This window comes from Siphateles boraxobius, unplaced genomic scaffold (genome assembly GCF_051911475.1).
Source record: "Siphateles boraxobius isolate OS27281-9 unplaced genomic scaffold, OSU_SipBor_1 56, whole genome shotgun sequence".
In the NCBI taxonomy this organism is placed as follows: Eukaryota; Metazoa; Chordata; class Actinopteri; order Cypriniformes; family Leuciscidae; genus Siphateles; species Siphateles boraxobius.
The window spans coordinates 812,522-920,258 of NW_027509182.1; the positions used below are offsets into that span (position 1 = coordinate 812,522).

Here is a 107,737-nt window from a genome sequence, read left to right on the forward strand (position 1 = left end):
GGGTTAAGGTTACGTTTAGGGGTAGGTTCAGGGTTAGTATCTAGTTATTACCCAGTAATTGCAATTACTAATTAGAACACAGTATGTACATGGGGAACAGGACTGTAAAAAAATGTGCTACAAAAATTTATTTTTAGTAAATGATGACAGAAGTTTTATTTTTGGGTGATCTCTTTTACAACAAGCTAAAACTCCTGACCTGAGTTCTGTCAGACTATGGAGTCGTTTTAGGTGACATAAAGAGCTTATGACGTTTGAACACAAAAGGAAAAAAATGCAAAAACGTTCAGAAACAGTTTTAGCGCTTTAATTCATTATTAGTAATTTATGTATCTTAGTGATCATAATCCAATCTTCATGAAGTTCAACTGTCACTAAAGTAAAGAAATGATTGAAATCTTCACAGATCTTGGAATTATTATACAACAAAAAACAGAATAGATAACAAATGCATTGAAACTGTAGTTTAGTTTTTCAACAGGTATATAGTGGTATGATTTATAACATCTCACATACAGCAGCTCCAAAGAGTATTTACACACTTAAAATACAATAAAAAATGCATGGATGTAAAGCATTAGACAACTAAACATCAAAGCAAGCTATATTTTAAAAGAAAAATATTAGAACACACTTTACAAGCAAAACGTTTCACAATTCTTTTTTTTTTGATAAAACAACGATACACTGTTCAAAATTAAGACAAAAAGTATTAGGACACTTTTGGATGTCCAATGTTAGTGGAATATGCTTATAGATAATGATGAACGACACCCAATAAACTGACTTTATCTTTAAAATCACTCATTTGTTTAATAGTCTCTGCAAAAAATTGTTAGGTAAACGTAGGGAAGAGGTTAGTTTTAAGAAAAGTGCTGGCATCAGTTTGAAGATGCTAATTGCATTCTAACATGTTTAGATGTGACTGAGTCTCGAAATTCCTTTTGGAGCCATTGTATGTATATGATACGTGCAATTTACAAAGATATTAACCATTTAAAATTTTCTGCAAACTTGTCTAAATAATGTACTAATTTTTAAATATTCTTTCTCTGGAAAAAACAACCAATGATTACATTATTTTTAGAGTGTGTAGACAGGGAGGGCACACAATAATGGATAGATCCACACATTAGCGTCTAGGGGGTGGTCCTTGACCCCTGCCTGCCCCTGGTTGCCCAGGTAGAGGTCCAGGTCCCCTGGGGCCTGGTGCTCGAGTCACAGGCCCCCGGGTATTAGGATTGGCTGACGCGAGTGACACATCTTTCTGCAGACTCACATCATTTCCAGCTGAGCCTGGTTTCACTTTTGGAGATTTTCCACCCAGGTCATGCCTTTTTTCTACTGCAGAAAGAAAAAAATGGAATGAAGGGTGAAACCGTTTCAATGAAAGGTTTTGCCGTATTTTTGGATAAAGTCTGTAATTCTGTTTAAAACTATTCAAATACATATAACTTACATAGAATTACACTACTGTTAAAAAGTTTGGTGTCGGTAAGAATGTTTAAAAATAAGTCTTTTATGCCTACCGAAGCTGCGTTTATTTGATTGAAATACCGTATATATTTTATATATAATTTAAAATGTAATTTATTCCTGCAATTGCAAAATTGTGTTTTCAGCAGCCATTACTACAGTCTTCGGTGTCACATGATTCTAATATGCTGATTTGGTGCTCAAGTAACATTTCTAATAATGTCAATGTTGAAAGCAGTATTCTTTGAGGATTAAAAAGTATTAAAAATAATAATTTCTTTCAAAACTTTTGAACAGTAGTGTATATTGCAAAACAGCAATGGTATCTGGTAATATGGTACACTTAAATAAAGGTTCTTTATTGGCATTGATGGTTCGTTGAAGAACCTTTAACATTCATAGAACCTTTCCATTGCACATAACAAAAGGTTCTGCCCTGTAAGTTCAGTCCGTCTTGTCTTTGTTCAATGTCTCTATGTTTATCCTATGCTTTAACACATGGCTGTGTCTTTGTTTATGTTGGCCAAGTTCCCCCCTGGTCCTGCCTCTTTGTTTTCTGTTACCACACCCCTTGTTTAGCTCCTGTCTAGTCGTCGTTAACCTGATAGTGCTCACTTGTTCCTTGGCTGGGTTTAAGTCCAATTTTTTATGCCCTTCCCCCGCTAACTTCCCTCCACCCATTCACTTATGCCCACTACTGGTGGAACCCTTGAAAAGCCCTTGATCACCCAATCTGCTATGGAGCTGATTTATTATATACAGTATATATATATATATATATATATATATATAAAAATTAATTTTTTTATTAAGAACCATCACTGAAAGGTTCCTTGGGGTACCAGAATGTAATTTTTTGCTTTCTATCTATGGCATCACTGTGAAAACCTTTTTTTTTTTTTAAAGAGCACCAATTGCTAATGTATGATTGTCAGTAACATAACATTCTATGCAATGCACACCTGCATTTTTCTCCGGATGGGCATGGGACTTCTGAGAGTTTTTGGGAAGTAGATCCTCCAGGTCCTTCATCACCTGGTTAGTGCTGTCTTTGTTGTTTCGTCTGTTCTTATCCTCATCTCTTGCCTAAAAATGAACGTTAGAAGCATTTCTAAGTTTTAAAGAACACTTTAAAAAAAAATTACAAACTGGTGCCATCTAACAAATCTTAGCATGGATTGTTGTGTATCTCTGAACATAAACACTACTAACCATCTGCATTTTCTTTTTTAGCTCCATGTTGGCATTCTGGTAGGCCTGTGACACTGAATTCAGATAGTAAATGGCCAGACTGTAAGAAATCAAAATTACAAATATTTTTTTTTTACAAATTACATTTTTTATTGTTTTACGTGATCATTTTTTTTTTATTTTTTATAATTTCCTTACACCATGAGAAGTACTGCTGCTATAATGAGTCCAGGGTTTGCTAGGTAGCCTAAGATCGTCCCCATAAATGCAGGTAGATCCATATCAATGGTCTCCATAACGATGTCAATCATTTTGTCCTTCCCACTGTGATAACAGGAAATGAAACAATGAGCATAAGTACATTTGATAATACAAATGAATTTGGGGTATTATGCATTTATGTGTTTGTGTGCATATGATCTTATATTTGTGTGTGGTGGGTGTCCTGGTAAAAATTTCAAACAAAATGTCCCCACAAAGACTGCAATAACCGAAGTTATTATGGTCCCCATGAGGAAAACAGCTTATCATACAGAATTATGTTTTTTGAAAATGTAAAAATGCAGACAGTTTTCTGAGATGGGTAGGTTTAGGATTAAGGGATAAAATATGTTTTTACAGTGTGAAAATCATTGTCTTTTGGAATGTCCCCATAAAAAATATAAACGTTTGTGCGTGCGTGCGTGTGAGTGCATGTGTGTGTGTGTATACCTGAAGGGTCCACAGTCAAAGGAGGGAGGCAAAGTCATGATGGTGTAAACCACAGGCAGGAGACTCAGAAAGAGAATGAGCAGTAACAGGCCCATGTAGAAGTTATTGGATTTAGAAGCTTTAAAGACCCTCTCGTGTGGGACGTTACAGGCCATTACAGCCCAGCACTGGTAGTACATGGAGCTCAGGAGCCGCAGAACATTGATGCCCACCAGACCAGGAGCATAGAAGGCCCCCATCCTGACAAACAACAGACAGACAAATTGATATTTACAGGTACAAAAGAGTATATGGCTAACTATTGTTTTGGAATATGTCCAATGTAGAGTTGATGGTAATTGAAATGTCTAAATTGTCTCAAAAAGATGAAAAGCTTCAAAGCATTTTAGAACCTAGAGTTCAGCCAACAGTCTACATCAGGAGTGTTCTATCCTATTCCTGGAGGGCCACTGTCCTGCAGAGATTAGCACAAACTAGCCTCAACTCACCTGCATGTAAATTTAGCATGCCTAGTAAGACTATAATTACCTGGTTCAGGTGTTTCATTGGAGCGGAAGCTGAACTCTGCAGGACAGTGGCCCTCCAGGAGCAGGATTGGACACCTCTGGTTTATATGGAACCTTGTAAATACCTGAACTGAAAATGTACTCTTACAGCAACTCTCTTAATGTTTATGTCTCTGACTTGACTGATTTACAAATTATTAATTTGAAATGATAATGTTTCATTTTGTTATAACTTGTCATTTTAAAGATTAATTTTAAACAATAATACATTTAAATTTTTTTATTTGATTAAAATTTCTGTGATCATTTAATCATGACATATTTCATTAATTTTGTTTATCATGGGGCATAATTTTATTAATATGCTGTCATAGAATACAGTATATTTTATTCCTGTGCTATAATCCAAATCTTCGGGATGTGATGCTTTATGTGAGGAACTGTTGGTAGAGTGAGATTTAAAAGTTGTATGTGAATATTTATGACAGTCTAATGGGGGCTGTCTAATGCAGTTCAACTTAGCTCCCTTGTCAGCTTTCCTGTCAGTCAGTCATGTTCGAAGCTATGTCAGTGACTGACGAATTAGGATCTCGCTTGAGAGCCCAATCACCTCCGAGTGGTAACAAAACAAGCCAATGGACATTGGCAAGTGAGAATTGCATCGCAAACCACTCCCTGTGCCATGGTTATACAAGGAAGCATGCAGCACTCACTCATTCAAGCTTTTGCTTAGGAGCCGTGCGTTTCTAAACAGATTCTACTCTGCAATCATCATTTGTTTTGTACAAGAAAACGACACGTGTTGTGAGCTGTCGAGCTGCCAGCGCAGGTCGTCACGGCAACACAGAGCATCATTCGCAGCCCTGGACGAGGATCAGATGCCGAGAGCTGCATCAGAGAGAGGGCCATAATCCTTTAGAGAGAAAGATGATGCTTGGTTTCTGGGGGCGGAGCGCCACACGGAAATTGCCTTGCCCCGCCCCCATGCCTTTCTTCCCAGAGATGCATGAAGAACTTTGGCAGTTTTGAAGCATTAATGACAGTATGAATAGCCAAACATGCCAAAATCTGCTTCAAATGTTTTTCCTCTCTCACTATTTGAAGGTGGAGTGTGCAGTTGCGGTGCATGCCGTAAGATGTTGCCACCTGGTGGTATCATCTGCAACTCCTGTCCAGCACCTGTGAGACAACAGCAGCTCTGGCTGCTAAGACTTACAGTGCTGCTGGACAGGCTGCCTTTGCCCTGCATGTAATGGTCACCCTGCAAGTCTACCAGGCCAAAGGACTCATAATGCACGAGGGAAGTTTTGAGCCAGGGTTGATACATGAACTGCGAACGTAGACTGACCATGATGAAAGTCACTGCGCAGGCCCTCGGCCAGACGATGTCCACCTTGGTGGTCCAGAAGTGCCATCTCCGGCTAAACCTTACAGAGGAGCGAGATGTCGACGAAGTGCGCTTTCTCGACACCCATCTCACATGGTAGTCTCTTTGGCGACACTGTCAAGTGCTGTGCCCAGCAGTACTCAGAAGCAGGATGAGGCATTCAATAGCCTGCCCCGACGCAACCTCTGCTAACAGGCCGTCGCAAACTGCCCCTTAGTCTGCTCAATGCCAAGGGTGTCCGACCCCATGCGGCCAAAAAAAGAAGGACTTTGGCACTGCCAGGTCAAGTCAGTTCAGTCCAGTTTGATTCAGTTCGCCGAGCGTCCCACCTGGTTCAGCAGGGTCCGGTTCACCTCAGTGGCGGTCAAGGACTGTCCCGTCCTGCCTGCAGAGATCGCAGTCCTACTGGAGGAGGACGTGATAGAGCCTCTCCCTCCAGCCAAAATGAGGTCACCGTTCTACAGCCCCTGCTTCATTGTACTCAAGAAAGGTGGTGGGTTACGACCGATCTTGGATCTGTGTGTCTTGAATTGGGCCCTTCACAAGCTTCTGTTCAAAATGCTAACACAGAAACGCATTTTCGAAAGCATTCGCCCCCAAGCTATCGACCTGAAGGATGCATTCATGTCTCGACACAGACTGTTCCTGTGCTTTGCGTTTGAGCGTCGGGCATATCAGTACAAGATCCTCCCCTTCTGACATCTGGGGATTTTGGTCAACTGGGAAAAGAGCAAACTCTCCTCCGTGCAGATTATCTCTTTTCTCGGTATGGAGTTGGGCTCTGTCAGCATGACAGCATGCTCACGGGCGAGCGTACTCAGTCAGTACTGAACTGCTTTAATTTGTTTAAGTCAAGTCAAGTCACCTTCATTTATACAGTTTTTTTTATAATATAGATTATTTCAAAGCAGCTTTACAGTGATTATAGGAAATTAAAGTAACAGAGATTGTTTGGGATTTACAGCAGTTCTAAAGTTATTGTCCACCTAAAGTTAGTTTTGATCGATTCACTTCCATTGCAAAGGTCATTAGTTATTAACTTAGGGGCCGCTTACACGACACCGTTCTAACAGAAAACCGTAAATGGCATCGGTTTTCTGTTAAATGGCATATGGCATCCACAGAAGCAGTCATGCTGCTCGGATTGCTCATATGAGACCGCTTCAGCACTGGTTACACGAGTCCTGAGATGGGCATGGCACCATGGCACACACTGCATGGCAATCACACCGGCCTGTTGCCGAGCTTTCAGCCCATGATCAGGCCTTCCTTCTCTACGGACAGGAGTTCCTCTAGAACAAGTTTCCAGGCACATTGTTGTCTCAACAGATGCCTCCACCACAGGCTAGGGTGCTGTGTGCAATGGACACGCTGCCTCTAGCTCCTGAAAAGTACCTCGACTGCAGTGGCATATCAATTGTCTCAATTTGCCAGCAGTATTCCTTGCCCTGTGCCAGTTCCTATCATTACTGCAGGATAAGCATGTACTGGTATTGACGCACAACACATCAACCGGTGCGTACATCAACCATCAAGGTGGTCTATGCTCCAGTCGCATGTTGCAACTCGCCCCCATCCCCTCCTCTGGAGTCAGAAACAACTCAGGTTGCTTCATGCCATTCACATTCCAGGCAAGCTCAATCGTGCAGCCGATGTGCTCTTATGACAGCTCAAACTCCCAGGAGAGTTGAGACTCCACCCCTAGGTGGTCTAGCTGATTTGGAGGCACTTCGGATTGCCTCTACGGACACGTCCCACTCCTAGTTGTTTTACTTCCTGACCGAAGGGACCCTCGGAACGAACGCACTGGCGCACAGCTGGCCCCGGGGCCTACTTAAGTATGCCAAGTGAGCCTGCTTGCACAGACACTGTGCAAGGACAGGAAGACGGGGAGCAGGTCTTAATAGTTTCGCTTTAACTACCCACCCGGACCTGGTTCCCAGATCTTATGCTCCTCACGACAGCCCCTCCCTGGCAGATTCCCCTGAGGAAGGACCTGCTTACTCAGGGACTGGGCACCAGCCCCTAGACCTCTGGAACCCAACATGTGGGCTCTGGAAGAGACGCAGAGGACATAAGTGGCCTAACCCCAGCGGTAGTAGACACGATTACTTCAGCTAGAGCCCCTTCTACGAAGCACGCTTACGCTTTGAAGTGGAGTCTGTTCGTTGATTGGTGTTCTCCATCCGTAAATGCCTGATCAGTGTCATCTGTGTTTCTTCGTGTAACTCGGAACACGGGTTACATTATTAACCAAGACGTTCATTGTTCTCTGTAGGCTCGTCCTGTAGCATGCTATTAACTTCCACCTCCCCCAGCTCCACCTGTCTAGATCTACTACAGGATTTACATATGACTTTTCATGTAGCAGCAGCAGGAGTGTGCGTAGTCCACCAAGACCAAATACATTGTCAATTAAAGGTACACTATGTAAAATTTTTTGTTCAAAATTAACCAAATTCAATCCTTCTTCCACAACTTATTTTTGTCTTACCCTGATTCACAATAAGTCTATTATAAGTGTTTATATTTTCGACCTGTTGGGATGGTTTTCACAAGCGTGTGTCTCATCATCTCATCATATCCGTAAATAGATTGGGCTACCGATGATGAGTTTGGTGTGGGAGTGGCATAGGTTAGTTGTCACAATGAGTGAGAAAAGTTGACATACATTCCGACATGAAGGCATGCTCAATTTTGAAAGTCTGGGATTCACTCATTTAAAAAAAAAAACAGAGGAGAACAAAGGAGAGTCTGCTTGCAAAAATAGAATGCGAATCAAAATGAAAATCACCATTGGCTTGGCTTTTCAGAGATGGCGAGAACTGAGGGATTTGAAATGTTGTAAAAGCGATACGAAGATTGCATTTTTATTACTCAACAGGTAAATTTTATTGAACAGATAAATTGCTATATGTGGCATTGTAAAGCATTCATTGTAAAGCATTATCTATTGTGAATGATCATATTAATCTGCACAGTCACACAGAGCACAACCAAAACATGCTAAAACAAGGTAATGACACACAGGTGAATGTGATCAGTGATGATGAGTCCAGGCAGTGAGTATGGGAAATGTAGTTGTGAGGGAAAAACAAAAAACTGGAGTGGAGTGCCCTCTGGTGGCTCTAAAGGGCACTCCAGCTGAAAACCGTTACATACACTGTAACAAGGACACCATAAAGTGTAACCAACTTTTTATGCATTGTAATATCAATCAGCCTCAAGAACAGTATAACTACACAAGGTTAGCTGTGCACTAATCCAGAAGTTTTATTTTATTTCTTTATTTGGGCCATTGCTTATATTTTGTATGTTGTTATTGTGATGTTTGTGCATTTGGTCCTACCAGATCATTCCTTGGTTAAATACCAATCCCAGCACATTGCCACTTATATCAAATTCACCATAGGAAGGCTGAAAATGAAAAAGGCTGTTAGTTATCAATACCTAAAATGGCAGTTTAGGTTTCTGGTGATGAACCTATATATTGAACTCACCCAGCCAGCCTCCAAATCCCAGCACCAGCAGTAGTTCAGGAAACGTACAATCAGCGCTCTTAGGAAGTCACCAATGAGGATGGTCAGATAAGTCACCTGTATATCTGATATGGTCAGCTTCACAAACTCCTAATGGTGGGGTGGGAATGATTTGATGTACAAATATAAAGTCACAAGTAATGTGCAAGCAAATGTCAAGATCAGAATATCTCATCAATTAATCACAATACAGTTCACAATTTATATATGATTTCTGCTTGAGGAATTAGATGGACACTTTACTAATCCCACTGCAGTTTCCCAGCATGGGCCTCTGATGCCATCAGAGGGATCAAGAGGAGGTGGGGTGCCTGTGTAATTTGGGTTGTTGGCCGAGAAGTTGGCATAATACTCCTTAACGAACCAAATGCTGGCATTTTTTATAGAATCCTCTTCTTCAAGCTTTAAGAAAGAAAAGGTTTTGTTCACTTAAAAATCTACTAAACCTACTAAAGAAATTGGTAGGAACAGGAAATTAAAAGGGTTATCATCAGAAAACTTACTTTTGAATTGACCTCATCGAACAGAGCAAGCAAAAATGTGTAGAGATTGCCAAGGAAGAGCGCAAATATACGCCCCAGCTGCCACTTGAGAGCGATACGTGGATGGTATTCTTCCAGCTCGGCGATAGTCTCAAAGAGCATCGGACCCACCAGCCCCAGCAGAGACATGATGATCTCCATCTGAAATACAAATTTTATTGTTATTACATCGTCTACAGGGATTGGACAATGAAACTTAAACACCTGGTTTTAATCATTTATTGGTATCATGTGTAGGGCTTCCTTTTGTGGCCAATACAGCATCAGTTTGTCTTTGGAATGACAGATACAAGTCCTGCACAGTGGCCAGAGGGATTTTGAGCACGGGAAACAGGGGTTAAATCCAAAAGCAGTAGTTTTATTAGGGATAATCCAAAATAGTAAACCAGTCCAAAGCAAGGGTCAAAATCCAAAAGGCAATCCAACATGAACAGGAACAAAACAAGAAGCAAAGAAACTGGATGACAGAAGTAGTGTGATACTTTTGGGAAGAGGTCACACAGGCACTATCAACTATAGTTGGCTGCCACATCCCAATGTCGCCTTCCCTTTGCTTGCTGGGGGACCTCACAATAATAACTGATAAAACCATAAACTCTAAAATACTCCTCACAGCTCTAGCCATCGCCAAGAAAACTATCCTCATGAACTGGAAAACCAGAAATAAATTACACATTAACATCTGGAAAAATCTTATAACAGACTTCATGGCAATGGAACTCGCATCTCCCCTTCATAATAACACATCTGAAACTGATCCCTGCCGTCCAACACTTTCTGACCTCTTACAGCTATGAATCCTTTCTCTGTTTTCAACTCTGACTTCTCTCACCTTCTTACTCAACCCACGAATATTCATATTAGTTGTTTAAACTTGTTTCTGTCATCATTGTTATTGCTATCTTTACTGTTACTGTTATGATTACTAATTTCACTTTTTTTTTTTTTTTTTTTTTTTTTTTTTCATTGTTGTAACTACTGTTGTTGCTGTTTTTTGCTCTTACCGTTATGATCACCACTGCCATCATCATTGTCATTTATTATTATTATTAATATTATTATTATTATTATCATCATCAATATTGCCATTGTCAATGCTGTTTTAGAATTAGATATCATTGTCATCACTAGTGCAATAACTTCCCCCTTATCTCTTCATGGGTTTTTAATGCACCACAACATAGAATAAAAAAAAGAAAAAAAAAAAAAAAAAAAAAAAAGAAGGATTAAGGATATATGGAAAAACCTCACAAACACCAAGGCAGGCTAGACAGGCGAGAAGTGGTTTCAACGGGACAGCATCTCTGTCCCAATTTGAGACACTCTCGCACTGTACTCCCTATTTTAATGCACCTTAGACATTGCACATAACACACATAACACAAAAAAAAAAAAATTAAAAATTAAAAAAAAAAATAGGAAAAGATATGGACTGATGAGATGAGGGGGAAGGTTATATTATATTATCTTATATTATATTATCTTATTATGTCGTATTTTATGCAGGATTGACAATGGCAATTATTACATAGGAGGAAGGATGGAAGTAAAAAATCTACCAACACAATATTGGCAATATGGTGGTAGTGGGAAGTGGGATGGTGATGGTAATAACAATGGTAATACATAATAAACGGTTACTTTGTTTACGCATACACACACATACACATAACCACACTCACACCCGCACACATACACACTTAAACACTTAAATCACTCTTGTCACTGCTGGAAGTATGGATTTACAAGATTGCTCACTACTGCACTATGTTGGTTTGTTTGTATGTATGCCTGATTGTTAAATAAAAAAAATAAAAAAATAAAAAAAAAATAAAAAAAAAGAAGTAGTGTGATACATACAAGGACTCCGTGAAACAGACAGGGTTATATACACAGGGAATCGACAATGATAATGGGGAATTGGCTGAGTGCAATGATCAGTGATAAGGAACAGATGAGTGCAATGATGAGACAAAGGATCGTGGGAAATGTAGTTCATAGGTGAAGGACACCGTGGGAAAGGAGGACATCTAGTGGACATCAGGGGAACACAAACCCAACACTGTGACATAACCCCCCCCCCTCTACGGAGCGGCTACCAGACGCTCCACGACAACAACAAAAAACACAGAAAACACAACACAATACAAGATGTTCAGGAGGGAGGTGGAACGGTGGAGGATCAGGGGGAGGGAAGGTGGGCCAGGTCCATGAAGGGAAACAGGAACAAGGGGTGAGGGTTTAACCGGGGACCAGGGCAAAACAAAAAAATCTATCGGGCATCCAGGGGGAAACACAAAGTCCATCGGGAGGCCAGGGCGAAACACACAGTTCATCGGGAGGCCAGGGCGAGACACAAAGTCCATCGGGTGCCCAGGGCGAAGAAGACCTCTCGGGCGTCCAGGGCGGTGACGACCCCTCGGGCGGCCAGGGCGGTGACGACCCCTCGGGCGGCCAGGGCGGTGAAGACCCCTCGGGCGGCCAGGGTGGGGAAGACCCCTCGGGCGGCGAGGGTGGTGAAGACCCCTCGGGCGGCCAGGGCGGTGAAGACCCCTCGGGCGGCCAGGGCGGTGAAGACCCCTCGGGCGGCCAGGGCGGAGCAGACACCGGCTCAGGAATAGCAGACACCAGCTCAAGAAAAGCAGACACCGGCTCAGGAACAGCAGACACCGGCTCAGGAACAGCAGACACCGGCTCAGGAACAGCAGACACCGGCTCAGGAAAAGCAGACAACGGCTCAGGAACAGCAGACAACGGCTCAGGAACAGCCACAAGAACTGTAACAGTCACAAGAACAGACACAAACACAGAAACAAACACTGGCTCTGGCGCCGGAACAGGCACCGGCTCTGGAACGGGCATTGGCTCTGCCTCCGGCTCTGGAACGGGCCTTGGCTCTGCCTCCGGCTCTGGAACGGGCCTTGGCTCTGCCTCCGGCTCTGGAACGGGCCTTGGCTCTGCCTCCGGCTCTGGAACGGGCCTTGGCTGTGCCTCCGGCTCTGGAACGGGCGCTGGCTCTGCCTCCGGCTCTGGAACGGGCGCTGGTTCTGCCTCCGGCTCTGGAACGGGCGCTGGCTCTGCCTCCGGCTCTGGAACGGACGCTGGCTCCGCCTCCGGCTCTGGAACGGGTGCTGGCTCCGCCTCCGGCTCTGGAACGGGCGTTGACTCCGCCTCCGGCTCTGGAACGGACACTGGCTCCGGCCCTGGAACAGGAGACACTGGCTCCGGCCCTGGAACAGGAGACACTGGCTCCGGCCCTGGAACAGGAAACACTGGCTCCGGCCCTGGAACAGGAGACACTGGCTCCGGCCCTGGAACAGGAAACACTGGCTCCGGCCCTGGAACAGGAGACACTGGCTCCGGCCCTGGAACAGCAAACACGGGCATGTCCAGGATCCGAGCCAGACACTTCAGATAGTCCAGGTCCATGAAGGCAGACGGTACTGGCTCTGCCTCCATCTCTGGAACGGGTACTGGCTCTGCCTCTGGCTCAGGAATGGGCACTGGCTCTGCCTCTTGCTCAGGAACGGGCACTGGCTCTGCCTCTGGCTCAGGAACGGGCACTGGCTCTGCCTCTGGCTCAGGAACGGGTACTGGCTCTGCCTCTGGCTCAGGAACGGGCACTGGCTCTGCCTCTGGCTCAGGAACGGGCACTGGCTCTGCCTCTGGCTCAGGAACGGGCACTGGCTCTGCCTCTGGCTCAGGAACGGGCACTGGCTCTGGCTCAGGAACGGGCACTGGCTCTGGCTCAGGAACGGGCACTGGCTCTGCCTCTGGCTCAGGAACGGGCACTGGCTCTGCCTCTGGCTCAGGAACGGGCACTGGCTCTGCCTCTGGCTCAGGAACGGGCACTGGCTCTGCCTCTGGCTCAGGAACGGGCACTGGCTCTGCCTCTGGCTCAGGAACGGGCACTGGCTCTGCCTCTGGCTCAGGAACGGGCACTGGCTCTGCCTCTGGCTCTGGAACGGGCACTGGCTCCGGCTCTGGAACGGGCATTGGCTCTGCCTCCGGCTCTGGAACGGGCATTGGCTCTGCCTCCGGCTCTGGAACGGGCAATGGCTCTGCCTCCGGCTCTGGAACGGGCAATGGCTCTGCCTCCGGCTCTGGAACAGCGGGCACTGGCTCTGCCTCCGGCTCTGGAACAGCAGACACTGGCTCCGGCTCTGGAACAGCAGACACGGGCATGTCCAGGATCCGAGCCAGGCGCTCCAGATAGTCCAGGTCCATGAAGGCAGATGGAACGTGAACAGTCTCTGACTGGGCAGACGGAACGTGAACAGTCTCTGACTGGGCAGACGGGACGTAAACAGTCTCTGACTGGGCAGACGGGACGTGAACAGTCTCTGACTGGGCAGACGGGACTTGAACAGTCTCTGACTGGGCAGACGGGACGTGAACAGTCTCTGACTGGGCAGACGGGACGTGAACAGTCTCTGACTGGGCAGACGGGACGTGAACAGTCTCTGACTGGGCAGACGGGACGTGAACAGTCTCTGACTGGGCAGACGGTACGTGAACAGTCTCTGACTGGGCAGACGGGACGTGAACAGTCTCTCGCTGTGCAGACGTGACGTGAACAATCTCTCGCTGGGCAGACGTGAGGTGAACAGTCTCTCGCTGGGCAGACGTGACGTGAACAGTCTCTCGCTGGGCAGACGTGACGTGAACATTCTCTGACTGGGCAGACGGAACATGAACAGTCTCTGACTGGGCAGACGGAACGTGTCTCCTTCTTCTCCGGACCACCGGACTCAGGACCACCGGAACCGGGACCACCGGAACAGGGATCATCTCCCGACTACCTCCTCCACTGTGACCTCCACGGGACCCACGAAAAATGACTAGGCGGGTTCCCTGAAAATAATCTCTCCTCTCCCGCTCAGTGGCTGGGAAAGAGAAGTTTGAAAACATACCGCTGGATTTAGGGTGTGACGAAGTCCTTCTGTCACGATCCACACACGGGAAACAGGGGTTAAATCCAAAAGCAGTAGTTTTATTAGGGATAATCCAAAATCGTAAACCAGTCCAAAGCAAGGGTCAAAATCCAAAAGACAATCCAACATGAACAGGAACAGGAACAAAACAAGAAGCAAGGAAACTGGATGACAGACGTAGCGTGATACATACAAGGACTCCGTGACACAAACTGAAACATACAGGGTTGTATACACAGGGAATCGATAATGATAATGGGGAATTGACTGAGTGCAATGATATAGTGATAAGGAAAAGCTGAGTTCAATGATGAGACAAAGGATCGTGGGAAATGTAGTTCATAGGTGAAGGACACCGTGGGAAAGGAGGACATCTAGTGGACATCAGGGGAACACAAACCCAACACTGTGACAGGCAGACACTTTTATCTAAAGCAACTTACATTGCATTTCAAGGTACACTAACATTCTTATCAGTTCTTGCTTTCCCTGGGAATCGAACCCATGACCTTGGCGGTGCAAGTGTATGTATCTTGTTAGTGTACTCAAGACAAGATATTGAATGTAGTTTTGTGCTTATATTTACCTCATTCTTCTCGTACCATGAGAGGTTGTCCATGTTCGCAAACTCTTGGGATCGTTTGACCACAAAGTATATGAGATAGCCACTTCCACCAAGTGTACAGGTGATGAGAAAGTTGGCTAGGACACGTAAGAATCTCCTCAGATGAATGTTCTCATCCTTTTGGTTCTCCTGCTCATCCACAATGGACTCCTGCAGAACACATTAGAGGTTCCAAACTGAGAAAATCTTATACAAGACCATTTTGGAGATACAGAGCACGTATGAACATTTATTTAAACCATATCACTTGATCTGGCCAGATTATTTGATTTTACAGAGAGTTGACCACCTCAGATCTCTGAAAGGACAACCAGACCATGAAACAAAAAACTGCAGTGGTCAGCACACACACATCAACAACTTTACGCAAAAGAACATACTTTGAAGCTGGTGGTGATGGAGGCGAATTTATTGTCGGCTGTTTCCGCGTTCCCAATAAGATAATCCCAGCTGGTGAACATCTTCCAGGCAAAGGTGAACTCACTGTCTTCTCCATCCCCTCCCCCTACATCTGCGTTTTTAGCCATCCTAACAGCGAGAGTGGACTTTATTCAACATTTGTGAAGAATCCAATCTCGCCGGCAGGATAACAGAAGCGCAATTTCCAATTGCAGTCAAAACAACAATCATGTTGGTAATGCTCATACAATGATACTGTAGAAAATGTTTCGTATTTAAAGGAGAAATGTTTTTTTTTTTTAAATGTTAAATATGTCTTCCATTCCCCAGAGGGTTGACTGCCCATGTTCACAAAAATAAAAAAATATTACAATACATGAAAGGATCAATAAAAAATTGTGCCATTTCTTAATTTGAATGGGTGGAAGGGAAGATTATCATTTATTCAGTAAGTTCATAGAAAGCAACCATGACATGACATGAGGGTGAGAAAATGTAAAAAAATAAATTAGTTTCTCAATTGCGACTTTTTGCCATAACTTTTTTCTTATATTTGCACCCATTACTTTGTGCAGCTGAGTATATATCTCACAACTACATCTTTATTTATTTTATATCTTACAAAGCATATGTCATGATTGTGACTTTACTGCTAACAATACTGACTATAGTTCAAACGTTTATATCACAAAATTTTGACAATTTCTTGTAATTGTCTATTTCTTATGATTGCAACTTTATATCTCAAAATTGCTACTGTTGAGAATTGCATCTTTTTATTTCACAATTGCCTTATTGTTTTGTTTTTGACATTCTTGCATATTTCTTTGAAAAGACTCAAGCTTCTCTCTGTTATAGTAATGCTAAATGTCGATCTTTGCATCTGCAGAAATTTTGTTTTGAATGCATGTGTAAAATGCACATGTAAAGCAGATTGTAGATATTCATATAAACATTCAGAAAATTTGTAAACTACAATCATTCAATAAAAATTGAAAAGTTATGCAGCCATTTTCTGTGACTTTGCAAGATCTCCGATTCATTAACTGTCACAGGTAAATAACTAGAAGACTGACAAAGTGCAATAAATAGTACATGCTACACAATAGTGTGATTATGATTGCCATAATAAATATGATAACAAAAACCAGGTTGCAGTATCAAGCAGCATAACAGACTGTTTTTGTACAGCAAAAAATAATTGAAAGTGGATGACACCGGAAGCCTCGCTCTAGTGTTTGGGAGTGAACTGATAGTAGGAGTGTTAACGTTACAATTTATTTTTGCAATTCCACTAGTGCTAAAATTAAAAACTTTACCTTTAAATTGGAGGAGTATTTTTATTTCCAGCATTAGCTGTCTAATCTGACAATACAACCTTTTTAACCATTGTAGATGTACAATTAAAAACAATACACATTCTGTACAACCTTTTGCCATCTACAAAGAACAATAATACTTTTTAAAGATTTTTTTTTTTTGGTATAGGCATACACATTCACATATGTACTTCTCAAGAACATTTCACGTCATTGCTACAACATATTTAAGAGTTCTGGGTGATTACTAGGTCATTGCTACAACATATTTAAGAGTTCTGGGTGACTACTAGGGCATTTCCAGGTGTTTTCTTACTGGCTCTAGTGTAAAAAGTTAATAAAGTTACAATACAACCTTTTTAACCATTGTAGATGTACAATTAAAAACAATACACTAGATTCTGTACAACCTTTTGCCATCTACAAAGACCAATAATACTTTGTAAAGATTTTTTTTTTTTTTTTTTTTTGGTATAGGCATACACATTCACAGTCATATGTACTTCTCAAGAACATTTCATGTCATTGCTACAACATCTGGCAATGCATGAAAGAGGGACTCACGTTCGGATCACAACCATGAGACTATACCCAAAGGACCCAATGCCCACCAAGAGGTAGGACAGAGGAAGACGAAACTTCAGGAAGCCAATGGTTCTCTGGTTATTATAGTAGCCATAGAAAAGTACTGAGTACTTGCAGTAACCCTGTCAAAGAGAAGGCATTATAAAGTGTCATTGATAACCATACGTTTATATTATGGTAATAAGAAATGTGACAAACACTGAGTAACTCTCTAATTTCATGACACAATTTTCAAAGAAAATATGTACAGGGGGGTCAAAAATCTAAAACTGTTTTAATAATCTGGGGTGTTTAAATCTAATTTAAACCTGTACAAAAACAGAAAAATTAAAAGGATGCAAAATTAATTAAACTTTTTAGATTCCATTGTAGCACAATATATTAATTTTCAAATCACGCTGGAGAACATGATCATTAGGTTTTACACGACCTTGTGGAGTTCATGTTGCTGCTATCCAAAGGGCGACTAATATACTAAGCCTAGTGGTCTCAAACTGTCGGACCTCATTGTATACATGTATCATCTTACATTGAAATCCGTGAGAACAGAATAGTCCATAGCAGTGGCTTGCTCTGGTCTTGGCACAGTTTTCCGAGGAATGGACCCATATGGAAGTCCCATGAGAACCTTGCAGATAATTCCATATGTGTAAATCATTTGTGAAGGGCAGCAGCCACTTTTTGATAGAAATATTAGAAAGATACTTTATTGATCTCAGGTAAGCCAAATTTAAAGCAAAAGAGCATAATTTTATACTTCTGTAGGTAAAACACAACATAATAGATAAAACACTGACCTCTGGTATCACAACCAGGCCAAAAGTCAAGCCAAAGAGGACCAAGTTCATACCGTACATCCAACGGAGGAAAATAAAGTATGAAGCAACTGAGGAGCCAAAGTGACCTGCAAATGGATGAAACATCGCCAAGGCTCAGAATAAGGAACTTTTAGTTGAGTACCTCTTTTTTTATTTTACTTTGCAAGAAACATTCAAATAAATGAATATGGCTCAAATTCTAATTCAGTACAGGTCAAAGAAATACTTTTCTATCATCAGTAAGATAGCTGAAATGATACACACCATTCCTGTATGTATCGTGAATGGGGTACTTACTCTCAACTTCCTTTATTTTCCGCTCCCATGGGATGCACGATGTCCTAAAATTTTCAAAATCTCTTTGAAACTTTATCCATTTCTGTATGATGAGGCATAAAGCAAACAGGGAATGTTAGGAGGCTGCAGGTAACTATATTTGTAAGTTTTTCAAGAAAATGTTATTGGCGTTTGCCTACAGCATACATGTTGCCACCGTGAGTTTTGCAATGTGGTTGCTAAGTTATTCAGGTTGTGTTTTAACCCATTGCTATGTTGTTGCTAGGGAGTTCTGGGTGATTACTAGGGCATTGCTAGGTGTTTTCTTACGGGCTCTAGTGTAAAAAGTCCACTCCAAAATCTCTATCTGACATTCTGGTCTGATTTCTCTTAAAATAGGAATGTTTTATTTCAGCAACAGTCATTGTCATAGGGAAAAGAGCCACGGAGAGGAGAGGACGCTGGCGCAACTGGCTGCCGCTTCTCCATCAGCGCGCTAAATTGTTTGTTGTTTGTTGTTTGTTGACTCGTTTTATATCAGCTGACGTTAACTGCTGCTCATATGCGGCTTTGCTGGATTTTATTTGTTTTTATTCTGGCATTATTTGGAGTTTACGGCAAGATTAATTTTAACCTCCTGGACTGCAATATGCTGAAATACTCTGACATGGAACTTTTACAGCTTGGTCATTCGGCGCCCCCTGCGACTGGTGTTAGGGAAAAACTGCGATCGCTACAACTTCTCCGCCGGCCAAAGTACGTTCATCGCGGCTCCCGCCGGAATCTGCATTCAAGCGGAGCCGGTATAGACACAGTTTGGTCAACAAGGCGTTTGGATTGCCGCCATTTATCTTTGCACCATGTCTCCCCTGCTAACTTTTCCTACCTGCAGAAGTCTATCCCATCCAGCTGTGTCCATCTTGACACAATCAGGTTTGCACATCTGAACACTCGCTCTATGATCAACAAAGCGGCTTTACTTTATGACATTGTTTTGGACAAAAAACTGGACTTTCTCTGCCTTTGTGAAACGTGGCATCAGCCAAATGACTATTTCAATCTAAATATGTGTGCTCTGCCTGGCTACACTTATCTTGACCGGCCGCGCTCTACCGGCAGAGGTGGCGGTCTTGCTGTCATTTAAAGATCTGATGTTGCAGTAACTGAGGTTTTATTGCCGTGCTTTTCATCATTTGAATGCTTGGCCTTTAAGTTGAATGGTCTCTCATCAGTTATTGTTTTAAATATCTATCGTCCTCCCAAACTTAACTCAGCATTTTTCTCTGAATTTACTGAGTGTTTAACACTTGCCAGTGCACTCTGTCCAGTTACTCTTTTAACTAGAGATTTTAATATTCATGTTGACAATATGGCTTGCAATAATGCTGTCTGTTTCATCGATATACTAGAATGTTTAAACTTCACTCAGCATGTCAACTTTCCGACACACAAACACGGACATGTATTAGATCTGGTTTGCACTTCAGGAGTAGGCCTACTTATTGATCATCTTGAGTGTACTGATGTATGTATAAGTTTCAGTTCTGTTGATTTTGATTTTATTTCTAAACTTGTTTTGTCAATGAATTCTACTACTTGCATACTTGATCCACTACCTATGACTGTTTTGAAAAACTGTCTGCCTGTCATTGTGCCCCACATCACTGCTATTGTCAATACCTCACTCAACACAGGGAATGTCTCTTCAGCTTTAAAAATTGCTGCAGTTACACCAGTTCTTAAAAAGCCTGGGAGTGATATCACCGAAATGTCAAATTATCGACCCATCTCCAATTTACCTTTCCTAGCAAAAGTACTTGAGCGTGTGGTTGTTGGGCAACTCCATACAATGACCTCCTCATTATAGCTGACTCTGGGGCTTGTGGCATTTTGGTTTTATTAGACCTTAATGCTGCATTTGATACCATATGTCACTGCATATTATTGGACAGATTGCATACGTGGACCGGTCTGTCTGGAACTGTGTTAAACTGGTTTAAATCCTACCTCTCAAATCATTCCCAATTTGTCTACCTGGGTTCTAACAGATCTCAGACTGTGCCTCTATGTCAGGGTGTCCCTCAGGGGTCAGTTTTGGGTCCTGTTTTATTTAGAATTTATATGCTACCTCTTGGGCAGATCATTCGGAGGTATGGCCTGAGCTTCCACTGTTATGCGGACGACACCCAGATTCATATCAGCTCTCAGCCTGATCTTAATTATTCCTCTTCAAAACTTTCTGACTGTTTGTTGGAAATTAAAGCATGGATGAAACTAAACTTTCTAAAATTAAACTGCTCCAAAACTGAAATCTTATTAATTGGCACTCCAATTAATGTCAGTAAATGTAAGGATTTTAAACTTTCAGTTGATAATACCCAATTGTCCCCTTCTGACCAGGTGCGTAACCTGGGTGTGATTTTTAATGCCCAGTTAACTTTTAATTCACATTTTAAAAACATAACGAAAGTTGCTTTTTTCCATCTGAGGAACATTGCACGTGTTAGACCATTTCTCTCTAGGCCTGATGCAGAGAGGCTTATCCATGCCTTCATCACATCGAGGCTTGATTACTGTAACTCTCTCTTTGCGGGTTTACCAGCAAATTCTATTAGGAGGCTGCAATATATACAAAACTCGGCCGCACGTTTCTTGACTCATACATCCTCACGCCAACACATTACACCTGTGCTCCAGCAACTGCATTGGCTTCCAGTTCAGCTGCGTATTGATTTTAAAACTCTGATTTTAACCTATAGAGCAGTACATGGGTTGGCTCCAGATTACATATGTGATTTAGTTTCTCCATCCATTCCCGCTCGCTCTCTCCGTTCTGCTGGCTCTCTTTCTCTGTGGCAGCCTCGTTGTAAACTAAAAACCATGGGGGGAAGGGCCTTTTCCAACAATGCACCAAAATTATGGAACACTTTACCTACAACTATTAGAGATGCTGATTCTCTGGATTGCTTTAAGAAACTTCTTAAGACACATCTTTTTAGTCAAGCTTTCAATATATAACTGTATTATTTTTTTGTACTTTTTGTACAATTTCTTTATTTATTTTATCCTCATGTTTGATTGTTTTGTTCTGTGCTGTAGCGCTTTGAGTCTGAGAAAGGCGCATTACAAATAAAATATATTATTATTATTATTATAGTGATGCATAAAGTGAAGATTTTCATATTCCTACCTTCATCATCATCACTTTGTAGGCATACAGCTTCCTGCCTTTTCCTTTGCCCAAGGCACCTTCAAATTTATCCACAAACTGCTGAGCCTCTCTACAGACACAAGGAGAACATGGGATTGTTAAAAGGAGGAGATTAAATACTTTACTGTAACGGAAGGGTGGTTCACAGAAATCACACAATGAAGGCATCTCAGAATTTGTAGGAGAAAATGCAAACCACATAAACTGAAACGAGAACTGACTAAAGAATGAACAAAACAGGGAGTACTTATCCACAGGATTAACAAGGGAACACAGGTGAAGGAGATCAGTAATGAACTTTGTAACGGTCACTTTGTGTTTTATGGCAATCTGAGTTAAACTGAGAACTGCGCATGTGCGTAGAGTGTCAGTTCGATTTTGACAAGTGACTGAGGAGAGGAGATAACCACTCTGCCGACTCTCTTTGTATTCTTTCTTTTATTTCCTTTTTCTATTGTGACCAGAGTTGGATGTTTGTTTTTGTGTAGCCTACTTTTTCTCGCTCGACCCCGATGTATGCGGACGAGTGTGACGTTTGAGTGGTTTTATTAAACGCAGGGAAAATACGACAACTCTCGTCTCTCGTGCATCTTTTCATCCGACATCTAATGTTTTTCTCTCTGGGCAATATCTCAACTTTGCGTTACAAGGCGACAAACAAGGAGAACTTAGTAACTATACACTGTAACAAATAGCTGTAGATTCTACAGCAAAATTCAACAGAAATGTATTGTTTTATCATTGTACAAGTTATTACTGTAATTCGCAATGCATTATGGGTCAAAAAGAGTATTACAGTTGTTTAAAGTATATTTCCGTGTCAACTGTAAATTGATTTACAGGTAAGAGGTGTTTTCACTGTAGTTCATACGTTTTACAAAAATTTACTGTGATGTGGCATAACGGGATTGTGCGGGCTAAATACAGGTTTGAAAACTGGCGAACTGGAGCATGCAGGGCAAGAAGAGTTGAAGATAAAAGGCACTATTTACTAAATTTTTGGTAAGTTGACTTAAATTTACGTCCATATATATTACAATCTAATGTATTACTTAATGCTGTTTCAGCAATTATGAACAGAATTCATAACATATATGTCAGATATGCAAACTTGTTAACAACTGCGCGTTATCAGGACATTTAGTGGGATGTAAAAGTGTTTGATTCCAATATTTCCCCCCCCCCGCTGAAACGTTACGTTTATTTAGTAAAGGAATGTGTCTTTAATTTAAAATTTCTTGTTTCAGGCGAGGCATAGAATCGCGACGGTGCGCGCCATAACAGTGGTGAGACGAAGCTGAACTGTTACAAGGTAAAACCATCGTAACTGTTATGGATGAATGCTGCAGTTTGTTACAGTTTTATTCGCATTTGCTCTCAAGAGAGTATTTTTTAGAGCATTTGCAGTTTGGCAGACAAGACAAATCCACTGAAGTGTTGGTGAGACAAAACTATACGCACGTGCAGTTAGCTTTCTTGACGAAAAAAAAAATAGAATAGGCTATGATATTAACATCGTTGGATGCTGCTGTTTTCTCATTTACTTCACCAGTTTTTATTTCTTATTGAGAGCATGTAAAACCAGTGTTTAACAAAGGCCTGCGTCATAACTAAATTTAACGCAAAGCAATTTGCTGCGAACAATGATAGGAATCGTCTCGGTTACGTATGTAACCCTAGTTCCCTGATAGGGAACGAGACGCTGCGTCAAGCTGTGAGAACGCCTCTGCGTGTGTGCGTCTGTAGTGAGGGGGGCGTGGTTTAGCGAGGTCTGCAGCGGAGGAACGGGGGGGGGAGCGAGCGGTAAGAAAGTAGGTCAAGTGCAAAATGACGAACACCTGTTTCTGATTGCAGTGATTGGCGTGGGGAGACCGGATAAAAGCCGGGCGATTCGGGGATTCGCATCTTTCTTTCCCTTGTTTTGTTTTCTAAATAAAGTGTACAAGACCCAGCCACACCGACCCTTGTCTTCTTCCATCCTTACAACACTGAACCTGAATTCTACTACACTGGTGCCGAAACCCGGGATGGAAGAAGGAGCCGCCGCCAGATCATCTCCGTCGCCACTTGAGGATATCATCCACGCGCTTGCGGGACTCCACCAGGAACAACATCTGGCCCTGCTGGATGTCAAAGAGGAGCAGGAACGGAGGTTCGAGATGCTCCTCAGGGCCCAACGAGAGGACCGCGAGCTGTTCCGGAGCTGGATAGACCAGGAGGCTCGGGCCGCCCCCCCCAACAAAATGGGGCCTCATGACGACCCGGAGGCATTCCTCGACTTGTTCGAGAAGACGGCCGAGGCTGGGGGCTGGCCCTTGTCGGACTGGCCAGTGCAGCTGATTCCCCTGCTGTCCGGGGAGGCGCAGAAAGCCGCACAACAACTGCCAGTCCAAAACCTCCTGGTCTATCAGGACCTGAGGCGCGCCATCCTCCAGCGGGTCGGTCGGACCCCTGAGGAAAGCAGACAGCGATTCCGTTCGTTAGAACTCGGGGAGTCTGGCCGACCCTTTGTTTTCGCGCAGCAGCTCTGGGACGCGTGCCGCAAGTGGCTGATGGCCGGAGGCCGCGACGTCGAGGGAGTGATCGATCAGGTGGTGCTGGAGCAGTTCGTGGCGAGGCTGCCCAAGAGGACTGCGCAGTGGGTCCAGTGCCACCGCCCGACGTCGCTGGACCAGGCCATCCAATTGGCGGAGGACCAGCTGGTGGCGTGCCCAGGTGTCGGTGAAACCCTGCCATCGTCTTCTCTCTCTTCTTCTTTTTTTTCTCCTTCTTCTTCTTCTCCTCCTATCCCTGCTCCCAGGTTTCGAGGAACACCTACACCCCGACCAGCGCCGAGGTGGAGGTCTGGGAGCTCGACGGAGCCCAGTGAGGGTCCGAGGGCAGCTCCGCGGAAGTTCATCTCCCGGACGAGCGGCGTTCCAACGCCGGCGTTTGCGCTCTCCCCACGCCATTCGCTTGACCCGCTTCCCGCCTCTGGAGCGGCGGGGAGGTCTGGGCCGGCCTTTTGGCGTTGCGGGAACCCTGGGCATTTGATCGACCAGTGTCCAGTGATGGAGGTGGGGACGCTGGTCAGGGTCCCCGACACACCGCAGGCTGCCCCCGGTCAGGGCGGACTGTACCAAATTCCGGTGAGCATAAAGGGGGGTACGTATCAGGCTTTGGTGGATTCAGGTTGTAACCAAACCTCGATTCATCAAAGCCTGATGCAATCCGAGGCATTGGATAAGAGCCGCGCGGTTAAGGTGAGGTGTGTGCACGGGGAGGTGATGGAATACCCTTTAATGCCAGTCATTATCCAATTCAGGGGACAAAAGCATAGTGTAGAGGTGGCTGTTAGTCAGCACCTCCGGCATCCGCTGATTTTGGGGACCAATTGGCCAGGGTTTAAAATGTTATTGGGTCATTTGTGTGCGGGTGCTTCTGGGACGAAAAGGAAGCGGGGGAAGAAGGCGGTTGCTCAGGTGGGAGAGGCTGTTCCGGGACCATCGGAGCCTGTTTCAGAAGAACGGAGTGCGGTTGAAAGGAGAGTTCTTTCTGAACGCGATGATTTTCCTCTGGAGCAGTCCCGAGATGAGACGCTGAAAAATGCATTTGATCAGGTTCGCACAATCGACGGACAGCCTCTTCACCCAGAGCGACCTCTTTCATATCCTTATTTCGCGATTATAAAAGATAAGTTGTATCGGGTGACCCAAGACACCCAGTCAAAACAATATACAACTCAGTTGTTAGTCCCGAAAAGCCGCCAGGAAATGCTTTTTCAGGCGGCTCATTGTAACCCGATGGCTGGGCATTTAGGGCAGACAGCTACACTAAATCGTCTAATGACCCAATTTTTTTGGCCGGGCATCCACGAGAATGTGCGCAAGTGGTGCGCCTCTTGTCGTGAATGTCAACTGGTGAATCTGCCGGCCAACCCAAAAGCACCTTTGTGCCCTCTTCCTTTGATGGAGGTCCCCTTCGAGAGAATTGGTATGGACCTCATCGGGCCATTAGAGCGATCTGCACGGGGGCATCGCTTTGCATTAGTCCTAGTGGATTATGCAACGCGATACCCAGAAGCAGTGCCACTTCGCACTATTTCCGCGAAGAGCGTGGCGAGTGCACTGTTTCAGTAAATCTCCCGGGTGGGAATCCCGAAAGAGATTCTCACCGATCAAGGCACGGCGTTTATGTCACGTACGATTCACGAGCTTTACGAATTATTGAGCATTAAATTGATTCGCACCAGCGTTTATCACCCACAGACGGACGGACTGGTGGAACGCTTTAATCGCACGTTAAAATCCATGATTCGGAAGTTCGTTCACGAAGACGCCAAAAATTGGGATAAATGGCTAGAACCCCTCTTGTTCGCTGTACGCGAGGTCCCCCAAGCCTCCACGGGGTTTTCCCCCTTTGAGCTTCTCTATGGGCGTCAGCCCCGCGGGGTGCTGGATGTGCTTAGAGAGACTTGGGAGGACGGACCTTCGAATAGCAAAAAAGAAATTCAATATGTCATGGACCTGAGAACAAAACTCCACACTTTGGGGCGGCTCTCTATGGAAAATTTATTACAGGCCCAGGACACGCAAAGTAGGTTGTACAACAGGGGGACTAGGCTGCGAGAATTTGCACAGGGAGATAAAGTACTTGTATTTCTTCCCACGTCCAGTTCTAAATTACTCGCAAAGTGGCAAGGACCCTTTGAGGTTACACGGCGAGTGGGAGATTTCAATTATGAGGTCATTCGAACAGACAGGAACGGGGCACGTCAAATTTATCACCTCAATCTGCTAAAAAAGTGGAATGAGGTGGAATCAGTAATGCTGGCATCGGTGGTGAGTGGGGAGGAGGATCTCGGTCCAGAGACGAGTTCAAAATCACAATCTCTCGCTCTGGCACTTGGAGGAGACCACCTCTCGCCGATCCAGATTACTGATATACGTAAGTTACAAGCAGAATTTGCTGACGTGTTTTCGCCTCTGCCTGGTCGAACGAATCTCATTCAGCACCACATTGAGACAGATCCGGGCGTAGTAGTGCGTAGCCGGCCATACAGGTTGCCTGAACATAAGAAGAAAGTGGTTCAGGAGGAATTAGAGGCTATGCTGGACATGGGGGTAATAGAAGAATCCAACAGTGAGTGGGCGAGCCCGATAGTTTTAGTGCCTAAAACTGACGGCTCGATCCGCTTCTGTGTGGATTATTCGAAATTCGACGCGTATCCAATGCCTCGGGTTGATGAGCTACTTGACCGGCTGGTTACTGCTCGATTTTATTCGACACTGGATTTAACAAAAGGATATTGGCAGATACCCTTAACGCCAATGTCCAAAGAAAAAACAGCTTTCACAACGCCGTTTGGATTGCACCAATTTGTCACACTTCCTTTTGGGTTGTTCGGGGCTCCGGCGACCTTCCAGCGCCTGATGGACAGAATTCTCCGGCCGCATGCTGCAAATGCCGCTGCCTACCTGGATGACATCATCATCTATAGTAATGACTGGCAGCGTCATATGCAGCACTTGCGGGCTGTCGGAGCGCTGCGGGGGGCTGGGCTCACGGCCAACCCAAAGAAGTGTGCAATTGGGCGTGTGGAAGTCAGGTATCTGGGTTTCCACTTGGGTCATGGGCAGGTGCGTCTCCAAATTGATAAGACGGCAGCTGTTGCGACCTGCCCAAGAGCTAAGACCAAAAAGGAGGTTAGACAGTTCCTGGGGCTGGCGGGATATTATAGAAGGTTTGTGCCTAATTATTCGGACCTCGCTAGCCCGCTGACTGATCTAACTAAAAAGGAGGCACCAGATACCGTCCAGTGGACGGAGCAGTGTCAGCAGGCCTTTACCCAGATAAAGGCTGCTCTGTGTGGCGGGCCGCTCTTACAGGCTCCTAACTTTTCTCTCCCTTTTATTCTGCAGACTGACGCGTCGGACAGGGGGTTGGGCGCAGTCCTGTCCCAGGAGATGGAGGGGGAGGAGCTGCCGGTGCTGTACATTAGTCGTAAGCTTTCGAAGAGAGAGACTAAGTACAGCACCATTGAAAAGGAATGCTTGGCCATCAGGTGGGCCGTTCTCACCCTCCGCTACTATCTCTTGGGGCGGGAGTTCACCATCTGTTCGGACCATGCTCCCCTGCAGTGGCTCCACCGCATGAAGGATACCAACGCGCGGATCACCCGTTGGTATCTAGCATTACAACCTTTTAAATTTCAGGTGGTCCACAGGTCGGGTGTACAGATGGCTGTGGCCGACTTCCTTTCCAGAAGGAGGGGGGGCTGCAGTCCCGATGGCTCCCCGGCCTGAGTCGGGCGGTGGGGGTATGTAGTGAGGGGGGCGTGGTTTAGCGAGGTCTGCAGCGGAGGAACGGGGGCGGAGCGGAGGAACGGGGTTTCTGATTGCAGTGATTGGCGTGGGGAGACCGGATAAAAGCCGGGCGATTCGGGGATTCGAGAAAGAGAGAAGGACTGGGATCTTGTACACAAATGGACTGAGTTGTTTCCCTGCTAAAGGACTGTTTATTTTCCCTGACGAGTGCTATAGTTTACCTATGGTGAAGGCGCCTCGCGCATCTTTCTTTCCCTTGTTTTGTTTTCTAAATAAAGTGTACAAGACCCAGCCACACCGACCCTTGTCTTCTTCCATCCTTACAACACTGAACCTGAATTCTACTACAGCGTCATAAAGCACGGAAGGAATCAGTCCAATGGAGAGACGGAACGTCATAGGCGGGTGAAGTCATCGACCAGGAAACTGTAAAGCACCCCCAAAACACAAGCGCGACAGCTTCTGATAGGCCTGAAGGAAGCGCTAATGGGCATGCTGGGAGTATGGCAGAACGACGCAGCGTCTCGTTCCCTATCAGGGAACTAGGGTTACATACGTAACCGAGACGTTCCCTTTCAAGGGAACTCGAGCTGCGTCAAGCTGTGGGAACGCCAATACCCACGTCGCTATAGGAGCAAATGACCGTCATGTGGGAACTAGCGCACAGAGGACGAGAGCACCTGCGCCCCAGGAGTGGAACTTAAGTCCAATTCATAGAACTTAACAAATGTATGCGGTGAGGACCACCCAGCCGCATCACAAACATCACTTAGCGATACTCCTGACAACAATGCTTTAGAAGCAGCCATACTCCTAGTAGAGTGGGCTCGTACAGCCAAAGGTGAAGGCTGACCAGCCGACTCATAAGCAAGTGAGATGGCCTCAACCACCCACTTGCTCATTCTCTGTTTAGACGCGGGACACCCTTTCCTGGGTGGCCCAAAGCACACAAATAACTGTTCTGATTTCCTCCACAGGGCAGCTCTGTGGACATAAGCGTCTAACGCCCTAACCGGGCAGAGAAGGTTAAGTTTCTCCTGATCTGATGACACAAAAGGAGGAGGATAGAAAGCCTGCAGCACTGTAGGTCTAACAGCATTAGTAGGGACCTTAGGGACATAACCTGGTCTAGGGTATAGAAAAGCCTTAACCATACCAGGCGAAAACCCCCCGGCACGAGGGTGCAACCGACAGGGCCTGCAAATCTCCGATTCTCTTAAGTGAGGAGATTGCAAGCAGAAAAAGAGTTTTATACGTGGGAAATTTCTCAGAAACTTCCTCAATAGGTTCAAAGGGGGCCAAAGAAAGGCCCTCTAGTACAATGGCCAAATCCCAAGTCGGCACCCTCGTACGAACTGCAGGCCTCAGCCTCAAAGTTCCACGAAGGAAGCGAGTTATAAGTGGGTGTCTCCAAAGAGAAACTCCACTGAAAGGGACATGGAAAGCAGCTAGTGCCGCCATATACACCTTTAACGTGGAGGGGGATAACCCTGCAGAGAAATGCTCCTGCAGAAACTCCAGCACTGCACCCACTGGGCCGTTAACTGGGTCCTGCTGGTGTTCTGCACACCAAGAAGTGAAAAGTTTCCACTTCAGGGCATATAACTTCCTCGTGGACGGAGCTCTGGATTGAAGGATGGTCTCAACAACCTCAGTTGAGAGACCAGATTCAATGAGCTGGGCCCCCTCAGAGGCCAAGCCCACAGTTTCCACAACTCTGGGCGGGAGTGAAATATCGTACCGCCCTCCTGAGAGAGTAGATCCCTCCTGATCGGAATCTCCAAGGGAGAGCCGTCCAGAAGAGAACCGCAAACCATACTCGGGCCGGCCAGAACGGGGCTACTAGAAGTAGGCTGACCCCGTCCCGGCGAACCCTCTCCAAAACTCCTGGTAGCAGAGCAACCGGGGGAAAAGCATGCAGACGTGACCTCGGCCACGGCTGTACCAGAGCGTCCAACCCCAGAAGGGCTGGCTGACTGATGGAGAACCACAGATGACAGTGCGTTGTCTCCTTGGAAGCGAATAGGTCCACCTCGGCGCGACCGAAACTCAACCAAAGGAGCTCCACCACCTCGGGGTGGAGCCTCCATTCCCCCGGCCTCGGCTCCTGCCTCGACAGGGAGTCTGATACCACATTCAAATAACCAGGAAGATACATAGCTCTCAGAGACCGTAACTTCCCCTGGGACCACAGGAGGATCTGACGGGCCAACTTGTAAAGTGGACGCGACCGCAGGCCCCCCTGATGATTTATATACGAGACCACCGACATGTTGTCTGACTGAACTAACACATGATGACCTATGAGGTCTGCTAGGAAATGTTTCAAAGCTTGGAACACCGCCAACATCTCTAGACAATTTATATGCCATGATAGATGATGGTCCTGCCACAGACCTTGGGCTGGACGACCACTCATGACCGCCCCCCACCCTGTGAGGGAAGCATCCGTCGTTAGAGTTACGCGACGACAAAGAGGTCCCAACACAGGCCCTTTGGATAGGAACCAGGTTTCTTTCCACATGACCAAAGCACGAAGGCAGCGCCGCGTGACTTTGATCGTACGGAGGGGATTTCCCCTCGGGGAGAATCCCTTGGTCCGGAGCCACCACTGCAGTGGTCTCATGTACAACAGGCCGCAAGGTATAACGTTGGACGCTGCTGCCATCAGACCCAACAGTCTCTGAAACTGTTTTACAGTGAGTAGCTGGCCTAGCTTTACTTGTTTCATAGCTGAAAGAATCGAAGCGATGCGGGTCGGAGAAAGTCGCGCCCGCATCGAGATCGAATCCAAAACGACACCCAGAAAAGTGGTCTTCTGAGAAGGTGATAATACACTTTTCTTTGCGTTCAGCCTCAACCCCAACTTTCTCATATGAGCGAGAATAAAATCTCGATGCTGAACCGCCATCTGCTCTGTCTGAGCTAAAATCAACCAATCGTCGATGTAATTGAGGATAGGAATGCCCTGAAACCTCAGGGGCGCAAAAGCTGCATCCATGCATTTCGTGAAAGTGCGGGGAGATAAAACTAGGCCAAATGGAAGAACCTTGTACTGGTACGCCTCGCCCCCGAAGGCGAACCTCAGGAACTTCCTGTGTTGTGGAAGGATGGAAATATGTAAGTACGCGTCCTTCAGATCTATCGTGACAAACCAGTCCTCAGATCATATTTGTGACACGATCAGCTTGATAGTGAGCATCTTGAATTTTAGCTTCCCTACCGAGCGATTCAACAGGCGCAGATCTAAAATTGGACGCAATCCCCCATCCTTCTTTGGAACGATGAAATATCGGCTGTAAAAACCTGACTCCAACCTGGGAGGAGGAACCCGTTCTATAGCCCCCTTTTGAAGGAGCGCTTTCACCTCTTGTTCCATTACCAGAGCCTGCTCGGCTCTGGGCAGAACCCCTCTGAATTTTGGTGGACGACACCTGAATTGGATAGTATAACCCTTTTTTACTGTGTGCAGAACCCACTGAGATATTTTTGGAAGGCTTTTCAACTCTGCCAGAAATACTACTAAGGGTACCAGTCTCTCGAGACTGGCCTCTGGTGTAACTTGAGCAGCAAACACAGCGCCCTGTAACGGCGCACCGGCAGGGAACGACTGGCTTAACTGCTCTGAGACCCTCCTCAGAAGGGGTGAGCGTCCCTCGGGAAAGCGCTCGCTGGGACCGTCTGTGCCCCGGCATGAAGGCGGGGTTGGCAGAACGGGCCCCTGAGGGCACCGAAGAAGAGCGGGCACCGTGTAATGCGGTGAACACCTCTCTCCCACGGCAGGGACCACCCTCAGCATCCTGACGCCAGTGGCGTCAGGACTTCCTCTTTGCCGAAGCCTTCTTAGCCATAATAACTGTCCTCAGATCAGTTTTGCCGGAAGACTTCGGCTGAGAGTGCCGCGTCTGGTCCCACTGTTTGGAAGGGGGAGTGCGAGACGCGACACTCTGCTTCTGTTGCGCCCTATGTGAGGAGCTGACTGACGGCCTGGACTGCTCCCGCCCAGCAATACCAGGGACATGAATTTTAAGAGGCATAAATTTCTGAAACACTGCCGACTGTTTCGTCTCTTCCTGAAATCTATCTATGACAGTATTGACAGAATCACCAAAAAGACCATGAGGAGAGAGCGGAGCGTCCAAAAGAAAAGCTTTGTCTTTTTCTTTCATACCAGAGAGATTTAACCATAGATGCCTCTCTGCGGCCACCAGGGCTGCCATAGTACGGCCCATTAGCTTGGCCGACTCCTTGGTGGCGCGCAGAGATAAATCTGCAGCCTGACGCAGTTCAGAAACCTCTCTGATTTCATCAAAAACATCTTAATGTGTGTTCCTGAAAATAGGTCAGTAGTTAATTAATGACAGATTAATGAGTAATTAATTACAGAAATGTCATTTTGGGGTGAACTAACCCTTTTTAGTAGTGCAGTGAATGCTTATTGTAAAGTGGTATATTTTCATTAGTCTGCACATGATACTAAAGCTTCTGCTTGTGTTTTTCTGACTGATTTTTGTGCAGATGTTTTGTTGGAATCAACCCATCCACTGGTACCAAGACGTGGAAAGAGCTCAGAGAAGAGGAACAACACAGTCAATCCTCATGTGTCTACTCTTCTCAGAAGGCTAATGGACTTTGAGTGGTTAAGCATGTAAGTTGTCAAATGTATATAAAAAAAAATTACTGGAGGAGATGTCTATAAAATGACACATAAAGGGATAGTTCATCCCAAAATGAAAATTCTGTCAGTAATTACTCGCCCTCATGTTGTTCAACCCCGTAAGACTTTCGTTCATCTTCGGAACACAAATTAAGATATTTTTGATTAGATCTGAGAGCTGGATCACTCCTCCATAGGCTTCTAAAAGATTGAAACTTGTTCCCCGAAAAGTTATTAAAGAAATCGTTAAAATAGTCCAAGTGACTACAGTGGCTCAATCTCGAGATATTGCGTAGTATAATTGCGTACTGCTTCTGTGTTGTACGTCACATGTAGGCTCACTCTTGGCTAACGCTGGTCATGTGTGTGATGTGTGTGACGTATAACACAGAAGCAGTACGCAATTATACTACGTGAATATCTCGAGGCCAACAGAGAAGGAAATGAATACTTGAAAAAAGTCGTTATTTTTGTTGTTTTTTTTGCGCTCAAAAAGTATTCTCGTCGCTTGATAAACTTAAGATTGAGACACTGTAGTCACTTGGACTATTTTAACGATGTCTTTAATAACTTTTCGGGGCTGGCAAGTTTCAATCCATTAGAAACGAATAGAGGAGTGATCCAGCTCTCAGATTTCATCAAAAATATCTTAATTTGTGTTCCGAAGATGAACGAAGGTCTTACGGGGTTGAACAACATGAGGGAGAGTAATTACTGACAGAGTTTATATTTTGAGGTGAACTATTTCTATATATAATCTTGTTCTCCTGCCAAAAAGTGATCAACTTACACAAAATGTAAAAAAGTACTTTACATTAAAACAGTTTAAATGTTTTAGAGGGAATGTTGTCAATCACCAGCATTTTGTCATCATCTTGCCTCCTGTTGTTTGTCTCCGGGCCTCTAGAGGTCACCTGTGTTCCCCTCTGCCTTAGTTCTTCCTCGTGTGTCCTTGTTAGCGTTATCCAGGTCACCTGTGCCTTGTTACCCCTTGAGTATTTTAGCTGTGTGTTTACCCCTTGTTCCTCACTCGGTTTTTGAGTCTTGGCTATGTCTCCTGCTGTGTCCCACCGAGTCCTAGTGATGGCGAAATGAAGCTTCATAAAGCATTGAAGCGTTGAAGCAATTGGTTCACTCATGTGCCGAAGCTTCATGGTGCTTCATTTGCTCTATTGTGCCATCAAGTGGACAATAAATGTAAAACGTGCAGTGTGTTTATAATGACATCGCATGGTTCCATCGCAAAAAAAAGAAGCTTGAATAGATCGCTAAAAAACTAGCAAAGTCCCAAGTCAACAAAATTTGAGGGGGAATCCATTGCATCTGCTGGCCCTCATATTTCAAATAGACCGCCAAACTAACCGCGAACCACTTCCTGAAGCAGTCACGTGGTACAGGCGGCTCGCGAGGCTTCAAACGTCACCACATATGTCACTGACACAAGCCTCGATACGCGCTTCACAGAAATCATCCCGGATTACTCGACACACGCTTCGAAGCCTCGATACGGGAGGACACATCACTACCGAGTCCTCCCAAGTTATCCAAGCTATCCCAAGTAAGCTTTTCTTAGTTATTTGATTTTGTTTTTCTCCCCTCGTGGAGTTATTTTATTTACCTCCTGTTAATGTTTGCATTATCTCAACTGTAGTAATACCTCTTTCTGAGAAGAACTTTTGTTGTTGTTTTTTTACTTGCAAAGTATCCTTTTTTTTAAAAATAAATCTACTTTACCTGGATTTTTGCCTTGAGTGTTTCATTTGGGTCCAACATAACCTCCTCTGTGGCAAAGTGGTAGAACACTCAACTATCCACATCTAAGACCCGAGTTCGAGCCCATCTTGTGACAGAAAAACCGAGTCAGTCATGGACCCAGAGACACTCAGTTCCAAGGACCTGTTGGCGGTGATCGCTCAACACAAGGCATCTTTCCAGCGCCATGAAGCCGTTCTCAGCCGACAAGAAGAGCTGATGACCAGTCATTCTCAACTCCTGGCCTATATGATGAGTTCCATCCGCCAGCTCTTTGAACGCCTCCCTGGTCCTTCGGCTTCCTCCAGATCAACCCCGAACGGCGATAGGCCTTCTCCAGTGGCGGAGCCCCGACTTCCACCTCCCAAGCCCTTTGCTGGAGATCCAAGTTCCTGCCAGGGTTTCCTCACCTTCGAGCTCCAACCCTCAAGTTTTCCCACAGATAGTTCCAAGATTGCTTACATTATTACCCTTCTCTCAGACAAGGCGCTCTCCTGGGCCTCCGCAGTGTGGCAATCCCAGGAAGACTGTTGTGACTCCTACGCGAAATTTGTGGACGAGTTCAAGCGGGTGTTTGATCATCCTGTCAGTGGTCGAGAAGCTTCCAAGCGCCTACTTTCTCTCCGTCAGGGTTCCCGCAGCACGGCGGATTTTGCCATTGAATTTCGGACCATAGCAGCAAGGAGCGGATGGAATGAAGAAGCGCTGAGGGTCTGTTTTCAGGGAGGGTTGTCTGAGCCCCTTCAAGATGAGTTAGCCACCCGAGAACCAGCTGGGGATCTCGAGTCCCTCATAGCATTGGCCTTCCGCCTGGACAATCGTCTGAGAGAGCGGAGAACGGCTCGCCGCCAGGTGTCTCAGTTCCTCTGAGCAACTCTGTTTCTCCAGTTTGTGTCCCTTCATTCAGAGCTTCCCCGGCCCCTGAACAGCTCCATGATTCCCCGGAGGACATGCAGTTAGGCCGTTCCAGGCTTTCTCCCAAAGAAAGGGAAAGTCGCATGAGGGAGCGTCGGTGCCTCTACTGCGGGGTTGCCGGCCACTTCCGCTCCACCTGCCCCAAGCTTTCGGGAAACGCCTGTCCCCGCCCAGCTACAGGAGGGCTGTGATGGGGAAGATTAGAGGTTCCCGGTGCCGCAGGTGACTTCCTGGATCGAACCTTGGCTAAGGAACTTAAGATTCCTACCCAACTACTTCCTCAACCTCAGGCAGTTACAGCTTTGGATGACAGACCTCTGGAACCAGGCAAAGTAACAGAGGCGACTCAGTCCCTGCGACTTACCGTCTTTCAACACCAGCAGGAGGAGTCCTTCTATCTCATTGACTCCCCTGAGTATCCTATTATCCTGGGTCACCCTTGGCTGTGCAGACATAATCCCCAGATCGACTGGCCTACTTGAACCATTCTAAACTGGGGTTCCACTTGTCAACTCACCTGCATGCTTCAGAGTCCCTCGGCCCCTAGTTCCAAGTTTCAAGAGTCTGTCGACCTCTCACGAGTCCCCAGTGTTTACCATCGGTTCATGGCCGTGTTCAGCAAGTCCCGGGCTACTTCTTTACCGCCTCGCCGTACTTATGACCGTGCCATTGATCTTCTCCCTGGCTCCGGCCCTCCTAGGGGTCGGATCTTCTCCTTGTCCTCCCCCGAGCACTCGGCTATGGATACCTAAATTAAGGAGTCCTTGTCAGCCGGCATCATCCGTGTCTCTACTTCCCCGGCTGGGGCGGGCTTCTTTTTTGTAGAGAAGAAAGACGGGGGTCTTAAGTCTTGTATTGATTACCGGGGCCTTAACAAGATCACGGTTCGGAATCGATACCCCCTTCCTCTCATGGCCACTGCTTTTGAGCTGCTTCAAGGGGCTTCCATTTTACTAAACTGGATCTCCGCAATGCTTACCATCTCGTGCGGATCCGGCAAGGAGACGAATGGAAGACCGCCTTCAACACCCCCACGGGTCACTACGAGTATCTGGTGATGCCGTTCGGGCTTACCAATGCCCCCGCAGTATTCCAAGCCCTGATTAATGATGTTCTCCGGGACATGCTTAATCTGTTTGTCCTCGTATACCTGGACGATATCCTCATCTTCTCGAGGTCACTGAAGGAGCACGAGGGACATGTTAGCCGGGTTCTCCAGAAACTACTGGACAATCATATCTATGTTAAACCTGAGAAGTGTGAATTTCATGTTTCCCAGACTCAGTTTCTTGGGTTTATCGTCACTCCTGGCCACCTGGAGATGGACCCCAAGAAGGTCAAGGCGGTCCACAACTGGCCCACACCTGCCACAGTCAAGGAGGTTCAACGTTTCATTGGTTTTGCGAACTTCTATAGGAAGTCCATTAAGAATTTCAGTTCTGTGGTGGCCCCCTTGACAGCACTTACTAAGGGAGGAGGAACCAAGATTCACTGGGTTCCTAAGGCAGCGGGTGCCTTCGAGGATCTCAAGCGCCGTTTCACTTCAGCTCTGATTCTCGTGATCCCTGACCCAGAAAGACCTTTTGTGGTGGAGGTGGACGCCTCAGAGGTGGGGTTGGGGGCCATCCTGTCACAGAGGGGTGAGGATGGAAAATTACACCCTTGTGCCTTCATGTCTCGCCGCCTGTCTGAGGCCGAGCGTAACTACTATGTGGGGGATCGAGAGTTGCTTGCGGTAACACTGGCCTTGGAGGAGTGGCGCCACTGGCTTGAGGGGGCTCAGCATCCTTTCCAAGTTCTCACGGACCACAAGAACCTGGAATATCTCCAGCAGGCTAAGCGGTTGAACCCTCGGCAAGCACGATGGTCCCTGTTTTTTAATCGATTCCAGTTTCTCTTATCTTATAGGCCTGGCACCAAGAATGTCAAGCCGGATGCCCTCTCTCGAGTCTACTCTCCTGAGATACAGGAGAAGCCCTTGGCATCGATTATTCCGAGGTCTAGGATAGTTGCACCTCTGCAGTGGGAACTAGAAAAAGGGGTACGAGAGGCCCTTGTCCATGAGCCCGATCCAGGCGGTGGTCCCGCCGGACGGGCCCGGGTCTTGCAGTGGGGTCATGAGTCGCCCTTGACCTGCCATCCAGGAAGTGCTCGCACACTGGAATTCCTCCAGCGGAGGTTTTGGTGGCCGTCCATCAAGAAGGATGTTCAAGTCTATGTGGAGGCCTGCCCTGTGTGCAACCAGGGAAAGTCTACACGTCAGCGACCCCAGGGACTGCTCCGTCCTTCACCTGTTCCCCACAGGCCATGGTCACACCTTTCTCTGGACTTTGTTACAGGACTTCGTCCGTCCCAGGGCAACACTGTTATTCTGGTGGTTGTAGACCGGTTCTCTAAGGCTGCCCGGTTTATTCCCCTGCCCAAGCTGCATTCGGCCAAGGAGACTGCTGAGCTCCTAACTAACCATGTCTTCCGGATATTTGGAATTCCCCTGGTTATTGTCTCTGACCGAGGTCGCCAATTCTCGTCCCGGTTTTGAGGGGCCTTCTGCAGGCTTATTGGGGCCACTGCCAGCCTATCGTCTGGGTTCCATCCAGAGTCTAATGGGCAGACGGAACGGATTAATCAGGATCTGGAGACCACCTTGCGGTGTATGGCGGCCAGTAATCCCACGTCTTGGGCCACCTATATCATTTGGGCTGAATATGACCACACCCTCCGGTCCTCGGCCACCGGACTGTCCCCTTTTGAGTGCCAGTTTGGATACTCCCCTCCATTATTTCCCGAGGAAGAGGTGCAAGTTGGTGTTCCCTCTGCCCAGCGATTTGTCCTACGCTGTAGGCGGACCTGGAAGAAGGCCAGGCGTACCCTCCTTCGGACCTGCCAGAGATATCAAAGCCAGGCAAATCGCCACCGCCGGATGGCCCCTAATTTCTAAGCTGGTCAAAGAGTCTGGTTAGCCACTAAGAACCTGCCCCTCCGGGTCGAATCTAAGAAGCTTTCCAGAAATACATCGGCCCTTTTCGCATAGCAAGGAAAATCAACCCTGTTTCTTATCGTTTGTTTCTCCCTCGTTCACTTAGAATTAACCCCACTTTTAATGTTTCATTACTAAAACCTGTCTTGTCTTCTCCCTTCTCCCGTAACCTCCTCTGTGGCAAAGTGGTAGAATACTCAACTATCCACATCTAAGACCCGAGTTCGAGCCCAGCTTGTGACACATTTGTGATGTTTGTCACAAATATTTATACAAACAACTATTTAAAAATATAGCTGCGAGCAGCGATTGCGGGCCCAAGCCGGTGGCACCGCCCCCTGGTGCCTTAGAGGCACCGGGGTGGCGGTGCCGCCAGCTTTGGCCCTTCATCGCTGCTTGCAGCTATATTATATATATATATATATATATATATATATATATATATATAAAAACAAGCCGCCACCCCGGTGCCTTTAGGGTTATTGTGCACGACGTGCAAATACCTAACCCCCGCTTTGACTGTTGAAAAGAAGTGTGCTGTAGAGCTTGCATCAGTGTGGGCTCTGCAAAAGTGCGCATCGAGGGCACATATCAACCACAAAGTATGCGTGAGCAACCTTCTGAAACCTAAAATGAAAAATGAGACAGCCTACGGTCTCATGGATTTAACGGACACATGAAATAAGTACACAAGACCGAAAATTCATATGAAGTGTGCCATTTGGGGATAAGGCCTATGATCGTGAACCACAATAGCCACATATATGAGATCATTTAAATTTACAGTAATTTTTAGGTCAATATGTTTTGCAGCACTTAAATCTGTAAATCCAGAAGCCCAGTATTTATCTGGAGGTCTTCGTCCTTTGCCTGTCAACCTGGTTTGTCTCTGCCTTCTCTGTTCTGCCCTGTTTGCCATTGTTCACCCTGCCTGTCTTGACCATTCTTAATAAAAAAGCTGCAAATGGATTCCCCTGGCCTGACCCTGCCTCGATACAACACATATGCTGCATCTGCTCGCTATCTGCCGATCGGCTATGGTAGTTCCGCTTCAGCACTGATGATGTTGTAGGAATAGTGCGCTCTGGTTGGTCTGGATTATTCTAGAATTTTGATTTTATACAGAAATAAGTTATTTATAATTCAGATGATATATATATATATATATATATATATATATATATATATATATATATATATATATATATATACAGAAACAGAGAATATTACTTGCCTTACCTGATTAGAACAATGAAAAAATAAATTACAAAATAACTAGGGAATCACTAAACCAAGAGAATTATTCTGATTTGATGATACACTCAAAATATTACACAAGCAATCCTTTAAATTTAATGATATACAGAACAGAACAAGAATTTAAAAAAACTATAAACAAGAAGTAACCGAAATAATGTGAAGCGAAAGTGAAAGTAAGTGGTGTTGGGCTCACGTAACTCTCTAATTAGAATCAAACTGTTTCAACATTTGCGATGTATTTGGATGCTAAACTATTCTTTATTATAGGCTTTGTACTTCACTCACGTTCCAATATGTGTGTGTGTGTGTGTGTGTGTGTGTGTGTGTGTGTGTGTGTGTGTGTGTGTGTGTGTGTGTGTGTGTGTGTGTGAGAGAGAGAGGCGCGGGCGCGATGGAACTGTGTGTGTGTGTGTGTGTGGGAGAGAGAGAGAGGCGCGGGCACGATCGAACTGTGTGTGTGTGTGTGTATGCTTGTGAGAAAGAGAGAGGCGAGGGCGCGATCGAACTGTGTGTGTGTGTGTGTGTGTGCGTGTGTGTGTGTGTGTGTGTGAGAGAGAGAGGCGCGGGCGCGATCGAACTGTGTGTGTGTGTGTGTGTGTGTGTGTGGGAGAGAGAGAGAGGCATGGGCACGATCGAACTGTGTGTGTGTGTGTGTGTGTGCTTGTGAGAGAGAGAGAGAGGTGCGGGCGCGATCGAACTGTGTGTGTGTGTGTGTGTGTGCGTGAGTGAGTGAGAGAGAGAGAGATGCGCGGGCGCGATCGAAATGTGTGTGTGTGTGTGTGTGTGTGTGTGTGTGTGTGTGTGTGTGTGTGTGTGTGTGTGTGTGTGTGTGTGAGAGAGAGAGAGAGAGACGCGGCCGCGATCGAACTGTGTGTGTGTGTGTATGTGTGTGAGAAAGAGAGAGAGGCGCGGGCGCGATCGAACTGTGTGTGTGCGTGAGACAGAGAGAGAGGCGCGGGCGCGATCGAACTGTGTGTGTGCGTGAGACAGAAGCCATGTTTCCATCCTCTTGTCAACCGAATTATCTGAAGTTCGGTAATAAAACCTCATGCGAATGAAGCTGGTGAAAGTGTGTTTCCATCCAACAGCTTTAAAGCGAATAAAAACCTGTACGTAATGACGTCACATGCTGTTTTGCGATCAAATTGGTATATCGAATTGATTTGAGACATTTTAAGGTGTTTCCATTCATTTTCGCACTGAATCGAACAACATTCAAGCAAACTTTTGCGAACAAAGTTTTGCTAGACAAAACGGAGCCTAATAGTGCTTATGTGCCAGCTGATAGCGACATATCTAAGGGAAAATGTATATGCGAGGCGGTTGTTAGCCTGAAGGGGTTGTATTCGCTATAACAACCGCCTCGCTATACATTATCCTGCTTATTACATGGCTACCTACCAAATAAATCAATAATTTGACACAAAAAATTGACTTAAAAAGTAGTTTATTGATTTAAAACGAGTAGTGCTTCTGCTAAAGAAAATAGTCCGTTCTGTCTCTGAACTGCGCCATGGCAACGGAGTGTTATACTTAGCAGCTCCGCAGTCTGTTAACAAGAAATAACACACCGCATTCTACATTAGAATTCAACCAAGCCACGTAATAACAAGCAAACCTAACATAAGAAAACAACGACGCTATAAACACATTGCTATGATGATGCAGATGCACGTAAATGCCCGACGACAACGGAGGCGGCCTGTGGTGTGGGAACGACAGCGCTCCATCAGTTCTGGGAGATCATGGTTCAGAGACACTTCACGGAAACCCTTTGGTTGAAGCATTTTTTTGCTTTGTCCACTTACATCTGTCTTTGTTGACATCCGCCATGTGTGCGCAAACGGAGCGGGAATACTGGCCGGAAATGAACTCGTCTTCTTCTATGTTTTGTGGCGTGTTGCGACCATAAAAGGGCCTAAAACTTAATCGCAATTCATTATTTATTCGGCAAATAACTTTTCCATCAGCTTTTATCGCATTTGCCGTATATCGATCAAGATAAAATCCGATGAGACCGAACGTATTTCATTTGAGTCGATATTCATGAAATTTAATCGTATTTTACTGTTTCCATAAGGCAGTTTTCATTCGATATCACTTAATTCGGATAAAAACGTGTGGATGGAAACATGGCTAGAGAGAGAGGCGCGGGCGCGATCGAACTGTGTGTGTGTGTTTGTGAGAGAGAGAGAGAGAGAGAGAGAGAGAGAGACGCGGGCGCGATCGAACTGTGTGTGTGTGTGTGTGTGCGTGTGTGAGAGAGAGAGAGGCGCGGGCGCAATCGAACTGTGTGTGTGTGTGTGTGTGTGAGAGAGAAAGAGAGAGGCGCGGGCGCGATCGAACTGTGTGTGTGTGTGTGTGTGCGTACTACATGTAATAAATAAATAAAAGTGCGTATAAATATAATTTTGGACACAAGAGGGCAGTATAGCCCTATTTATGATAAACTATCACTGGAAGAGACCACCCCACGCCCCCCCCCCCCCTTTCCTTATCACCCTCCCTACACAGACACACCCACACACACACACACACACACACACACACACACACACAGAGAATGGCAGGGAACACTCTCTCTGTCAGAGAGAGGGAGAGAAAATTCTCAGGATCCACATTCAAACCACAATATCTGACTTTCTGTTGGTCGGAACTAATAACTGTAAATTAGAGAGTTGTTCGGCTTGAAGAGAACAATATACACGCCAAGTTTTGTAACTGTAGGGAAAACTAACTGAGTTATAACACACTTTATGTGTCCTTTTTTAGTCATAAATTCATTTCCTCGCCACGGCCAAACCGTTCAAGATATCAAAAATCCGCTGGCAATTTATCATCCTCAATGTCTTGACTTCATGCTGACCGAGTTTCGTGGTGTTTGGATTAATTCTCTAGGAGAAGTATATAAAAAATAAAAGCATGCATTTTCCAAAAAACCCATGATAGCTGACTTCCTGTTGAGCTGTCGTTAAACTTAGAGCACGAAAGTTGTTCGGCCCGATGAGATCTAAATATGTACCGAGTTTCATATTATTACATGCAAGCATGTTTGATATATGGACAAGTGTTCGAATCACATTCCAGGTGGTGCTGTCGAGCCCCCCTGCCACGCCCCGGTACCAGCTTCAGCCCGGCTCTGATGGCCGCGGGTTCTGACCTGTGTGCAAAGTTTCAAGAGTTTTCGAGCACATTAAGGGCCCCAAAATCTTGAAAAACAAAAATAAAAGCATTCTCACTCAGCAGACAAATCCCCCTCCCCCAAACACACGGAGAGACGTAGGGTCATAGAGAGAGGAAGAGAAAATTCTCCAAAACATCCACATTCAAACCAAAATATCTGACTTCCTGTTGGTCTGAGCTAATAACTTTAAATTAGAAAGTTGTCCAGCTCGATATGAACAATATACATACTGAGTTTTAAGATTGTAGATAAAAGTATAGACCTAACTCCCCCTCTTTTGTCAAAAGGTGGCGCTACTGAGTCCCTGCACCACGCCCGTTTCTGAAACTTTGCACATGTCTACTGGGTAATAAATGTGATGTGTCTGTCGAGTTTCATGCAATTTCAAGTATGTTAAGAGTCTCAAAAGCATCCAAAAAGAATATTAAAGTTTGATGAGTTGCCATGGCAACAGTATTTAAGATATCAATAATCCTTTCACAGGTCTATATCTGGCGTGTGTTTACATTATACACAGTTTGAAGCAAATCGGGTAAAAATAAGAGGGTGATTTAAAAGCATTTTGAAAGTGACACACTTCCTGCTGCCAGTTGGTGGCGCTATAACTTTGACTCACAATAGTTACATCCATGTGACCGGCCTCTTACAACGAACACAATGCTGAAGTTTCATCAAGATTAATTAATGTATAAAGAAGTTATAACACACTTCCTGTTTCCAGTATTCGCCATAAATTTGTTTCCTCGCCACGGCCAAACCGTTCGAGATATCAAAAATCCCCTGCCAATTTTTCATCCTCAATGTCTTGACTTCATGCACACCGAGTTTGGTGATGATTGGGTGAATTCCCTAGGAGAAGTGTTTCAAATTCCTGAGCGTGCGTTTCCAAACAACCCTAAATAGCCGACTTCCTGTTGGGCTGACGTAAAACTTAGTGCACGAAAGTTGTTTGACCCGATGAGATCTATATGTGTACCGAGATTCAGATTATTACATGCAAGCATGTATGATATACGGACATGTTTTCGAATCCCGTTCCAGGGGGCGCTGTCGAGCCCCCCTGCCACGCCCGGGTACCAGCTTCAGCCCGGCCCCTTTACCTAAAGGCACCGGGGTGGCGGTGCCGCCAGCTTTGGCCCTTCATCGCTGCTCGCAGCTATATTTATATATATACACATGTATATATATGTATGTATATATATATATATATATATATATATATATATATATATATATAAGAAGCCGCTGACACCGCCACCCCGGTGCCTTTAGGGTTATTGTGCACGACGTGCAAAAACGTAACCCCGCTTTGACTGTTGAAAAGAAGTGTGCTGTAGAGCTTGCATCAGTGTGGGCTCTGCAAAAGTGCGCATCGAGGGCACATATCAACCACAAAGTATGCGTGAGCCAGAGATGGGAGTAAGTCAAGTCTCAAGTCCCTACCATCAAGCAGAGGTGGAAAGTCCAGGGGTCAGAAAGTAAAAGTCCTGCCATATTTTTATTCCACCCATGAACTCACACAGCAAAAACTTCAGTGTTAAATGAACTTTCCTAAGAGTTCATTTGGATCCAGACTCAAGAGTGTTAAAGTGTTAAAATGAGTGTTAAATTAACACTCAAGAGTGTTAAAGTTAATGAGCTAATTAAGTGATTGATTGAGTGATGATTGACCATTATTGAAGACACCTGATGTTAACAAGCAGAATCACTGAAGGAGAAAATCACAAATTGTAAGCCACCGTTATGGCGATAAGTGTTTGCTTTAGTTGGGCTCCCCACCCTTATATTATTAACTTTAGATTTTGTTTGGCTGCTGGATTTGAGTTATAACTGCCATCTTAAGAGTTGGCATCTCTCCCATCTCTGGCGTGAGCAACCTTCTGAAACCTAAAATGAAAAATGAGACAGCCTACGGTCTCATGGATTTAACGGACACATGAAATAAGTACACAAGACCGAAAATTCATATGAATTCATGCTGACCGAGTTTCGTGGTGTTTGGATTAATTCTCTAGGAGAAGTATATAAAAAAATAAAAGCATGCATTTTCAATGGATGAAAAAAATCCATTGAAAATCTTCGCCTTTTCAAGGCTTGGGCCCTAATAAATATATATATATATATATATATAAAGAAGCCGGTGGCACCGCCACCCTGGTCCCTTTAGGGTTATTGTGCACGACGTGCAAAACGGAACCCTGCTTTGATTGTCGAAAAGAAGTGTGCTGTAGAGCTTGCATCAGTTTGGGTGCATCAAGTGCGCATCGAGGGCACATATCCACCACAAAGTATGCGTGAGCAACCTTCTGAAACCTAAAATGAAAAATGAGACACCTCATCCATGGGTCTCATGGATTTAACGGACACATGAAATAAGTACACAAGACCGAGTATTCATATGAAGTGTGCCATTTGGGACAGGGCCTATGATCGTGAATCACAATAGCCACATATATGAGATAATTTAAATATACTTTTTAATGTCATAGGATGTCATAGCTCAATATGTTTTTCAGCACTTAAATGTGTAAATATAGAAGCCCAGTATTTATCTGGAGGTATTTGTACAGGTTTATTAATGTAATTATATTTTACGCTTATGTGTCCTATGATATGCAATGGAAGTAATTTTTAATGTTTAACATGGGTGTATTCACAACACATAGCATACGATATAATATCTTAAGATTATTCATCATTATGTTGTCTCTGCCTTTTCTGTTTTAATGATATTCAGAACAGAAAAACTAAATGTTCCTTATAATTTTAATTAACACTAACTTTATTCTCATCTGAATTATAAATAATTGATAGAGAGAGATAAATAATTGGAGAGAAAATTCTCAGAATCCACATTCAATCCACAATATCTGACTTTCTGTGTGTCGGAACTAATAACTGTAAATTAGAAAGTTGTTCGGCTTGAAGAGAACAATATACACGCCAAGTTTTGTAACTGTAGGTAAAACTAACTGACTTATAACACACTTTATGTGTCCTTTTTTAGTCATAAATTCATTTCCTCGCCACGGCCAAACCGTTCGAGATATCAAAAATCCGCTGGCAATTTATCATCCTCAATGTCTTGACTTCATGCTGGCCGAGTTTCGTGGTGTTTGGATTAATTCTCTAGGAGAAGTATATAAAAAATAAAAGCATGCATTTTCCAAACAACCCATAATAGCTGACTTCCTGTTGAGCTGTCGTTAAGCTTAGACCACGAAAGTTGTTCGGCCCGATGAGATCTAAATATGTACCGAGTTTCATATTATTACATGCAAGCATGTTTGATATATGGACAAGTGTTTGAATCACATTCCAGGGGGCGCTGTCGAGCCCCCCTGCCACGCCCGGGTACCAGCTTCAGCCCGGCCCTGATGGCCGCGGGTTCTGACCTGTGTGCAAAGTTTCAAGAGTTTTCGAGCACGTTAAGGGCCCCAAAACCTTTAAAAACAAAAATAAAAGCATTCTCACTCAGCAGACAAATCCCCCTCCCCCCAAATACACGGAGAGACGTAGGGTCAGAGAGAGAGGAAGAGAAAATTCTCCAAAACATCCACATTCAAACCAAAATATCTGACTTCCTGTTGGTCTGAGCTAATAACTGTAAATTAGAAAGTTGTCCAGCTCGATATGAACAATATACATTCTGAGTTTTAAGATTGTAGATAAAAGTATAGACCTAACTTTTTTCAAAAGGTGGCGCTACTGAGCCCCTGCACCACGCCCGTTTCTGAAACTTTGCACATGTCTACTGGCTAATAAATGTGATGTGTCTGTCGAGTTACATGCAATTTCAAGTATGCAAAGAGTCTCAAAAGCATCAAAAAATAATCTTAAAGTTTGATGCATTACCACGGCAACAGTATCTAAGATATCAATAATCCTTTCACAGGTCTACATCTGCCGTGTGTTTACATTATACACATAAAGTTTTAAGCAAATCGGGTAAAAATAAGAGGGTGATTTAAAAGCATTTTGAAAGTGACACACTTCCTGCTGCCAGTTGGTGGCGCTATAACTTTGACTCACAATAGTCACATCCATGTGATCGGCCTCTTACAGCGAACACACGGCTGAAGTTACATCAAGATCAGTCAATGTATGCAGAAGTTATAACACACTTCCTGTTTCCATTATTCGCCATAAATTCGTTTCCTCGCCACGGCCAAACCGTTCGAAATATCAAAAATCCCTTGGCAATTTTTCATCCTCAATGTCTTGACTTCATGCTCACCGAGTTTGGTGACGATCGGGTGAATTCCCTAGGAGAAGTGTTTCAAATTCCTGAGCATGAGTTTCCAAACAACCCATAATAGCCGACTTCCTGTTGGGCTGGCGTAAAAAGTAAAAGTACGAAGGATATATGAACCAATGAGATCTATATGTGTACCGAGTTTCATATTATTACATGCAAGTGTGTTTGATTTATGGACCAAGATTTTTTACCACTTCCAGGGGGTGCTGTCGAGCCCCCTGCCACGCCCGGGTACCAGCTTCAGCCCGGCCCTGATGGCCGCGGGTTCTGACCCGTGTGCAAAGTTTCAAGAGTTTTCGAGCACGTTAAGGGCCCCAAAAGTGCCCAAAAGGTAGTAAAATAATAATAATAATAATAAATATAGCTGCGAGCAGCGTTTACGGGCCCAAGCCGGTGGCACCGCAACCCCGGTGCCTTTAGTTACCTAAAGGCACCGGAGTGGCGGTGCCGCCGGCTTTGGCCCTTCATCGCTGCTCGCAGCTATATATATATATATATATATATATATATATATATATATATATATATATATATATATATATAAACAAGCCGGTGGCACCGCCACCCCGGTGCCTTTGGGGTTACTGTGCATGACGGGCAATAACGTAACCCCGCTTTGACCTTTGAGAAGATGTGTGCTGTAGAGCTTGCATTGGTGTGGGCTCTGCAAAAGTGTGCATTGAGGGCACATATCAACCACAAAGTATGCGTGAGCAACCTTCTGAAACCTAAAATGAAAAATGAGACACCCTACGGTCTCATGGACTTAATGGACACATGAAATAAGTACACAAGTTTGAAAGTTATATGAAGTGTGCCAAGACAGAATATTTGCCTGATCTGATTAGAAAAATAGTTTGTGTGTGTGTGTGTGTGAGGCGTGATTGAACAATGTAGACACAAAAACATACTCCGTCCTTTTGTTCATACAGGACATTATTCAAACTGCAAAGTGTTTACTTATATTTGTGTACAATCGCAATAAAACACAACATTGTGCTTTTGTCAAACTGTACTGCTAAACTACAACTGTCACCCAACCAAAATCTCTTACACACACACACACACACACACACACACACACACACACACACACACACACACATAGTTTAAAAGCAAAAAAACCTTTTGGACATTCATCATATTGCATTGGTTTTCATTTCTTGTCCTCGAACAGAGCCCTAATCTGTTTATTTTTTCAGTTACACATTCTACATTGATTAAAAAAGAAAAATCAAATGTGTTTTTATTTTATACATAAATAAATAATCTATCATTCAGATGAGAATAAAGTTAGTGTTAGTTCAAATTTTAAGGAAAACAAATATATGATCTGAAATATAGCACATTCATTTAAAATTCATTCAGGTTCAATTACCAAACATACAAATCTCAATGTAATTTAAAGCAAACAATACATTTAAAATATATGGGTTGTATGCTATTTTTCTTATATAAAAAGATATATATCCAAAAAGACAAGGCCTAAACTTTAACAAGGGTTAAACAATCACTGTAACAAACACAATCACACACACACACACACACACACACACACACACACGTCAAATCACTTACATTTTAGATGCAATATTGACTTTTTTTCTGTTTCAGCAGCGAAAATAGTTAAACAAAGATCACAGCAGAACCATCGAGGATCTCACAGCAACGCGTTCTCATTACTGAATGATTCAGCATTTTGAACGAATCGGTTGACTCAAAGATTCAACGACCAATCCATAATCTGTCTCATTCATGAATGACTCAGCCGTTCGAACGAATCGTTTGAACGAATGAATCAATGACTCGCTCATTAAGACGGTCGCCTGGCGACACCTAATGACGGTTTAGTGATATGTTTAAAAGTATCATTCTTTCCAACGATTGTTAATTAACTCATATTTGAAACATAAGCTATATATATATATATATATATATATATATATATATATATATATATATATATATATACACACACATGTATACACAAAAATAAAATAAAAACACATTTGAAGCGTGTTTGCTTACTAAATTGTGAGCTGAACGAAAGTTGCAGCAAAGATCAGCAACAGGAGTCAAAATTCATTAATCACGAGAGTGAAGAGCTGACTGAAAAAAATGATGACGGAATATTTTGTGTAAAAGCGCCTATTTAAGCGAATCTGTCATTTACTCATTTGTTGTTGTGTTTTACCTGAAAACCGGAAACAATCGGCCCCCGATATGGTGCTAATTTTAAAGTGACACTAAAAAGTATGCGGCTGCACTGGCATTCATAACGGTGCGCGTCCATGGCGACGAGCGAGCAGAACAGAGCGAACGTTTTTTCATTTCTACTTCCATAGAAATTCATTCGAGCGCACTGCGAGCGCCACCACTATAAATGTCCGTGCGGACGTCCTTATACTTTAGGCTACTTTCACTTTTATATTAGCGATTTAAAAGGCCTCGCTGGTGTCTAACGTCGATTAACCGGTGGGAAAAGATCCTCACAGCCACATACCTAATATATTTATATTTAATTACAATAGCCATATACCTGATAAAAAAGTTTTATGTACTGAGTTGATATCATTTTGGACACAAGAGGGCAGTATAGCCCTTTGTATTACTTGATGTATTTATTTTTTAACTGAATAGCACATTCTGGCTGTTTTTAAACTTGTACATTATTCTTACATTGAAAACAAGAATAAAATGGGTTTAGTTCTGATATTTGTGTAATTTTATCTAGAAATAAATGGTGTATAATTAATTTTTTAGAAGATATGAGGCTTTTAGTGTTTACTTTTTTGACATGACTTTAATCCCTCGCCATAGCAAAACAATTTGAGATATTCAATAGCCATTCACAATTTAGCTTCTTTAATGTATTTTCATCATGTTGACTTATATCTGACTTCCTGTTGGTTGGAGCTATTGAGTGTAAATTAGAAAGTTGTCTGGCTGGAGGAGAACAATACACATACCGATTTTTATTACTGTAGATAAAATTAATCCCCCCACTTTTGACAAAAGGTGGCGCTACTGAGCCCCTCACCACGCCCGTTTCTGAAACTTTGCACATGTCTACTGGCTAATAAATGTGATGTGTCTGTCGAGTTTCATGCAATTTCAAGTATGCTAAGAGTCTCAAAAGCATAAAAAAAGAATATTAAAGTTTGATGCGTTGCCACGACAACAGTATCTAAGATATCAAGAATCCATTCACAGGTCTACATCTGCCGTGTGTTTACATTATAGTAGTGAAGTTTGAAGCAAATCGGGTTAAAATAAGAGGGTGATTTCAAAGCATTTTGAAAGTGACACACTTCCTTCTGCCAGTTGGTGGCGCTATAACTTTGACTCACAAGAGTCACATCCATGTGATCGGCCTCTTACAACGAACACACTACTGAAGTTTCATCAAGATCAGTTAATGTATGAAGAAGTTATAACACACTTCCTGTTTCCATTATTCGCCATAATTTCGTTTCCTCGCCACGGCCAAACCGTTCGAGATATCAAAAATCCGCTGGCAATTTTTCATCCTCTAATTGCTTGACTTCATGCACACCGAGTTTGGTGGTGATTGGACGAATTTCCTAGGAGAAGTGTTTCGAATTCCATTGCATGCGTTTCCAAACAAACCATAATAGCCGACTTCCTGTTGGGCTGGGGTAAAAAGTAAAAGTACAAAGGATATATAAACCGATGAGATCTATATGTGTACCGAGTTTCATATTATTACATGCAAGCGTGTTTGATTTATGGACCAAGTTTTCGGACCCCGTTCCAGGGGGCGCTGTCGAGCCCCCCTGCCACGCCCGGGTACCACCTTCAGCCCGGCCCTGATGGCCGCGGGTTCTGACCTGTGTGCAAAGTTTCAAGAGTTTTCGTGCACGTTAAGAGCCCCAAAAGTGCCCGAATAGTCGTTAGAATAATAATAATAATAATAAATATAGCTGCGAGCAGCGATTACGGGCCCAAGCCGGTGGCACCGCAACCCCGGTGGCGGTACCGCCGGCTTTGGCCCTTCATCGCTGCTCGCAGCTATATTTATATATATATATATATATATATATATATATATATAAAAAGCCGGTGGCACCGCCACCCTGGTGCCTTTAGGGTTATTGTGCACGACGTGACACAAAATATCTGCTGGCTATCTGCCGAACGGCTCTGGTAGTTCCGCTTCAGCACTGATGATGTTGTAGAAATAGTGCGCTCTGGTTGGTCTGGATTATTCAGGATTTTTTATTTTATACAGAAATAAGTTATTTATAATTCAGATGAGAAAAAGTTAGTGTTGATTAAAATGAAGGAAAACAAATATATTGATCTGAAATATAGCACATTAATTTTAAATTTATTTAGGTTCAATTACCAAACATACAATCTTAATTTAATTTAAAGCAAACAATACATTTAAAAGATATGGGTTGTATGCACTTTTTTTTTAATAAAAAAAGATATATATCCAAAAAACAAGGCCTTAAAGGGTTAAACTCTAGTCACTGTAACAGACACAATCTCTCTCTCTCTCACACACACACACACACACACACACACACACACACACACACGTCAAGTCACTTCCATTTTAGATGCAATATTGAATAAGCAGAAAATTCGGATTTTCTGCTCTGAAAATATAAATAAGCATAAAAATTGAATAAGCACTTTTAATATTCTAAACAGAATAAGCACGAGTCGCTAATGAATAAGTACTAGTACTTAATGGAATAGATACTAGTATCTAAAAAATAAGTACTAGTAGCATGAAAATAGAGACTAGTAGGTTAAAATGATAAAATGTTAAAACGGCTTGCCATATTGGCTCAGAGAGAGAGAGAGAGAGAGAAAATGACCTTTTAGATACTAGTACCTATTAATAGATACTAGTATTTATTCAATAAATACTAGTACTAAGTCATTAGATACTAGTACCTATTAAATAGATACCAGTACTTATTCATTAGCTACTAATACGTATTCAAAAGAATATCTAAAGAATAAGCACTAGTATCTAAAGAATAGGCACTAGTACTAACGAATAAGCACTAGTCGCTAATGAATAAGTACTAGTACTTAATGGAATAGATACTAGTATCTAAAAAATAAGTACTAGAAGCATGAAAATAGAGACTAGTAGGTTAAAATGATTAAATGTTAAAACGGCTTGCCATATTGGCTCAGAGAGAGAGAGAGAGAGAAAATGACCATATTCAAACCAAAATATCTGATTTCCTCTTGGTCTGAGCTAATGACAGTTAATTAGAAAGTTGTCCGGCTTGATCTGAACAATATGCGTACCGAGTTTTATGATTTTAGATAAAACTATAAAACTAACCCCCCCACTTTTGTCAAAAGGTGGCGCTACTGAGTCCCTGCACCACGCCCGTTTCTGAAACTTTGCACATGTCTACAGGCTAATAAATGTGATCTGTCTGTCGAGTTTCATGCAATTTTAAGCAATTTCAGGCATGCTAAGAGTCTCAAAAGCATCCAAAAAGAATATTATTGTTTGATGCGTTGCCATGGCACCAGTATCTAAGATATCAATAATCCTTTCACAGGTCTACATCTGCCGTGTATTTACATTATACAGATGAAGTTTGAAGCAAATCGGGTTAAAATAAGAGGGGGATTTCAAAGCATTTTGAAAGTGACACACTTCCTGCTGCCAGTTGGTGGCGCTATAACTTTGACTCACAATAGTCACATCCATGTGATCGGCCTCTTACAACGAACACACTGCTGAAGTTTCATTAAGATCAGCTAATATATGCTGAAGTTATAACACACTTCCTGTTTCACGTTTCTCGCCATAAATTTGTTTCCTCGCCACGGCCAAACCGTTCGAGATATCAAAAATCCCCTGGCAATTTTTCATCCTCAATGTCTTGACTTCATGCTGACCGAGTTTCGTGGCATTTCTTTGAATTCTCTAGGAGAAGTACTTTAAATTCCATTGCATGCGTTTTACAAACAACCCTAAATAGCCGACTTCCTGTTGGGCTGGGGTAAAAAGTAAGAGCATGAAGTATATATGAACCGATGAGATCTATATGTGTACCGAGTTTCATATTATTACATGCAAGCGTGTTTGATTTATGGACCAAGTTTTCGGACCCCGTTCCAGGGGGCGCTGTCGAGCCCCCCTGCCACGCCCGGGTACCACCTTCAGCCCGGCCCTGATGGCCGCGGGTTCTGACCCGTGTGCAAAGTTTCAAGAGTTTTCGTGCACGTTAAGAGCCCCAAAAGTGCCCGTATAGTCGTTAGAATAATAATAATAATAATAAATATAGCTGCGAGCAGCGATTACGGGCCCAAGCCGGTGGCACCGCAACCCCGGTGCCTTTAGTTACCTAAAGGCACCGGGGTGGCGGTACCGCCGGCTTTGGCCCTTCATCGCTGCTCGCAGCTATATATATATATATATATAAAAAGCCGGTGGCACCGCCACCCTGGTGCCTTTAGGGTTATTGTGCACGACGTGACACAAAATATCTGCTGGCTATCTGCCGAACGGCTCTGGTAGTTCCGCTTCAGCATTGATGATGTTGTAGAAATAGTGCGCTCTGGTTGGTCTGGATTATTCGGAATTTTTTATTTTATACAGAAATAAGTTATTTATAATTCAGATGAGAATAAAGTTAGTGTTGATTAAAATGAAGGAAAACAAATATATTGATCTGAAATATAGCACATTAATTTTAAATTTATTTAGGTTCAATTACCAAACACACAATCTTAATTTAATTTAAAGCAAACAATACATTTAAAAGATATGGGTTGTATGCACTTTTTTTTTATAAAAAAAGATATATATCCAAAAAACATGGCCTTAAAGGGTTAAACTCTTGTCACTGTAACAGACACAATCTCTCTCTCTCTCTCTCACACACACACACACACACACACACACACACACACACACACACACACACACACACACACACACACACACACACACACACACGTCAAGTCACTTCCATTTTAGATGCAATATTGAATAAGCAGAAAATTCGGATTTTCTGCTCTGAAAATATAAATAAGCATAAAAATTGAATAAGCACTTTTAATATTCTAAACAGAATAAGCACTAGTCGCTAATGAATAAGTACTAGTACTTAATGGAATAGATACTAGTATCTAAAAAATAAGTACTAGTAGCATGAAAATAGAGACTAGTAGGTTAAAATGATAAAATGTTAAAACGGCTTGCCATATTGGCTCAGAGAGAGAGAGAGAGAGAGAGAATGACCTTTTAGATACTAGTACCTATTAATAGATACTAGTATTTAGGCTCTAGATCCACTCCGAAAGTCACTTCGTGATCATTTAACCGCTTCATTTGAGAAAAACTATCATTATGACATAAACAAACAAACTCAAAAGGTCTTCACGGCAACCCGTCAAAATAAAAGTTCGGTTTAACTTGACAGAAATATATTACCGTTGTACAGTAGAATTTAGATATGTCCCAATGTAATAATACTAACACTAATCCAAATAAATTATCATCAAAACTGAATTTAAGGAATAATCCATGTTTTAATTTTAAAGTCCCCGTGAACCGGAAGTTGCAAACGACTTTTCTCCAGTGTTGTGACGTATTTCCGAGAGAAACGGAATACTAAATGAGGCAAAATGGTGGGCGTGGCTTTTTCCCCAACTAGCACCTGATTGGATCTAGAAAAGTAGGTGTTTTCATTCAGCCTGTCTACTGTCAGTTGGAGGGGCGTGATTACGGATGTTAAGAAGACGCCCAAACCGTGAAACCTACGTCATCAGGCAAGGTCCTCCAACGCAGAGGGGAGGGGAAATTTCAGATTTTGATTAAAGATTACGAAGCCAAACAATTTTTTTGTGTGGATTGACTTGCATGGATGAATTGTTCACCACAAAACGATCAATTTAAGCAAACAAAGTAAGTATGGTCAATTTTGAATTCATGGGGACTTTAACAGTAAAGCTCATTGTGCAGCACGTTATTTGACAAAAAGTTTATTTAATTTCATATGATTAAAATTGATGATAAATGATCAAATTTGTGTTTTATGTCTTCATTTTATTACCAGAAAAAACACAACACAGAATTAGTGTGACATTTTTTTTCATATTTTTTTTTAAATGTTGTATACGTTTAATGATTCATAATACACTATTTCAATTAATTAGACATGCTTTTTGATTGCTAAAAAAATTACACCACGTATTCGCAATACACCCGCTCCGCAACACTAGCAGTTCCCCCAATCCCCCCCCCCCCCTGAAAAAAAATCCTAGGGGAAACACTGGGCATTCATAACGGTGCGCGTCCATGGCGACGAGCGAGCAGAGCTGAGCGAACGTTTAGTTAATTTATTCATTCGAGCGCTCTGCAAGAGCCACCATTATCAATGTGGACGTCCGTATTTAAAAGCTCTCGATCCTCAGTCACCTACCAAATATGTATATAATTTTGAACACAAGAGGGCAGTATGGCCCTATGTATGAGTTGGTGTTTAAACTAAACTATCACTCAAAGAGCCCCCCCCCTCCCCTCCTCCCCTCCCCCCCTCCCCACACAGACACACACACACACACACACAAACAGAATGGCAGGGGGACAAGAAATCCATTCAAACTACAATATCTGACTTTCTGTTGCTCTGAGCTAATGACTTTAAATTAGAAAGTCGATTGGCTTGATGAGAACAATATGCGTGGCAAGTTTTGTAACTGTAGGTAAAACGAGCAAAGTTATAACACACTTTATGTGTCCTTTTTTAGTCATAAAATTAATTTCCTCGCCACGGCCAAACCGTTCGAGATATCAAAAATCCCTCCGGAATTTAGCATCATCAATGTCTTGACGTCATGCTGACCGAGTTTGCTTGAAATCCGATTAATTCCCAAGGAGAATTAAATAGAATTTCAGGGGTATGCGTTTCCAAACAAACCATGATAGCCGGCTTCCTGTTGGGATGTCGTAAAACTTAGAGCACGAAAGTTGTTCAACCCAATGAGATCTATAAGTGTACCGAGTTTCATATTATTACATGCAAGTGTCTTTGATTTATGGACAAGTGTTCGAATCCCAGTCCAGGGGGCGCTGTCGGTCCGCCCTGCCACGCCCGGGTACCAGCTTCAGTCCGGCCCTGATGGCCACGGGTTCTGACCCGTGTGCAAAGTTTCAAGAGTTTTAGAGGATGTTAAGGGCCCCAAAAGCCCCCAAAACCTTGATCAACAATAATTAAAAGCTTTGTCACTCAAACAGACACATCCCCCTCCCCCCACAGACACAGAGGTATGCAGAGAGAGGGAGAGAGGGACAGAGATTACTCCAAAACATCCCATTCAAACCAAAATATCTGACTTCCTGTTGTTCGGAACCAAAATCTGTAAATTAGAAAGTTGTCCGGCTTGATCTGAACAATATGCCTACCGAGTTTTAAGATTGCAGGTAAAACTATGAAACTAACCCTCTCACTTTTGTCAAAAGGTGGCGCTACTGAGTCCCTGCACCACGCCCGTTCCTGAAACTTTGCACATGTCTACTGGCTAATATATGTGACATGTCTGTCGAGTTTCATGCAATTTCAAGCATGCTAAGAGTCTCAAAAGCATCAAAAAAGAATTTTAAAGTTTGATGTGTTGCCACGGCAACAGTATCAAAGATATCAAGAATCCATTCACAGGTCTACATATGGCGTATGTTTACATTATACAGATGAAGTTTGAAGCAAATTGGGTTAAAATAAGAGGGTGATTTCGAAGCATTTTGAAAGTGACACACTTCCTGCTGCCAGTTGGTGGCGCTATAACTTTGACTCACAAAAGTCACATCCATGTGATCGGCCTCTTACAACGAACACACTGCTGAAGTTTCATCAAGATCAGTTAATGTATGCAGAAGTTATAACACACTTCCTGTTTCACGTTTCTCGCCATAATTTCGTTTCCTCGCCACGGCCACACCGTTCGAGATATCAAAAATCCCCTCGAAATTTTTCATCCTCAATGTCTTGACTTCATGCTGACCGAGTTTCGTGGCATTTCTTTGAATTCTCTAGGAGAAGTACTTTAAATTCCATTGCATGCGTTTTACAAACAACCCTAAATAGCCGACTTCCTGTTGGGCTGGGGTAAAAAGTAAGAGCATGAAGTATATATGAACCGATGAGATCTATATGTGTACCGAGTTTCATATTCTTACATACAAGCGTGTTTGATTTATGGACCAAGTTTTCGGACCCCGTTCCAGGGGGCGCTGTCGAGCCCCCCTGCCACGCCCGGGTACCATCTTCACCCCGACCCTGATGGCCGCGGGTTCTGACCCGTGTGCAAAGTTTCAAGAGTTTTCGTGCACGTTAAGAGCCCCAAAAGTGCCCGAATAGTCGTAAGAAAAATAAAAGAGGAGAAAAAAAAAATAATAATAATCCTAAGGAAAACAATAGGGCCTTCGCCTTTTCAAGGCTTGGGCCCTAATAATAATAATCCTTAGGAAAACAATAGGGCCTTCGCCTTTTCAAGGCTTGGGCCCTAATAATAATAATCCTTAGGAAAACAATAGGGCCTTCGCCTTTTCAAGGCTTGGGCCCTAATAATAATCCTTAGGAAAACAATAGGGCCTTCGCCTTTTCAAGGCTTGGGCCCTAATAATCCTTAGGAAAACAATAGGGCCTTCGCATTTTCAAGGCTTGGGCCCTAATAATAATAATAATAATCCTTAGGAAAACAATAGGGCCTTCGCCTTTTCAAGGCTTGGGCCCTAATAATAATAATAATAATAATAATCCTTAGGAAAACAATAGGGCCTTCGCCTTTTCAAGGCTTGGGCCCTAATAATAATAATAATAATCCTTAGGAAAACAATAGGGCCTTCGCCTTTTCAAGGCTTGGGCCCTAATAATAATAATAATAATAATAATAATAATAATAATAATAATAATAATAATAATAATAATAATAATCCTTAGGAAAACAATAGGGCCTTCGCCTTTTCAAGGCTTGGGCCCTAATAATAATAATCCTTAGGAAAACAATAGGGCCTTCGCCTTTTCAAGGCTTGGGCCCTAATAATAATAATAATAATAATCCTTAGGAAAACAATAGGGCCTTCGCCTTTTCAAGGCTTGGGCCCTAATAATAATAATCCTTAGGAAAACAATAGGGCCTTCGCCTTTTCAAGGCTTGGGCCCTAATAATCCTTAGGAAAACAATAGGGCCTTCGCCTTTTCAAGGCTTGGGCCCTAATAATAATAATAATCCTTAGGAAAACAATAGGGCCTTCGCCTTTTCAAGGCTTGGGCCCTAATAATAATAATCCTTAGGAAAACAATAGGGCCTTCGCCTTTTCAAGGCTTGGGCCCTAATAATAATAATCCTTAGGAAAACAATAGGGCCTTCGCCTTTTCAAGGCTTGGGCCCTAATAAGAATAATCCTTAGGAAAACAATAGGGCCTTCGCCTTTTCAAGGCTTGGGCCCTAATAATAAATAATCCTAAGGAAAACAATAGGGCCTTCGCCTTTTTAAGGCTTGGGCCCTAATAATAAATAATCCTAAGGAAAACAATAGGGCCTTCGCCTTTTCAAGGCTTGGGCCCTAATAATAATAAATAATCCTAAGGAAAACAATAGGGCCTTCGCCTTTTCAAGGCTTGAGCCCTAATAATAATAAATAATCCTAAGGAAAACAATAGGTCCTTCGCCTTTTCAAGGCTTGGGCCCTAATAATCCTAAGGAAAACAATAGGGCCTTCGCCTTTTCAAGGCTCCGGCCCTAATAATAAATAATCCTAAGGAAAACAATAGGGCCTTCGCCTTTTCAAGGCTTGGGCCCTAATAAATAATCCTAAGGAAAACAATAGGGCCTTCGCCTTTTCAAGGCTTGGCCCTAATAAATAATCCTTAGGAAAACAATAGGGCCTTCGCCTTTTCAAGGCTTGGGCCCTAATAATAATAATAAATAATCCTAAGGAAAACAATAGGGCCTTCGCCTTTTCAAGGCTTGGGCCCTAAAAAGCAGAAATGTGAGTTTTAACAGGAGATGTGAGTTAACCATAATGCCTTTCTGTTGATTGAGCTTAAAGGGTTAGTTCACCAAAAACAATTGAAATTCTGTCATCATTTACTCACTCCCATGTTGTTCCAAACCTGTATGAGATATTATTTTAATAAACATTTTTCTACAACAGCTTTGACTTTGACTTTGTGTTTGTTTTTTTAAATGTTTATTTTAATGCATTTACATCAATATAATAGAGAACAGTTTACTGTTCAAATGATTCTTTTCAGCTTTTTAAATGTTAAACTATTACAGCATCTTCTTGAATTTTGGGGGTATTTACAGGATTCTATTGGCAACTTTATTGCCAGGTAAATACTGTACTTTAGTGAAATTACAAAACATTGCTGTAAATTATATTTACAGCATTTTATTGGCAACTTTATTGCCAGGAAAATACTGTACTTTAGTGAAATTACAAAATATTGCTGTAAAATAAAATACAAGTTTAATTTAATGTTACTGTAAAAAAAGCTACAAATTACAGCATTTCATATGCAACAATTAACTGTAAATTGCTTTACAGAATTATACTGTAATCAATTTTACAGCAATTACCAACATTTTTACAGGACTTTATTGGCAAATTTCTTACAGTGTAGAACTAATACTGCACAGGAAACAAAGGAACATTAACAAAAACATATTGAAACATAACATAACTTTGACACTTAACTGGATCACTGTATTAATCAATCAGCTTCAAGGACTAGAACTATCTATTTTTAAAGCTATACATTTAAGCTAAAATACAAAATAGAGACTAGGGGTGGAACGGTACATGTATTCGTATTGAACCGAATCGGTACGGGCGTCACGGTTCGGTGCACGAATTTACACGTAGAATACACGGTATAAAAATAAATAAAACTCTAAATAGCGATAAAATTCGTTCAATTCGCGTTTGGTCTGAACGCAGCATAATGATCAAACTGCGATGTCAATATTGCAATGCTGAAGTGTGTGTGTACGCGCGCGAGAGAGGGAGAGGCGCGGGCGCGATCGAACTGTGTGTGTGAGAGAGAGAGAGAGGCGCGGGCGCGATCGAACTGTGTGTGTGTGTGTGTGTGTGTGTGTGAGAGAGAGAGAGAGGGGGGGGGGGGGCGTGGGAGCGATCCAACAGTGAAAACAAAAACATACTCCGTAAACATATAATTCAAACTGCAAAGTGTTTACATATAGTTGTGTACACTCGCAATAAAACACAACATTGTGCTTTTTTCAAACTGTAACCTACAACTGTCACCGAACCAAAATCGCACGCACGCACACAAACACACACACACACACACACAGTTTTACTTTCTACATTGATTAAAAAAAGAAAATCAAATGTGGTTTTTAATTGTAGCCTAGTATTGTTTTATACGGAAATCAATTATTTATAATTCAGATGAGAATAAAGTTAGAGTTAATTAAAATTAAGAAAAACAAACATATTGATCTGAAATATGGCAAATTAATTTTAAAATCATTCAAACATACCAAACATGTCGCAAGGTCTTTGTCTTTTTATTAATTTAATTAATAAACTAATTCATTTCTATAAAACTATTGTCAGTGCACTACAAATAAACTGGCTCTATGCCTTTATTAATAAAACTTCTTTAAAAAATACAAGGCTTAAGACATTTATAAAAATGCCTTCTGCATTTTTGTTTTTGTTTTCACTCTATTGTACCGAAATCGTACCGAACCGTGATGTCTGAACCGAGGTATGAACCGAACCGTGACTTCTTTGTACTGTTCCACCCCTAATAGAGACATATATGATGTGGATGTCAAGGCCTAATAAAGTAACAAACCCACTTAAAGCTGCTGTAGGTAACTATTATTAACTAAATATTTTTTACATATTTGTTAAAACTGTCATTGACAGTAGAATATGAGACAGATAATCTGTGAAAAATTCAAGCTCCTCTGGCTCCTTCCAGTGGTCCCATTGCCATTTGCAGAAATACACCGCTCCTGGTCAGAAACAACCAATCAGAGCTAGGTGGAATGTCTTAGCAGTGCATATCACGCTCGTGTACACGCTGATCACACCCCTCTCTTGCACAGTGTGTACCGTCGTTCAAACTCAAGATTGCCGGTGTGCTGCAGCTGTGCTAATGGCGGAGAAACAACCTAAACTGCCAATTTCTCGAGTGGCACCTTCTCATAAAACAAAGAGGTAAAAGGAAAAAGACCGATGACGATAAACAAGCGAAAAAGAAAGAATTAGACAGAGCCCATTGACTAGGTGTCAAAACTCTAGCCGCATAACAGATAAAATGTCACGCACTGTGCTAAGCAACAATTGAAACCTACTAATTCACTGGCTTGTCATGTTGCTGAAATAATGTACTAGCAAACCTTATCTAGCATTACATATCGCTAGAATAATTACTTACATACTGTAATGTTAGTTACCGGTATATTAACGTTATCTTACTAGCTATTTATAACTTATAGAAAGAGTGTAACGTTATAAAGTTACATGTATTGCAAAATACATAATGATTTGAGGATCAAGTTTGTAGTCAAAGTATGGGCAGGCCATAGTCAATGTAAAGCATATTGTTGGTGGGACCTGTAAGTTGTGCTTGTTCAAATGTTCAGGCTAAGTCAACGTTTTCTCAAAACTCCCTACTGCAACTTTAATCTACTAAACTTAAAGGAATACTCCATCCCAAATCGAAAATTCCATCATAATTTACCTTCATGTTATTTTAAGAATGTGTGACTCATTTCTTTCTTCTGGGGAACATAAAAGAAGATATTCTGAGAATGCTTTATATTTTAAAACCCCTAGGGTTAGTAAATGCTGACAGAATGTTCATTCTTTGGAGTTTTAAAGTTTGTTTATTTATTTATATATTATATTTTTCATTTCAGGGGGTGTCCCTTTAAGTGACACCAGTAACTATATCTTTAAGTGGAAGAATTAACTTAACAAAACCCCCTCTGGTACTGTCTGGTCATTTTTGATTGTTTGGTTTTTTACTTCATTGGAAGGGTACGAAACTTGGTAAAGGTTTTTGCTCTTGCTATGTGAACACACAGACCCACACAAAAATCATGGACATTATTCAAAAAGGTCAAATGGTCCTGAAAAAAAAGTCACACAATCACTCCTCGGGATCAAAAATGACCGCATTGGAAATGAATGGGAGACAAATTAAAACGCTTGGTACTGCACCCAAACAAAATCTTACTGAATGCTCATTTCTTGGACCACAACTTGTTTGAATTTATGGATTTGATTTTCTCATAGTTTTAGAGTAAAACGTGGAAAATATCTTTTTCAGCTCCATGGTTAAAAAGGGGTGTAATAAATGGATCATAACTATTTCATAAATAAAACTTAGTTCCATAAAATCCCCTAAATAAGTGTTTCATAAAAACAATAAGGCCTTGCTGTATGGTGAATTTAGTCCAATCTTAATGGGGTGTCTTGAAGCTTATTGATTCATTGTAACATTTTTTTTGCATTACATTTAAGATTTCTCAGTACTTGAGGACTTTAAGTCGTCTTTTCATTCGCCAGGGCTTGTTCCTGATGTTTGCTATCAGTTTCTTCTTCTCCTCCACCTCCTCCATCAGTTTGGCCATTTCTCCCTCAGACATGGACTCCTCCTCTTCATCTGATTTGGAATCATCACCACTAAGAAATAAAACATGATGTGATCGAGCGCTTCATTCATAAAAATGAGTTATTTTGTCTTGTACAGTATAAACTTCAAATGTGTTGTTTAAGGCTGGAATACACAACATGAATTGTGTACAGATTTTTGCCCACATTTTCCGTTGTTGTGATTTATGAAAAAATTGTTTGTTGTGCTGAAAGTCTGCTAGTGTGTGATGCCTCAGTTGTTTAGTGTATAACCATTACAAAGTCAGCAAGTGTATGATGCCTAGTGTTTTTAAGAGTTGTGTAGTGTATTCCAGCCTTTAAAGGCTTAAAACAACAAAATAAAATTTTAAAAATCGATTTTATAGGGATAAGAATTATAAAGATAGTGTAGATTGGTCACCCTTAATTTTAATGTTTTTACTATAGTAATAACATTAAATTGTGCAAAATTACAAGCACTAAACCAACTAACCCTAACCCTAAACGTATACTAATAATGGTAACACTAATTTACAGTGTCCTTGTTACACATTGTACATGTAATTACACGCAACTAACAATAAACCAAACCCTTACCCTAATTATATAGTAAGTACATGTTGTTAATTAATATTACAGCATACTTAACTGTATAATTGGGCTTTGTACCAAACTGTACAAAAACTGTAACAAGGGCACCTTAAAATAAAGTGTAACTATTATCAAATCTTTTAGTACTTATTTGTGTAATTAGTAATTACTCTGTAACAAGGACAGAAACAAGGACAGAACAAGGACAGCACACACACACACACACACACAAACACACACAACACACACACACACACACACACACACACACACACACACACACACACACACACACACACACACACACACACACACACACACACACACACACACACACACACACACACACACACACACACACACACACACTTTGTAAATGTTCCTACACCCATAAGAATAACCATAATATCAGGCGTATATGGTTAGAAGTCGATAATGGAGATTAATGTCATTAGCTCTAACTAGTACAAGTGTGTGTCTAGAGTGTATGGGGAGACATAGTATTAAAAATGCAATGGCTTTAAATAGTTAAAATGATTCTGTCGCGGTTATAGGGTGAGGCTCGGATAGTTGACCATATGTTTTCTAACAACACTAACCACTTTTATAAATAATATGGAAATATGGCATGTAAATTACACCTTAAAAATATCAACATTTCAATGGAACTTGGATGGACTGTAAAAGAGAAAAAATTTAAGTTGGCCTATCTATTACTGGAATTTAAGAGTTTTATTCTTATATTTAGTGATCTCTTGGTGTAGGTGTCATGACTCGTGAGCAGTTAATGAAGTCAATTAATTATCATTTAATTGTCCAGTTATATCGCGTTACCACTTCAGCATACCTACTGTTCTTTTTCTTCTTTTCATCTTTGTCGCTGTCTTTGTCATTGTCCTTGTCTTTTCCTTTTCCCTTAGCATCTTTCTGTTTTTTGTTTCCACATCTCTTGCTTTTTCTGCCGGACTTCTCGTTTTCCCCGTCTCCCCCACTTTCTCTGACTTTCCCTCTTCTCCTGTTCCCAGCACATCTCCTCTGTGGAATATCATCATCGCTGTCTTCCTCATTTGCCTGTGCAGCTTTCTTTTTCTTGGCTGCTCGACGACCTTTGGGGGGTTCATCATCCTCATCTTCATCCTCACCATCCTCACTGGTGACTGCTTTGCCCCGTTTACCTGCTGCGTTTTTTTTAGCACCTTTGCCTTTTGCTTTTTTGTCCTCTGAGAAAAGGAGAATACAACTGTATTGTCATGAAAATGCATAAAAAACAATATATTATTGATGAGTAACAAAAGATAAACACAGATTGTTACATATTCTGAAAGAAAAATAGTGAGGTTTGCCCCTTCAAAACTTGCTGTCACTAGTAACTATATGTAGAAATTTCTAGTTGCTGAGTGTTTTCTAGGTTATAAGCAACAGAAATATTGATTATGTTAGCCTTATACACCAACACTCATTTAAAAAAAGAAAAAGAAAGGAGAAAATAAGGAAAACAATTCAGTGTAATATTTTTTCTTACCTTCAGCACTCTCCACTTCTCCATCAATATCTATCCCCACTACCAAAAAAAATAATAAAAAAAATAAGCGCGCCTAAGCGCAGAATGTCAACAGATAACAGGATTTGAAAAAAAACTTATTACTAAAAAAATAATCATTAGGGTTTAAAGTAACTATTAAATTATTAGACATTGGAAATAAAAAGTACAACTTACCATCTTCCAGTTTTCTTGCTGTATCACTTTTCTTTGGCATTTTACTGCCCTTTTAATCTCTATTAGCCTCTGAATTATTTCCCTTGCATCTGTGGTCTAACAAATTACAGCACAGGTGTGCAGCTGTTCTTGAGTAACTGACTCCCTATTGCCATAGCAACGCCACGTGACCTCACCTGTGCGATTGATATAGTATGTTAAATGAGCTGGAACAGTTGTCTGGTCGATTTGAGTTCAGATTAAATCTTTCAGAGAGAAAAAATATATTTAAGACAAAGGAATTAATACAAAGCACAAACAAAGCTCAATATTAAAATGATCCGAGAACTTACATGAAGTAAAACAAATCTAGCCTTTCAGAAGCATTTAAATTCTGTTAATGTTTAAAGGAACAAGCAAAAAGTATTTTGGATGACCCACAGGACAGTGCGCCACATCCATTTAAACTCTTTGATGCACTCTCACTCATTGGGACACATGACACCTAACGCTGCTGTCACAAGAAGAGCCTCCTTTAAGATTTAATGAAGGTTTAGGTTTTCCTTCAAAGACAATTAAACACATTTCACACTATGGTAAGTTTTGCAATTTTGTTTTAGAATGCACATTCTTTAAAATTGCTGTGTTTGAGAATCTGCAACAAGAATTATTATTATTATTAACTGTCAGCAGTTGTCACAGATTCAGCCGGCAAAGATTTTGATAGCAGAAGGTATCTTGACCTGTGTGTACTGCATGTAGCCATATGGTAAACACACTTAAATATACAGACACTCAAGCACACGATGAAACTCTAAGCAGACAAACATATATATGTGATCTCCTGTCTCGTCTGCACATATGACACCTGGTATATGCCACTGCATCTCAGTTTTCACGTGCAAGTCATTACATGTTCATTAGTGTGAAGCTGCAAAAAACATACAACGTGTGCACATGTGCGTAGCATATATTACTGCACATCTCTATCTATCTATCTATCTATCTATCTATCTATCTATCTATCTATCTATCTATCTATCTATTTTATGGTTAGGGAAAACCCCTATCTATCTATCTATCTATCTATCTATCTATCTATCTATCTATCTATCTATCTATCTATCTATCTATCTATCTATCTATCTATCTATCTATCTATCTATCTATCTATCTAGGTAAATGGTTAGGGGGAAACCCCTACCTGAGCAATAAAATCATTTGACAATCATATTCAAATCATGTATCAAATATGAATGTATGGTTTTGTCTGGTTTTGCCATCTGGATCAGAGTGAATGGCCAAAAATACACATATAAATCCTATACATAATTAACAGCTTATAACACAATAATTAATATTGATGAGCAAAGGCATTGCCTTGAGCAAATAAGTGGCTGCTGAAATAATATCAGTGATGCCGATTGCCGACTTACAACACACCAAGTTATAGGTTACATATGAGGTACACTGTAAAAAGTGAACATTTAGAGATGTTGCTTTAAGGAGGTATTACTACCTAATTCTACATATACATTCTAATTTTGTTGTTGTAACATACCTCAATCAGTTCTCTTACGAGATGTTCTCTCGTATTGCGTAAGTTTAGCTTACGCTACGGAAAGATTCATCTTCTCGAGATATTGAAGCGAAAAAATTATCCTTAATTTTGTATTCATTGTCAACGCAGTGCAGCCGCTAGCAGACCTAGAGCAGGCCATCTCGCGTGCTCATTGGCTGCCCTGCGGGCAACTGCTGCAGCCTACCAGTGTGCCCGGCGTGACGTCACGCCCAATGAAGGGCGCCCGCGCCTTCATAGCGTCACAGCCCGCCGGAATGGGCGTGGCTTAGCATATAAAAGTAGGGGCTGTAAGCTGACTTCCCTGATTTTTCATCTCTTCAGCGAGCTCTTCGCATCGCTGGATCTGAGAGAAGCCACCGCCGCCGTCGAACAGCGAACAGCCGGCTTAGGACAGCGCTGAGGAAGCCGGCCGTCTTCGCCACCTTCAGCCATCCGTGCGAGCTACGCTATCCGGCGACGTATCCTTTACCTTGCTAAAACCTATTCTAAAAGAGCAGCGAGTGTCTTTTTTAAGACGCCTCGCACTTCCTGCGGCTCGTGTAGAGCCCCGCTCAACGTCGGAGACCGCATCTTGATCTGCGCTCTCTGCCTGGGCCTGGAACACGCAGAGCTCGCCCTCGCGTCCGGGGGCTGCGAGCTCTGTGAAGCGCTTCCGCTGTCGACCCTGCGGGCTCGACTCGAAGCCTTCAACACCGCAGCAGTCACTCCGCCCTCCGTGGGACCGCTTAGGAAGAAGCGTCGTTCCCTGAGACAGCCGGAACCTGTGGCCACAGCGACGCGCGCGCCGGAGAACCTCCCTCGAGCCTCGCTTTCGCCTTCCCCGCCCCTTCTCACCGACGCGCAGCTGCCGCACACGAGCCTCACTGCCGTCGCATCTGAGGATGAGGCCGAGGGACACGCCACGCTCCATCCTGAGAATGCTGCTCCATCCTGGCATACGAGCACGCGGCTAGCTCTCTTTACGTTATAAGAGAGCTACCCCGCCCTCGTGTCCCCGTTCGCGCGTCATGCGTCCCCTCTTGAGCTCTCTGCGTGACCCGGACGGGCATCATCTGTGTTACATGTAGGTCCCGTGCCCACTACTTGTGCACGCGCCCTCGTAAAAACACTGTTCCCAGTTCTGCTCGACCAACGATAAGGCTACTGCAGCGGTGTATTTGGCAGCCAACGAGCCGGTAATGCAACCCGCTGGCCTGCACACATCCGCCGTTCTCGCGGCGACCCCGAGAAATCTCAAGTGAGTATAATGTCAGGTTAAGAATGTAAGTTACGTGCCCGCTCACAAGCCCTCACGCTTACTAACAGACACATCGCCTCCGAAGAGACGCGCGTGTCCCGCTGCGGCCGGACCGCCGTCAAAGTTTATTTCCCTGTCAGTCCCCTTCAAACAGGCTACTGCAGTGGTTCAATTAGCAGCCAACGAGCCGGTTTGTTTACCCTCTCGCCTGCACACAAACGCCGTTTTCACGGCGACCCAGAAAAATCTCAAAAAGCGTATAATGTCTGGTCCGGCTCATGCCGTCGATGTTGTAAGTGTAGTGAAAGTGCCCACACCCCAGTGTTCACCCCTACACATAAGCACTCCGAATCTCGCAGAGCACACTCTCATAAAGCGCAGAAAAGCCGCTCGAGTGTTGAATGTAAGAAATGTGTCCACAGGTCTGTGCCCACTATCTGCCCGCTCTGTTACACGATCAAGAAAGCAGGTTATGAATGTAAGTCTTGTGCCTGCCAGAGTGCGTTCACGCTTGCTAACACTAACCTCCCCCCGGGCTCCGCCTGCGCGTTTAAGTGTTATCACAAAACGCAGGGCATTAATGAAATGCTCCCCATCCATTATGATCGGGCGTCAAATACACTTGTAAGTCTCGTGTCCGCGCACACGCGCTCACGCTTACAAGAAGCTTTTCCGCCCGGAGCGCTGCTCGCGCGTCAAAAAGTGACAAAAGAATGTTCCCCATCCCTTATGATTGGGACATCTCACATAAATCAGCCGGTTTCGGCTTTCAGCGAGCAGCCATTGCCCAGAACCGAGAGCGCGCGCGCCACGCGGTTCAGTTTCACAAGCCCGCAAATGGCGGCGATCTTAACCCGGAGGCCATTCGCCCCCTAGCGGCTCACATATCTGCGTGGGAAACTATCACAGGGATTTCAGAATGGGTGCTGAGCACAATAAAGCAGGGCTATACACTTCAATTCATTCGCCGTCCCCCGCGCTTTCAAGCCCGGACCGCGACGATAGTGAATGCGGAAGTAGCACACCTACTTCACGCAGAAATAGCAAAGCTGCTGTGCAAAGGAGCGATAGAAAAGGTGCCGCCTTCTCTGAGCGAGTCAGGCTTTTACAGCCGATATTTTCTCATACCCTAGAAGGACGGAGCCTTCAGACCTATCCTAGATCTGAGACATTTGAACAAAGTTCTTGCGAAAAGACCGTTCAAAATGCGTGCGACCAGGAAAATCCTCGGGCACGTTTGCCCGAGGGACTGGGTTATTTCTCTAGATCTGAAGGATGCCTATTTTCAGATACAGATAATACCCCGTCACAGGCAATTGTTGAGATTCGCCTTCGACGGTCAGGTATATCAATACACCGTCCTGCCATTCGGCCTGTCCCTAGCACCCCGTACATTTACGAAGTGCATGGACGCGGCGCTCGCCCCCCTGAGAAGTCAGGGGCTGCGAATAATGAACTATCTGGACGATTGGCTGATATTGGCACAGTCAGAGACAGAACTGCTGTCTCACAGAACAATGCTTCTCAGTCACCTGGAAAGCTTGGGTCTCACGGTCAACTGGACCAAGAGCTCATTACTGCCCAGCCAGTCAATTTCCTTTTTAGGAATAGAACTGTACTCGGTGACCATGACGGCTCGTTTATCGACACAGCGCGCGCGCCGTGTTCGCCACCTAGCCGCATCTTTCCAGAAGGGCAGATGTCACCCTTTGAAAACATTTCAAAGGATGTTGGGCTGTATGGCATCAGCTGCGTTGGTGCTTCAGCTGGGCCTACTGCGCATGTGCCCGCTCCAACGCTTGTTGAACGCTTGCGCGTCCTGCCGAGCCTGGGTTTCTGGCGGCCAGAAAATCAGAGTGACTCAGACCTGCATAGCGGCTCTGCAGCCCTGGTTAGTAGCCGACTGGTACCAGCAGGGAGTAATGATGGGAACCATCTCTTATCAGAAAGTCATTTCGACAGACACGTCCAATTCGGGTTGGGGCGCGCTGTTCGAGGGCAGATCGGTCTTCAGCCAGTGGTCAGACCAAGAGAAGTGTTTTCACATAAACTGTCTGGAGATGATAGCGGTCGAGAACGCGCTGAAGCGCTTCCTCCCGTTCATACAGGACCAACATCTTCTTGTCCGCTTGGACAACATGTCTGCAGTATCCTATGTAAACCGTCAGGGCGGTGTCAGATCCAGAAATCTCTGCAATCTGACGGAACGCCTCCTTATTTGGTCTCAGATGCACCTGCGCTCGCTGAGGGCGGCGCATGTGCCTGGCCATTTGAACGACGGCCCAGACAAACTGCACCCCCAAACGGTCCAGAAGCTGTGGCGCCTATTCGGCAGAGCGGAAGTCGACCTATTTGCGTCAAAAGACAACGCTCAATGCCCGACGTTCTTCTCGAAGGACGAGGACGCGCTGGCCCAGGTTTGGCCCAGCCTCCCGCTATATGCTTTCCCTCCGGTCTCTCTGTTACCACAGGTGATCAAGAGAATCAGGGAAACGCGCCACTCGGTGCTCCTCATAGCCCCGCGTTGGGAGAATCAGATTGGTTCCCGGAACTAGCACGGCTGTCACATACAGCTCCGTGGCCGATTCCGGTGAGGGCAGATCTCCTCTCTCAGGCTAGCGGCACAATCTGGCATCCCCATCCAGAGCCCTGTTCTCTGCATGCATGGTTGATCAACGGGTACTCATTGCCCTGCCAGAAGGAGTGATGAACACGATCACGCAGTCTAGAGCTCCTTCCACGAGAAGGCTCTACGCGTCTAAATGGTCGGTGTTCTCCGGATGGTGCACCGTCAGAGGTCTGGAGCCACGGACATGCGGGGTGGCGCATCTGCTCACCTTCCTACAAGAGCTGTTGGATAAGAGGAGGTCCCCATCCACGCTCAAAGTATACGTGGCGGCCGTGGCAGCGTTCGCAGAATCGACGCACGGCCAGTCACTGGAAAGACATGAGTTGGTCATCCGCTTCCTAGAGGAGCTAGAAGGATGAACCCGCCGCGCCCCCCGTCGGTTCCTATGTGGGATCTTTCATTGGTCCTCGAGGCCCTGAAAGCCTTTCCATTTGAACCACTAGACTCCGTGGGGTTGAAATATCTATCACTGAAAACCATCTTTTTGACTGCACTGTCGTCAGTAAAACGTGTGGGGGACCTGCACGCGCTGTCTGTTAGCGCGTCATGTCTTGAGTTCGGGCCGAATGACTCTAAAGTCATCCTCAGACCTAGACATGGCTATGTTCCTAAAGTGATGGGCACTCCATTCAGAGCGCAAGTTATTTCGCTGTCAGCTCTGCCAGCATCTGACAGCGAAAGTGATGTGAATCTCCTCTGCCCTGTCAGGTGCTGAGATTTTACATTACGTGCTCCGCCTCCTTCAGGCGTTCAGAACAGCTTTTTGTTTCGTTTGGTGGGCGCACCAAGGGTCTCGCCTCCTCGAAACAGAGCCTGTCCAGATGGATAGTGGATGCTATAGCGGCTGCTTACGCGTCAAAAGGTCTGCAATGCCCTCTGGGCATCAGGGCTCATTCCACGAGAGGCGTGGGCCTCGTCGTGGGCATGGTCCAGTGGGATTTCTATCCATGACATATGTGTAGCGGCGGGCTGGAGCTCCCTGTCTACCTTTGTCAGGTTTTATAACCTAAAAGTTCCTGCCTTGCAGGCTAAACTGTTGTCAGTGTGAAGGAGAGGTGTATTCTTCCCAGATCTCCTGCTCAGATCATTCTCACGTGACTCAGCTCTCCTGGTTGAGCTGCACTAGTAGGGTATGTGCCATGTGCCTATACAGACCGGCACGCCGCTCTGTATTCCCTATGTGTGCTTATGTACAAGTGATGGCCCGCGTGGCTGGCCACCTTATTTTTCCACTTATGGGGTTCCCCTGAAAGTTCGGGGTCTCATGGTGGATGCTTGGCGCGCACGGCATTGACATAGTGTTCCCGTAGCGTAAGCTAAACTTACGCAATACGAGAGAACATCTCGTAAGAGAACGATACTCGGTTACTAACGTAACCTCGGTTCTCTCTAGAGAGGGAACGAGTATTGCGTAACCGGCCCTGCTCGCGCCACGAGCGACTTCGCTTCAGTCGACGAAAAACCAGAGAAATCAGCCTACAGCCCCTATGTTTATACGCTAAGCCACGCCCATTCTGGCGGGCTGTGACGCTATGAAGGCGCGGGCGCCCTTCATTGGGCGTGACGTCACGCCGGGCTCACTGGTAGGCTGCAGCAGTTGCCCGCAGGGCAGCCAATGAGCACGCGAGATGGCCTGCTCTAGGTCTGCTAGCTGCTGCACTGCGTTGACAATGAATACAAAATTAAGGATAATTTTTTGGCTTCAATATCTTGAGAAGATGAATCTTTCCGTAGCGTAAGCTAAACTTACACAAAACTCGTTCCCTCTCTAGAGCGAACCGAGGTTACGTTAGTAACCGAGTATCGTTTTATGTAACATAAAACAAGGGAATGCTGTTTTAACTTAATTGAGTTACTGTAACAATTGTCCACTGAAAGCAAGTTTGTAGAGAACCAAAGTACAGTTTATTTACAAAACATGATCAAACATAAAACAAAGGCATCACATGGCATGAACTCAAAACATAAACATGGACATGACGCTAACCACAGTGGCTTTAGGGTAATCATACTTGAAAAGGACATGTAGCAAACATGAGGGCTTAAATACACAAAAGACTAATGACAAGACAAGGGACACTTGTGAACAATGAACCAATGACAACATGACACATAAGACAAAGGAACACATGGCTCACACGACTAACACAGGGAATCACATGACAAGACATCAGTGTTGGGCATGTGTCACGGTGGGACCGGGAATAATTCCGTGGATTCAGGTGCAGAGAATAAGTATTTTAATAAGACAAAACATAAAATAAACAAACCAAATATAAATCCGAAAACAGACAAGGCAGGGCAGGAACAGGCACAGAATACAACACGCGTAACAAATACAACGAACGAGCATAGGACAGCAAACACAGGAAGACTAAATAGGGAGGCAAATAAATGAGGGTAACAAGACAGACAGGTGGAGCAATTAAACCAATAATCAGATAACAAGGGGGAGGGATCAAACAATGGCAAGAGCACATGGCTCAAAATAACAAAACACCCATGTGCATCACAAGACAGGACAGACATGTGACATAACCCCCTCCCTACGGAGCGGCTACCAGACGCTCCATCAGACCAGGGCGGGACAGGAGGAACAGGCCAGGGCGGGGACAGGAGAGACAGACTAGGGCGGGACGGGGGGGACAGACCAGGGCAAAACACAGTCCATCGGGCGGCCAGGGCGAAATACAGAGTCCATCGGGCGGCCAGGGCGAAACACAGAGTCCATCGGCCGGCCAGGGCGAAACACAGAGTCCATCGGGCGGCCAGGGCGGTGAAGACCCCTCGGGCGGCCAGGGCGGTGAAGACCCCTCGGGCGGCCAGGGCGGAGCAGACCCCTCGGGCGCCCAAGGCGGTGATGCCCTCTCAGGAACAGACACCGGCTCAGGAACAGACACCGGCTCAGGAACAGACACCGGCTCAGGAACAGACACCGGCTCAGGAACAGCCATAAGAACTGTAACATCCACAAGAACAGACACAAACACAGGAACAAACACTGGCTCTGGCACTGGAACAGACATTGGCTCCAGCTCTGGAACAGGCACTGGCTCTGCCTCCGGCTCTGGAACAGTCATTGGCTCTGCCTCCGGCTCTGGAACAGGCATTGGCTCTGCCTCCGGCTCTGGAACAGGCATTGGCTCTGCCACCGGCTCTGGAACAGGCATTGGCTCTAGCTCCGGCTCTGGAACAGGCATTGGCCCTGCCTCCGGCTCTGGAACAGGCATGGGCTCTGCCTCCAGCTCTGGAACAGGCACTGGCTCCGTCTCCGGCTCTGGAACAGGCACTGGCTCTGCCTCTCGAGCAGCAGCCACCGGCTCAGGAACTGCAAACACCGGCTCAGGAACAGTCACTAGAACAGAAATGGTCACAAGGACAGACACAAACACAGAAACAAACACTGGGTCTGGCGCTGGAACAGGCACTGGCTCTAGAACAGACATTGGCTCCAGCTCTGGAACAGGCCTTGGCTCTGCCTCCAGCTCTGGAAAAGGGCACTGGCTCTGCCTCCAGCTCTGGAACAGGTACTGGCTCTGCCTCCGGCTCTGGAACAGCAGACACTGGCTCCGGCTCTGGAACAGACACTGGCTCCGGCCCTGGAACAGACACTGGCTCCGGCCCTGGAACAGCAGACACCGACCTGTCCAGGATCCGAGCCAAACACTCCAGATAGTCCAGGTCCATGAAGGCAGACGGCACTGGCTCTGCCTCCGTCTCTGGAACGGGTACTGGCTCTGCCTCCGGCTCTGGAACGGGCACTGACTCTGCCTCCGGCTCTGGAACAGACATTGGCTCTGCCTCCGGCTCTTGAACAGACAATGGCTCTACCTCCGGCTCTGGAACAGGCACTGGCTCTGCCTCCGGCTCTGGAACGGGCACTGGCTCTGCCTCCGGCTCTGGAACGGGCACTGGCTCTGCCTCCGGCTCTGGAACGGGCACTGGCTCTGCCTCCAGCTCTGGAACAGCAGACACTGGCTCCAGCTCTGGAACAGGAGATACTGGCTCCGGCTCAGGGACAGCAGACACTGGCTCCGGTTCAGGAACAGCAGACACTGGCTCTGCCTTCGGCCCCGGAGCATCCACCGGCATGTCCAGGATCCGAGCCAGACGCTCCAGATAGTCCAACATAGCATTGGGGGCCACGCGAATGGGCATCTCTTGCTCTGTCCCAGACTGGACAGACGGGACGTGAGCAGTCTCTGACTGGACAGACATGATGTGACCAGTATCTCGCTGGGCAGACGGAACGTGAACAGTCTCTGACTGGGCAGACGGAACATGAACAGTCTCTGACTGGGCAGACGGAACGTGAACAGTCTCTGGGTGGGCAGACGGAACATGAACAGTCTCTAGCTGGACAGACGGGACGTCAGCCGTCTCTGACTCGGCAGACGGGACAAGAACAATCTCCGACTGGGCAGCCGGAACGTGAACAGTCTCTGACTGGGCAGACGTGACGTGTCTCCCCCTTCTCCTTCTCCGTCCCTTCTGACGGATCTGTGCAGACTCGAGGTTGGTCAAAACCATAGACGGAATCCCAACGCTGGAACGACTCAACGACGATGATCCCATTCCAAGAGAGACCAGTGAGGAAACCTCTGCTGCCCTCCTTTCCTCATTCCTCTGGGCACACAGAGAGAAATATTTAAAAAGAGAGATCCCATTCTCTCTCTCAGCCGGACAAAGTTCGCTCCGCTGAATCCACATGTGGCTCATTCGTTCTGTCACGGTGGAACCGGGAATAATTCTGTGGATTCAGGTAAGGATGGCTGGCGCGAAACAGACGTTCCGAAGCTTTGCGAGATCCCGAAGCAAAGATGATTCGAAACACTGATCCGAAGCGTGATTCAAAACACCCACGTCACGTGACAACGGCTAAATGAAGCTTCTAAGTGTTTCATCAGGTGGAGTGCTCCTCCATACCACCTACCGCAAAACACAATATCTACCCAACCAGCCGTCATTCACGCAATATACACAGGAACGTGTATATTGACCGTTGATCTGATTCAGCAGTGGTATAAAAGGTAAGCATTATGTAAATGCTTGGCTAAAGAGATGCGTCTCTAATCTAGTTTTAAACTGGGACAGCGAGTCAGAGCCTCGAACAATATCAGGAAGGCTATTCCAGAGTTTTGGAGCTAAATGTGAGAACGCCCTCCCTCCTTTAGTGGACTTAGATATCCTAGGAATGACCAGAAGCCTCGAATTTAGTGATCTTAAAGAACGGGATGGATTGTAGGGCGATAGAAGGTCCATTAAATACACAGGAGCTCAACCATTTAGGGCTTTATAGGTCAGTAATAGTACTTTGTAATTGATACGGAATTTGATAGGTAACCAGTGTAGAGATGATAAAATAGGTGTTATATGATCATATTTACTTGATCTACTAAGAACTCTAGCAGCTGCGTTTTGCACTAACTGTAGCTTGTTTATTGAGGATGCAGGACAGCCAGCTAATATAGCATTACAATAATCTAGTCTCGAGGTCATGAATGCATGAACTAACTTTTCTGCATCAGAAACAGATAGCATGTTACGTAGCTTTGTAATGTTTCTAAGGTGGAAAAAGGCTGGTCTTGTAACATATGAAATATGATTTTCGAAAGACAAGTTGCGGTCTAGTATAACACCCAGGTCTTTTACTGTAGTGGATAAAGTAACAGGACATCCTTCTATATTAAAGTTGTATTGTAAGTGAGTTTGTGGGTAGTTTTTTGGACCAATAAGTAATACCTCCGTTTTATCTGAATTTAGTAGCAGGAAATTACGCGTCATCCAGCATTTTATATCTTTGAGACACTCTGTCAAATTTGATAAGTTAGTGTTTTCATCTGGCCGTGATGAAATATATAATTGAGTGTCATCAGCATAACAGTGGAAATTAATTCCATGTTTTCTTATAATATTACCAAGTGGGAGCATATATATTGAGAATAGCAGAGGGCCTAACACCGATCCTTGCGGCACTCCATAGTCTACTGACGTTATCTTTGATTTTTCCCCATTTAAACAGACAAAATGATAACGGTCTGATAAGTACGATCTAAACCAGCTTAATGCCTGTCCCTGAACACCAGTGTAGTTTTGTAGTCGATCCAGGAGTATTTTATGATCGATAGTGTCGAACGCAGCGCTAAGATCGAGTAGAACTAGTATTGAGATACAGCCTTGGTCAGAAGCTAAAAGTAAATCATTTGTAATTTTAACTAGCGCAGTTTCTGTGCTATGATGCGATCTGAATCCTGACTGGAATTTTTCATATATCTCATTTTCTTGCAAGAAAGAGCACAATTGAGCGGACACAATTTTTTCTAGTATTTTAGACATAAATGGAAGATTTGAAATGGGTCTGTAATTTGCTAAGTTATTTGGGTCTAATTGCGGTTTCTTAATGAGAGGTTGTATTACTGCCAGCTTGAATATTCTTGGAACATGACCTAAAGATAAAGACTAGTGCTGTGCGTTAAACGCGTTATTAACGGCGTTAACGCAAACACATTTTAACGGCGTCATTTTTTTTATCGCGAGATTAACGCTCTTTTTGGCCTAGCAAACTTTGTATTTTTTTCACATGCTGTTGCAACAACTAGTAACGTTAGAAAAACTACAACATCACACCGGATAGCTAGACCGGAAACAAAACAACAGGCACGCCGCACGTACTTGTTTGGGCTTGCGCGCCGGCCAAAGAGTAGTAGGCTAACGTTACGTTTTGAGTGGATGGCGCGAGCGCGAGACGCCGATCTAGAGACGTGCACTCCTAGCGCAATAGAGTGCGGCGCGGGACTAGATTTGATGGCCGAGTGCGAGGGCGGGCTCGAGCGGTAATGCACTCACTCTGTGTGTGCGGGTACGGGAGAATAAAACGATTCCCGGGACTCCTGCAAACTAGAAATATCTATGAATAAAACATAAAAACTAATACATTTTTATTCATATGTTGCAGAAAAGCAACAAGAACAACTAAAACAAAATAGAAACGATTTACAGGCCAGAGTTTCTTTTTATAACATGTTTGCAGCGTTGAGGGATGTAGCCAATCACAGACATATGTGTTGATTTCTTGAACGCAATGGCCAATCAGAAGCATTTAAAATAGACTCCCCTCACCACTCAAAACAGACTTTTTGTTCAGTGATGAATTCTGTATGCTGGCAAATCCTCAAATTATAACAAACAAAGTGTATATATTATGAAAGATGCATTGTGCAGTCAGGTTCATTGATAATAACAGATGTGTGAGATTGCGATGAACTGATGTCAGCTTTTTAGGAATTATTAAGGGAGCGCACTTTGCGCGCATTGAGTCATGCCAAACCATGCACTCAGTATCTGCTTGCTTTTATGTTATAACAGTGGTTTGTGTGTTAATGCTTTAATAACAAATAATTTATAAGGAGCATTTATGCTGATGTGTATGGTGGCGACACGTAGGCGAAAGTATTTGGAGGTAGCCTACAAAAAAAAGTCTATTTGCGGGCGGGAGCGGGACAAAAATGTTGCGGGCGGGAGAAAGTAACATAGAAAGTAGTTGAGAACGTCAGTTATAACGATCCACGTATTAAAAAAATGGACAGGTTTAAATCGGGCTCGGGCTCATAATTACAGTTTATGTGTCGGGCCGGGCTCGGACACAATGCGCACGGGCTCGGGTCGGGCTTGATTTTTTGGGCCCGATCTAAGCTCTACAATGGATGACTTCAGACAGAAGCACATGGATACCACAGCTAAGAACAAACTTACTGCTGATCCACTTTTCCATGTTGATAAGAGCATTAAAATTAGAAAAAATAATGAGACAAATAGAAATCAAGGGACATTTAGAATAGATAAAAATGTGCGATTAATCGCGAGTTAACTATGGCATTAATGCGATTAATCGCGATTAAATATTTTAATCGTTTGACAGCACTAATAAAGACGAGTTAATAATATTGAGAAGAGGCTCTTCCACTACAGGTAACACTTCTTTCAGTAGTTTAGTGGGTATTGGATCTAATAAACATGTTGTTGGTTTCGATGCAATGATAAGTTTATTTAGCTCTTCCTGTCCTATAGTTGTAAAGCGGTGTAGTTGTTCCAGAGGGGCGATAATTGAGGCTGAATCATAAGACACCATAAAAGAGTGTACATTTACAATTGTGTTACGGATGCTTTCTATTTTCTCATTAAAGTAGTTCATAAAATCATTACTACTATACTGTAACGGAATATTTTGCTCTAGTGATGTCTGTATATTTGTTAGTCTAGCCACGGTGTTAAATAAAAACTAAAAACCTTGGATTATTTTGGTTATTTTCTATTAGTTTGTGGAGATGCTCAGCCCTGGCTGCTTTTAGAGCCTTTTTATAACGTGACATACTGTCTTTCCACGCGATTCTAAAGACCTCTAAATTAGTTTGTTTCCATTTACGCTCTAAGTTACGAGTTTCTCTCTTGATAACATGCGTAGCACTGTTGTACCATGGTGCTTTAGTTTTCTCTCTAACCTTTTTTGATCTAATTGGTGCAACAATATCTAATGTACTAGAGAAAATGGTGCTCAAACTGCTAGTCATTTCCTCTAGTTCATCTGTTTGATTGGGTTCACTGAGCAGCTGAGATAGATCAGGTAAGCTATTTGAGAATCTATCTATAGTGGTTGGAACGATTATTCTGCCTGGTCTATAATGTGGCGCAACATGACAAATTTCAGCAGTACGTATTATACAAGTTACCATGTGATGATCAGTGAGATCGTCACTTTGCGGTATAATATCTATATCAGTTGGATTGGTTCCATATGATATAATTAAGTCTAGTGTATGATTTAGACGATGAGTGGGAGCATTGACGTTTTGCTTGACCCCAAAAGAGTTTAATAAATCTGTAAACGCAGTCCCTAACGCATCATTTGTGTTATCTACGTGTATGTTAAAATCTCCAACAATTATTGCTTTATCGGTATTGACCAATAGATCTGAGAGAAACTCTGCAAACTCTTTTAGGAAATCAGCATAGGGCCCTGGAGGTCTATATACAGTAGCCAAGGCTAGAGATAATAGGGATTTCTTTCTTACATCTAAGAGCGTAATATTTAGTACAAGTACTTCAAACGAATTAAACCTGTGACCTGTTTCCTGAGTAACATTAAGAATAGCTCTATAGATTGTTGCAACACCGCCGCCACGACCGATCAGACGGGGCTCATGCTTATAACAGTATCCTGGTGGAGTAGACTCATTTAGACCGAAATACTCATTTGGTTTAAGCCAGGTTTCAGTAAGGCAAAGTACATCGAAACTATTATCTGTGACCATTTCATTTACAATAACCGCCTTGGGTGTGAGCGATCTAATGTTTAGAAGACCCAGTTTTAGAAATTGTTTTTGTTCACTGATATTTAGATTTTCAGGTTTAATTACAATAAGATTTTTCCTAGATCCTACAGTAGATTTATTATATGGCCTCACTAAACGAGGAATAGACACAGTTTCTATATAATGTTCTACACTAATTATATCAATTAATTTGGCACAGCAAAGACTGTGATTTGGACTTTGATTTTCTAGTCATATGGTGTGTAATTACCAAAGATTAATAAATAATAATAAAAATATACATACTCTTTGTATAAGTATAATAATTTGGGGGTTTATTTTTATAACCTACAGAGAACGTCATCATCAGAGGTTATTTAAGCCAAATTCTAGGCATGTTTGCCGCAAGTGTTTACAACCGTCAAACAAAGATGTTTTCTGGGAATGTTCCTTGCAGGTTTTTTTTCGGGGTTTTTTTTATAACCTAAAGAGAACGTTCCCACAACGTTCCCTGTTATTTTTAGGTTTATTTTCATAACAGAACCTTCCCAGAACGTTCCCTGCAGGTTTTTTTATTTTTTTTATTTGTATACCATGTAAATTAATTAAAACGTTGTAGATGATACCAATAGGATATAGAGAATATTCTAATGCTGAAATTTGTCATTTATTTAGGATAAACAAACTATATACTATTCGGACACACTCGGTCTCTCTTGCGCAACTGTTGAGCGCACTCTCGGACACACTCGGTCTCTCTCGCGCATTGTTGAGCGCACTCGTCGCTTTCGCTTCGCTTTTGTCCACTCTGGCGCCTCATAAACACACACACACACGCCAGATAAAAAACTTTGCAGGTCCTATGGCGGAGAGAGAGCATACTCGGATGAAAACCGCTTCAGTAAGTTCAATTATAGTAACGCCACATTTTTTTGTCAGTAATGGTAACTGCGTTCTAACTGTGGAAACAGTAATTCGTTTGATTACTCGTTACTGAAAAAGATAACGCCGTTAGTAACGCCGTTTATTTAAAACGCCGTTATTCCCATCACTGCAAGACATGAAACATGAACCAAAACAATACGTGACGTATCCCCCCCCCCCCCCCCCCTCCTGTATGGGTGGCTCCTAACGACCAACATAAAACCAAAACAAGACATCAAAAGTTCAGCGGAAACGGTCTTGGGGGAGGGATGGCGGGCCAGGCCCATGCAGGGGAACAGGACTAAGACCACGGCATGGCGGGCCTGGGCCGTGGAGCATGGCAGGACCTTGGCCATGAAACATGGCCGTGGACCTTGACCGTGGAGTGTAAGTGGACCTGGGTCTTGGAGCATGGGAGGACCTTGGCCATGGAGCGTGGGCGGCGCCGGGAGTGCAGGAAACCAGGGTGGAGCCGGTCAGAGGGTGGCCTCAGTGGCCCTGACAAACTAGCTTCTGCCCCCCCAAAAAACAATTTCTTGGGCAAAGCTATGAAGTCGTGGCCTGGAGAGAGTTCATGAGCTGGAGTCCTCTCTGGACGCTGGTCAGGTGCTGGAGTCCCCTCTGGATGCTGGTCAGGGGCTGAGGGCTCTGGAGTGGTGGTGGCCATCTTGGCAGAGGGCTCTGGCGTGGTGGCCCACCGTATTTCTCCAGGGGCCAGCGTATTTATGAGACCCACTCTAAAAATGTCCTTGAGGGCAAATTCATTGAAATCCACCAAGCAACATAGTCCACAAAATTGCTCAACATATTCCTCAATGGATATGATTACCTTGAAGGAGGTGGAAAAAAAAAATTCAAGACCCCAAAAAATGCACCCATCCATCATAACAGTAATCCATAGGCCTACATCTACAGGGGGTTAATAAAGGCCTTCTGAAGCGAAGCGATGCATTTGTGTATAAGAAAAATATCCATTTAAAACTTTATTAGCTATAATAACTAGCTTCTGGCAGATGACCATACACATACTGTGCAAGTCGACAATATATGACGTATAGGATGTAGGAGTATCGTAAGCTTAGACGTCTCTCACTGTTTAAACAAATAGGGCTGGGCAACAAACGCAAGCTCCTCTTCTCTTATATCGAAATTCTCTAACATTTCTTTTTAAAAATTCTCATTTTAGACTTTTAATTCGGGACCAGTGTTTTGCTTTGCTCTATCCTCTACATTTCGATGTTCATCCTTGCGTCATGCGTCGGGTCGGGGGTTACTCTTCCGCTAGAAATCGCCGCGTACGGACATCTGTGGGAAGCTACTTATTAGCAAATAAATTATAAATATGGATATTTTTCTTACAAAAACCAATCGCTTCGCTTCAGAAGGGATTATATTTTATGCTGGATTATTTTTAATGATAGATGGATGCATTTTTTGGGCTTCAAAATCCGCCCCCCCCCCCCATTCACTACCATTATAAAGCTTGGAAGAGCAAGGATATTTTAATATAACTACGATTGTGTTCGTCTGAAAGAAGATAATCATATAGGGGTTCTTTCAAGGGTTCTTTATTATTTGTCACATACAATGTGATGTACATGTGATACAATGAAATGTTTTCCCCTAGTTCTCGTCCCACAATGTAAAAATACTAACAACAATAAGAAAAAAATAATAATAAACCAATAATATATAGAAAAACATGAGTATAAATAAAATCAGTATATGATCATGTCTGTATCTGTATGTAATGTGTTTTTACGTGGCTTAAAAGTTCTTCAGACTGAGGGGGGCGCTCGTGCGCAGTGATGGAGTAGACGTGTTTTCGGCGTGCTCCGTGACATCTCCTTTATTTTACTTTTATATCATTGGACTTTAACATTATTTTACGTTGGCTTGCCCTTAAAATTGTGTTGTAGCCTGTCAGAAGTGAGTTTGTCAACATGCCAAAGAAAGAAGATAGTCAGAGGGATACATCCAAGTCGAGTTCGTCGGCCGCTAGCAACGAAGCTATATTAGCCGGTATTGCTAACCACGGGGCTGAGCTGGCGAAATCACCTCTCTCGTAGATGGTTTAAAGAAATCTTTGGAGGGCCGCCTCCACGCAATTGAAGTAACGCTATCATCGCTTCATAAAAAAGCCATGAAAATGAGCGCCGCTTTAATGATTTTGACGAAGTCATGTCAGCCAGTGACAGCCGCATAACAGCTCTGGAAGCTACGTGCAACGAGCTAGAGGTGGCAAACGGTCTCCTCAGGGCTAAAGTTCACGACTTGGAGGGCCGCTTCCGCAGACTCAGTGTCAGGATTGTGGGCATCAAAGAAGGGGAGGAGAAAGGCAGCCCTACTGACTTTGTTTCTAAGCTGATCCCAGAACTACTCGGCCAAGATAACTTTAGCAGACCCGTGAAAATAGACCGGGCCCACCGTAGCCTGAGACCGAAGCCTCAGCCTAATGAGCGGCCACGGATCATCATTGCCAAGGTCCACAATGATCGGGACGTGATCGACGGGACTGCGATTTAGCCGTCAACAAGCACCTCTGTACTATCACGGTGAGAGAGTCTCCATTTTCCCTGACTACACGGCGGAGGTCTCGGCTCAACGGCAAGCCTATACAACCGTGAGGAAGCGGCTAACCGAAGCTGGTGCTAAATGTCCCCTGAGTTTTCCAGCCAAGCTTCACGTCGACTACAACAACACATCGAAGATGTTTGTGTCTCCAGCTGAAGCTGAACGGTTTGCCAACTCTTTAGGCCCAGCGAATGACTCTTAAATCCTATATATTATTATCATTGTGTGTATATATAGATATATAACGTTATGTAAGTGTATATATATGCATGTATGTGTATATATATATATATATATATATATATATATATATATATATATATATATATATATGGATAGAATTTTTTTTTTCCAGACAGGATATTTTTCTATCCAGCGTTTTGATAAAGATTCAGGTCAAACTTTTACTTTCAGTTGGTCATTGATGCAGCATAAGGTAACGTTATGTGTTTAAATAGTGTTACACACAGTGTGCTTTTTTGGGTACACAAATCCAGTACTGGGACAATTTAATTTTTTACCTTAGGTCTGCATTAATATTGAGTGATACTCCCAGCTATATGTTTTAATTTGTTTATTTTTTTCATATAAACACACTCTTCCTTATGGTATTTTCTTTTTATTTTCTTATGTTTGATGTTTTATATGCTACACCGTTTATACCCTCCCACCTGTTATCTATATCTACACCAAGCGTGTGTTCTGAATATCGCTTACACTGTATACTTCTTGTGGGTGCAATTTAATCATTAGTTAATGTGTTGGAGATGAGCACGGGCCCAGTGGTAAGTGGGCTTTTCGGTGAGTAGTTTGGCTGGCTCTGTTACCCAGCAGCCTCCTTGTTAGCTAGTGGGATGTACCGCTTAGTTATTTTAGCAGGTTTGGGTTTTTGGGGGGTTTTATTTGTTTTTCTTTATCTGTCTTTTTGTCACTTGTTGTTTTGCCAGCCTTTTGTATGTCGCACATCAAGCTTCGCCTTATGTCCCTCCGCATAGATCTATGTCATTTATTCACTTAGGTCAGGGATGAGTCACATCACTTTTACTACTTGGAATTGTAGGGGTATGGGCAGGGCTCTAAAACGAGGTAAAGTATTCTCACATTTGAAGTCCCTGTCTTCTGACATTGTATTTTTGCAGGAGACCCATATTCAACCTTCAGAGCAGAGGCGCTTAAGATCTGCGTGGGTTTCTCAGGTGTACCAGTCCACCTTTTCCTCCAAGGCGAAGGGGGTTGCCATTCTTGTTCGCAGAACCGTCCCATTTGTATTCAAATCGCAGATTACCGATCCAGGTGGGAGGTTCATACTTGTCACGGGTATGGTTAACTCAGTCCCCGTTATTGAAATCTGTCTCTGTTCTCAACAGCCTTGCCAAATCTCTGGACCTGGTTGACATGTGGAGGCACCAGCACCCCTTAGAAAGGAAATTTTCTTTTTTCTCCCCCGTGCATGGCAGTTTTACAAGAATTGATTATATGCTGGTTGACTCTAGACTTATTTCGAATGTCATAAGCTCAACTTACCATAGCATCTTAATTTCCGACCATGCGCCCCTCTCAGTGGTGATTGATTTCAAACTTTATGCCACTCAATATAGTTGGAAATTTAACCCCTCTTTATATTTAGATGACGAGTTCAGTGGCTATATATATCGACCAAGATAGAAGATTTTCTGCTCATTAATGACAATGGCGCTGTCTCAGATTCTATTTTGTGGGAGTCGTTTAAAGCTGTAATAAGAGGGCACATCATCTCGTATCAGTCGTCTCGCAAAAGGGCTAGGTTCAGGCGTCGCATTGATATTGAGGCAGAACTAGCTGAACTGGAGGAAGATTATTGAAACAGGTTCTGATGACACTCTTAGCTCTATTTTGAAAGTGAAATATGAATATAACCATATTTTGGGTGAGCAGGTTGGGAACTATATTCGCAAACTAAAACAGAAGCACTTTGAGCTGGGTGAGAAGGCCGATAAATTGCTCGCTAGGCAACAGAAGGGTGTCATATCTGTTATGGCTATACATAAAATTGCCTCCTCCACCAGTCAGCTTTTAGCTGATCACAGGCAGATTAATGACAGATTTTTTAGTTTTTACAGCCAGCTATATATTTCCAGATCTACTGCCACGGATATAGATATTGTCAATTTTCTCCATACTTTAGACATTCCAGTCCTTTCTGAGTTCGCAAGATTAGAATTGGAACCTGAATTTACACTGGAGGAGATCAGAAATGCTATCCGTTCTTTTCCCGGTGGCAAAGCATGCGGTCCAGATGGATTTGGGATAGAATTTTACAAGACGCACATTAACGTTATCGCCCCACTCCTGCTTCGGATGGTCAGTTGCTCAGTAAAAAAGGGTATCTTCCCTCATACTCTCTACAACGCCCATATCTGTGTCCTTTTAAAAAAGGACAGAGACGAAACAAATGTCTCTTCGTATCGTCCCCTTTCTCTGCTCAACTCTGACCAAAAAATTATAGCAAAATATCCTGACTAACCGGTTAAACAAATATATTGGCACTTTAATTCATCCTGATCAATCAGGTTTCATCCCCAATAGATTTCCTTCTCAAACACAAGGTGTTTGCTTAATTTAATGTATTTAACTAAATTGCCACACTCTGCTGTGATCTCAGTAGATGCCCAGTAGGCCTTTGACCAGGTGGAGTGGAGATACATGTTCACTGCTCTTGACAAATTTGGTTTTGGGTCGAAATTTATGAGTATATTAAAAATGTTCTATGCTGGCCCCCAATCTTCTGTTATAACCAACCACGAAAGATCCACCACGTTGCTGTTGCACCGTGGCACCAGGCAGGGCTGCTGTCTCTCTCCAATGCTTTTTGCTCTAGCTCTTGAGCCGCTGGCCATTGCCATTAGAGCCAACCCCCAAATTTCCGGTATAACGTGCGGCACATCCGAGTGCACCATCGGTCTGTACGCAGATGATGTAATTCTGACCCTTTCAGATGTAAAAACATCCCTTTCACCCCTTCTTAATCTGATAGATGGATTTGGGCGACTCTCTGGGTTTACTATAAACTGGGAGAAATCTGTTTTTATGCCTCTGTCTAGCAGTCTTGACTCCAGTTTTTTTCTCAATCTGCCCTAAAGAGTCTCTCATGACCACTTTTCCTACATGGGGATTAACATCCCCAGAAATCCAAAACTTCTCTTTAAACGTAATTATATGGATTTGATTGGCAGGCTCAAGGGTATGATCGATAAATGGAAACTTCTCCCCCTCTCATTGATTGGCCGTGTCAACATTGTTAAAATGGTCGTGCTCCCTAAATTTACTTATCTATTTCAGAATGTGCCCATCTTCCTCACTTCTTCCTTTTTCAAGAGGTTAGACTCTATTATCATGCCCTTCATCTGGGCCTCCAAGCCCCCCCGTATTTCAAAGGCCCACTTACAGAAGCCCACTGAGGTGGGTGGTTTAGGCCTGCCTGTTTTTCGACATTACTACTGGGCCTGCAACGCCAGAGCATAGGTTTTCTGGAATCTGTCCACGGCTGGGGGTGCAGAGATTGGTGGACCCTGCCCTAGATGGCCTGAGATTGAGCTTAGTAATGCTGTGTCACTTACTGGTGCCTCCTTGTCAGCCTTCTATTCTCAAAACCTGATATTAAAACTAAATCGCTACGTAATCATTTTTTACTTTGCAACTCGATTAAAATTTTAAAGCAAATCTGTCACGGGGACACACAGAAAAATAGGTAGATCCAAATGCAGTATGGCAGTAGGTGTTTATTAAAGCATAATCCATCTCGTAGTCATCCAGGCAAGGTTCAAAGTCCATGTTAGCAACCCAAATACAAATAAACAAAACAAGAAACAGGCAAGAAACACAGAACTCAGAAGTGTGGTGACCATATACAACGACTCCGTACACATACTAACACAGACAGGGAATATATACACATATCTAACAAGACTAACACAGAACAGCTGGGAACAATGATTACGGGGAAAAGCTGAGTGCAATGAACTGATGAGTGACAGTGACAGACAGAATGCTGGGAATTGAAGTCAAATGTGAAGGACACCGTGAGACAAGGACCTCTAGTGATAGACAAGGGAACACAACCAGACACTGTGACATAACCCCCCCTCTACGGAGCGGCTACCAGACGCTCCACGACAACATTAAAACATGACACAAGAGTTCAGGAGGGAGGTGGAACAGTGGAGGATCAGGGGGAGGGATGGTGGGCCAGGTCCGTGAAGGGAGACAGGAAAAAGGGGTGAGGGCTTAACCGGGAACCAGGGCAAAAAAGAAAGTCCATCGGGCGGCCAGGGCGAAGCAGACAGTCCATCGGGCGGCCAGGGCGAAGCAGACAGTCCATCGGGCGGCCAGGGCGAAGCAGACAGTCCATCGGGCGGCCAGGGCGAAGCAGACAGTCCATCGGGCGGCCAGGGCGAAGCAGACAGTCCATCGGGCGGCCAGGGCGAAGACGACCACTCAGGGGGCCCCGGCTCAGGAACAGACACTGGCTCCGGCTCAGGAACAGACACTGGCTCCGGCTCAGGAACAGACACCAAAACTGAAACAGACACAAACACTGAAACAAACACTGGTTCAGGAACAGATGCTGGCTCCGGATCAGGTACAGCAGACACTGGCTCCGGATCAGGTACAGCAGACACTGGCTCCGGCTCTGGAACAGCAGACACTGGCTTCGGCTCTGGAACAGCAGACACTGGCTTCGGCTCTGGAACAGCAGACACTGGCTCCGGCTCTGGAACAGGCACTGGCTCTGGCTCCAGCTCTGGAACAGCAGACACTGGCTCCGGCTCTGGAACAGCAGACACTGGCTCCGGCTCTGGAACAGCAGACACTGGCTCCGGCTCTGGAACAGCAGACACTGGCTTCGGCTCTGGAACAGCAGACACTGGCTCCGGCTCTGGAACAGCAGACACTGGCTCCGGCTCTGGAACAGCAGACACTGGCTCCGGCTCTGGAACAGCAGACACGGGCATGTCCAGGATCCGAGCCAGACGCTCCAGATAGTCCAGATCCAAGAAGGCAGACGGAACGTGAACAGTCTCTGACTGGACAGACGGAACGTGCACTGGCTCCGGCTCAGGAACAGACACCAAAACTGAAACAGCCACAAGAACAGACACAAACACAGAAACAAACACTGGTTCAGGAACAGATGCTGGCTCCGGATCAGGTACAGCAGACACTGGCTCCGGGCTCTGGAACAGCAGACACTGGCTCCGGCTCTGGAACAGGCACTGGCTCTGGTTCCGGCTCTGGAACAGGCACTGGCTCTGGCTCTGGAACAGCAGACACTGGCTCCGGCTCTGGAACAGCAAACACTGGCTCCGGCTCTGGAACAGCAGACACTGGCTCCGGCTCTGGAACAGCAGACACTGGCTCCGGCTCTGGAACAGCAGACACTGGCTCCGGCTCTGGAACAGCAGACACTGGCTCCGGCTCTGGAACAGCAGACACTGGCTCCGGCTCTGGAACAGCAGACACTGGCTCCGGCTCTGGAACAGCAGACACTGGCTCCGGCTCTGGAACAGCAGACACTGGCTCCGGCTCTGGAACAGCAGACACGGGCATGTCCAGGATCTGAGCCAGACGCTCCAGATAGTCCAGATCCAAGAAGGCAGACGGAACGTGAACAGTCTCTGACTGGACAGACGGAATGTGAACAGTCTCTGACTGGGCAGACGGGACGTGAACATTCTCTGACTGGGCAGACGGGCAGGAACATTCTCTGACTGGGCAGACGTGACGTGAACAGTCTCTGACTGGGCAGACGTGACGTGAACAGTCTCTGACTGGGCAGACGGAACGTGAACAGTCTCTGACTGGGCAGACGGAACGTGAACAGTCTCTGACTGGGCAGTGTTGTGGTTTTCAATCTTTCTGAAAAATAACTTCGCAGAGATCTTTGATGCCAGAAATAAGTAGACTTTATTTTCGAACGCCGTCCCGTTCCATAGAACGGCGCTCTAACGCTCTGGCCCCCGGCCGACTGGCCCCCTGGCCTTCCAGTGCGATCCCGAGTATATTTTGGTTCAGAGTTATATACATACATCTTCTTCCAAAGAAGGTAACACACCCTATAGATAGTTTTGGGTAAAGGTCTTTTACCATGTGACTTCTCAGAATAGAATTTTCTGCAGCAAACAACATTCCATTCAAGGTCTTTCACATACACAGAGGAAATCCAAAGTCACAGACAGAAGAACTAATTGTGTCCAAATATATAGCAAAATTACTTGTTTTCTAAATAATAAAATCTTCTACATTCCCTCCTCTGAGGCTTATCTAAGCCTCACTTTCACTAGTTTTTTTCCAGAGTGTAGTTTCAAAATCCAGCTCCCTCAGTTATGCTACCTAGTGACTCAACTGAGTCACCCATTCTCCTTTTCAATTACTGGATTAAGCCACCACACTCCGGAGGAGCACTCGAGCCAAACATCTTCTTCCATACATTTTATTTCTTTTAGTTGTTCTTTCTTTTTTGTTTAATGGAAAAAGTAAAAGAATCGAGGTCTCCTAGTCAGACAAACTGAAACATTGTTATAAGTGTGTGTATACCTTTGTTCTTGCATTGCATGTTATTGTCACAGTTATGTAGAGTATATCAAACATAAAAGTCTCTTATACTATTGAAAGTTTTCTTGCGGTGTAGATATCCCCTAGGGTCTGGCTCATCAATCATCTTCTTCGTCCTCAATTCCTCATTTAATGGGATCAACATCCAGGGTTTGTAAATATCAATTTGGTTGCCCTCTCAAATTAGTTTTCATTATCTTTTTTCCGCATTTTCATTCGTTTAACCGTGGTTTTCCAACTAATGATCTTAATATACAAAGTACACAACAGAATAATAACCCACTTTCAATATCCCTAATTGAGCAAACCTTAATTTTCAAAACTTTTATGAAGTTTTCCTTAACTTCTGCTCTTAAGTTTTTCTTGACTCAATCGTAATCGCAAAATTTTCCTCCCTGCGCAATATTATTCAGTAAAAGTGCAACACTGATCACCAAACATAAGTCATTCTACTTTTTTCATATAATTGTTTTTCCCCTAATGCAGACAAAGCATTATAATAAATATCTGCTTATTATAGTAGTCTAATTGATTTATTATGCATTTTTGTTCTACTTGATCCATATGACTATTAATTCAAAATATGGCTGGGTAAACATAACTTTTATCACTTCTTATGAGAGAATATCATTTCTTAAATTCGAAGAATCCATCTTTTAGTCAGTCAATTTTAGTGAACATAACACTTTACACCTATCTAATAAATTGCAATACATTTCGCTTACTGTCTATTTTATTACCAAATTTAAACAATAAATTCCATTTTGACCTTTTTAATCTCGCATGTTGCTTCCTATTCTCATTGTAGCTCCTCAGTTCAAGACTAAACTGAATAAATTTTCTTTGTTTCTACTAATTTCTAAATAAACTATCATGAATAAACTAACTATGTGTCATGTAATCACTCTAACTAAGAAAGCTTCAGAGCAATGTTACATTTATCTCATAAAAGTCATTCAATAAACTCATTAGACAATTAGAAAAATAACTCTAGCAAATAACTTTTTGCACTCTTACATATTCCTTATATGTACATTTCTTTTTCTTTATATCTAACAATCTAAAAGTTTGTCTATCAACCATTTAAACCATTAGCATTATAACTTAATTATTATTAAAACTTCCTTGTGTTCGTATGCAATTTATTTCTAATCTTCAATACTTCTGTTTAGTTGACATATAATATGACCTTATTTCTGATAGTTTTTCAATCTAAGGATTACTTCTGTTAGAAATGTAATTTCTGTTCCTGTCCCTCCTCTGTTGATTTCATTGCTTTTACCCATCTATATCATGTCCACATGGTATACTGATATATGGCCTATTTTTGTCGCTGTTCTTTTCTTAACTTTGTTTTTGCCACAAATTTCACAAAACTTTGCAAAAATGCCTTTTAATTTAAAATGCCTTTAATTTTAACTTTATTTTAATTTTTAACTTCCTTACCTTACTTTTTAATTTCCTTATCTTACTCCCCCCTTTGCGCACTGGTTTAAAACCATTGCGCATCTGGACTGAGAATATTCAAAAGTATTCATTGGTTCAACAATCTGTCCTTCATGTGAATGCCAAATATCTATTTTTGACCCCCCTCTGGTGCCATTCAGATTGTTCACAAGGGCCTGTTAGTTATTGGATTTTAATAAGTTCTTGTAAGTCTATAAACTTTCTATCGAGCACTACTTGATATCATTTTAACTAATCAATTGCATTTTGAAAATTGTATTCTTATCAATTAAAATTAAAATTTAACATTTGTTAATACTTGCTTTAATTTCAACTGTAGTCTTAAATTAATTAAGTATACCCTTGTATTGACAAGTTACATCTGAGTATAAGATTTATTTTAAAAGTTATTTTTAGATCAAATTTTTTGCTTCATGAATTGTCTTAATTCCCATTATGATATATCAATTTCTTAAATTAATTGTTAACATTATTTTAGTTTATTTTCTTTTTTTCATTATCATTGTTTTCTATGTTGCGTAATATATTTTTCTCTTCAATTATTTTTGTTATGGTGGGGTTATTATTAAGTTGCTACTGAATCTATTCAAGGGCTGAACATTCATTCATAGAAAAGTTGGTTGATGTTGACTATTGTTTGAGCTTGTACTCATCTCTGTTGAGTCTCTTTTGCACAGTTCTTCTCATTCCTGTGTTTCTGGTTAAGTTTGTCTTTTCTTCCATTCATGATTTGATCATTCTGTTAACCTTGTCATCAATCATTACATCTTTCACCAGGGTGTCTCCAGTGAGTCGTTCGTTGCAATGGACTCTTTCTCTCATTGTCAGCATGTCCTTGATCCCTCACTTCAGTTGTGGGGGGTTGCTGAAGTTAGTTGGTGTATTTTAAGTTGAGAGGCATGGACTCAAATGTCACACTGTTGATCACTTCTTCTGAAATTACAAAGCACAGTTACTGGTTCTTTTTGTTAGACTTGTTCCAGAATCCTTCCTGGAATAGAGCTGCTGCTATCTGTAAATTAAAGCATAATTATTTTTGTTAGTGATAACAACATGTGATTTCAATCATCTGCTCATCTGTCCCATTGTCCTTCTCGATGTTACCTGTAGAAAGGTCATGTAGGCTGAGTGGTGTCCTTTCTGCCTTCATTAACAGCAGGACTTTAATCCATATATTCTCATTTGTTTTTCATAAATTTGACTTTTGATCATTATTTGCAACTTTTTGCATTTTTCTCACAATAAATTTCAATGTACTCTTATAATTAGTCAATTCAACTCAGTTATCTCTTTGTCTTGAGTTCCACTATCAACCCACTATTTATTAGGCATCTTGGACAATACTCAACCCACTTTGACAAAAGTTACAAGACAATATTTCATACTTTTGACAAAGATCAGCTCCATCACGATATGCTGAAAAGAAAGGCAGATGTGTTATGCTGCAAAGAAAGTCAGATATGTTATGCGCTGCGCAAATGTGGCACTGTTTTTTCTCTTTTTATTTTTCTCTTTTCATTCTTTGTTTTTTCATGTTGTTACTTCAGTTCCTGACCAGGAAATTTAACCAAATCCATCCATGGTCATTATTTTACTGGGCAGAATTTGCCCTGTGGGCCCACATGTTAAATTTTAAATACAGCTGTATTGGCAAAATAATTGATTTGCCTTAGTGTCTCTTCAAACACCATCTCTCACTCATTCACACTCAGTGTCTCTCTCACACACACTGGCCAGCATACACTCTTGCAGGTTGTGCTCTAAATGTGGCATCCTATAATTTTAGCCAAGGGTTGATCAGGTCAACACAGCTATGTCAAACACTATTGAGAAGTGTCAATGATCAAAGGTTTAGTTTAACACCATTGTTATAATCCTTTTTTTTTTCTTTTTACAAATTCTAATAGACTAAGTATTTTAGAATATAAGCCTGCCAATTGTAATTTTTCAAATACATTTTGTCATTTGTTTTTCTGATTTTTCCTATTCTTTTTTTGTTTTTTGCTCATGAGCTGCTTTAAGAAATTGGAGATCTCTGCATAATCTTGGATCCATGGCCAACAGCATTTCCATCTCATTATCCCAGTTCTGACAGCATTTTTTGCGATTTCATAATTTTGGACTTCTGGAGTAATTTTTTCTCCAATCTATCTCTAAAAAATTATCAAAACAAAATGGAGTGACCAGTATCATTGTTTTGTAAACAATAATGATAATTCTTTGACAATTTTTCCCTATCTTTTTCTTTGCTACAGAATATTTTTTTCTCATGCTTTTAAGCCCTATATGATTTCATGTAATAGCCCTCACTATACCAAATCCAGCCTCAGTTTGAACTAGTGAGTTGAGCACCAACTTTCAGTGTATTTTCTTTTTTATATGGCTGGACTTGAACCTACTGAAAAAGCAGAGAGGGTTAGTTTAGCAGAGAATATAAAGAATTGCTTATGAGACCAGTGAATAATCAGAATGAATAAAGTTAATATAATAACTAAATTTGAAGCAGTCTCTAGAGTGATAATCGGAGTTGCCACACCTGTGTTGCCCGTAAGGGAAGGATGTCGGTCAGTTCTTCTGTTTTTAGATTATCAGTCTGTTGAAGTTTTTTAGCTGTCAGCCTGGCTGTCACTCAAAGGCTTGATGTAAACAGGAATATTGGCTCTGTTGTTTCTCTGCCTCTTCTGAGTTTGGGCTTTGATAGATTTTGCCACAGCTTTGCATCTCAGGATTTTCCTCTTGTCCTCAGGAAAAAGTCTCCAGTGAAATAGTGAAAGTTTCACCTTTTCCAGCATTAAATCAGTCTTTCTCCATGCTGAGTTTTCCAGAGAGTGGTCATCTTCAGAAGGGGAGCTGAAAACCCCTCACCCACTCTTCTTCTTCTCTCTGCAGTCGTGTCTTTGACCTTTCACCTCTTCCATTCGACACTGAAGCCACCTGAAACTTGAACACTCAGAGAGCTGCATAGATCAAATTAGTCTTTATAAATATTTGTTCCTGAGCTATTAGCTCTTTATCTAAATTCCACTTTTAACCATCTTTTTCCTAGTTCTTTTATACTATATAATAATCACTGGTTGACAACAGCAGTTCTCCCATTCTGTTTTTAGTAAAGCAAGTTCTTCGTTGCAGGAAAAAGCAAGCTATTTCTTCATTGCAATATGAGCAATAATCTAACTTTTGATTTTCTGAGTATAATACAATTAAATAATTTTCCCTATCATAAAATCAGCCTTCAATCTTTTTCATATATTTGCATGCTGTGCTCAAAATAATCTAACATGGTGAATCAACTTTTCCTCAGCCATTTCCAACAATTCACATTTACTACAATTCTAAGATTGCTGTAAATTATTTATGACTGTTGAAACTTTGTCACTCAATCTTGTTCACTTTTAGCACACTGCACAAGTTATTTTTTCTTAGCACAAACTTAATTATCTACAATAGAATCATTTTTCTCACTTTGTCTTCAGGGATAATGAGATACAAATTTTTGACGTCTTCAGATATAAGATATAATATATTTAGCACGTGCATTCTTATTTATTTATCCATTAATATATATCAGTCCATTTATTAATATATATTTTATACTTTAACTTATTTATACTACAATAATCTGCAAGACTAATATCTTGAAACAATTGTTTTCTTTTACTATTTCCTTTACTTTTAATACTCATTTATACATTACTTGTCTCTCAAGCACATTCACACATTCCTTGTCACCTATTTTTAACCACAGTCACAGTCAAGCAGACACACCGGACAGGATCCTACATTCACTCTACTCACACAACACATTGACAATACAATAACTTTAAACTATAAGACCTCTGCGATTCACTTCCTCCGACACAACAGAGTCATATACTACATAGCTTTTCCGTACAGTCCCTTGTTAACCTATAACAAGGCGGTAACCAAAAGCTAAACTTATCTGTGCAATATTCGCCATCAAACCAGGCCCTCTTGGCGAAATCCACATAAAACTTACCCAGTCCCTTGTTAACCTATAACAAGGCAGTAACAATAAACCAAACTTAATCTGTGCACATGCAATTAACTTATTATCCTCAAGGCCCTCTTAATAAGTAACACAGAGTTCTGGTAACCTTTACCAGTATACTTAATGATACCCAATACCATTAAAATCTACAATAAGTTGGTAACCTTTACCAGTATACTTAATGATACCCAATACCATTAAAATCTACAATAAGTTGGTAACCTTTACCAATAAACTCAAACTCTTGCTAATCATCCATCCAGGCCCTCTTGATTTAGCAAACACAGATTCTTACATAAGTACGACAAAACCTTTAGTGGCACATCAGCAGTACCAATATTCATACAATCTGCATCAGATTATATAAACACTGGCAAACATTAACGGGAGCTCCGCGGCGCTATAACACAGTACTTGACATCATCAACAACAATAGACACTTATTTCTAGAATCAAAGATCCTCTTTTCAATTTTTTAGTTCTTTAAACTTGGAGAAGCATTTTAAAGGGTCTTACCACTCTGGCTCACTGGTGACAACACACACTTTTTCAAAAGCAAAAATTGCTCACCTCAAAGTACAGTGGCCACTGTTGTCTGTGTCGGTCACCAGTGTTGCCTTTCGTGATTCCTTCTGCTTCAAAACCCAAGCCCCACGTTGGGCGCCAAATGTTGTGGTTTTCAATCTTTCTGAAAAATAACTTCGCAGAGATCTTTGATGCCAGAAATAAGTAGACTTTATTTTCGAACGCCGTCCCGTTCCATAGAACGGCGCTCTAACGCTCTGGCCCCCGGCCGACTGGCCCCCTGGCCTTCCAGTGCGCTCCCGAGTATATTTTGTTTCAGAGTTATATACATACATCTTCTTCCAAAGAAGGTAACACACCCTATAGATAGTTTTGGGTAAAGGTCTTTTACCATGTGACTTCTCAGAATAGAATTTTCTGCAGCAAACAACATTCCATTCAAGGTCTTTCACATACACAGAGGAAATCCAAAGTCACAGACAGAAGAACTAATTGTGTCCAAATATATAGCAAAATTACTTGTTTTCTAAATAATAAAATCTTCTACAGCAGACGGAACGTGAACAATCTCTGACTGGGCAGACGGAACGTGAACAGTCTCTGACTGGGCAGACGGGACGTGAACAGTCTCTGACTGGGCAGACGGGCTGTATCTCCTCCTTCTCCTCCTTGTCCGCGAGCAACTGGGTGCTGTTCTCTCCCCGGAATTAACCGGGAGCGCAGCATTCTCATCCCTGATACGAGCACACAAAGCATAACACTCATCTAACGTCATGCGTGGCTCCTCCTCCTCAGCTTGATTCCCATTCCGCTGTCTCCTCTCCCTTTTCGTGATTGAGGAAAAATCACGAAAATTCATACCGCTGGATCTATAAGGTGACGGAGTCGTTCTGTCACGGGGACACACAGGAAAATAGGTAGATCCAAATGCCTTATGGCAGTAGGTGTTTATTAAAGCATAATCCATCTCGTAGTCATCCAGGCAAGGTTCAAAGTCCATGTTAGCAATCCAAATACAAATAAACAAAACAAGAAACAGGCAAGGAACTCAGAAGTGTGGTGACCATATACAACGACTCCGTACACATACTAACACAGACCGGGAATATATACACATATCTAACAAGACTAACACAGAACAGCTGGGAACAATGATTATGGGGAACAGCTGAGTGCAATGAACTGATGAGTGACAGTGACAGACAGAATGCTGGGAATTGAAGTCAAATGTGAAGGACACCGTGAGACAAGGACCTCTAGTGATAGACAAGGGAACACAACCAGACACTGTGACATAACCCCCCCTCTACGGAGCGACTACCAGACGCTCCACGACAACATTAAAACATGACACAAGAGTTCAGGAGGGAGGTGGAACGGTGGAGGATCAGGGGGAGGGATGGTGGGCCAGGTCCGTGAAGGGAGACAGGAAAAAGGGGTGAGGGCTTAACCGGGAACCAGGGCAAAAAAGAAAGTCCATCGGGCGGCCAGGGCGAAGCAGACAGTCCATCGGGCGGCCAGGGCGAAGCAGACAGTCCATCGGGCGGCCAGGGCGAAGCAGACAGTCCATCGGGCGGCCAGGGCGAAGCAGACAGTCCATCGGGCGGCCAGGGCGAAGCAGACAGTCCATCGGGCGGCCAGGGCGAAGCAGACAGTCCATCGGGCGGCCAGGGCGAAGACGACCACTCAGGGGGCCCCGGCTCAGGAACAGACACTGGCTCCGGCTCAGGAACAGACACTGGCTCCGGCTCAGGAACAGACACCAAAACTGAAACAGACACAAACACAGAAACACTGGTTCAGGAACAGATGCTGGCTCCGGATCAGGTACAGCAGACACTGGCTCCGGATCAGGTACAGCAGACACTGGCTCCGGATCAGGTACAGCAGACACTGGCTCCGGCTCTGGAACAGCAGACACTGGCTCCGGCTCTGGAACAGGCACTGGCTCTGGTTCCGGCTCTGGAACAGGCACTGGCTCTGGCTCCGGCTCTGGAACAGCAGACACTGGCTCCGGCTCTGGAACAGCAGACACTGGCTCCGGCTCTGGAACAGCAGACACTGGCTCCGGCTCTGGAACAGCAGACACTGGCTCCGGCTCTGGAACAGCAGACACTGGCTCCGGCTCTGGAACAGCAGACACTGGCTCCGGCTCTGGAACAGCAGACACTGGCTCCGGCTCTGGAACAGCAGACACTGGCTCCGGCTCTGGAACAGCAGACACTGGCTCCGGCTCTGGAACAGCAGACACTGGCTCCGGCTCTGGAACAGCAGACACTGGCTCCGGCTCTGGAACAGCAGACACTGGCTCCGGCTCTGGAACAGCAGACACTGGCTCCGGCTCTGGAACAGCAGACACTGGCTCCGGCTCTGGAACAGCAGACACGGGCATGTCCAGGATCCGAGCCAGACGCTCCAGATAGTCCAGATCCAAGAAGGCAGACGGAACGTGAACAGTCTCTGACTGGACAGACGGAACGTGAACAGTCTCTGACTGGGCAGACGGGACGTGAACATTCTCTGACTGGGCAGACGGGACGTGAACATTCTCTGACTGGGCAGACGGGACGTGAACAGTCTCTGACTGGGCAGACGTGACGTGAACAGTCTCTGACTGGGCAGACGGAACGTGAACAGTCTCTGACTGGGCAGACGGAACGTGAACAGTCTCTGACTTGGCAGACGGAACGGGAACAGTCTCTGACTGGGCAGACGGAACGTGAACAGTCTCTGACTGGGCAGACGGAACGTGAACAATCTCTGACTGGGCAGACGGAACGTGAACAGTCTCTGACTGGGCAGACGGGACGTGAACAGTCTCTGACTGGGCAGACGGGACGTGAACAGTCTCTGACTGGGCAGACGGGACGTGAACAGTCTCTGACTGGGCAGACGGGCTGTGTCTCCTCCTTCTCCTTGTCCGCGAGCAACTGGGTGCTGTTCTCTCCCCGGAATTAACCGGGAGCGCAGCATTCTCATCCCTGATACGAGCACACAAAGCATAACACTCATCTAACGTCATGCGTGGCTCCTCCTCCTCAGCTTGATTCCCATTCCGCTGTCTCCACTCCCTTTTCGTGATTGAGGAAAAATCACGAAAATTCATACCACTGGATCTATAAGGTGACGGAGTCGTTCTGTCACGGGTACACACAGGAAAATAGGTAGATCCAAATGCCTTATGGCAGTAGGTGTTTATTAAAGCATAATCCATCTCGTAGTCATCCAGGCAAGGTTCAAAGTCCATGTTAGCAATCCAAATACAAATAAACAAAACAAGAAACAGGCAAGGAACTCAGAAGTGTGGTGACCATATACAACGACTCCGTACACATACTAACACAGACAGGGAATATATACACATATCTAACAAGACTAACACAGAACAGCTGGGAACAATGATTATGGGGAACAGCTGAGTGCAATGAACTGATGAGTGACAGTGACAGACAGAATGCTGGGAATTGAAGTCAAATGTGAAGGACACCGTGAGACAAGGACCTCTAGAGATAGACAAGGGAACACAACCAGACACTGTGACAAAATCAAGGTAATTCTGAAACTCCCAGAAAATTCAATTCATGTCCCCATATTTCAGAACCCTTGTTTCAAGCCTGGTTTGATGGATGCTGTCTTTACGCAATGGTCAGACAAAGGTTTCACTACTATCAGGGATCTTTATGTTGATAATTACTTTGTATCTTTTGCCCAGCTCCAGGCTAAGTTCAAACTCCCTGCTAAACAATTTTTTCGTTATCTACAAATTAGGAATTTTGTCAAGCATACTTTTTCACACCTAGATGTGACCCCCATGCAACATGTCTTTTTTGATATTATGACCAGCCCTCCCACCTCCAAGCATTTGATTTCTCGGTTTGTTAATCTCTTTGTTGTGGCAACCCCCTCTCTTCATATTAAAGAGGTATGGATCAAGGACACCGGCGAAGTTATATCTGACGAGCTATGGGCGAAAGGGTTAAACAGGATAAAAGCATGCTCTATTAATGCTCGACTTCAGCTTATTCAGTTCAAAGTAGGTTGTACTACTCCAAGACTAGACTGAACAAATTATTTCCGGCTGTCTCCCCCACTTGTGATATACAGTATGTAAATCAACTAATGGAACTCTTGGGCATCTTTTCTGGTCCTGCTCTAAGCTCACAAAATTCTGGGTCGACATTTTCAGTTTGTACAGTGCTGTGTACAATAGACAACTGGTTCCTGACTGTCTCTTAGTAATACTGGGCTGCTCCAAAGGTTCTTTGGCTCTACTATCCGCTTTACAACAAGCCCTCATGTTTGGTATGGTCACTGCAAAACGGGTTATCCTAAAGGAGTGGAAGTCAGCTTCCTCTCCTTGCTTCAAGAGGTGGCTTAATGATATGGTTTCCTGTTTATACCTTAAAGAAATTCGATTCTCTATGTCTAACTCTCAAGATAAGTTCAAGAAGATCTGGGGCCCTTTCATAGAATACATCAGGAAGGATAGAACTGAATCTGGGACCTAAATGCATTGCACTTTTTATTTTTTTAAACTTTGGGTAGTTATCTCTACTGAGACTGCAACTCCCCTTCGGCTCAGGCCTCCTTGACTCAATTTGTGTGAGTGGACTTTTTGTGATATCTATTCATTTTACTGACACTTATATTTATACTTGTTTCTTTCTATAGAATGTGTAAGTGCTGGCTGTATGTGTTTTTTTTTTTTTTGTGCCTTAATTATCTGATTTACTGCCTTTCTTTTTGTTTGTATTATGTGCACCTGTGTATAAAAAAAAATCTGTATTAATAAAATTTACCAAACAAAAAAAAAGTTCTTCAGACTAGTCAAGTGTCCTCCTTTAATAGTCGGATTGCCTGAAGATAAAAACTCCTTCTCAGTCTCTCTGTATTATTTCTCAGGATCCGGTAACCCTTTCCTGATGGGAGCAATGACAATAAGTTATGTCCAGGATGATGAACGTCTTTAATAATTCTTTTGGCCCTGGTCCTGCATCTCTAAATGTAAATGTTTTTGATACCAGGGAGCGATGTCCTGGCTTTCTGGGCTGACCTTCCCACTCTAAACAATGCTTTCTGATCTTGGTCCGTTGTATTTCCAAACCAGGAAATTAAACTTCCAGTGAGCAGGCTCTCCATAGTTTCAGTATAGAAAGTCCTAAGCACTTTTTGGGAAACCTTAAACCTGGCCAGCCTTCGTAAATGATAGATGCGTTGATTTGCCCCCATTACGAGGTGATGTGTAAGCATTTTCCAGGAAAGACCTTCTGTAAGATAGGCTATACCCCAAGATATTTAAAACTCCTCACCCTTTCAACTGTGGCCCCATTGATCATCGAACACCTTGGATGGCTTGATGGTGAGTAAATTATGGGATAATTTTAATTTTTGTGCAAACTATCCATTTAATCCCTAAATGTACTCTCTTTTTTGCAGTTACCGTTGTGCTGAAGAGTAGCGCATGTGCTTAGTATGAGGGCACTTTATGCACAGTACTGACACCTTTCTTTACTTAGTGGTTCATACATAATGAACATTGTTGATCCAAATAAAACTGATTTATTTTCAAAAAAGTCTTCACTCAAATAAAGTAAGGGTAATGAATTAAAAATGTTTGAGTGTATTTACATCAAGGTGGAAAAGGACTTTCATCATATAAAACAAAAAAGATTATTTTAAATTTATGTTTCCAGTACATAGCTGGAGAAATCAGGTTATGTCTATACTGACAGTTAAAACCTTGTTTAATTCAGTTATATAAAGTAATCTTAAATAATTTTGTATTTCATTTCAACAAAACCAGTTATTGAAGATGTTCCCACATGAAGTACATTTTCTAAGTTGAACTGACTACACATTTTTTCAGTGTAGTGCTCTTCAAGAAGATACTTTAAAATGAAAATTTCAATGACAAACCTGGCCGTAATTTAGGTAGGGAAGATTCTGGGACTCAGCGCTAGTTTGTGATAAGCATTTTATAAGCTGAACACATCAGACACATTATTTTTGTGGCAGAATTCTAGTGTCTTTGCGTTATTCAGCCTGAGGGTGGCGTTCTAATTATGATTGACATACTTTAGTCCACACACGGCAAACGCATAGGATGTCATCTTAGAATAATTTTGTAATGTAGTATTTATTGCTTCCCATTGTTGTTTTAGAACATTGCAAATTGTGTAGTAATTCCTGTGAAATGTCTAACAAATAAAACAAACACAACTATTTTGTATAAAGTATATCCATGAGCACGTTTAACCTAATAAAGATTTATACTTTAATTAATTTGATACGCTACTCTGTATAGGAAGAACAGACTTGCAATCTAGTTACTGACCTGATGCAGACACATAGCTGAAGCAGACTGATGTTATCATGTTCGGGAGCGAAGTTTACGTGAGGTCAGGTGATGTGAAAAGCGGGGAAGTTTGAAATATGCCCCAAAGAATCTCCATTAGGGCGCGCTGCAGTTTCATTTTAACCACAGATTTACATCGGACATTTGTGGTGGGGCGCCGCTGCCGCCGCAGAGTTGGGGAAGGACGGCTCAGACACAGTGGCGGTTCTAGACCATTTCAACTGGGGGGGCCAAGCCGGGGCCAGTTGTGCTGTTAGAGGGGCCAGTTGCATTTAGACCTTATTGTTGTCATATCATTTTCTGCACTGCACTGAAGGCATTAACAGGCAAAATACCATGTTTATAATCATTCAACAATGTATTTGCATTTCCATTATATTTTTACATTTGCATTACATATTCAGTATTAGTCACAGTAACTGTAATTGACATGATGTCCTTCTTTCTCTTCATTTTGGTGAGAACTATAGAGCAAAAGCAATGGGGACCAAGAAGCGTATTAATTAATTTACTGAAAATAACTGACTTGCTAGGTAACCATGTCTAACCATTTGCAGGGTTCCTGCACACTTTTTAAAATCGAATTTAAGGCTTTTTAAAACCTGAAGAAATCAAAATTCATACCGTACATTAGGGGTGTGCAATATTGACAAAAATATATCTCAATATTTTCAATGTTTTGTTGATGATTAGATGATATTTTACTGATTGTGTTTTTGTGCTGGTGACATGGCTGGTTTAGGCCTGTTGTTGACAGCAGACTCACAAAGATATTCATATTTTTTAATATTCTATGCAGTCGTCAGTTAACAGCAGGGACCGAAATTCATTTTTTAATTAATTTTTAATTAATTTAATTTGCCACCTTAAATTGATTTCCAGGGGCATTTTCACCTATATATGGACATTCTTTCTAAACTTATTTAGAGTTATTAATCACCTTTTATGTCAAATACTAACATTCAAATTATACAGTAATTATACTTATTTATACAATAATACTTAATTATACAATAATTATACAGTACCACTGTTACCAGTCAAATTAAATCATTTAATCAAAATCCATCTTTGCAGTCTAGAGGAGACACAGAAGTGGCATTAATATATTTACACTCCATTCACAATTGCATAAATAAAGCTATGAGATTTTTTTTAAATCAATATTTAAACATGAAATTATTTCTAATTTTAACTTTTTAATTAAAGGGTACTTTAAATATGAAACTAGAACCGCCAGTAGGCGGCGGCAAGTCAAGGTCTTAAAGGGTTAGTTCACCCAAAAATGAAAATTAAGTCATTAATTACTCACCCCCATGCTGTACCAACCCCGTAAGACCTTCGTTCATCTTCGGAACACAAATGAAGATATTTTTGATTAAATCTGAGAGGTGGATCACTGCTACATAGGCTGCCAGAGGGAATGAAACTTGACGGCCCAGAAAGTCATTAAAGAACATGTTTAAATATTCCATGTGCCTACAGTGGCTCAACTATAAGTTTATCAAGCGACGAGACTACTTTTTTTCCGAAAAACAAACAAACATAAATAACGACTTTATTCGACTATTCCTTTTCTTCCTTGTGGGCCTGAGACGAGAGTTCAAGAGATTTCCACGACGCATGCGCGAGAACTGAGAAGAGGACGTTCTTCTTCTAATACTTCTTGTTCAGTTCTCGCGCATGCGTCGTGGAAATCTCTTGAACTCTCGTCTCAGGCCCACAAGGAAGAAAAGGAATAGTCGAATAAAGTCGTTATTATGTTTTTTTTTTCGGGAAAAAAGTAGTCTCGTCGCTTGATAAACTTATAGTTGAGCCACTGTAGGCACATGGATTATTTAAACATGTTCTTTAATGACTTTCTGGGCCGTCAAGTTTCATTCCCTCTGGCAGCCTATGTAGCAGTGATCCACCTCTCAGATTTAATCAAAAATATCTTCATTTGTGTTCCGAAGATGAACGAAGGTCTTACGGGGTTGGTACAGCATGGGGGTGAGTAATTAATGACTTAATTTTCATTTTTGGGTGAACTAACCCTTTAATAAGTGAGTTGAAGGATTCATTCATTCACCCGATTCGTTCAAACGGCTGATTCATTCGGGAAAGAAGCAAGTGATTCCTTCAAAACGCGGATTTCAGTCAAGAAATCATCGCTGTCTGTTGCATTGAGACTCTGCTACGGTTTCATTTTGAAATTCTAGTCGGCGAAATAAAGGGAAAACAAACAATATTGACAATATTGTGTCTAAAAAGTAACGCCCAATGTTAACTTATTGTTAATTTAACTGTTGTATAAGATCAATATCACAGTTGCAATTGTGCACGGGAAAACAGCACTCTTGCTGATGTGATATTCTAATATAAGAACATAATATGATATAAATATAAGACATAAACTAATTTGGGGACATAGCCTACCTATGAACCACACACAGCAGTGAAAGAACGAGAGACAAATTCGATGTCAGCTCACAGTCCATCGTATACAGTTAAAACATTGATTACAATATCATAATAGACAATACACATCGCACACCCGATACGCACATAAAGAATTAACTTGCAACTGAACTGACATTTACCAGCTTTCTCCTTCTCTCCTCTCTCGCGTGCAGGAGACAGACGTTATTCTGCCGCGATTCCAGCGAATGTGATGCGAATTGTCACGTGAACAAGCAAATCCACAAAGATAGAATAATAAAAAAATAATACGCATACAACGATAACAACGATAGCAAAAAAAAAAAAACAGTTTTGTAAAAATTATTTCACACTCCACATTTAGGGGGGCCACAAGGGGGGCCAAGCTTGTTGTCACAGGGGCACGGGCCCCCCTGGCCCCCCCTCTAGAACCGCCATGCACGCCTGCCGAAACCACGAGCTAAATTTTAATATCCTGCTCACTTTTTACGATTTAAAATAATCAATAAATTCCGGTCATGCCCGAAAGCGATTACAAATGCGTGAAATGCACGCGAGTTGTTTGCTACTTTTTGCCTGTGTTTTAGGTTGATGCTTATAATTTTTTATAGAATACAGAGAGGAAAAGATGTATGCTATCTTTTCAAGGAAGTAGCCCATTGATGATAGTGACGGCAGTGCTTGTGGAAAGTGTGGGCTACACTGAAAAAGAAGAGTTGTTGATTTTCACTTGTGCTACAATCATTGATTTGGAATTCCAAAGAAACAATTCTCAAGATTTAAATTGCATTTTTTTATTTTATTTCTTACATTTTTTGAAACACTAAGACACGGTTTCACTACTTTCCCAGGCAGTGAAGTTGCATCTGAATTTATGTCAAGTTTTTGACATTTTCACATTTGAGTAGCCTACCAAATAAAATATAGTACCACAATACGAAATGGAATATTAATAAAGCCTTTTAATGTTTTTTGAAATACCTTTTCACTACTTTTCTGATATTGAAAATTAATTTGAATGGGGGGTAAAGTTTCAGACAATTTGGAAAAAAATATTTACCCTAATACGACAAAGTCAGTTATAAATGATGGCACCCTAAAAAAAGGTCAAAGGTCAGATGTAGAAAACTAATTTTGGGAAAGGATTTTAACCTTAAATATATATAAAATATAAAGTCCTTTATTTTTTTAGCTGTGATTTCATAATTAGTCCCATATGGGTTAAATAGGCCACAATTTGAGGGGACAGCCATTTGTAGTGGTGTCCGAAACTGATATACCCTCATTGACTAGAAAATACCCATAATGCACTGTGAGGATCGTGCTGAATAAATACCCGCATTTTGCCAGAAGATGGCGCCTGCTTCTGAATAATCAATCCATCCATTTTCCAAACTGCTATATTCGTGCAGTATAGGAATGAGGGTATATATAGGGGACAATTTCAAATACTGCTAATGTCTTCAGTATTACTACGGAATTACAGTTAGACCACATATTGAGACCAAGTCAAGTCAAGTCAAGTCATCCTCATTTATATAGCGCTTTTAACAATGTAGATTGTTTCAAAGCAGCTTTACAGAGACAAAGATATAATTTAAGGCAACAGAGATTGGTCCGGCCCACAGCGGCTCCTGAAAAATGCTTCCTTCAGCCAAAGTTAGCTTTGATTGATTCACCTCCGTCCAAATGATAGTTTGTTATTAAATTAGGGGCCGCTAAGACGACACCGTTCTCTCTAAACAGACTTTAAACGTGAACCTGTGATAGACGCTGATGGCGTCCACATGCGCATTAAGAATTGATTCTATAGTTATATGCGTTTGAATATATGTGCGCAGGTTTATAATTCCTTACAAACCATGCCTAAACAAACTACTTGTCTATAAATTTTGATGCAGAATTTTTATTTTATCTTATCACTTTGGGTAGGTACGCGAACCGAAAAATTCCACAACGCTTTATCTGTAGAGTGGTATAGGGATCCTCCATAGGGAGAGGCTAGTTGGCACTTCAGCACTGCATTGTCATCGGGTCCAGGCGAAAGTCCTTCGTCAGATCTGGAAACGGCCTGGATCCGGCAGGCTGCGGGAAAACCTCGGGATAAACAAAGACACTAAAATTAGCGTAGATGCCATTCTTCTTATGATGTAACGAGTACATCAGGATTTGAGGGAAGTGTTCCCAGTTCCGGCTGACCTAATCTAAGCAGCCTATGTAAAACCACATAAAGAGACCATGGCTGCTTTTCCCAAAAGCTTCCTGAGATAAGCTGATCATAAAAAGTAGAGACCATTGGTGGCTATGGTTCTACGATCAACATACAATGCTTTTGGGAAACGCAGCCCTAGCCTATGTTTCAGTGAAGACCAGGAGTCAAATTTAAAGTTCAAAGTTGACAGAAAGCTTTTAATATTAAGTAACGAAGTACTTAATAAATCAATCCTTTACCAAATATCTCTGAGTAAAATTAAGTTGCAGGAGAGTAAAGGAAGAGAAGAAGGGCCTATACAAGCGAGATGCAAGAGCCAGACTGAGCGATATAAGAACTCTGCAAATATTTATAGCCTGCTTACGTTCAGGTCAAAAATATTCTTCCTTCTGCTCATGGCCTCTTGGTATCACATTCTGCAAACATAGCTAAACATTGTTGGTTCACACTATAAAAGCAGAAAGAGCCAAATGAGCATTTTCATCATGTCTTCACCTTATGCAAATAAATCTGTTCCTTAATTCCAAGTAAGATAGCCAACTTGTGACAAATTGTATATTAGACAAGATACCACACATCAACAAAAGCAGAGAGTGCTACACGGGTGTCATCTAGTAATTTTTTGTAGTTATGCTTTGTACTAATAGGCTAGTCATAGCCACTCCCACATGCAGATCCCACATGCACTGAAGTGCCTTGAAATGCACAGTTATTCAATAAGTACTTCTCATTTCTTTTTTTGTGCACCCTCACTCATAATTCCTCTGGAAGCTTCCTTGTTCCTCGCCTACTCACAGTGCAATTAGAGAATTGAGATGTCCATCAAGATGGCTAACTTTGATCGGTTTCTGGGTCACTGTCTGGAGGACGGCGGAGGAAACGATGAAGCATCAATTTGAGTATTGAGAAGCATCCCATGAGTTGACGTAATTTCCACTGAAACAGGAAGACGAAGACAGGGCGGGGACATATCAAGCAGCTCCTGATAAACCTGATAAAAATGATTCCACATCATTTCTTTGCTCATTTGGGAACATTTTATTGATGTATTGATAATTCACCCTCTCCCGACCCCGAAATATTTTTTTCGTTGCCCTAAATCATGGAGAAAATGATCATAATACAATGCTCAGAGAGCAATATAAAAATAAAAAT

General features: G+C 43.2%; 1 protein-coding gene across 3 annotated transcripts; it reads right to left on the reverse strand.

Annotated features, from left to right (window-relative positions):
• Positions 1 to 288: 288 nt before the first annotated feature.
• Positions 289 to 64,935, reverse strand: tmc2a (transmembrane channel-like 2a). 3 transcript variants are annotated; one of them, XM_077206335.1, is made up of 20 exons: positions 64,770 to 64,935; positions 64,575 to 64,613; positions 63,900 to 64,272; positions 62,363 to 62,512; positions 21,499 to 21,589; positions 18,330 to 18,411; positions 18,012 to 18,118; positions 17,744 to 17,842; positions 17,194 to 17,336; positions 15,292 to 15,439; positions 14,873 to 15,061; positions 9,314 to 9,493; positions 9,054 to 9,212; positions 8,772 to 8,900; positions 8,621 to 8,688; positions 3,379 to 3,618; positions 2,866 to 2,991; positions 2,689 to 2,767; positions 2,439 to 2,562; positions 289 to 1,341 (listed from the first exon to the last, which is right to left on the reverse strand). In XM_077206335.1, exons 1-20 carry the CDS (start codon positions 64,807 to 64,809, stop codon positions 1,133 to 1,135), a joined length of 2,775 nt encoding a protein of 924 aa, XP_077062450.1. In that variant the 5' UTR covers positions 64,810 to 64,935; the 3' UTR covers positions 289 to 1,132. The 3 variants fall into 3 exon arrangements, with proteins under 3 accessions (XP_077062450.1, XP_077062449.1, XP_077062451.1); XM_077206334.1 differs by having other exon boundaries at positions 289 to 1,344; XM_077206336.1 differs by lacking the exons at positions 64,575 to 64,613; positions 64,770 to 64,935 and having other exon boundaries at positions 289 to 1,344; positions 63,904 to 63,988.
• Positions 64,936 to 107,737: the final 42,802 nt, after the last annotated feature.

Bases quoted from the DNA above. Each gene is read 5' to 3' on its own strand.
- tmc2a (XM_077206334.1), bottom strand. From the start codon at position 64,809: ATGCCAAAGAAAAGTGATACAGCAAGAAAACTGGAAGATG. The intron at 18,119-18,329 runs GTAAGTACCCCA...ATCCATTTGCAG, and splicing joins GAAAATAAAGGAAGTTGAGA to GTCACTTTGGCTCCTCAGTT. The intron at 15,062-15,291 runs GTATGTTCTTTT...TGTGTTCTGCAG, and splicing joins CCATCACCACCAGCTTCAAA to GAGTCCATTGTGGATGAGCA.